Below are 126,312 nucleotides of genomic sequence, written 5' to 3'. Positions count from 1 at the left end.
GAGTTAGAATTGAGGGGTTTCCACTGTTTAGACATATCAGGGGGGTCCCAAACGCGACATGGCGCCACCATTGATTCCTGACAATCTTGCGTTCAAAAAGTCAAATGGTGCTCCCTCCCTTCCGAGCCCTGACTTGCACCCAAACAGTGGTTTACCCAAACATATGGGGCATAAGAGTACTCAGGAAAAATTGCACAACAACTTTGGGGGTCTAATTTCTCTTGTTACCCTTGGGGAAAAAAAAAATTGGGGGCTAAAAATTTATTTTTGTGGGGGAGAAAAATGATTTTTTATTTTCATGGCTCCACATTATAAACTTCTGTGAAGCACTTGGGGGTAAAAAGTGCTCACCACACATCTAGATAAGTTCCTTGGGGGGTCTAGTTTCCAAAATGGGGTCACTTGTGAGGGGTTTCTACTGTTTAGGCACATCAGGGGCTCTGCAAATGTAACATGATGCCCGCAGACCATTCCATCAAAGTCGGCATTTCAAAACGTCACTACTTCCCTTCCGAGCCCCGACGTGTGCCCAAATAGTGGTTTACCCCCAAATATGGGGTAGCAGCGTACTCAGGACAAACTGGACAACTTTTGAGGTCCAATTTCTCCTGCTACCCTTGAGAAAATAAAAAATTTCGGACTTAAAAAATAATTTTTGAGGAAAAGATTTTTTAGTTTCACGGCTCTGCGTTATAAACTTCTGTGAAGCACTTGGGGGTAAAAAGTGCTCACCATACATCGAGATTAGTTCCTTGGGAGGTCTAGTTTCCAAAATGGGGTCACTTGTGGGGGAGCTCCAATGTTTAGGCACCCAGGGGCTCTTCAAACGCGACATGGTGTCCGCTAACGATTGGAGCTAATTTTTCATTCAAAAAGTCAAATGGTGCTCCTTCCCTTCTGAGCCTTGCCGTGCGCCCAAACATTGGTTTACCCCCGCATATGAGGTATCGGTGTACTCAGGAGAAATTGCCCAACAAATTTTAGGATCCACTGTATCCTGTTGCCCATGTGCAAATGAAAAAATTGAGGCTAAAAGAATTTTTTTTTTGTGAAAAAAAAGTACTTTTTCATTTTTACGGATCAATTTGTGAAGCACCTGGGGGTTCAAAGTGCTCACTATGCATCTAGATAAGTTCCTTGGGGGTCTAGTTTCTAAAATGGGGTCACTTGTGGGGGAGCTCCAATCTTTAGGCACACAGGGGCTCTCCAAACGCAACATGATGTCCGCTAAAGATTGGAGCCAATTTTTCAGTCAGTAAGTCAAACGGTGCTCCTTCCCTTCCGAGCCCTGCCGTGCACCCAAACAGTGGTTCCCCCCACATATTGGGTATCAGCATACTCAGGACAAATTGGACAACAACTTTCAGGGTCTACTTTCTCCTTTTTGTATAAATCAGGTTTATTGAAGCAAATAAACAATACATACTTTCTCCTTTTACCCTTGGGAAATTAAAAAAAAATGTTACTAAATGATCATTTTTGTGACTAAAAAGTTAAATGAATGGTATAAGTTGAATTGAGCTGGTCAGATTTGACTTTAGTGACATCATTTCAAGTGACATCTTTAGGTGTTTTGTCAGAAATATGCCACAATGGTAACCCATGGTATATTCTCCTTTCATGCTATTATGCCCTGACCCATATGCTTTCATCCACATGTACGTTTGAACTGTCTCCTAACCTTTAATACCCACTGCACCCCTGAATCCATGCACCTCTCTCCCTCTGTTCTACCTGGTACGCTGCTACTTTTTCCATGACTTTAATTCCACGTATACTTCAAATTTACTGCATGCTGATTGATATATCCATGCTCTTCTGTTATGAATAGGTAATTCAGGACCACAATGGACCTTGAAGTTCAGGGCACAACAAGTGACCTGACAAAAACCACAAAACATAGGACGAGCTCTGAGACGTGGGAACTCTGCTGACCGCAATCCCTAAACCTATCAAACCACACTAGAGGTAGCCGTGGATTGCGCCTAACGCTCCCTATGCAACTCGGCACAGCCTGAGAAACTAGCTAGACCTGAAGATAGAAAAATAAGTTTACCTTGCCTCAGAGAAATTCCCCAAAGGAAAAGGCAGCCCCCCACATATAATGACTGTGAGTAAGATGAAAACACAAACACAGAGATGAAATAGATTTAGCAAAGTGAGGCCCGACTTACTGAATAGACCGAGGATAGGAAAGATAGCTTTGCGGTCAACACAAAAACCTACAAACAACCACGCAGAGGGGCAAAAAGACCCTCCGCACCGACTAACGGTACGGAGGTGCTCCCTCTGCGTCTCAGAGCTTCCAGCAAGCAAGCAAAACCAAAAATGCAAGCTGGACAGAAAATAAAGCAACAAAAGAAACACAAGCAGAACTTAGCTTATGTTGAGCAGACAGGCCACAGGAACGATCCAGGAGGAAGCAAGACCAATACTAGAACATTGACTGGAGGCCAGGATCAAAGCACTAGGTGGAGTTAAATAGAGCAGCACCTAACGACTTAACCTCATCACCTGAGGAAGGAAACTCAGAAGCTGCAGTACCACTCGTGACCACAGGAGGGAGCTTGATCACAGAACTCACAACAGTACCCCCCCCCCTTGAGGAGGGGTCACCGAACCCTCACCAGAGCCCCCAGGACGACCAGGATGAGCCATATGAAAGGCACGAACAAGATCGGCAGCATGGACATCAGAGGCAAAGACCCAGGAATTATCTTCCTGACCATAACCCTTCCACTTAACCAGATACTGGAGTTTCCGTCTCGAAACACGAGAATCCAAAATCTTCTCCACTATACACTCCAACTCCCCCTCCACCAAAACCGGGGCAGGAGGATCAACAGATGGAACCACAGGCGCCACGTATCTCCGCAACAATGACCTATGGAATACGTTATGGATGGAAAAAGAATCTGGAAGGGTCAAACGAAAAGACAGAGGATTAAGAACCTCAGAAATCCTATACGGACCAATAAAACGAGGCTTAAATTTAGGAGAGGAAACCTTCATAGGAATATAACGAGATGACAACTAAACCAAATCCCCAACACGAAGTCGGGGACCCACACAGCGTCTGCGATTAGCGAAACGTTGAGCCTTCTCCTGGGACAAGGTCAAATTGTCCACTACATGAGTCCAAATCCGCTGCAACCTGTCCACCACAGTATCCACACCAGGACAGTCCGAAGACTCAACCTGCCCTGAAGAGAAACGAGGATGGAAGCCAGAATTGCAGAAAAACGGTGAAACCAAGGTAGCCGAGCTGGCCCGATTATTAAGGGCGAACTCAGCCAACGGCAAAAAGGACACCCAATCATCCTGATCAGCAGAAACAAAACATCTCAGATATGTTTACAAGGTCTGATTGGTTCGTTCAGTCTGGCCATTTGTCTGAGGATGGAAAGCCGAGGAAAAAGACAAATCAATGCCCATCCTAGCACAAAAGGCTCGCCAAAACCTTGAAACAAACTGGGAACCTCTGTCAGAAACGATGTTCTCTGGAATGCCATGTAAACGAACCACATGCTGAAAGAACAATGGCACCAAATCAGAGGAGGAAGGTAATTTAGACAAGGGTACCAAATGGATCATCTTAGGGTACCGTCACACAGTGCAATTTTCATCGCTACGACGGTACGATCCGTGACGCTCCAGCGTCGTAACAATATCGCTCCAGCGTCGTAGACTGCTGTCACACTTTGCAATCTACGACGCTGGAGCGATAATTTCATGACGTATGTGCGATGTAGAAGCCGTTGGTTACTATGCGCACATCGTATACGATATATGTTACACCATGCAATCATGCCGCCACAGCGGGACACTAGACGACGAAAGAAAGTTTCAAACGATCTGCTACGACGTACGATTCTCAGCGGGGTCCCTGATCGCAGGAGCGTGTCAGACATTGCGATATCGCTCGAACGTCACAGATATATCGCTCGAACGTCACGAATCGTGCCGTCGTAGCGATCAAAATTTCACTGTGTGACGGTACCCTTAGAGAAGCGATCACAAACTACCCAAATGACTGACATTTTTTGAGAGACGGGGAGATCCGAAATAAAATCCATAGAGATATGTGTCCAAGGTCTCTTCGGGATCGGCAAGGGCAAAAACAACCCACTGGCACGAGAACAGCAGGGCTTAGCCCGAGCACAAATCCCACAGGACTGCACAAAAGAACGCACATCCCGCGACAGAGACGGCCACCAAAAGGATCTAGCCACCAAATCTCTGGTACCAAAGATTCCAGGATGACCAGCCAACACCGAACAATGAACCTCAGAGATAACTTTATTCGTCCACCTATCAGGGACAAACAGTTTCTCTGCTGGGCAACGATCAGGTTTATTAGCCTGAAATTTTTGCAGCACCCGCCGCAAATCAGGCGAGATGGCAGACACAATTACTCCCTCTTTGAGAATACCCGTCGGCTCAGGCAAACCTGGAGAGTCGGGCACAAAACTCCTAGACAGGGCATCCGCCTTCACATTTTTAGAGCCCGGAAGGTACGAAACCACAAAGTCAAAACGGGAGAAAAACAGCGACCAACGAGCCTGTCTAGGATTCAACCGTTTGGCAGACTCGAGATAAGTCAAGTTCTTGTGATCAGTCAAGACCACCACGCGATGCTTAGCTCCTTCAAGCCAATCACGCCACTCCTCGAATGCCCACTTCATGGCCAGCAACTCTCGATTGCCAAAATCTAAATTTCGCTCAGCAGGCGAAAACTTCCTGGAAAAGAAGGCGCATGGTTTCATCACCGAGCAATCAGCACCTCTTTGCGACAAAACCACCCCCGCTCCAATTTCAGAAGCATCAACCTCAACCTGGAACGGAAGCGAAACATCTGGTTGACACAACACAGGGGCAGAAGAAAAACGACGCTTTAACTCTTGAAAAGCTTCCACAGCAGCAGAAGACCAATTGACCACAACAGCACCCTTCTTGGTCAAATCGGTCAATGGTTTAGCAATACTAGAAAAATTACAGATGAAGCGACGATAAAAATTAGCAAAGCCAAGGAACTTTTGCAGACTCTTCAGAGATGTCGGCTGAGTCCAATCATAAATGGCCTGGACCTTAACAGGCTCCATCTCGATGGTAGAAGGGGAAAAAATGAACCCCAAAAATGAAACCTTCTGAACACCAAAGAGACACTTTGATCCCTTCACAAACAAAGAATTAGCACGCAGGACCTGGAACACCATTCTGACCTGCTTCACATGAGACTCCCAATCATCCGAGAAGACCAAAATATCATCCAAGTATACAATCAGGAATTTATCCAGGTACTCTCGGAAGATGTCATGCATAAAGGACTGAAATACTGATGGAGCATTGGCAAGTCCGAATGGCATAACTAGGTACTCAAAATGACCCTCGGGCGTATTAAATGCAGTTTTCCATTCATCGCCCCGTTTAATACGCACAAGATTATATGCACCACGAAGATCTATCTTGGTGAACCAACTAGCCCCCTTAATCCGAGCAAACAAATCAGATAACAGCGGCAAGGGGTACTGAAATTTGACCGTGATTTTATTTAGAAGGCGGTAATCAATACAAGGTCTCAGCGAACCATCCTTCTTGGCCACAAAAAAGAACCCCGCTCCCAATGGCGACGATGACGGGCGAATATGACCCTTCTCCAAGGATTCTTTTACGTAACTCCGCATAGCGGCATGCTCAGGTACAGATAAATTAAACAGTCGACCCTTAGGAAACTTACTGCCAGGAATCAACTCGATAGCACAATCACAATCCCTATGCGGAGGTAGGGCATTGGACTTGGGCTCATCGAATACATCCCGGTAATCAGACAAGAACTCTGGGACCTCAGAAGGGGTGGATGATGAGATAGACAGAAATGGAACATCACCATGTACCCCCTGACAACCCCAGCTGTACACAGACATTGATTTCCAATCTAATACTGAGTTATGGACTTGTAGCCATGGCAACCCCAACACGACCACATCATGCAGATTTTGCAACACCAGAAAGCGAATATCCTCCTGGTGCGCAGGAGCCATGCACATGGTCAGCTGGGTCCAATACTGAGGCTTATTCTTGGCCAAAGGCGTAGCATCAATTCCTCTCAATGGAATAAGACACTGCAAGGCCTCCAGTACTGTTATGAATAGGTAATTCAGGACCACAATGGACCTTGAAGTTCAGGGCACAACAAGTGACCTGACAAAAACCACAAAACATAGGACGAGCTCTGAGACGTGGGAACTCTGCTGACCGCAATCCCTAAACCTATCAAACCACACTAGAGGTAGCCGTGGATTGCGCCTAACGCTCCCTGTGCAACTCGGCACAGCCTGAGAAACTAGCTAGACCTGAAGATAGAAAAATAAGCCTACCTTGCCTCAGAGAAATTCCCCAAAGGAAAAGGCAGCCCCCCACATATAATGACTGTGAGTAAGATGAAAACACAAACACAGAGATGAAATAGATTTAGCAAAGTGAGGCCCGACTTACTGAATAGACCGAGGATAGACCGAGGAAAAGACCCTCCGCACCGACTAACGGTACGGAGGTGCTCCCTCTGCGTCTCAGAGCTTCCAGCAAGCAAGCAAAACCAAAAACGCAAGCTGGACAGAAAATAAAGCAACAAAAGAAACACAAGCAGAACTTAGCTTATGCTGAGCAGACAGGCCACAGGAACGATCCAGGAGGAAGCAAGACCAATACTAGAACATTGACTGGAGGCCAGGATCAAAGCACTAGGTGGAGTTAAATAGAGCAGCACCTAACGACTTAACCTCATCACCTGAGGAAGGAAACTCAGAAGCCGCAGTACCACTCGTGACCACAGGAGGGAGCTTAATCACAGAACTCACAACACTCTTCACACCTAACACTATCCTCCCATCTTATTCTATCTTTCTTGAGCTTTGATGGTAGTCAAATGTTTCTTTTAACTGCAATCTGCTAATTGTTCCCTACTGTGAACTGTCCTCCCTCTCTCTCACCGCTTCATTTCATGGACACTTGAATGGTATAAGTTGAATTGAGCTGGTGAGATTTGACTTTAGTCAGATGTGACATCATTTCAAGTGACATGTTTTAAGTGTTTCGTCAGAAATAGTCCAGATATTGGCCAGACGGTAAGACTAATCACTGTATTCTAATTTTACTTGCTTTTCTTTCCCTGCTCTTTAACCATACTCACATTTGCCCTGTCTTTTCGCTCCACTAATCCTCACTCTCCTTCGCTAACCCCTTACCCCTGCACCCTCAAACCAAATAACTATCTCCCCCTCTCTCCCACCCCTCACCTCGCTTCATCCGCAGACCTGCTCTTCAACTTCAGACATCACCTACTAAAATATAAGCCGATTGCTCTCCTTCACCCACTCGCTTTCCCTTTTTCTTCTCATTCTCACTGCTGACGACATATCCCCCAATCCTGCCCCCCCGCCTCATACATCTCACTAATCATCACCCCTATACTTCTCACACCAAGAGAAACCACCACAATCCCTCACACTTAAAATCTGTGCCACTGACCCACCCCCCTGCTTCCTCTCTCTGGGGCACTTTGGAATACCCGCTGTCTGCAAAAAGCTCCATCTGATCCACGATCTCTTTACTTCCCACAATCTTTCCTTCATGGCACTCACTGAGACCTGGCTGACGCCCCGACACTGCCTCCCCTGCACTGAGTTATGGTGGCCTCCACTTTACCCACACTCCTCATTCTGGCAACAGACATGGCGGGGGAGTGGGTTTCATTCTTTCCAAAAACTGTTACTTCAACCCTATCCAACCCCCACCCTTCCTTATCCTCCCTTCTTTCGAGGTTCACTCTGTCCGTATCTACTCTCCCTCTAATCTCCAAACGGCTGTCACATACCGACCTCCGGGCTCAGCCACTGCCTTCATTGACCAATTCTCCACCTGGCTTCTTCACTTTCTCTGCTGACATCCCCACCATCATAATGGTTGATTTTAATATCCCTACTGACACCCAGCAGCCTCCAAGCTCCTGTCCCTTACTTCATCCTTTGGAAATACTCGGTAGTCCTCCACAGCCACCCACACAGATGGAGATATGCTAGACCTCATCTTCACCCGCCTGTTCCTTTTCTAATCTCACAACCTCTCCCTTCCCCCTATCTGACCACCATCTACTCACCTTCTCACTCCATATACCAGACCTCTGTCCTTCCCTAATAACCTCCCTCTCTAACATCACTGAAGGAGAGCTTACTCGCCTCTTTTCCAAATCACACCTCACCACCTGTGCACTTGACCCCATCCCTTCCCACCTGCTCCCCAACCTCACTAACATGCTCATTCCAGCTCTAACCCATCTCTTCAACCTATCCCTATCTTCTGGTATCGTCCCCTCTGCCTTCAAACATGCCACCATTACACCCATCCTCAAAAAAGCTAACCCTGACCCAACTGCTATGCCCAGCTATCGCCCCATATCACTGCTCCCGTTTGCTTCCAATCTCCTTGAGCAGCATGTCCACGCTCAACTTTCCTCCCACCTCTCATCTCTCTCCTTGACAACCTCCAATCTGGCTTCTGCCCCCACCACTCCACCGAAACTGCCTTGACCAAAATTACTAATGACTTATTCACAGCCAAAGCTAACAGACAGTTCTCCATCCTCCTTCTCGACCTGTCCTCTGCCTTCGACACAGTCGACCACTGCCTACTGCTACAGATTCTTTCTTCCCTTGGCATCAAAGGCCCTGTCCTGGATTGCCTGATACCTTTCCGACCGCACATTTAGCGTTTCCCACTCCCACACTACCTCCTCACCCCCGCCCTCTCTCTGTTGGAGTCCCTCAAGGCTCAGTCCTAGGGCCCCTACTTTTTTCCATCTATACCCTTGGCCTATGACAACGCATAAAGTCCACTGGCTTCCAGGACCACCTGTATGCGGACGACACTCAGATTTACCTCTCTGGCTCAGATGACTCCTCTCTGCTGTCCAGAATCCTGGAGTTTCTGTCAACCATATCCTCCTTCTTCAACTCTCGCTTCCTAAAACTTAATGTAGACAAAACCGAACTCATCATCTTTCCCCCATCTCGCGTATCCCCCCTACCTGATCTATCTATTATGGTAAATGGCATCACGCTCTCTCTTGCACCTGAAATACGCTGCCTTGGGGTAACTCTTGACTCTGCCCTGTCCTTCAAACCGCACGTCCAAACTCTTGCCACCTCCTATCACCTCCAATTAAAAAATATTGCCAGAATCCGTCCCTTCCTCAGCCCACAATCTACTAAATACTCTTGTGCATGCCCTATCATCTTCCGCCTCGATTACGGCAACACCCTCCTCTGTGGCCTCCTGCTAACTCCCTTGCACCACTCCAGTCTGCGGCTGCAGACTGGTATTTGTATAATATATATATATGTATAATATTAATATCAGCCCGCAGCTGTCTGCGTAGTCTTAACTGGCTATTAAAATAGGGGGACCCCTGTTATGAACTGGTGGTTTAGGAGCAACATGGGACTAGCTCTGAAGGAGGTGGTACCTGTACTGACCGCAGTCCCTAAGCTCAACACAACACTAGAAGTAGCTGTGGGATGCTCCTATCACTCCCTAGGCGCACCTCATCACAGCCTGAGAACTAACTACCTCTAAAGATAGAAACAGGAAAACTATCTTGCCTCAGAGAAAATCCCCAAAGGATAGATAGCCCCCCACAAGTAATTACTGTGAGTGGAGAGGGAAAAGACATATACAGAATGAAACCAGGATGCAGCACAGGAGGCCAGTCTAGCTAAATAGATAGGAATAGGACAGGAAAGAATACTGTGCGGTCAGTATTAAAAACTACAAAAATCCACACAGAGTTTACAAAAATCTCCACACCTGACTAAAGGTGTGGAGGGTAAATCTGCTTCCCAAAGCTTCCAGCTTAACTGAATTAATCCAAACAGACAAGCTGGACAAAAACATAGAAAGCACAGAACGAATAAGTCCACAACCCGTGGAGAGAAAAGAGCAAGCAAGGACTTAACTTTGCTGAACTGGTCAGGATATCAGGGAAATCCAAGAGAGATGTGAATCCAACCAGGAACCATTGACAAGTGGCACTGGCTGAAGAGAGAGCCAGGCATAAATAGCCGAGCAGAAAGACAATCAGTGGAAGCAGCTGCAGACTGCTAAATCCAAGGAGCAGCCATACCACTTAAAACCACCGGAGGGAGCCCAAGAGCAGACCTCACAAAAGTGCCACTTACAACCACCGGAGGGAGCCCAAGAGCGGAATTCACAACAGACCCCCCAAAAAAATGATGGGGGGTGCCCCTATATTTTATAGCCAGAAAGGCTACGCAGACAGCTGCGGGCTGATATTCATAGCCTAGAGATGAGCCATGGATATTGCCCCCCCCCCGGCAACAAAAACCAGTCTCCAGCAACCCCAGAAATGGCGCATCTCTAAGATGCGCCAATTCCGGCACTTAGCCCCTCTCTTCCCACTCCCCTGTAGCGGTGGGATATGGGGTAATAAGGGGTTAATGTCACCTTGCTATTGTAAGGTGACATTAAGCTGGGTTAATAACGGAGAGGCGTCAATAAGACGCCTATCCATTATTAATCCAATAGGAAAGGGTTAATAACACACACACACATTAGGAGAATAGTATTTTAATATTCTTCATTTAACCATACTTAACATACTTCATCGCCTGCAAAAAACGTAAAATAATAAACCGTATACTACCTGTCTGCCGTAGTCTAATTAATAACGAGTGTCCCACGATGATCTCCCCTATAGAACAGTGACATCGGGTGATGTCACTGCTCTATAGGACCCTCAGTGACACACTGACAGGAGACAATGGCTCCTGCAGTGCATCACTGAGGTTACTATACTTCAAAGTCTCACTTTATGGCAATTGCTGCGTGGGAACATTTTTTTCACAAATAAACACCGGTAATATCAAAGAAATTTTACTATCATAAAGTACAATAAGTCATGAGAAAACAGTCTCCGAGTCACCGGGATCCGTTGAAGCGTTCCAGAGTTATAACCTCATAAAGGGACAGTGGTCCGAATTCTAAAAATTGGCCCGGTTCATAACGTGCAAACCACCCTTGGGGGTAAAGGGGTTAAAGAGGTAGACACAGGAACGGTTTCTATTTAAAGTCCTGCTGGTTTATTGCAATCCTTATAAACCTCGTCAGCAGAAAATGTAAATCCGGCCTTTGTCTGACAGAAGGTAAAACATAAAGTAACAAGTCCATACAATATTGCTAGTTAGCACCTGAATTAGAGTCCGGCCTCCATGTCCTGTAGAAAAGGGCATTCAATCCAGGAGACCTGCGACCTCCATACATCCAGCTTTCCTTAACACAAATGCACACCTCCAGAGCTTGCACCTTTAGACCCGGCACATAATGGTCTAGAAAGCTGGGTATTTATCCTCTGGACGCCTCTCCTCTACAGCTGTCTAATCATTCTAGCACTAAACATGGCTGATTAACCCCTCTCATCACAGTGTGCTGGAGGATTTTTCCTAGGTTTATATTACTGAGGCTAACAACCTCAGTGCTACATATCCCCATCTGGTACAAAATATAAAAATGCAGGTGTGAACATTCTGATCAGACTGTATGAAGCACACGGCCACGTCACGGTGAACCTCTCAGTGGGTCCTAACTTGGTATATTGCGTGTTCTCTCCCTTTTTTCTTGGACCTGTAGTCCTCCCATTTGGCAGAGGTAATTTTAAATTAGCAGGAGACTGCAGAGGGGTCCAGACTATTGTTGCTCTCACTTCAGACTATTGTTGCTCTCACTTGAGGAAGGTGAGTTTCAGTGCTCCTTTCATTTGGAGTTGGTGCTGTGTGGTGGCCATTGTTGCAGTGATTTTGTGCTTGTGGGGCGCTGCGGTCTGGAGTCATGGGGACTTGGTCATGCAACATGGGTGCTGTGAGGCACCAGGCCGTCCACCCTGCTGATGCATTGCCGCTGCGGCGGAGGTTAGCGCATGACGCCACTCCGTTAAGGTGAGAAAAGTTAGGACCCACTAAGGTTCACTGTGGCAGCGGCTTCATACAGTCTGATCTGAATGTTACACTGAGAACGTCCTGGTCAGTTATTTATATTAGCGCCTAGCGGCATTAGATGTATGATTTTTGGAGGTGCGGTCCATGCTGGTTTTTTTGTGTGTGAATTATTTTGTTTAACACATTATTGCAGTTTCAAGATATTATTTCCATGTTTTTGAAGCCCAAATGTTTTAAAAAAACACAAACAAACCTCTTTTCGTGGTGCGTTTCTGTCCATTTATTACAGTGTGGCTCCAGATTCCTCTCAGTGTGCGTGAGCGTGTGACTACTGTAATACAAAGGGTTCTGTGAAAATAAAGTCTTTTCTTCCATGGGTCCCGGTCAGAGTTGTGGGGCAGATCGAAGCACTTAACATTCATATGATGATCAAAGGCTGTAAATAACCTGATGAGTGAAAAAGCTTTTTTTTTGCCCTTATAACATTTTTCAACTTTAAGAACAAGTTGATGGACAACTTTTAAAACTTTTAATGGAGAATGCTGCAGTCCATCAGCAACCACGAATAAGCTGCAACGTTCACAACATCCCTGAATGTCTGAGAGAAGTGTGAGCGAAGAAGCCCATAAGCAGCCGCTGATTGGCTGCAGCTCATACAGGTGCATTCACAAAATTAGAATATCATCAAAAAGTTAATCTATTTCAGTTCTTCAATCACTGCATCAATGCGGTGTGGCATGGAGGCGATCAGCCTGTGGCACTGCTGGGGGGTTATGGTCTGCTGTCTCTCTATGGGGATAAGGTCAGGCGTGTTTGCTGCCAATCAAGCACAGTGATACTGTTGTTTTTACACCAGGTATTGGAACTTCTGGCAGTGTGGACAGGCGCCAAGTCCTGCTGGAGAATGATATCGCCAAAAAGCTTGTCGGCAGAGGGAAGCATGAAGTGCTCTAAAATGTCCTGGTAGACGGCTGCGCTGCCTTTGGTCTTGATAAAACACAGTGGGCCTACACCAGCAGATGACACGGCTCCCCAAACCATCACTGATTGTGGAGGCTTCACACTTGACCTTGGAAATCAAGGTCTCCGAGTCTGGAGGAAGAGAGGAGAGACAGATAATCCAAGCTGCTTGAGGTCAAGTGTGAAGTTTCCACAATTGGTGATGGTTTCGGGAGCCATGTCATCTGCTGGTGTAGAGAATCTATGGGGTATTGTCAAGAGGAAGATGACACCAGACCCAACAATGCAGATGAGCTGAAGGCTGCTATCAAAGCAACCTGGGCCTCCATAACCCCTCAGCAGTGCCACAGGCTGATCGCCTCCATGCCACGCCGCATTGATGCAGTAATTGATGCCAAAGGAGCCCTGACAAAGTATTGAGTACATTTACTGATCATACATTTTGGTAGGCCAACATTTCAGATTTTACAATCATATTTCAAGCTGGTGTTTTAAAGTATTCTAATTTACTGAGATAATGACTTTTGGATTTTCATTGGCTGTAAGCCATAATCATCAACATTAACAAAAATAAACACGTGAAATAAATCACTCTGTGTGTAATGACTCCATATAATATGAGTTTCACTTTTTGTATTGAAGAACTGAAAAAATGTAACTTTTTGATTATATTCTAATTTTGTGTGATGCAGCTGTATGTGACAAAGATGTCACACGAGTGGCAACACACGCAGGGCCTACAACACTGGAACGCTGTCAGTCAGGAGGTGAGAAGATGTTGCTATAATTGTCAATGGGGTCCAGTTTCATTTAAGAAGTGGTTGTCCAAGTATTGGACAGCCCATTTAAAAAAAGAAAATTGTTTGTTCGGTCAGTGAATTCTCAAATTTTTTTTTTTAAATCTACTACTATTCTTTTAAAACATTTTCTACATATTGTACATCAATACGGCTTCTCTCCTGTGTGACTTCTCGCATGTCTAACAAGATTTGATTTGTATGTAAATGTTTTTGGACACAGTGAACATGAATACGGCCTCTGTCCTGTGTGACTTCTCTGATGGTCTTTCAGTTTGGCTTTAGTAATGAAACATTTCCCACATTCTGAACATGAATACGGCTTCACTCCTGTGTGAATTCTCTCATGTTTAACAAGATCTGAAGTATTTGTAAAACATTTCCCGCATTCGGCACATGAGAATGGCTTCTCCCCTGTGTGACTTCTCACATGTCTAACAAGATTTGATTTATTTGTAAAACGTTTCCCACATTCTGAACAGGAATACGGCTTCTCTCCTGTGTGACCTCTCTCGTGTGAAGCAAGATGTGATTTATTGGTAAAGCGTTTCCCACATTCTGAGCAGGAGTATGGCTTCTCCACTATATGAATTCTTCTGTGTGTTAAAATGACTGAGCGTTTCCCACATTCCCCACACTGAAATTTTTTACTCCAGTTGAGACCGGTACTTGAAACAATTTCTGATAGGTCAGCAGAATGATCAGAGAGATTTCTGCGGCGACGTCTTCGATGTACATTAAGGGACATGGGTTTTTCTCTTGAATGGCGCTGCATGACATCCTCAGTGATGAAGCTTCTCTTAGATTTCTTGGTGGACTTATCTGTTTAGATTAAAATTAATTTCATTATTTTTATTTTAGAACCACAAATTCAACAAATTCTGAATATTTCTGTTAGGATGGAAACACAGGAGCAGTTTTTTGAGACAAAGTAGGAAGTGGATCAAGATCCATGACGATGAAGTGCAAGTCTGTCCTTTACTTTTCCAAATTCAATTCTGGTTTTAGTTGATAAAAAAGTGTCAGGAAACCTGGGTGTGTGATTTCATCCTTAGAAAGTTTAGAAGAACATGTCAAGGACATCAATGACAGGTCAGGGATTCTGGTCTACACTTGGCGACAACTCTTTATTACATAACTCAAGCTGTGTTCACACTTTGTGGCCACAATTACAGTAGAACTGCAATTTTTATCGCAATTATGCAAAATCATGGGAAAGCGACGTGTTCTTGTCGCGGTTACAGTAAGAACAGCAATGCGGTGACAATGTGTAAACAGAGCTCCAACCTTGATTACGGTAAATGCACAAATCTGAAAAGCAGAATCTTGTCAGAAAATCAAGTGTCCATTCTGAAAACACATTTGACTCATATTCTCTTCCTAACTTGATGAATTTTCATTTTCACATTGTCATTTTTTTTATCCCTTTAACCTCATTTCTATGTCAGATACATCAGGGCGTCTTTCTGCAAGACCAGTTGTAGTTTTGAATGACACCATTCATAAATAATAATTTGATTTGTGTTGCTAATTTCTGAGAACTGTGGCTTTTACTTTTCTGCTGATAGGGAGGGTGCGAGGGCTTGTTTAGTGTGGTGAGCTGCAGAGGTCCCGTCAAGTTCACACCACTTACACATAGCTGTCAGCGCTTGACAATCACATTAAAGTAGTGCAACAGCTGCGATCGAAGTCGGCACAGGAGAAATACAGCAGCGATCGGAGCCAGCGCAATAGAAATACAGCAGTGATCGGAGCTTGCGCCAGAGAAATACAGCAGCTATCGGAGCCAGTACACTGAAACACAAGATACTGTACATGTTCTTATGTGGACCTGTCCCGCCCAGTAATAAATGGTGGCTGTGTTCTGTATGTATGTGGCTGCCATTACTAGCTTTCAAACTTCAGCATAGCTTTATGCTCCATTTCTCCTGATCTCCTAAAGACAGGTCTCTGTGGCATTTGTTGCAGTTCCTGAAGGCAGAAGATAAAGGATGCGATGCTGGAGGAGTGGTAATTTAAAGGGAACCTGTCACCAGCTGACATAAGTTACGGCCATCACCTTTCAGGGCTGATATACAGCATTCTATAATGCTGTATATCGACCCCCACCCCGACCTGTAAGAGAAGAAAAATAACTTTTATTATACTCATCTGCTGGGCGGTCTGGTCAGATGGGTGTCGCTTTTCTTGGTCCGGCTCCTGCCATCTTCTTGCGATGTTGACCTCCTTCTTGGTTTGTGTGGATGACAAGTCCCTGCGTCATCCACAGAAGTCTCCTGGTATCGCGCTACTGCGCAGGCGTACTTCTCTGTCCTGTTGAGATGTTGAGAGCAAAGTAGTGCTCTGTGCAGGCGCCGGGGCTCTTTGATCTCTTTCGGCACCTGCGCAGAAGAGCGGTGCTGAGTCCACACGAAGCAAACAGGAGGGCGGCATTGCCAGAAGGGAGGCGCCAGCCCAAGAAGAGTGACGCCCATCGGGCTTGACCGCCCCGCAGGTGAGTATAATTAATGTTATTTTTCTTCTCTTGCAGGTCGGGTTGGGGGCAGATATACAGCATTATAGAGTGCTCTATATCAGCCCTGAAAGGTGATAGCCGTAACTTATACCGGCCAAACCTGGTGACAGGTTCGCTTTAAGGCTTGGTAATCCTGGCTGAAGCTACATAACATCCCACACTTTTCCATCACTCACTCCCAGAAGAGCAAGGCTTCAAGGGGAATCCTTCACATTGAGCCCTTAGAAGGAAAACTGGCAGTACGTTTGACCCCACTAAACCACTTGTATGCATATGTAGCCAGTGACAAACTCATTGGTATCTTTATATTTTCAATCTATTGCCTGAATCTTGAGAAATGCATGATTTTAGTGGTATGTAAATCAAGTGTTATGGGCAGGAGGGAGCACTTAACGAAACTCTGCCTCCTCCGGGTATTAGCATCCTTCATGCCTCGATCTCTCTGTTGATGGATAGCTGATATACATCTTCCGTCAAGTGCGGGATAGAGAATTGAGCTCCTGCACAAACCAGCCGTCTCTGTGTATCCGTGTACTAACTTACCATCTTGAGGACAAAGGTTTCACCTTTTACTGCGCCATAGAATGCTGGAGCCTAAGCCTTTGGGAGGTGCCCAGTAATGCTGCTGCCGCTTTGCGATAGCCACAATTTGTGTTAGTCTCAAAATATTTGGCCACAACTGAGCTATAAAGGAGCTTGAAACCAGGGACTCCATTATTACATACCTGCTGTATCATCTCCTGGAAGTACCCCTTCCAAGTCACTCATACATGGCGCATCGTCCGTCATCTGGTCCTCATCAACTTCCATTTTAATGATGGTCAGATCTCCAACCTGATGTCACATATATAACAGCTCAGTACAATACCGCAGACATCACCAGAAGACCCCAAATTTGAACGCGGCCCCATATAGATGTGGTGGAGGCGCAGCTTCATCTACCTGGTCACTCTCCGGACAGTCCTGGGCATACAGAGGAGACGGACATCTCTCTGGGGAATTTCTTACACGGAGTCCATCTGTAGGAAACAGCCGGACAAGAGAGTGTTACATAGGATGACGGGAGAAGCATCTAGGTGACCCTCTAACAGACATGAACGTTCCCCTCCTTACGCTGCTGCTCAGACATGAATTCCGTCTCCTCTTCTTCATCTATGACCTCAACCTTAATATTAATCAGATCTTCGCCCTAAAATACAAGAAAAACATGAAATGAGCCACAAATCAGTGATATATGGACGTATGTGCTTGAGACGATAGCCCCATCTACCTGATGATTCTCTGAGTCATTCTCCTCTGGAGAGTCCTGGGAATAAAGAGGACTCGGACATCTCTCTGGGAGGTTTCTTACACTGAGTCCATCTGTAGGAGACAAACCGTGACAATACACTGACCGCCATACATCTACATACCAGACATGGCAACTACACGATCCTCGTATATCTACATAGCAGACACGATGGCTATATGACCCCCGTACATCTACATACCAGACACAGTGGCTATACAACCTCCATATATCTACAAACTGGACACGGCGGCACCATGACCACCGTACATCTTTATGCCAGACTCTAGGAGGAAACCGGAGCAACTAGGTAAAAAGTTAATTTTTTATTACAAATAATCTCAAATAAATATATAAATCATAACACCACAATATTAAATAAAATACAGATACAGGATAGACACATATATAAGTAGATACACAGATCCGTAAGTAAAGTGACAGTGCATAGGGTTTAATTGCTATGGTAAGGTTGCCGTTATAAATCCATACTTAAATCATTAGTGCCACTGGACAAAAATCACCAGGGAGGCAAGGCTTACCAGGAGCAAGGCCGGAGGACCCAGGGTACAGATGTAGGTAACCCTCGACGCGCGTTTCGCGTGGCAAAAGCACCACTTTATCAAGAGGAGTGAAGTTACCAGGGAGAGCAGGACCTTTTATGGCCATGTGACCGGACGTGTGATGTCCGGATAGCCAATGAGGGTGGTTTTAGCGGCGCATGCGCACCGCACAGCTCAGGTCCCGCACTGTGCACCGGAGCGTCACACATCCCTACGCAAGCAGGGGAAAAAGAAATTTAACCCCATGCGTGTGAGGGAGGCCGAAGACGCGCCGGTACATGTCGGCAGCGCAGAGCGTCGGGGCGCATGCGCACTTCGACCCAAGCACAAGTAAGAGAAAAAGAAATGAAAGGAACACACACAATGCGAAAGACTGCTAATAGATCTAATCAACCACTGGAGGCACATACGCCGTTATATTTAAGCCATAGCTTCCTGTAAGTCAGACTCTCACATATAATAGACATATATATAAGATCATATTACACAATAAGTAAATATAAAAATATGTCCAGACATTCGAATGTATATATATATGAACAAAGACAATGCATATATATGTATGCGTAACAGGAAGTCGGCATTGATAAAAGAAGATATCCAGTGGTAAATTCCAATGTTGCAGCCATCCATCATACACATGTATTTAACCCCTTAGTGACAGAGCCAATTTGGTACTTAATGACCAGGCCAATTTTTGCAATTCTGACCACTGTCACTTTATGAGGTTATAACTCTGGAACGCTTCAACGGATCCCGCTGATTCTGAGATTGTTTTTTCGTGACATATTGTACTTCATGTTAGTGGTAACATTTCTTCGATATTACTTGCGATTATTTATGAAAAAAACGGAAATATGGCGAAAATTTTTAAAATTTTGCAGTTTTCAAACTTTGTATTTTTATGCCCTTAAATCAGAGAGATATGTCATAAAAAATAGTTAATAAATAACATTTCCCACATGTCTACTTTACATCAGCACAATTTTGGAAACAAAATTTTTTTTTGTTAGGGAGTTATAAGGGTTAAAAGTTGACCAGCAATTTCTCATTTTTACAACACCATTTTTTTTTAGGGACCACATCACATTTGAAGTCATTTTGAGGGGTCTATATGATAGAAAATAATGAAGTGTGACACCATTCTAAAAACTACACCCCTCAAGGTTCTCAAAACCACATTCAAGAAGTTTATTAACCCTTTACGTGCTTCACAGGAACTGAAACAATGTGGAAGGAAAAAATGAACATTTAACTTTTTTTTGCAAACATCTTAATTCAGAACCATTTTTTTTATTTTCACAAGTGTAAAAACAGAAATGTAACCATAAATTTTGTTATGCAATTTCTCCTGAATACGCCAATACCCCATATGTGGGGGTAAACCACTGTTAGGGCGCACCGCAGAACTTAGAAGTGAAGGAGCGCCGTTTGACTTTTTCAATGCAGAATTGGCTGGAATTGAGATCGGACACCATGTCACATTTAGAGAGCCCCTGATGTGCCTAAACAGTGGAAACTCCCCACAAGTGACACCATTTTGGAAACTAGACCCCTTAAGGAACTTATCTAGATGTGTGGTGAGCACTTTGAACCCCCAAGTGCTTCACAGAAGTTTATAACGTAGAGCCGTGAAAATAAAAAATCGCTTTTGTTTACACAAAAATGATCTTTTTGTCCACAAATTCTTATTTTCACAAGGGTAACAGGAGAAATTAGACCACAAAAGTTGTTGTGCAATTTCTCCTGAGTACGTCGATACCCAATATGTGGGGGTAAACAACTGTTAGGGCGCACCGCAGAGCTTGGAAGAGAAGGAGTGCCGTTTTACTTTTTCAAAGTAGAATTGGCTGGAATTGAGATTGGACGCCATGTCGCGTTTGGAGAGCCCCTGATGTGCCTAAACAGTGGAAACCCCCCACAAGTGACACCATTTTGGAAACTAGACCCCTTAAGGAACTTATCTAGATGTGTGGCGAGCACTTTGAACCCCCATGTGCTTCACAGAAGTTTATAACGTAGAGCCGTGAAAAAAAAAAATTGCATTTTTTCTACAAAAATGATCTTTTTGCCCACAAATTTTTATTTTCACAAGGGTAACAGGAGAAATTAGACCACAAAAGTTGTTGTGCAATTTCTCCTGAGTACGTCGATACCCAATATGTGGGGGTAAACCACTGTTTGGGCGCATCGCAGAGCTTGGAAGAGAAAGAGTGCCGTTTTACTTTTTCAATGTAGAATTGGCTGGAATTGAGATCGGACGCCATGTCGCGTTTGGAGAGCCCCTGATGTGCCTAAACAGTAGAAATCCCCCACAAGTGACCCCATTTTGGAAACTAGACCCCCCATGGAACTTATCTAGATGTGTGGTGAGAACCTTGAATGCCCAAGTGCTTCACAGAAGTTTATAATGCAGAGCCGTGAAAATAAAAAATATTTTTTTTTTCCACAAAAAAGATTTTTTAGCCACCAAATTTTTATTTTCACAAGGGTAACAAGAGAAACTGGACCCCAAAAGTTGTTGTCCAATTTGTCCTGAGTATGCTGGTACCCCATATGTGGGGGTAAACCACTGTTTGGGCGCACGGCAGAGCTCGGAAGGAAGGAGCGCCGTTTTGGAATGCAGACTTTGATAGAATGGTCTGCGGGTATTATGTTGCGTTTGCAGAGCCCCTGATGTACCTAACCAGTAGAAACCCTCCACAAGTGACCCCATTTTGGAAACTAGACCCCCCAAGGAACTTATCTAGATGTGTGGTGAGAACTTTGAATGCCCAAGTGCTTCACAGAAGTTTAGAATGCAGAGTCGTGAAAATAAAAAATATTTTTTTTTCCACAAAAAGATATTGTAGCCCCCAAGTTTTTATTTTCACAAGGGTAACAGGAGAAATTGGACTGCAATAGTTGTTGTCCAATTTATCCCGAGTACGCTGATGCGCCATATGTGGCGGTAAACCACTTTTTGGGCGCACGGCAGAGCTCGGAAGGGAAGGAGCGCCTTTTTGGAATGCAGACTTTTATAGAATGGTCTGTGGGCATTATGTTGCGATTGCAGAGCCCCTGATGTACCTAAACTGTAGTAACCCCCCACAAGTGACCCCATTTTGGAAACTAGACCCCCCAAGGAACTTATCTAGATGTGTGGTGAGAACTTTGAATGCCCAAGTGCTTCACAGAAGTTTAGAATGCAGAGTCGTGAAAATAAAAAATATTTTTTTTTTCACAAAAAAGATTTTGTAGCCCCCAAGTTTTTATTTTCACAAGGGTAACAAGAGAAATTGGACCCCAGAAGTTGTTGTCCAATTTATCCCGAGTACGCTGATGCCCCATATGTGGGGGTAACCCACTGTTTGGGCGCACGGCAGAGCTCAGAAGGGAGGGAGCACCATTTGACTTTTTGAGCGCAAAATTGGCTGTCGTGTTTGGAGACCCCCTGATGTACCTAAACAGTGGAAACCCCCCAATTCTAGCTCCAACCCTAACCCCAACACACCCCTAACCCTAATCCCAACCTCATCCATAATCCTAATCACTAACCCTAACCATAATCACAACCCTTACCCCAAAACAACCCTAATGTCAACCCTAACCATAACCCTAATCAAAACCCTAAATCCAACACACCCCTAATCCTAATCTCAACCCTAACCCTAATCCCAATACACCCCTAATCACAACCCTAACCTTAACCCTAATCCCAAACCTAACCCTAATCCCAAGCGTAACCCTAATGCCAACCCTAACCCTAATACGAACCCTAATCCAAACCCTAACCCTAATCCCAGCTCTAACCCTAACTTTAGCCCCAACCCTAGCCCTAACTTTAGCCCCAACCCTAACCCTAGGGCTACTTTCACACTTGCGTCGTTTGGCATTCCGTCGCAATCCGTCGTTTTGGACAAGAAACGGATCCTGCAAATGTGCCCGCAGGATGCGTTTTTTGCCCATAGACTTGTATTGCCGACGGATCGTGACGGATGGCCACACGTCGCGTCCGTCGTGCACTGGATCAGTTGTGTTTTGGCGGAGCGTCGGCACAAAAAAAACGTTCAATGAAACGCTTTTTTGTACGTCGCATCCGCCATTTCTGACCGCGCATGCGTGGCCGTAACTCCGCCCCCTCCTCCCCAGGACATAGATTGGGCAGCGGATGTGTTGAAAAACTACAGCTGCTGCCCACGTTGTGCACAATTTTCACAACGTGCGTCGGTATGTCGGGCCGACGCATTGCGACGGCCCCGTACCGACGTAAGTGTGAAAGAAGCCTAACCCTAAGTTTAGCCCCAACCCTAACCCTAAATTTAGCCCCAACCCTAACCCTAAATTTAGCCCCAACCCTAGCCCTACCCCTAACCTAACCCTAACCTAACCTAACCCTACCCCTAACCTAACCCTACCCCTAACCTAACCCTACCCTAACCCTACCCCTAACCCTACCCCTAACCCTACCCTTAACCCTACCCCTAATTTTAGCCCCAACTGCTGTTCTCCTGCCGGCCGGCAGATGGAGACAGATGGCGGGCGCACTGGGCATGCGTCCGCCATGTTCTGCTGCCGGCGGCCAGGAGGAGCAGCAAGAGGATCCAGGGACCTAGGTGAGTATGCTAGGGTCCCCGAATCCCCCTATTTCTGTCCTCTGATGTGCGATCACTTTACTTTTTTTTGCGGTCGCCGGTAAACAGTTAATTACCGGCGATCGCAAAACAGGGGTCGGTAATACCGACCCCGATCGTGCTCTTTGGGGTCTGGGCTACCCCCGGCAGCCGAGACCCCAAAGATTCTCCCGGTGCCGGCCGGCGGGCGCACTGCGCATGCGCCCGCCATTTTGAAGATGGCGGCGCCCACCGGGAGACACGAGGAGCATCGGGGGAGCTAGGTGAGTATTGGGGGGCCTCCTGGGACCCCTTTTCTCTGTCCTCCGATGTGCGATCACATCGGAGGACAGAGAAATTAAAAAGAGATCGCTTTTATTTTTTTTTTTTGCGATCGCCGGTAAACGGTTAATTACCGGCGATCGCAAATGCGGGGTGGGTTAAAAACCCCCCAAATCATGTTCTCTGGGGTCTCGGCTACCCTCGGCAGCCGAGACCCCGGAGAAAATCGGCCTCTGGGGGGCGCTATGGACTTTTTCCACAGCGCCGTTAATTAACGGCGCTGTGGTTTAAGTACCCTTAGCGGCCGCCGTTAAAAGGCGTATCGGCGGTCGCTAAGGGGTTAAACATAGAGAAAGCCAAAGAGACCTGCTGGGAAACCAATATATACAAAAGAAAAATTAACAAATATAAAAAAGTAAAAAATAATATAAAACACTGAAACCCCCCTACACCAAAGACAGGGATATATAGAAAGTAAAGGCACAATAATTGCATATATATATATACATATATATACAGAGGAGTATCCGGAAACGGTTAATTCTACAAAATGCAAGCATCCCAGAGGAGATGTACATCAAAGGAAGGATGCAAATGATAGGGATTCATTCAACCCCTTAGGGGTCATAGTGTCCAATGTCACAATCCACTTTGCTTCTGTCTGTGCTAAGATTTTCTTATAGTTACCACCTCTAATCCCTAAGTGAATGGCATCAATCCCTCTCACCATAAATGTGGATGGCTCACACCCATGATGTTGCCAAAAATGGCGTGGAATTGTTTTAAGGAGGGAGGGGTCGGTCACTGTCTTGGCCGCACAAATGTCCCGCACATGCTCCCGAACCCGTACTCTCAACTCCCTTGATGTCAGCCCAATATAAATCTTAGAACCACAAGTTTCGCATTGTGTGTGTTCCTTTCATTTCTTTTTCTCTTACTTGTGCTTGGGTGGAAGTGCGCATGCGCCCCGACGCTCTGCGCTGCCGACATGTACCGGCGCGTCTTCTGGCCTCCCTCGCACGCATTGGGTTAAATTTCTTTTTCCCCTGCTTGCGTAGGGATGTGTGACGCTCTGGTGCACAGTGCGGGGCCTCAGCTGTGTGGTGCGCATGCACCGCTAAAAGCACCCTCATTGGCTATTCGGACATCACACGTCCGGTCACATGGCCATAAAAGGTCCTGCTCTCCCTGGTAACTTCACTCCTCTTGATAAAGCGGTGCTTTTGCCACGCGAAACGCGCGTCGAGGGTTACCTACATCTGTACCCTGGGTCCTCCGGCTCTTGATAAAGCAGTGCTTTTGCCATGCGAAACGCGCATCTGTACCCTGGGTCCTCCGGCCTTGCTCCTGGTAAGCCTTGCCTCCCTGGTGATTTTTGTCCAGTGGCACTAATGATTTAAATATGGATTTATAACGGCAACCTTACCGTAGCAATTAAACCCTATGCACTGTCACTTTACTTACGGATCTGTGTATCTACTTATATGGGCATGTGCAATGGTGGACTTTGTGGGTATATCTGTGTCTATCCTGTATCTGCATTTTATTTAATTTTGTGGTGTTATGATTTATATATTTATTTGAGATTATTTGTAATAAAAAATTAACTTTTTACCTAGTTGCTCCGGTTTCCTCCTTCTTCTATGATCTTGGGAGCGGGTATCTTCTTTTGTTCTATATGGGAAGTTGCTTTTTACCCCAATTTCTATGACATTTAAAATGTCACTGAGGTTTTGTTATGCTTTATGCCAGACACTGCAGCAACACGACCCCCATACATCGTTCCTATAGTCCCCCCCATTAACCACACAGTCCCTACTCCCTACTGTACACATGCTTTGGCAAAACTAATGTTTATTTGGTCTTGCCAATAAAGCTTCATTGAATTGAATATATACCAGACACTGCAGCTACACGACCAACGTACATCTACATACCGGACATGGCAACTACAAAATCCCCATATATCTACATACTAGACACAATGGCTATACGACCCCCGTACATCTAGATACTGGACATGGCGACTACAAGACCCCCGTACATCTTCATAACCGACATGGCAGACTTCAGGCAGTCATTGCCAACAAGGGGTTTTCAACCAAGTACTAGAAATGAACATTTTATTTAACATTATTTAATCTGTCCAATTACTTTTGGTCCCTTTAAAAACAGGATGGCATATGTTAAGGAGCTGAAACTCCTAAACCCTTCATCCAATTTTAATGTGGATCCCCTCAAATGAAAGCTGAAAGTCTGAACTTCAACTGCATCTGAATTGTTTGTTTAAAATTCATTGTTGTAATGTCTATAACCAAAATTAGAAAAATGTTGTCTCTGTCCAAATATATATGGACTTAACTGTATACGTAGGAGGCTCCATCTCTGTGTCAGTATACCTCAGATACACGGAGAAGGCTCTATCTCTATGTCAGTATACTTCAGATACAAGGAAAAGGCTCCATCTCTGTCAGTATACCTCAAATACACCTAGGAGGCTCCATCTCTGTGTCAGCATACCTCAGATATACGGAGAAGGCTCCATCTCTGTGTCACTATACCTCAGATACAAGGAGAAGGCTCCATCTCTGTGTCAGTATACCTCAGATATACGGAGAAGGCTCCATCTCTGTGTCAGTATACCTCAGATACAAGGAGAAGGCTCCATCTCTGTGTCAGTATACCTCAGATATACGGAGAAGGCTCCATCTCTGTGTCAGTATACCTCAGATACAAGGAGAAGGCTCCATCACTGTGTCAGTATACCTCAGATATACGGAGGAGGCTCCATCTCTGTGTCAGTATACCTCAGATATACGGAGAAGGCTCCATCTCTGTGTCAGTTTACCTCAGATATACGGAGAAGGCTCCATCTCTGTGTCAGTACACCTCAGTTATACGGAGGAGGCTCCATCTGTGTCAGTATACCTCAGATATACGGAGAAGGCTCCATCTCTGTGTCAGTTTACCTCAGATATACGGAGAAGGCTCCATCTCTGTGTCAGTACACCTCAGTTATACGGAGGAGGCTCTATCTGTGTCAGTATACCTCAGATATACGGAGAAGGCTCCATCTCTGTGTCAGTTTACCTCAGATATACGGAGAAGGCTCCATCTCTGTGTCAGTATACCTCAGATACAAGGAGAAGACTCCATCTCTGTGTCAGTTTACCTCAGATATACGGAGAAGGCTCCATCTCTGTCAGTACACTTCAGTTATACGGAGGAGGCTCTATCTGTGTCAGTATACCTCAGATATACGGAGAAGGCTCCATCTGTGTCAGTTTACCTCAGATATACGGAGAAGGCTCCATCTCTGTCAGTATACCTCAGATACAAGGAGAAGGCTCCATCTCTGTGTCAGTTTACCTCAGATATATGGAGAAGGCTCCATCTCTGTCAGTACACCTCAGATATACGGAGGAGGCTCCATCTCTGTGTCAGTTTACCTCAGATATACGGAGAAGGCTACATCTCTGTCAGTATACCTCAGATACAAGGAGAAGGCTCCATCTCTGTGTCAGTATACCTCAGATATATGGAGAAGGCTCCATCTCTGTGTCAGTTTACCTCAGATATACGGAGAAGGCTCCATCTCTGTGTCAGTTTACCTCAGATATACGGAGGAGGCTCCATCTCTGTGTCAGTACACCTCAGATATACGGAGGAGGCTCCATCTCTGTGTCAGTTTACCTCAGATATACGGAGAAGGCTCCATCTGTGTCAGTATACCTCAGATATATGGAGAAGGCTCCATCTCTGTCAGTTTACCTCAGATATACGGAGAAGGCTCCATCTCTGTCAGTATACCTCAGATACAAGAAGGCTCCTTCTCTGTGTCAGTTTACCTCAGATATACGGAGAAGGCTCCATCTCTGTCAGTATACCTCAGATACAAGAAGGCTCCATCTCTATGTCAGTATACCTCAGATATACGGAGAAGGCTCCATCTCTGTGTCAGTTTACCTCAGATATACAGAGAAGGTTCCATCTCTGTGTCAGTACACCTCAGATATACGGAGAAGGCTCCATCTGTGTCAGTTTACCTCAGATATACGGAGAAGGCTCCATCTCTGTGTCAGTATACCTCAGATACAAGAAGGCTCCATCTCTGTGTCAGTTTACCTCAGATATACGGAGAAGGCTCCATCTCTGTGTCAGTATACCTCAGATACAAGAAGGCTCTATCTCTGTGTCAGTTTACCTCAGATATACGGAGGAGGCTCCATCTCTGTGTCAGTATACCTCAGATATACGGAGAAGGCTCCATCTCTGTGTCAGTTTACCTCAGATATACGGAGAAGGCTCCATCTCTGTGTCAGTACACCTCAGTTATACGGAGGAGGCTCTATCTGTGTCAGTATACCTCAGATATACGGAGAAGGCTCCATCTCTGTGTCAGTTTACCTCAGATATACGGAGAAGGCTCCATCTCTGTGTCAGTATACCTCAGATACAAGGAGAAGGCTCCATCTCTGTGTCAGTTTACCTCAGATATACGGAGAAGGCTCCATCTCTGTGTCAGTACACCTCAGTTATACGGAGGAGGCTCCATCTGTGTCAGTATACCTCAGATATACGGAGAAGGCTCCATCTGTGTCAGTATACCTCAGATACAAGGAGAAGGCTCCATCTCTGTCAGTTTACCTCAGATATACGGAGAAGGCTCCATCTCTGTGTCAGTACACCTCAGATATACGGAGGAGGCTCCATCTCTGTGTCAGTTTACCTCAGATATACGGAGAAGGCTCCATCTCAGTGTCAGTATACCTCAGATACAAGAAGGCTCTATCTCTGTGTCAGTTTACCTCAGATATACGGAGGAGGCTCCATCTCTGTGTCAGTATACCTCAGATATACGGAGAAGGCTCCATCTCTGTGTCAGTTTACCTCAGATATACGGAGAAGGCTCCATCTGTGTCAGTACACCTCAGTTATACGGAGGAGGCTCCATCTGTGTCAGTATACCTCAGATATACGGAGAAGGCTCCATCTCTGTGTCAGTTTACCTCAGATATACGGAGAAGGCTCCATCTCTGTGTCAGTACACCTCAGTTATACGGAGGAGGCTCTATCTGTGTCAGTATACCTCAAATATACGGAGAAGGCTCCATCTCTGTGTCAGTTTACCTCAGATATACGGAGAAGGCTCCATCTCTGTGTCAGTATACCTCAGATACAAGGAGAAGGCTCCATCTCTGTGTCAGTTTACCTCAGATATACGGAGAAGGCTCCATCTCTGTGTCAGTACACCTCAGTAATACGGAGGAGGCTCCATCTGTGTCAGTATACCTCAGATATACGGAGAAGGCTCCATCTGTGTCAGTATACCTCATACAAGGAGAAGGCTCCATCTCTGTGTCAGTTTACCTCAGATATACGGAGAAGGCTCCATCTCTGTCAGTACACCTCAGATATACGGAGGAGGCTCCATCTCTGTGTCAGTTTACCTCAGATATACGGAGAAGGCTCCATCTCTGTGTCAGTATACCTCAGATACAAGGAGAAGGCTCCATCTCTGTGTCAGTATACCTCAGATATACGGAGAAGGCTCCATCTCTGTGTCAGTTTACCTCAGATATACGGAGAAGGCTCCATCTCTGTGTCAGTTTACCTCAGATATACGGAGAAGGCTCCATCTCTGTGTCAGTTTACCTCAGATATACGGAGGAGGCTCCATCTCTGTGTCAGTATACCTCAGATACAAGGAGAAGGCTCCATCTCTGTGTCAGTATACCTCAGATACAAGGAGAAAGCTCCATCTCTGTCAGTATACCTCAGATATACGGAGAAGGCTCCATCTCTGTGTCAGTTTACCTCAGATATACGGAGAAGGCTCCATGTCTGTGTCAGTACACCTCAGTTATACGGAGGAGGCTCCATCTGTGTCAGTATACCTCAGATATACGGAGAAGGCTCCATCTGTGTCAGTTTACCTCAGATATACGGAGAAGGCTCCATCTCTGTGTCAGTATACCTCAGATACAAGAAGGCTCCATCTCTGTGTCAGTTTACCTCAGATATACGGAGGAGGCTCCATCTCTGTGTCAGTATACCTCAGATATACGGAGAAGGCTCCATCTCTGTGTCAGTTTACCTCATATATACGGAGAAGGCTCCATCTCTGTGTCAGTACACCTCAGTTATACGGAGGAGGCTCCATCTGTGTCAGTACACCTCAGTTATACAGAGGAGGCTCTATCTGTGTCAGTATACCTCAGATATATGGAGAAGGTTCCATCTCTGTGTCAGTTTACCTCAGATATACGGAGAAGGCTCCATCTCTGTGTCAGTATACCTTAGATACAAGGAGAAAGCTCCATCTCTGTGTCAGTTTACCTCAGATATACGGAGAAGGCTCCATCTGTGTCAGTATACCTCAGATACAAGAAGGCTCCATCTCTGTGTCAGTTTACCTCAGATATACGGAGGAGGCTCCATTTCTGTGTCCATTTACCTCAGATATACGGAGAAGGCTCCATCTCTGTGTTAGTATACCTCAGATATACGGAGAAGGCTCCATCTCTGTGTTAGTATACCTCAGATATACGGAGAAGGCTCCATCTCTGTGTCAGTTTACCTCAGATATACGGAGGAGGCTCCATCTCTGTGTCAGTATACCTCAGATATACGGAGAAGGCTCCATCTCTGTGTCAGTTTACCTCAGATATACGGAGAAGGCTCCATCTCTGTGTCAGTACACCTCAGTTATACGGAGGAGGCTCTATCTGTGTCAGTATACCTCAGATATACGGAGAAGGCTCCATCTCTGTGTCAGTTTACCTCAGATATACGGAGAAGGCTCCATCTCTGTGTCAGTATACCTTAGATACAAGGAGAAGGCTCCATCTCTGTGTTAGTTTACCTCAGATATACGGAGAAGGCTCCATCTCTGTGTCAGTATACCTTAGATACAAGGAGAAGGCTCCATCTCTGTGTCAGTTTACCTCAGATATACGGAGAAGGCTCCATCTCTGTGTCAGTATACCTCAGATACAAGAAGGCTCCATCTCTGTGTCAGTTTACCTCAGATATACGGAGGAGGCTCCATTTCTGTGTCCGTTTACCTCAGATATACGGAGAAGGCTCCATCTCTGTTAGTATACCTCAGATATACGGAGAAGGCTCCATCTCTGTGTTAGTATACCTCAGATATACGGAGAAGGCTCCATCTCTGTGTCAGTTTACCTCAGATATACGGAGGAGGCTCCATCTCTGTGTCAGTATACCTCAGATATACGGAGAAGGCTCCATCTCTGTGTCAGTTTACCTCAGATATACGGAGAAGGCTCCATCTCTGTGTCAGTACACCTCAGTTATGCGGAGGAGGCTCTATCTGTGTCAGTATACCTCAGATATACGGAGAAGGCTCCATCTCTGTGTCAGTTTACCTCAGATATACGGAGAAGGCTCCATCTCTGTGTCAGTATACCTTAGATACAAGGAGAAGGCTCCATCTCTGTGTCAGTTTACCTCAGATATACGGAGAAGGCTCCATCTCTGTGTCAGTATACCTCAGATACAAGAAGGATTCATCTCTGTGTCAGCTTACCTCAGATATACGGAGGAGGCTCCATCTCTGTGTCCGTTTACCTCAGATATACGGAGAAGGCTCCATCTCTGTGTTAGTATACCTCAGATATACGGAGAAGGCTCCATCTCTGTGTCAGTATACCTCAGATATTCTGAGAAGGCTCCATCTCTGTGTCAGTTTACCTCAGATATACGGAGAAGGCTCCATCTCTGTGTCAGTACACCTCAGTTATACGGAGGAGGCTCCATCTCTGTGTCCATTTACCTCAGATATACGGAGATGGCTCAATCTCTGTGTTAGTATACCTCAGATATACGGAGAAGGCTCCATCTCTGTGTCAGTTTACCTCAGATATACGGAGGAGGCTCCATCTCTGTGTCAGTATACCTCAGATATACGGAGAAGGCTCCATCTCTGTGTCAGTTTACCTCAGATATACGGAGAAGGCTCCATCTCTGTGTCAGTACACCTCAGTTATACGGAGGAGGCTCTATCTGTGTCAGTATACCTCAGATATACGGAGAAGGCTCCATCTCTGTGTCAGTTTACCTCAGATATACGGAGAAGGCTCCATCTCTGTGTCAGTATACCTTAGATACAAGGAGAAGGCTCCATCTCTGTGTCAGTTTACCTCAGATATACGGAGAAGGCTCCATCTCTGTGTCAGTTTACCTCAGATATACGGAGAAGGCTCCATCTCTGTGTCAGTTTACCTCAGATATACGGAGAAGGCTCCATCTCTGTGTCAGTTTACCTCAGATATACGGAGGAGGCTCCATCTCTGTCAGTATACCTCAGATACAAGAAGGCTCCATCTCTGTGTCAGTTTACCTCAGATATACGGAGAAGGCTCCATCTCTGTCAGTATACCTCAGATACAAGAATGCTCCATCTCTATGTCAGTATACCTCAGATATACGGAGAAGGCTCCATCTCTGTGTCAGTTTACCTCAGATATACAGAGAAGGTTCCATCTCTGTGTCAGTACACCTCAGTTATACGGAGGAGGCTCCATCTGTGTCAGTATACCTCAGATATACGGAGATGGCTCCATCTGTGTCAGTATAGCTCAGATATACAGAGGAGGCTCCATCTCTGTGTCAGTATACCTCAGATATACAGAGGAGGCTCCATCTCTGTGTCAGTTTACCTCAGATATACGGAGGAGGCTCCATCTCTGTGTCAGTATACCTCAGATATACGGAGGAGGCTCCATCTCTGTGTCAGTATACCTCAGATATACGGAGATGGCTCCATCTGTGTCAGTATACCTCAGATATACGGAGGAGGCTCCATCTGTGTCAGTATACCTCAGATATACGGAGAAGGCTCCATCTCTGTGTCAGTACACCTCAGTTATACGGAGGAGGCTCCATCTGTGTCAGTACACCTCAGATATACAGAGAAGGCTCCATCTCTGTGTCAGTTTACCTCAGATATACGGAGGAGGCTCCATCTCTGTGTCAGTATACCTCAGATACAAGGAGAAGGCTCCATCTCTGTGTCAGTATACCTCAGATATACAGAGGAGGCTCCATCTCTGTGTCAGTTTACCTCAGATATACGGAGGAGGCTCCATCTCTGTGTCAGTATACCTCAGATATACGGAGATGGCTCCATCTGTGTCAGTATACCTCAGATATACGGAGGAGGCTCCATCTCTGTGTCAGTTTACCTCAGATACAAGGAGAAGGCTCCATCTCTGTGTCAGTATACCTCAGATACAAGGAGAAAGCTCCATTTCTGTGTCAGTATACCTCAGATATACGGAGAAGGCTCCATCTCTGTGTCAGTTTACCTCAGATATACGGAGAAGGCTCCATCTCTGTGTCAGTACACCTCAGTTATACGGAGGAGGCTCCATCTGTGTCAGTATACCTCAGATATACGGAGAAGGCTCCATCTGTGTCAGTTTACCTCAGATACAAGGAGAAGGCTCCATATCTGTGTCAGTTTACCTCAGATACAAGGAGAAGGCTCCATCTCTGTGTCAGTATACCTCAGATACAAGGCGAAGGCTCCATCTCTGTGTCAGTATACCTCAGATACAAGGAGAAGGCTCCATCTCTGTGTCAGTATACCTCAGTTATACGGAGGAGGCTCCATCTGTGTCAGTTTACCTCAGATATACGGAGAAGGCTCCATCTGTGTCAGTATACCTTAGATATACAGAGGAGGCCCCATCTCTGTGTCAGTATACCTCAGATACAAGGAGAAGGCTCCATCTCTGTGTCAGTATACCTCAGATACAAGGCGAAGGCTCCATCTCTGTGTCAGTATACCTCAGATACAAGGATAAGGCTCCATCTCTGTGTCAGTATACCTCAGTTATACGGAGGAGGCTCCATCTGTGTCAGTATACCTTAGATATACGGAGAAGGCTCCATCTGTGTCAGTATACCTTAGATATACAGAGGAGGCCCCATCTCTGTGTCAGTATACCTCAGATATACAGAGGAGGCTCCATCTCTGTGTCAGTTTACCTCAGATATACGGAGGAGGCTCCATCTCTGTGTCAGTATACCTCAGATATACGGAGATGACTCCATCTGTGTCAGTATACCTCAGATATACGGAGGAGGCTCCATCTGTGTCAGTATACCTCATAAACATGGAGCAGGCTTGGTCAGACTAGTGGATCCAGTCATGTCTCCATAATCATCCTGACAGGCCTGACATTCATTCAGCTTCCTCTTTCTTACTCCTCTAGGCTCCTCCCACTTCCTCTGTCTCTCCAGGGTTTGCTGGTAGATGTAGTTCTTGCCGCCACTGCTGGTATGAAGCTTTGTACTTGTAGCTCCGTGCACTTGATTCCTTCATGATGTCTCTAACATTGCGCCATCATTTGTGTGGCCAGTTCAGTGTGTTGCCCCTCCGAAAACTGTCCCACATTCGATAACAGGAGATGTGTGATTGGTAAGAATGATATTCACCGATGTGTGAGGTCACCCCCATAGAACCCGCAGCAAGGCATCACAATCTCACAGGTAGATGTTGTGAGGACCCACAGTATATCACAGCACACTTCACCGTACCGCCGCACGCCACAGCGCACTCCACTGTACCGCCACATGCCACAGAGCACTACACAGTACCGCGACATGCCACAGCGCACTACACTGTACCGCCACACGCCACAGCGCACTACACTGTACCGCCACACGCCACAGCGCACTACACTGTATCGCCACACGCCACAGCGCACTACACTGTACACCACAGCGCACTCCACTGTACCGCCACATGCCACAGAGCACTACACAGTACCACGACACGCCACAGCGCACTCCACTGTACACCACAGCGCACTCCACTGTACCGCCACATGCCACAGAGCACTACACAGTACCGCGACACGCCACAGCGCACTCCACTGTACACCACAGCGCACTCCACTGTACCGCCACATGCCACAGAGCACTACACAGTACACCACAGCGCACTCCACTGTACAGCCACATGCCACAGCGCACTACACTGTACACCACAGCGCACTCCACTGTACCGCCACATGCCACAGAGCACTACACAGTACCGCGACACGCCACAGCGCACTCCACTGTACACCACAGCGCACTCCACTGTACCGCCACATGCCACAGAGCACTACACAGTACACCACAGCGCACTCCACTGTACAGCCGCATGCCACAGCGCACTACACTGTACACCACAGCGCACTCCACTGTACCGCCACATGCCACAGAGCACTACACTGTACCGCCACAGAGCACTACACTGTACCGCCACAGCGCACTCCACTGTACCGCCGCAGGCCCCAGAGCACTAGACCAGACCACCACATGCCACAGAGCACTCCACTGTACCACATGTCACAGATTTCAAAGGGAAAAAAACTCCAAGTAAATGTGGCGCTAAGAACCTACGGATTTTTTGAATGCATCCACTTCAAGTGAAAAATGTTAATAAAAATTCATTTATTTTCTCAAAATAAAAAAATAAAATATATTTGTAAAAATATTTTACAAATATATTTTATTTTTTTTATTTTGAGAAAATAAATGAATTTTTATTAACATTTTTCACTTGTTTTCTCAAAATAAAAAAATAAAATATATTTTATTAACATTTTTCACTTGAAGTGGATGCATTCAAAAAAATCCGTAGGTGCTTAGCGCCACATTTACTTGGAGTTTTTTTCCCTTTGAAATCGCCAACTATGTGGATCTGAAGCAGGATCAACACATAGTTCTCCAAAGTGAGCTGCACACCTTATTGGATTATACAACATACGAAGAAGAGTTGCCTAAAGAATTGATTCCTTGAGAATCTCAACGTGTATTTCTTACCGATAGAAGGTGAGCATAACTACAAATAAAAGAAATGTTTTTAACTTGTTGGTAAAAACGTATTACGCTCAGAGGAAGCGCCGCACTTGTCTCTTTTTTTCCCCTCTTTCCCTAAACCAGGGTATTTCTAAAGACCACATGTCACAGAGCACTACACAGTACCGGCGCACGCCACAGCGCACTGTACCGCAACAGTGCACTCCACTGTACACCACAGAGCACTACAGAGTACTGCCACATGCCGCAGCGAACTACACTGTTCCGCTACAGCGCACAACACAGTACCGCCACATGCCTCAGTGCACTACATTGTACAGCCACAGCGCACTACACAGTACCGCCACAGCGCACTACACAGTACCGCCACAGCACACTACACAGTACCGCCACATGCCACAGCACACTCCACTCTAACTTCCTATACCATAGACAATGGAAATGACATTTCTTCATGAAAAAGCAAATATTGCGGATCTAAATTTGAAAGAATCTACAAGATACGAGATTGTACCAGAGAGCGAAAACCCTGCACAAAACAGTAATAAGAGCTCAAAACGGGTGGGAAGAGAGAAATGGCAATCTACACTGTGTTCCAAATTATTATGCAGATGACATTTTTCTTGGATTTTCCTAAATGGTCGGTGCAGATGACAGTCAGTCTAATAAAAGTCATCACCCATTAGATTATACATCGAATATTATTGAAGAGTCTTCCCAATGATGACAGTATAATCTCCAAAATGAATAAAACCCCATAATGCACTGTTCCAAATTATTAGGCACAGTAGAATTTCTATACATTTGATATAAAGAACTGAAAAGTCTCATTTGTGGAATTTGCAGCATTAGGAGGTCACATTCACTGAACAAAAAGCTATTTGACTCCAAAACCTCCTACCAGGCCAAGTTACACGTAACATCGGAACCTTCTTTGATGTCACCTTCACAATTCTTGCATCCATTGAACTTGTGAGATTTTGGAGAGTTTCTGCTTGTTTTTCTTTGCCTCCCAGAGCCGCTGTTTTGATGTGATCGGCCTCCCACCCTCATAGATCTTTTGCTGGATGATTCTCCAAAGGTTCTCTATAGGGTTGAGGTCAGGGGAAGATGGCGGCCGCACCATGAGTTTATCTCCTTTTATGCCCATAGCAGCCAATGACTCAGAGGTTTCTTTGAAGCATGAGATGGGGCATTGTCAGCATGAAGATGATTTTGCTCCTGACGTTTCTGCTTTTTATGCCATGGAAGAAAGTTGTCAGTCAGAAACTATAAATACTTTGCAGAGGTCATTTTCACACCTTCAGGAACCTTAAAACGTCCTACCAGCTGTTTCCCTGTAATACCGGCCCAAAATCATGACTCCTCCACCTCCTTGCTGATGTCGCAGCCTTGTTGGGACATTGTGGCCTCCACCAACCATCTACTACTCCATCCATCTCGACCATCCAGGATTGCTTGACACTCATCAGTAAACAACACTGTTTGAAAATTAGTCTTCATGTATGTCTGGGCCCACTGCAACCGTTTCTGCTTGTGCACACTGTTTAGGGGTGGCTGAATATTAGGTTTATGCACCACAGCAAGCCTTTGAAGGATCCTACACCTTGAGGTTCGAGGGACTCCAGAGGCACCAGCAGCTTCAGATAACTGTTTGCTGCTTTGTAATGGTATTTTGGCAGCTGCTCTCTTAATCCCATGAATTTGTCTGGCAGAAATCTTCCTCATTATGCCTTTATCTGCATGAACACTGTCTGTGCTCTGTTTCAGTCACAAATCTCTTCACAGTATGATGACCACTCTTAAGTTTTCGGGGAATATCTAATGTTTTCATACCTTGTCCATGGCATTGCACTATTTAATGCTTTTCAGCAGCAGAGAGATCCTTTTTAGTTCCCATATTACTTGAAACCTGTGGCCTGCTTAATAATGTGGAACATCATTTTTAAGTAGTTTTCCTTTAATTAGAATCACCTGGAAAACTAATTATCACATGTGTTTAAAGGGACACTGTCACCTGAATTTGGAGGGAACAATCTTCAGCCATGGAGGCGAGGTTTTGGGGTTTTTGATTCACCCTTTCCTTACCCGCTGGCTGCATGCTGGCTGCAATATTGGATTGAAGTTCATTCTCTGTCCTCCATAGTACATGCCTGCACAAGGCAAACCCCGCCTCCATGGCTGAAGATTGTTCCCTCCAAATTCAGGTGACAGTGTCCCTTTAAGATTGATTTCAGTGATCATTGAGCCCTGAGACACAATACCATCCACGAGTTTACTTGAAAAACAAAAAAATTAAATCTTTATGACACTTAAATCCAATTTGCATAATAATTTGGAACACAGTATACTATATAATCATCTAATTCTGTCTGTAACGGAAATCCCACGTCACTGATTGGTCGCGCCAGCCGGCCGCGACAAATCAGTGATATTGGCGCGGAATTTAACTCCCACTCACAGCGCGACGCAGTTCACTCACGTTTACTTCATAAATAAACTACATACATATTCTAAAATACCCAATGCATTAGAATCGGGCCACCATCTAGTATAACATAAGCACAGTAACCTCTTACCTTGTGACTTCGCAGGCAGGAAATTCTCCATTGTTTCATCCTCGTACAGATCCCGGTGCCCTTCAAGATAATCCCACTCCTCCATGGAAAAAAAGACAGCAATGTCCTGACACCTTAGAGGAACCTGACAACCAACAAAACCGACATCACCCAAAATCCACCAGTGTGTGCTATATAATCTCCCAGCAGTCTCCTCATATAACCCAGAATCCTCCAGTATATACTGTATAATCTCCCAGCAGTCTCCTCATATAACCCAGAATCCTCCAGTATATACTGTATAATCTCCCAGCAGTCTCCTCTCATCACCCAGAATCCTCCAGTGTATACTGTATAATCTCCCAGCAGTCTCCTCTCATCACCCAGAATCCTCCAGTGTATACTGTATAATCTCCCAGCAGTCTCCTCTCATCACCCAGAATCCTCCAGTGTATACTGTATAATCTCCCAGCAGTCTCCTCTCATCACCCAGAATCCTCCAGTGTATACTGTATAATCTCCCAGCAGTCTCCTCCCATCACCCAGAATCCTCCAGTGTATACTGTATAATCTCCCAGCAGTCTCCTCCCATCACCCAGAATCCTCCAGTGTATACTGTATAATCTCCCAGCAGTCTCCTCTCATCACCCAGAATCCTCCAGTATATACTGTATAATCTCCCAGCAGTCTCCTCTCATCACCCAGAATCCTCCAGTGTACACTGTATAATCTCCCAGCAGTCTCCTCTCATCACCCAGAATCCTCCAGTGTATACTGTATAATCTCCCAGCAGTCTCCTCTCATCACCCAGAATCCTCCAGTGTATACTGTATAATCTCCCAGCAGTCTCCTCTCATCACCCAGAATCCTCCAGTGTATACTGTATAATCTCCCAGCAGTCTCCTCTCCTCACCCAGAATTCTCCAGTGTACACTGTATAATCTCCCAGCAGTCTCCTCTCCTCACCCAGAATTCTCCAGTATATACTGTATAATCTCCCAGCAGTCTCCTCCCATCACCCAGAATCCTCCAGTGTATACTAAATAATATCCCAGCAGTCTCCTCTCATCACCCAGAATCCTCCAGTGTATACTGTATAATCTCCCAGCAGTCTCCTCTCATCACCCAGAATCCTCCAGTGTATACTAAATAATCTCCCAGCAGTCTCCTCTCATCACCCAGAATCCTCCAGTGTACACTGTATAATCTCCCAGCAGTCTCCTCTCATCACCCAGAATCCTCCAGTGTACACTGTATAATCTCCCAGCAGTCTCCTCTCATCACCCAGAATCCTCCAGTGTACACTGTATAATCTCCCAGCAGTCTCCTCTCATCACCCAGAATCCTCCAGTGTATACTGTATAATTTCCCAGCAGTCTCCTCTCATCACCCAGAATCCTCCAGTGTACACTGTATAATCTCCCAGCAGTCTCCTCTCATCACCCAGAATCCTCCAGTGTATACTGTATAATCTCCCAGCAGTCTCCTCTCATCACCCAGAATCCTCCAGTGTATACTGTATAATCTCCCAGCAGTCTCCTCTCATCCCCCAGAATCCTTCAGTGTACACTGTATAATCTCCCAGCAGTCTCCTCTCGTCTCATCACCCAGAATCTTCCAGTGTATACTGTATAATCTCCCAGCAGTCTCCTCTCATCACCCAGAATCCTCCAGTGTATACTGTATAATCTCCCAGCAGTCTCCTCTCATCACCCAGAATCCTCCAGTGTATACTAAATAATCTCCCAGCAGTCTCCTCTCGTCTCATCACCCAGAATCTTCCAGTGTATACTGTATAATCTCCCAGCAGCCTCCTCTCATCACCCAGAATCCTCCAGTGTATACTGTATAATCTCCCAGCAGTCTCCTTCATCACCCAGAATCCTCCAGTGTACACTGTATAATCTCCCAGCAGTCTCCTCTCATCACCCAGAATCCTCCAGTGTATACTGTATAATCTCCCAGCAGTCTCCTCTCCTCATCACCCAGAATCCTCCAGAGTATACTGTATAACCTCCCAGCAGTCTCCTCTCATCCCCCAGAATCCTTCAGTGTACACTGTATAATCTCCCAGCAGTCTCCTCTCATCACCCAGAATCCTCCAGTGTATACTGTATAATCTCCCAGCAGTCTCCTTCATCACCCAGAATCCTCCAGTGTACACTGTATAATCTCCCAGCAGTCTCCTCTCATCACCCAGAATCCTCCAGTGTATACTGTATAATCTCCCAGCAGTCTCCTCTCCTCATCACCCAGAATCCTCCAGAGTATACTGTATAACCTCCCAGCAGTCTCCTCTCATCCCCCAGAATCCTTCAGTGTACACTGTATAATCTCCCAGCAGTCTCCTCTCATCCTCCAGAATCCTCCAGTGTATACTGTATAATCTCCCAGCAGTCTCCTCACATCACCCAGAATCCTCCAGTGTATATTGTATAATCTCCCAGCAGTCTCCTCTCATCACCCAGAATCCTCCAGTGTATACTGTATAATCACCCAGAATCCTCCAGTATATACTGTATAATCTCCCAGCAGTCTCCCCCCATCACCCAGAATCCTTCAGTGTACACTGTATAATCTCCCAGCAGTCTCCTCTCATCCCCCAGAATCCTCCAGTGCATACTGTATAATCTCCCAGCAGTCTCCTCTCATCACCCACAATCCTCCAGTGTATACTGTATAATCTCCCAGCAGTCTCCTCCCATCACCCAGAATCCTCCAGTGTATACTGTATAATCACCCAGCAGTCTCCTCATCACCCAGAATCCTCCAGTGCATACTACATAATCTCCCAGCAGTCTCCTCTCCTCTCATCACCCAGAATCCTCCAGTGTACACTGTATAATCTCCCAGCAGTCTCCTCTCATCACCCAGAATCCTCCAGTGTATACTGTATAATCTCCCAGCAGTCTCCTCTCATCTCATCACCCAGAATCCTCCAGTGTATACTGTATAATCTCCCAGCAGTCTCCTCATATAACCCAGAATCCTCCAGTGTATACTGTATAATCTCCCAGCAGTCTCCTCTCATCACCCAGAATCCTCCAGTGTATACTGTATAATCTCCCAGCAGTCTCCTCTCATCACCCAGAATCCTCCAGTGTATACTGTATAATCTCCCAGCAGTCTCCTCTCATCACCCAGAATCCTCCAATGTATACTGTATAATCTCCCAGCAGTCTCCTCTCATCACCCAGAATCCTCCAGTGTATACTGTATAATCTCCCAGCAGTCTCCTCTCATCCCCCAGAATCCTTCAGTGTACACTGTATAATCTCCCAGCAGTCTCCTCTCATCCCCCAGAATCCTCCAGTGTATACTGTATAATCTCCCAGCAGTCTCCTCACATCACCCAGAATCCTCCAGTGTATACTGTATAATCTCCCAGCAGTCTCCTCTCATCACCCAGAATCCTCCAGTGTATACTGTATAATCTCCCAGCAGTCTCCTCTCATCACCCAGAATCCTCCAGTGTATACTGTATAATCTCCCAGCAGTCTCCTCTCATCTCATCACCCAGAATCCTCCAGTGTATACTGTATAATCTCCCAGCAGTCTCCTCATATAACCCAGAATCCTCCAGTGTATACTGTATAATCTCCCAGCAGTCTCCTCTCATCACCCAGAATCCTCCAGTGTATACTGTATAATCTCCCAGCAGTCTCCTCTCATCACCCAGAATCCTCCAGTGTATACTGTATAATCTCCCAGCAGTCTCCTCTCATCTCATCACCCAGAATCCTCCAGTGTATACTGTATAATCTCCCAGCAGTCTCCTCATCACCCAGAATCCTCCAGTGTATACTGTATAATCTCCCAGCAGTCTCCTCTCATCACCCAGAATCCTCCAGTGTATACTGTGTAATCTCCCAGCAGTCTCCTCTCGTCTCATCACCCAGAATCCTCCAGTGTATACTGTATAATCTCCCAGCAGTCTCCTCTCATCACCCAGAATCCCCCAGTGTACACTGTATAATCTCCCAGCAGTCTCCTCTCATCACCCAGAATTCTCCAGTATATACTGTATAATCTCCCAGCAGTCTCCTCCCATCACCCAGAATCCTCCAGTGTATACTAAATAATCTCCCAGCAGTCTCCTCTCATCACCCAGAATCCTCCAGTGTATACTGTATAATCTCCCAGCAGTCTCCTCTCATCACCCAGAATCCTCCAGTGTATACTAAATAATCTCCCAGCAGTCTCCAATCATCACCCAGAATCCTCCAGTGTACACTGTATAATCTCCCAGCAGTCTCCTCTCATCACCCAGAATCCTCCAGTGTATACTAAATAATCTCCCAGCAGTCTCCTCTCATCACCCAGAATCCTCCAGTGTACACTGTATAATCTCCCAGCAGTCTCCTCTCATCACCCAGAATCCTTCAGTGTACACTGTATAATCTCCCAGCAGTCTCCTCTCATCCCCCAGAATCCTCCAGTGTATACTGTATAATCTCCCAGCAGTCTCCTCACATCACCCAGAATCCTCCAGTGTATATTGTATAATCTCCCAGCAGTCTCCTCTCATCACCCAGAATCCTCCAGTGTATACTGTATAATCACCCAGAATCCTCCAGTATATACTGTATAATCTCCCAGCAGTCTCCTCATCACCCAGAATCCTCCAGTGTATACTGTATAATCACCCAGAATCCTCCAGTATATACTGTATAATCTCCCAGCAGTCTCCTCTCATCACCCACAATCCTCCAGTGTATACTGTATAATCTCCCAGCAGTCTCCTCCCATCACCCAGAATCCTCCAGTGTATACTGTATAATCTCCCAGAATCCTCCAGTATATACTGTATAATCTCCCAGCAGTCTCCTCCCATCACCCAGAATCCTCCAGTGTATACTGTATAATCTCCCAGAATCCTCCAGTATATACTGTATAATCTCCCAGCAGTCTCCTCTCATCACCCACAATCCTCCAGTGTATACTGTATAATCTCCCAGCAGTCTCCTCCCATCACCCAGAATCCTCCAGTGTATACTGTATAATCACCCAGAATCCTCCAGTATATACTGTATAATCTCCCAGCAGTCTCCTCATCACCCAGAATCCTCCAGTGTATACTGTATAATCACCCAGAATCCTCCAGTATATACTGTATAATCTCCCAGCAGTCTCCTCTCATCACCCACAATCCTCCAGTGTATACTGTATAATCTCCCAGCAGTCTCCTCCCATCACCCAGAATCCTCCAGTGCATACTACATAATCTCCCAGCAGTCTCCTCTCCTCTCATCACCCAGAATCCTCCAGTGTATACTGTATAATCTCCCAGCAGTCTCCTCACATCACCCAAAATCCTCCAGTGTATACTGTATAATCTCCCAGCAGTCTCCTCTCATCACCCAGAATCCTCCAGTGTACACTGTATAATCTCCCAGCAGTCTCCTCTCATCCCCCAGAATCCTCCAGTGTATACTGTATAATCTCCCAGCAGTCTCCTCTCATCCCCCAGAATCCTCCAGTGTACACTGTATAATCTCCCAGCAGTCTCCTCTCATCACCCAGAATCCTCCAGTGTACACTGTATAATCTCCCAGCAGTCTCCTCTCATCACCCAGAATCCTCCAGTGTACACTGTATAATCTCCCAGCAGTCTCCTCTCATCCCCCAGAATCCTCCAGTGTACACTGTATAATCTCCCAGCAGTCTCCTCTCATCACCCAGAATCCTCCAGTGTATACTGTATAATCTCCCAGCAGTCTCCTCTCATCCCCCAGAATCCTTCAGTGTACACTGTATAATCTCCCAGCAGTCTCCTCTCATCCCCTAGAATCCTCCAGTGTATACTGTATAATCTCCCAGCAGTCTCCTCACATCACCCAGAATCCTCCAGTGTATATTGTATAATCTCCCAGCAGTCTCCTCTCATCACCCAGAATCCTCCAGTGTATACTGTATAATCTCCCAGCAGTCTCCTCTCATCACCCAGAATCCTCCAGTGTATACTGTATAATCTCCCCGCAGTCTCCTCATATAACCCAGAATCCTCCAGTGTATACTGTATAATCCCCCAGCAGTCTCCTCTCATCACCCAGAATCCTCCAGTGTATACTGTATAATCTCCCAGCAGTCTCCTCTCATCACCCAGAATCCTCCAGTGTATACTGTATAATCTCCCAGCAGTCTCCTCTCATCACCCAGAATCCTCCAATGTATACTGTATAATCTCCCAGCAGTCTCCTCATCACCCAGAATCCTCCAGTGTATACTGTATAATCTCCCAGCAGTCTCCTCTCATCACCCAGAATCCTCCAGTGTATACTGTATAATCTCCCAGCAGTCTCCTCTCATCACCCAGAATCCTCCAGTGTATACTGTATAATCTCCCAGCAGTCTCCTCTCATCACCCAGAATCCTCCAGTGTATACTGTATAATCACCCAGAATCCTCCAGTATATACTGTATAATCTCCCAGCAGTCTCCTCTCAACACCCACAATCCTCCAGTGTATACTGTATAATCTCCCAGCAGTCTCCTCCCATCACCCAGAATCCTCCAGTGCATACTACATAATCTCCCAGCAGTCTCCTCTCCTCTCATCACCCAGAATCCTCCAGTGTATACTGTATAATCTCCCAGCAGTCTCCTCACATCACCCAAAATCCTCCAGTGTATACTGTATAATCTCCCAGCAGTCTCCTCTCATCACCCAGAATCCTCCAGTGTATACTGTATAATCTCCCAGCAGTCTCCTCTCATCACCCAGAATCCTCCAGTGTATACTGTGTAATCTCCCAGCAGTCTCCTCTCGTCTCATCACCCAGAATTCTCCAGTGTATACTGTATAATCTCCCAGCAGTCTCCTCTCATCACCCAGAATCCTCCAGTGTATACTGTATAATCTCCCAGCAGTCTCCTCTCATCACCCAGAATCCTCCAGTGTATACTGTATAATCTCCCAGCAGTCTCCTCTCATCACCCAGAATCCTCCAGTGTATACTGTATAATCTCCCAGCAGTCTCCTCTCCTCACCCAGAATTCTCCAGTATATACTGTATAATCTCCCAGCAGTCTCCTCCCATCACCCAGAATCCTCCAGTGTATACTAAATAATCTCCCAGCAGTCTCCTCTCATCACCCAGAATCCTCCAGTGTATACTGTATAATCTCCCAGCAGTCTCCTCTCATCACCCAGAATCCTCCAGTGTATACTAAATAATATCCCAGCAGTCTCCTCTCATCACCCAGAATCCTCCAGTGTACACTGTATAATCTCCCAGCAGTCTCCTCTCATCACCCAGAATCCTCCAGTGTATACTAAATAATCTCCCAGCAGTCTCCTCTCGTCTCATCACCCAGAATCCTCCAGTGTATACTGTATAATCTCCCAGCAGTCTCCTCTCATCACCCAGAATCCTCCAGTGTATACTAAATAATCTCCCAGCAGTCTCCTCTCGTCTCATCACCCAGAATCCTCCAGTGTACACTGTATAATCTCCCAGCAGTCTCCTCTCATCACCCAGAATCCTCCAGTGTACACTGTATAATCTCCCAGCAGTCTCCTCTCATCACCCAGAATCCTCCAGTGTACACAGTATAATCTCCCAGCAGTCTCCTCCCATCACCCAGAATCCTCTAGTGTACTCTGTATAATCTCCCAGCAGTCTCCTCTCATCACCCAGAATCCTCCAGTGTATACTGTATAATCTCCCAGCAGTCTCCTCTCATCACCCAGAATCCTCCAGTGTATACTGTATAATCTCCCAGCAGTCTCCTCTCATCACCCAGAATCCTCCAGTGTATACTGTATAATCTCCCAGTAGTCTCCTCTCATCACCCAGAATCCTCCAGTGTATACTAAATAATCTCCCAGCAGTCTCCGCTCATCACCCAGAATCCTCCAGTGTACACTGTATAATCTCCCAGCAGTCTCCTCTCCTCATCACCCAGAATCCTCTAGTGTACTCTGTATAATCTCCCAGCAGTCTCCTCTCGCCTCATCACCCAGAATCCTCCAGTGTACACTGTATAATCTCCCAGCAGTCTCCTCTCAACACCCAGAATCCTCCAGTGTATACTGTATAATCTCCCAGCAGTCTCCTCTCATCCCCCAGAATCCTTCAGTGTACACTGTATAATCTCCCAGCAGTCTCCTCTCATCCCCCAGAATCCTCCAGTGTATACTGTATAATCTCCCAGCAGTCTCCTCACATCACCCAAAATCAGTGTATATTGTATAATCTCCCAGCAGTCTCCTCTCATCACCCAGAATCCTCCAGTGTATACTGTATAATCTCCCAGCAGTCTCCTCTCATCACCCAGAATCCTCCAGTGTATACTGTATAATCTCCCAGCAGTCTCCTCTCATCTCATCACCCAGAATCCTCCAGTGTATACTGTATAATCTCCCAGCAGTCTCCTCATATAACCCAGAATCCTCCAGTGTATACTGTATAATCTCCCAGCAGTCTCCTCTCATCACCCAGAATCCTCCAGTGTATACTGTATAATCTCCCAGCAGTCTCCTCTCATCACCCAGAATCCTCCACTGTATACTGTATAATCTCCCAGCAGTCTCCTCTCATCACCCAGAATCCTCCAGTGTATACTGTATAATCTCCCAGCAGTCTCCTCTCATCACCCAGAATCCTCCAGTGTATACTGTATAATCTCCCAGCAGTCTCCTCTCATCTCATCACCCAGAATCCTCCAGTGTATACTGTATAATCTCCCAGCAGTCTCCTCATCACCCAGAATCCTCCAGTGTATACTGTATAATCTCCCAGCAGTCTCCTCTCATCACCCAGAATCCTCCAGTGTATACTGTGTAATCTCCCGGCAGTCTCCTCTCGTCTCATCACCCAGAATCCTCCAGTGTATACTGTATAATCTCCCAGCAGTCTCCTCTCATCACCCAGAATCCTCCAGTGTATACTGTATAATCTCCCAGCAGTCTCCTCTCATCACCCAGAATCCTCCAGTGTATACTAAATAATCTCCCAGCAGTCTCCTCTCATAACCCAGAATCCTCCAGTGTGCACTGTATAATCTCCCAGCAGTCTCCTCTCATCACCCAGAATCCTCCAGTGTATACTAAATAATCTCCCAGCAGTCTCCTCTCATCACCCAGAATCCTCCAGTGTACACTGTATAATCTCCCAGCAGTCTCCTCTCATCACCCAGAATCCTCCAGTGTATACTGTATAATCTCCCAGCAGTCTCCTCCCATCACCCAGAATCCTCCAGTGTATACTGTATAATCTCCCAGCAGTCTCCTCTCATCACCCAGAATCCTCCAGTGTACACTGTACAATCTCCCAGCAGTCTCCTCTCATCACCCAGAATCCTCCATTGTATATTGTATAATCTCCCAGCAGCCTCCTCTCATCACCCAGAATCCTCCATTGTATACTGTATAATCTCCCAGCAGTCTCCTCACATCACCCAGAATCCTCCAGTGTATACTGTATAATCTCCCAGCAGTCTCCTCCCATCACCCAGAATCCTCCAGTGTACACTGTACAATCTCCCAGGAGTCTCCTCATCACCCAGAATCCTCCAGTGTATACTGTATAATCTCCCAGCAGTCTCCTCTCATCACCCAGAATCCTCCACTGTATACTGTATAATCTCCCAGCAGTCTCCTCCCATCACCCAGAATCCTCCAGTGTATACTGTATAATATCCCAGCAGTCTCCTCCCATCACCCAGAATCCTCCAGTGTATACTGTAGAATCTCCCAGCAGTCTCCTCTCATCACCCAGAATCCTCCATTGTATATTGTATAATCTCCCAGCAGCCTCCTCTCATCACCCAGAATCCTCCATTGTATATTGTATAATCTCCCAGCAGTCTCCTCTCATCACCCAGAATCCTCCATTGTATACTGTATAATCTCCCAGCAGTCTCCTCTCATCACCCAGAATCCTCCAGTGTATACTGTATAATCTCCCAGCAGCCTCCTCTCATCACCCAGAATCCTCCAGTGTATACTGTATAATCTCCCAGCAGCCTCCTCTCATCACCCAGAATCCTCCATTGTATATTGTATAATCTCCCAGCAGCCTCCTCTCATCACCCAGAATCCTCCAGTGTATACTGTATAATCTCCCAGCAGTCTCCTCCCATCACCCAGAATCCTCCAGTGTACACTGTACAATCTCCCAGGAGTCTCCTCATCACCCAGAATCCTCCAGTGTATACTGTATAATCTCCCAGCAGTCTCCTCTCATCACCCAGAATCCTCCACTGTATACTGTATAATCTCCCAGCAGTCTCCTCCCATCACCCAGAATCATCCAGTGTATACTGTATAATCTCCCAGCAGTCTCCTCTCATCACCCAGAATCCTCCAGTGTACACTGTATAATCACCCAGCAGTCTCCTCATCACCCAGAATCCTCCAGTGTATACTGTATAATCTCCCAGCAGTCTCCTCTCACCACCCAGAATCCTCCAGTGTATACTGTATAATCTCCCAGCAGTCTCCTCCCATCACCCAGAATCATCCAGTGTATACTGTATAATCACCCAGCAGTCTCCTCATCACCCAGAATCCTCCAGTGCATACTACATAATCTCCCAGCAGTCTCCTCTCCTCTCATCACCCAGAATCCTCCAGTGTATACTGTATAATCTCCCAGCAGTCTCCTCCCATCACCCAGAATCCTCCAGTGTACTGTATAATCTCCCAGCAGTCTCCTCTCACCACCCAGAATCAACCAGTGTATTACTGTATAATCTCCCAGCAGTCTCCTCTCATCAACCAGAATCCTCCAGTGTATACTGTATAATCTCCCAGCAGTCTCCTCATCACCCAGAATCCTCCAGTGTATACTATATAATCTCCCAGCAGTCTCCTCCCATCACCCAGAATCCTCCAGTGTATACTGTATAATCTCCCAGCAGTCTCCTCTCATCACCCAGAATCCTCCAGTGTATACTGTATAATCTCCCAGCAGTCTCCTCTCTTCACCCAGAATCCTCCAGTGTATACTGTATAATCTCCCAGCAGTCTCCTCTCTTCACCCAGAATCCTCCAGTGTATACTGTATAATCTCCCAGCAGTCTCATCACCCAGAATCCTCCAGTGTATACTGTATAATCTCCCAGCAGTCTCCTCTCATCTCCCAGAATCCTCCAGTGTACACTGTATAATCTCCCAGCAGTCTCCTCTCATCTCCCAGAATCCTCCAGTGTATACTGTATAATCTCCCAGCAGTCTCCTCTCATCACCCAGAATCCTCCAGTGTATACTGTATAATCTCCCAGCAGTCTCCTCTCCTCACCCAGAATTCTCCAGTATATACTGTATAATCTCCCAGCAGTCTCCTCTCATCACCCAGAATCCTCCAGTGTATACTGTATAATCTCCCAGCAGTCTCCTCACATCACCCAGAATCCTCCAGTGTACACTGTATAATCTCCCAGCAGTCTCCTCTCATCACCCAGAATCCTCCAGTGTATACTGTATAATCTCCCAGCAGTCTCCTCTCATCAACCAGAATCCTCCAGTGTATACTGTATAATCTCCCAGCAGTCTCCTCTCATCTCCCAGAATCCTCCAGTGTATACTGTATAATCTCCCAGCAGTCTCCTCATCACCCAGAATCCTCCAGTGTACACTGTATAATCTCCCAGCAGTGTCCTCTCATCTCCCAGAATCCTCCAGTGTATACTGTATAATCTCCCAGCAGTCTCCTCCCATCACCCAGAATCCTCCAGTGTATACTGTATAATCACCCAGCAGTCTCCTCATCACCCAGAATCCTCCAGTGCATACTACATAATCTCCCAGCAGTCTCCTCTCCTCTCATCAACCAGAATCCTCCAGTGTATACTGTATAATCTCCCAGCAGTCTCCTCTCATCACCCAAAATCCTCCAGTGTATACTGTATAATCTCCCAGCAGTCTCCTCTCATCACCCAGAATCCTCCAGTGTACACTGTATAATCTCCCAGCAGTCTCCTCTCATCCCCCAGAATCCTCCAGTGTATACTGTATAATCTCCCAGCAGTCTCCTCTCATCCCCCAGAATCCTCCAGTGTACACTGTATAATCTCCCAGCAGTCTCCTCTCATCACCCAGAATCCTCCAGTGTACACTGTATAATCTCCCAGCAGTCTCCTCTCATCACCCAGAATCCTCCAGTGTACACTGTATAGTCTCCCAGCAGTCTCCTCTCATCCCCCAGAATCCTCCAGTGTACACTGTATAATCTCCCAGCAGTCTCCTCTCATCACCCAGAATCCTCCAGTGTATACTGTATAATCTCCCAGCAGTCTCCTCTCATCCCCCAGAATCCTTCAGTGTACACTGTATAATCTCCCAGCAGTCTCCTCTCATCACCCAGAATCCTCCAGTGTATACTGTATAATCTCCCAGCAGTCTCCTCTCATCACCCAGAATCCTCCAGTGTATACTGTGTAATCTCCCAGCAGTCTCCTCTCGTCTCATCACCCAGAATCCTCCAGTGTATACTGTATAATCTCCCAGCAGTCTCCTCTCATCACCCAGAATCCTCCAGTGTATACTGTATAATCTCCCAGCAGTCTCCTCTCATCACCCAGAATCCTCCAGTGTATACTGTATAATCTCCCAGCAGTCTCCTCTCCTCACCCAGAATTCTCCAGTATATACTGTATAATCTCCCAGCAGTCTCCTCCCATCACCCAGAATCCTCCAGTGTATACTAAATAATCTCCCAGCAGTCTCCTCTCATCACCCAGAATCCTCCAGTGTATACTGTATAATCTCCCAGCAGTCTCCTCTCATCACCCAGAATCCTCCAGTGTATACTAAATAATCTCCCAGCAGTCTCCTCTCATCACCCGGAATCCTCCAGTGTACACTGTATAATCTCCCAGTAGTCTCCTCTCATCACCCAGAATCCTCCAGTGTATACTGTATAATCTCCCAGTAGTCTCCTCTCATCACCCAGAATCCTCCAGTGTATACTGTATAATCTCCCAGCAGTCTCCTCTCATCACCCGGAATCCTCCAGTGTACACTGTATAATCTCCCAGTAGTCTCCTCTCATCACCCAGAATCCTCCAGTGTATACTAAATAATCTCCCAGCAGTCTCCTCTCATCACCCAGAATCCTCCAGTGTATACTAAATAATCTCCCAGCAGTCTCCTCTCATCACCCAGAATCCTCCAGTGTATACTGTATAATCTCCCAGCAGTCTCCTCTCATCACCCAGAATCCTCCAGTGTACACTGTATAATCTCCCAGCAGTCTCCTCTCATCACCCGGAATCCTCCAGTGTATACTGTATAATCTCCCAGCAGTCTCCTCTCATCACCCAGAATCCTCCAGTGTATACTAAATAATCTCCCAGCAGTCTCCTCTCGTCTCATCACCCAGAATCCTCCAGTGTATACTGTATAATCTCCCAGCAGTCTCCTCTCATCACCCAGAATCCTCCAGTGTATACTGTATAATCTCCCAGCAGTCTCCTCTCATCACCCAGAATCCTCCAGTGTACACTGTATAATCTCCCAGCAGTCTCCTCTCATCACCCAGAATCCTCCAGTGTACACTGTATAATCTCCCAGCAGTCTCCTCTCATCACCCAGAATCCTCCAGTGTATACTGTATAATCTCCCAGCAGTCTCCTCTCATCACCCAGAATCCTCCAGTGTACACAGTATAATCTCCCAGCAGTCTCCTCTCATCACCCAGAATCCTCCAGTGTATACTGTATAATCTCCCAGCAGTCTCCTCTCATCACCCAGAATCCTCCAGTGTATACTGTATAATCTCCCAGTAGTCTCCTCTCATCACCCAGAATCCTCCAGTGTATACTGTATAATCTCCCAGCAGTCTCCTCTCCTCATCACCCAGAATCCTCTAGTGTACTCTGTATAATCTCCCAGCAGTCTCCTCTCATCCCCCAGAATCCTTCAGTGTACACTGTATAATCTCCCAGCAGTCTCCTCTCATCCCCCAGAATCCTCCAGTGTATACTGTATAATCTCCCAGCAGTCTCCTCACATCACCCAGAATCCTCCAGTGTATACTGTATAATCTCCCAGCAGTCTCCTCTCATCACCCAGAATCCTCCAGTGTATACTAAATAATCTCCCAGCAGTCTCCTCTCGTCTCATCACCCAGAATCCTCCAGTGTATACTGTATAATCTCCCAGCAGTCTCCTCTCATCACCCAGAATCCTCCAGTGTATACTGTATAATCTCCCAGCAGTCTCCTCTCATCACCCAGAATCCTCCAGTGTACACTGTATAATCTCCCAGCAGTCTCCTCTCATCACCCAGAATCCTCCAGTGTACACTGTATAATCTCCCAGCAGTCTCCTCTCATCACCCAGAATCCTCCAGTGTATACTGTATAATCTCCCAGCAGTCTCCTCTCATCACCCAGAATCCTCCAGTGTACACTGTATAATCTCCCAGCAGTCTCCTCTCATCACCCAGAATCCTCCAGTGTACACTGTATAATCTCCCAGCAGTCTCCTCTCATCACCCAGAATCCTCCAGTGTATACTGTATAATCTCCCAGCAGTCTCCTCTCATCACCCAGAATCCTCCAGTGTACACAGTATAATCTCCCAGCAGTCTCCTCTCATCACCCAGAATCCTCCAGTGTATACTGTATAATCTCCCAGCAGTCTCCTCTCATCACCCAGAATCCTCCAGTGTATACTGTATAATCTCCCAGTAGTCTCCTCTCATCACCCAGAATCCTCCAGTGTATACTAAATAATCTCCCAGCAGTCTCCGCTCGTCTCATCACCCAGAATCTTCCAGTGTATACTGTATAATCTCCCAGCAGTCTCCGCTCATCACCCAGAATCCTCCAGTGTATACTGTATAATCTCCCAGCAGTCTCCTCTCATCACCCAGAATCCTCCAGTGTATACTGTATAATCTCCCAGCAGCCTCCTCTCATCACCCAGAATCCTCCAGTGTATACTGTATAATCTCCCAGCAGTCTCCTCTCCTCATCACCCAGAATCCTCTAGTGTACTCTGTATAATCTCCCAGCAGTCTCCTCTCATCCCCCAGAATCCTTCAGTGTACACTGTATAATCTCCCAGCAGTCTCCTCTCATCCCCCAGAATCCTCCAGTGTATACTGTATAATCTCCCAGCAGTCTCCTCACATCACCCAGAATCCTCCAGTGTATACTGTATAATCTCCCAGCAGTCTCCTCTCATCACCCAGAATCCTCCAGTGTATACTAAATAATCTCCCAGCAGTCTCCTCTCGTCTCATCACCCAGAATCCTCCAGTGTATACTGTATAATCTCCCAGCAGTCTCCTCTCATCACCCAGAATCCTCCAGTGTATACTGTATAATCTCCCAGCAGTCTCCTCTCATCACCCAGAATCCTCCAGTGTACACTGTATAATCTCCCAGCAGTCTCCTCTCATCACCCAGAATCCTCCAGTGTACACTGTATAATCTCCCAGCAGTCTCCTCTCATCACCCAGAATCCTCCAGTGTATACTGTATAATCTCCCAGCAGTCTCCTCTCATCACCCAGAATCCTCCAGTGTACACAGTATAATCTCCCAGCAGTCTCCTCTCATCACCCAGAATCCTCCAGTGTATACTGTATAATCTCCCAGCAGTCTCCTCTCATCACCCAGAATCCTCCAGTGTATACTGTATAATCTCCCAGTAGTCTCCTCTCATCACCCAGAATCCTCCAGTGTATACTAAATAATCTCCCAGCAGTCTCCGCTCGTCTCATCACCCAGAATCTTCCAGTGTATACTGTATAATCTCCCAGCAGTCTCCGCTCATCACCCAGAATCCTCCAGTGTATACTGTATAATCTCCCAGCAGTCTCCTCTCATCACCCAGAATCCTCCAGTGTATACTGTATAATCTCCCAGCAGCCTCCTCTCATCACCCAGAATCCTCCAGTGTATACTGTATAATCTCCCAGCAGTCTCCTCTCCTCATCACCCAGAATCCTCTAGTGTACTCTGTATAATCTCCCAGCAGTCTCCTCTCATCCCCCAGAATCCTTCAGTGTACACTGTATAATCTCCCAGCAGTCTCCTCTCATCCCCCAGAATCCTCCAGTGTATACTGTATAATCTCCCAGCAGTCTCCTCACATCACCCAGAATCCTCCAGTGTATACTGTATAATCTCCCAGCAGTCTCCTCTCATCACCCAGAATCCTCCAGTGTATACTGTATAATCTCCCAGCAGTCTCCTCTCATCACCCAGAATCCTCCAGTGTATACTGTATAATCTCCCAGCAGTCTCCTCTCATCACCCAGAATCCTCCAGTGTATACTGTATAATCTCCCAGCAGTCTCCTCTCATCACCCAGAATCCTCCAGTGTATACTGTATAATCTCCCAGCAGTCTCCTCTCATCACCCAGAATCCTCCAGTGTATACTGTATAATCTCCCAGCAGTCTCCTCTCATCACCCAGAATCCTCCAGAGTATACTGTATAATCTCCCAGCAGTCTCCACTCCTCACCCAGAATCCTCCAGTGTATACTGTATAATCTCCCAGCAGTCTCCTCTCATCACCCAGAATCCTCCAGTGTATACTGTATAATCTCCCAGCAGTCTCCTCTCATCTCATCACCCAGAATCCTCCAGTGTATACTGTATAATCTCCCAGCAGTCTCCTCATCACCCAGAATCCTCCAGTGTATACTGTATAATCTCCCAGCAGTCTCCTCTCATCACCCAGAATCCTCCAGTGTATACTGTGTAATCTCCCAGCAGTCTCCTCTCGTCTCATCACCCAGAATCCTCCAGTGTATACTGTATAATCTCCCAGCAGTCTCCTCTCATCACCCAGAATCCTCCAGTGTATACTGTATAATCTCCCAGCAGTCTCCTCTCATCACCCAGAATCCTCCAGTGTATACTGTATAATCTCCCAGCAGTCTCCTCTCATCACCCAGAATCCTCCAGTGTATACTGTATAATCTCCCAGCAGTCTCCTCTCCTCACCCAGAATTCTCCAGTATATACTGTATAATCTCCCAGCAGTCTCCTCCCATCACCCAGAATCCTCCAGTGTATACTAAATAATCTCCCAGCAGTCTCCTCTCATCACCCAGAATCCTCCAGTGTACACTGTATAATCTCCCAGCAGTCTCCTCTCATCACCCAGAATCCTCCAGTGTATACTAAATAATCTCCCAGCAGTCTCCTCTCATCACCCAGAATCCTCCAGTGTACACTGTATAATCTCCCAGCAGTCTCTTCTCATCACCCAGAATCCTCCAGTGTATACTGTATAATCTCCCAGCGGTCTCCTCTCATCACCCAGAATCCTCCAGTGTACACTGTATAATCTCCCAGCAGTCTCCTCTCATCACCCAGAATCCTCCAGTGTATACTGTATAATCTCCCAGCAGTCTCCTCCCATCACCCAGAATCCTCCAGTGTATACTGTATAATCTCCCAGCAGTCTCCTCTCATCACCCAGAATCCTCCAGTGTACACTGTACAATCTCCCAGCAGTCTCCTCTCATCACCCAGAATCCTCCATTGTATATTGTATAATCTCCCAGCAGCCTCCTCTCATCACCCAGAATCCTCCATTGTATACTGTATAATCTCCCAGCAGTCTCCTCTCATCACCCAGAATCCTCCAGTGTATACTGTATAATCTCCCAGCAGTCTCCTCCCATCACCCAGAATCCTCCAGTGTATACTGCATAATCTCCCAGCAGTCTCCTCTCATCACCCAGAATCCTCCAGTGTATACTGTATAATCTCCCAGCAGTCTCCTCTCATCACCCAGAATCCTCCAGTGTATACTGTATAATCTCCCAGCAGTCTCCTCCCATCACCCAGAATCCTCCAGTGTATACTGCATAATCTCCCAGCAGTCTCCTCTCATCACCCAGAATCCTCCAGTGTATACTGTATAATCTCCCAGCAGTCTCCTCACATCACCCAGAATCCTCCAGTGTATACTGTATAATCTCCCAGCAGTCTCCTCCCATCACCCAGAATCCTCCAGTGTATACTGCATAATCTCCCAGCAGTCTCCTCTCATCACCCAGAATCCTCCAGTGTATACTGTATAATCTCCCAGCAGTCTCCTCTCATCACCCAGAATCCTCCAGTGTATACTGTATAATCTCCCAGCAGTCTCCTCCCATCACCCAGAATCCTCCAGTGTATACTGCATAATCTCCCAGCAGTCTCCTCTCATCACCCAGAATCCTCCAGTGTATACTGTATAATCTCCCAGCAGTCTCCTCACATCACCCAGAATCCTCCAGTGTACACTGTATAATCTCCCAGCAGTCTCCTCCCATCACCCAGAATCCTCCAGTGTACACTGTACAATCTCCCAGGAGTCTCATCACCCAGAATACTCCAGTGTATACTGTATAATCTCCCAGCAGTCTCCTCTCATCACCCAGAATCCTCCACTGTATACTGTATAATCTCCCAGCAGTCTCCTCCCATCACCCAGAATCCTCCAGTGTATACTGTATAATCTCCCAGCAGTCTCCTCTCATCACCCAGAATCCTCCATTGTATATTGTATAATCTCCCAGCAGCCTCCTCTCATCACCCAGAATCCTCCATTGTATATTGTATAATCTCCCAGCAGCCTCCTCTCATCACCCAGAATCCTCCAGTGTATACTGTATAATCTCCCAGCAGTCTCCTCCCATCACCCAGAATCCTCCAGTGTACACTGTACAATCTCCCAGGAGTCTCCTCATCACCCAGAATCCTCCAGTGTATACTGTATAATCTCCCAGCAGTCTCCTCTCATCACCCAGAATCCTCCACTGTATACTGTATAATCTCCCAGCAGTCTCCTCCCATCACCCAGAATCCTCCAGTGTATACTGTATAATCTCCCAGCAGTCTCCTCTCATCACCCAGAATCCTTCAGTGTATACTGTATAATCTCCCAGCAGTCTCCTCTCATCACCCAGAATCCTCCACTGTATACTGTATAATCTCCCAGCAGTCTCCTCCCATCACCCAGAATCCTCCAGTGTATACTGTATAATCTCCCAGCAGTCTCCTCTCATCACCCAGAATCCTCCAGTATATACTGTATAATCTCCCAGCAGTCTCCTCCCATCACCCAGAATCCTCCAGTGTATACTGTATAATATCCCAGCAGTCTCATCCCATCACCCAGAATCCTCCAGTGTATACTGTATAATCTCCCAGCAGTCTCCTCTCATCACCCAGAATCCTTCAGTGTATACTGTATAATCTCCCAGCAGTCTCCTCTCATCACCCAGAATCCTCCACTGTATACTGTATAATCTCCTAGCAGTCTCCTCCCATCACCCAGAATCCTCCAGTGTATACTGTATAATCTCCCAGCAGTCTCCTCTCATCACCCAGAATCCTCCAGTATATACTGTATAATCTCCCAGCAGTCTCCTCTCATTACCCAGAATCCTCCAGTGTATACTGTATAATCTCCCAGCAGTCTCCTCTCATCACCCAGAATCCTCCAGTATATACTGTATAATCTCCCAGCAGTCTCCTCCCATCACCCAGAATCCTCCAGTGTATACTGTATAATATCCCAGCAGTCTCATCCCATCACCCAGAATCCTCCAGTGTATACTGTATAATCTCCCAGCAGTCTCCTCTCATTACCCAGAATCCTCCAGTGTATACTGTATAATCTCCCAGCAGTCTCCTCTCATCACCCAGAATCCTCCAGTGTATACTGTATAATCTCCCAGCAGTCTCCTCACATCACCCAGAATCCTCCAGTGTACACTGTATAATCTCCCAGCAGTCTCCTCTCATCACCCAGAATCCTCCAGTGTACACTGTATAATCTCCCCGCAGTCTCCTCTCATCACCCAGAATCCTCCAGTGTATACTGTATAATCTCCCAGCAGTCTCCTCTCATCTCCCAGAATCCTCCAGTGTATACTGTATAATCTCCCAGCAGTCTCCTCATCACCCAGAATCCTCCAGTGTACACTGTATAATCTCCCAGCAGTCTCCTCTCATCTCCCAGAATCCTCCAGTGTATACTGTATAATCTCCCAGCAGTCTCCTCATCACCCAGAATCCTCCAGTGTACACTGTATAATCTCCCAGCAGTGTCCTCTCATCTCCCAGAATCCTCCAGTGTATACTGTATAATCTCCCAGCAGTCTCCTCCCATCACCCAGAATCCTCCAGTGTATACTGTATAATCTCCCAGCAGTCTCCTCTCATCTCCCAGAATCCTCCAGTGTATACTGTATAATCTCCCAGCAGTCTCCTCATCACCCAGAATCCTCCAGTGTACACTGTATAATCTCCCAGCAGTCTCCTCATCACCCAGAATCCTCCAGTGTATACTGTATAATCTCCCAGCAGTGTCCTCTCATCTCCCAGAATCCTCCAGTGTATACTGTATAATCTCCCAGCAGTCTCCTCTCATCTCCCAGAATCCTCCAGTGTATACTGTATAATCTCCCAGCAGTCTCCTCATCACCCAGAATCCTCCATTGTATATTGTATAATCTCCCAGCAGTCTCCTCTCATCACCCAGAATCCTCCAGTGTACACTGTATAATCTCCCAGCAGTCTCCTCTCATCACCCAGAATCCTCCAGTGTACACTGTATAATCTCCCAGCAATGTCCTCTCATCTCCCAGAATCCTCCAGTGTGCACTGTATAATCTCCCAGCAGTCACCTCTCATCACCCAGAATCCTCCAGTGTACACTGTATAATCTCCCAGCAGTCTCCTCTCATCACCCAGAATCCTCCAGTGTATACTGTATTATCTCCCAGCAGTCACCTCTCCAGTCAGCAGCTCAGTGATCCTATTGGTGAGTTCTAGGATCTTCTTGTCGTGCACCAGGGAGCGTGGAGGAGATTTTGTGTTGAGTTTCTGGCTTCTTTTCCCACCTCTGGACTCATGGAGATGGATAATAGGGGTCGCACAGTCACTTGATGTCTTCCTCACTATTGTGTAATCCTGTTGATTAAGAGACACAGAGAACTGACTATTATTTCTCCCTTGGTATACAGTAGATTGTGATCCTGTTGTACTGAGATAACTGACAACGCAACAGCAGCCAATTCTCCTGTACGCCAATGAGGTAATGAGGGCCTGTGAGGGAGGAGGGAGACAAGAAATTTGGATTTATTAATTCAGGCCCAATTGTGGCTCCCACCCATGGGATAAGTATACAAATTCCCAAAAGAACAGGAACATGCCATATGGCCAGAGAATTAGGGGCTACATGTTAATTAAGGCGAGGAGGAACAGAGCTTGGACCCCCTGCTGTCTTTTGGGCTAGGCTGCCAATATCAATCAGGTATCAATGGAAGGAGTAGACAGTTGGGCAGCGACACCTAGAGATGAATTATGAGAGTACCGTGCATCTCAGGGTTAAGTCCAATACACCATGCCATGCCATGGAACCACGCCACATCACCATTGGAGATGGACCAGAAACTAAGAAAGTACCTGTGGACTCAAGAGCTTCCCTGGGGCCCACGTGCTATATGGAATGGTAGCTTGACACAACGTTAACTTGACACTTGACACATACAGTTAACTGCAATCCCATACCTGTACCCTACTTTTATCTGTACATTACATATATATATATATATATATATATATATATATATATATATATATATATATATATATATCCCATGGATTCCAGTACCACCTATATGCTGATGACACTCAGATCTACCTTTCTGGCCCAGTCGTCACCTCTCTACTGTCCAGAGTCCCGGAGTGTATCAGCCATATCCTCCTCCTTCTCCCGCTTCCTCAAACTCAATGTGGACAAATCTGAACGCATCATCTTTCCTCCATCTCAAAGATTTTCCTTACCTGACCTATCTATCGCAATTAACGACATCACGCTTTCCCCTGTAAAGGAAGTCCGCTGCCTCGGAGTAATCCTTGACTCTGCCCGGTCCTTCAAACCGCACATCCAAGCTCTTTCCACCTCCTGTCGCCTCCAGCTCAAAAATATCTCCAGAATCAGTCCTTTCCTCAACCGTCAATCTACTAAAATGTTTGCGCATGCCCTTATCTCCTGCCTCGACTACTGCAACATCCTTTTTTGTGGCCTTCCTTGCACCTCTCCAGTCCATCCTTAACTCTGCTGCCCGACTAATTCATCTCTCTCCTCACTACTCATCTGCTTCCCCTCTGCAAATCTCTTCACTGGCTCCCATTCCCTCAGCGTATCCAGTTCAAATTACTAATCCTGACCTACAAAGCCATCCACAACCTGTCTCCTCCATTTATCTCTGAACTAATCTCCAGATATCTTCCCTCACGTAATCTCCGGTCCTCCCAAGACCTCCTACTCTTCTCCACACTTATTCGCTCCTCACCCAACCACCTTCAAGACTTCTCCTGAATATCCTCCATCCTCTGGAATTCTTTGCCCCAACACGTCCGACTATCAACCACATTCCGATCCTTCAGACGGAACCTGAAAACCCACCTCTTCAGGAAAGCCTACAGACTGCACTGACCCAGCTGCCTCCTCACCACTACCCAAGCTACTGCCTCACCAACACCGAAGCTCCTGCAACCCTCAACCTATTGTCTCCTTCCCCACCATCCTGTAGAATGTAAGCCCGCAAGGGCAGGGTCCTCGTCCCGCTGCATCAGTCTGTAATTGTTAGTTTGCTTACTGTAAGTGATATCTGTAAGTTGTATGTAACCCCTTCTCATGTACAGCACCATGGAATCAATGCTGCTATATAAATAAATAATAATAAATTTATATCATCTAGTGCCCCTTTCAGCAATTAAAATAGCAATTGATTTTGGGTTGCTCTTTTATTTCGAATCCCAAGCTAGTATTTATATGCTACCTGGGGCTGGTTTCTGACCCTATATAAGCTTGTTAACGGATTGGGCTTTTATCTAACGAGGAACTGGTGGCAGCATACTGTCCTGGTGTTATTGGGGGATCCTGGCAGTGACAAACTGGAGATATATATAGATATATAACCGTCCTGGTGATATATATACTGCCTTCACTACAGAGTGCCTCGATAACCAGTTCGTAACAGGGCAGCCTCTCTGGCGTCTACTTATCCTTGATGCAGTTCCCGGACGGACCTCAGGGTAAGGGGGGCGCGAGAGAGCTGTGACTGTGTAAGCTCCGTCACAGATTGGTGATGGCAGGGGAATATCCGTAACCCCCAGCTCTAGTTTCGACACAGGACTGCCTCCCCTGTACGCTGATGAGGTAATGACAGACATCTCCCTTTTCAATCAGCCGACTTCAGCTGCTTTCAGAAGAGCTCAAATGTTTTTCCAGCTCGAGTTCAAGGAAACTATACAATCTACTTGTATTATTCTTGGTTTTAGAAATGCAAATTATGAGTCTAAATCTACAGATTTGTCTATAATGCATATGTGAGTATCATTGAGGTTGAGGTCCAGGCGTTGCATCCATAATAAAGGCATAAGCCTTCGGACCTCAACCTCTGATGCTCACAATCAGCTTGCCCATCACATACATAAGTGTGACTTGCAACTATTTACCATATGAGTAGTACTGCAGATTCATGCGTCACTGCATTGTTACTATTTTGCTCCTAAAAATCAAAATTTTTATTTTTATTATTTTATACATCCACCTATGGCTTTCACCACGGCGTAAATCCTTCTGGACGTGCTCTTTATCAGATTCAAGCTTGTGTCGACCGAAGTATGATCCCAGGTCTCTTTTACACAAGCTTGGTACACACTGGTCACTTCACTCGGGTAGGTATACAGCGTTTTCTTTTACTCTACCCACAAATATTGGATTAGGTTGAGGCCTGAGGACTATGTGGCCTTCCGGCACCTCTAATTCATTGTCATTGAACCATTTCTTCGCCAATCTCACTGTATGCTTCAGGTTGTTGTCCTGCTGGAACACCATGTCGTCATTTTCATACCCATAGTACGTGAGTGTACGAAGTAACTCGTCTTGTAGGATACTAACATATAGCTCAGAATTGAGACAACCATCGATCCTGGTCAAGTATTCAATGCCTTTGGCTGTGAAACAACCTCATATCATCAGGCTTCCTCCATCGAACTTGACATTTCTTTCATTTTTTTAATCAGTTAGCCTCTTTTACCCCTTGTTTCTTCCAGACCCATTTCCACACGTCAAAGCCTAGTCTATTGACCATCGCCTCATTGCTTCAAATCATCTATTTAAAATCTTCCATTGTCCACTCAGCAGATAGTGATAGAAATATAGAAGAGTTTACCTCTCCACTCAGCAGATAATAGAAATATAGAAGAGTTTACCTCTCCACTCAGCAGATAATAGAAATATAGAAGAGTTTACCTCTCCGCTCAGCAGATAATAGAAATATAGAAGAGTTTACCTCTCCACTCAGCAGATAATAATAGAAATATAGAAGAGTTTACCTCTCCACTCAGCAGATAATAATAGAAATATAGAAGAGTTTACCTCTCCACTCAGCAGATAATAGAAATATAGAAGAGTTTACCTCTCCACTCAGCAGATAATAATAGAAATATAGAAGAGTTTACCTCTCCACTCAGCAGATAATAATAGAAATATAGAAGAGTTTACCTCTCCACTCAGCAGATAATAGAAATATAGAAGAGTTTACCTCTCCGCTGAGCAGATAATAGAAATATAGAAGAGTTTACCTCTCCACTCAGCAGATAATAGAAATATAGAAGAGTTTACCTCTCCACTCAGCTGATAATAATAGAAATATAGAAGAGTTTACCTCTCCACTCAGCAGATAGTGATAGAAATATAGAAGAGTTTACCTCTCCACTCAGCAGATAGTGATAGAAATATAGAGGAGTTTACCTCTCCGCTCAGCAGATAATAGAAATATAGAAGAGTTTACCTCTCCACTCAGCAGATAATAATAGAAATATAGAAGAGTTTACCTCTCCGCTCAGCAGATAATAATAGAAATATAGAAGAGTTTACCTCTCCGCTCAGCAGATAATAATAGAAAGATAGAAGAGTTTACCTCTCCACTCAGCAGATAATAATAGATATATAGAAGAGTTTACCTCTCCGCTCAGCAGATAATAGAAATATAGAAGAGTTTACCTCTCCACTCAGCAGATAATAGAAATATAGAAGAGTTTACCTCTCCGCTCAGCAGATAATAATAGAAATATAGAAGAGTTTACCTCTCCGCTCAGCAGATAATAATAGAAATATAGAAGAGTTTACCTCTCCACTCAGCAGATAATAATAGAAATATAGAAGAGTTTACCTCTCCGCTCAGCAGATAATAATAGAAATATAGAAGAGTTTACCTCTCCACTCAGCAGATAATAGAAATATAGAAGAGTTTACCTCTCCCCTCAGCAGATAATAATAGAAATATAGAAGAGTTTACCTCTCCACTCAGCAGATAATAATAGAAATATAGAAGAGTTTACCTCTCCACTCAGCAGATAATAATAGAAATATAGAAGCGTTTACCTCTCCACTCAGCAGATAATAGAAATATAGAAGAGTTTACCTCTCCACTCAGCAGATAATAATAGAAATATAGAAGAGTTTACCTCTCCACTCAGCAGATAATAATAGAAATATAGAAGAGTTTACCTCTCCACTCAGCAGATAATAATAGAAATATAGAAGAGTTTACCTCTCCGCTCAGCAGATAATAATAGAAATATAGAAGAGTTTACCTCTCCACACAGCAGATAATAATAGAAATATAGAAGAGTTTACCTCTCCACTCAGTAGGTAATAATAGAAATATAGAAGAGTTTACCTCTCCACTCAGCAGATAATAATAGAAATATAGAAGAGTTTACCTCTCCGCTCAGCAGATAATAGATATATAGAAGAGTTTACCTCTCCGCTCAGCAGATAATAATAGAAATATAGAAGAGTTTACCTCTCCACTCAGCAGATAGTAGAAATATAGAAGAGTTTACCTCTCCACTCAGCAGATAGTAGAAATATAGAAGAGTTTACCTCTCCGCTCAGCAGATAGTAGAAATATAGAAGAGTTTACCTCTCCGCTCAGCAGATAATAATAGAAATATAGAAGAGTTTACCTCTCCACTCAGCAGATAGTAGAAATATAGAAGAGTTTACCTCTCCACTCAGCAGATAATAGAAATATAGAAGAGTTTACCTCTCCGCTCAGCAGATAATAGAAATATAGAAGAGTTTACCTCTCCACTCAGCAGATAGTAGAAATATAGAAGAGTTTACCTCTCCGCTCAGCAGATAATAATAGAAATATAGAAGAGTTTACCTCTCCACTCAGCAGATAATAATAGAAATATAGAAGAGTTTACCTCTCCGCTCAGCAGATAATAGATATATAGAAGAGTTTACCTCTCCGCTCAGCAGATAATAATAGAAATATAGAAGAGTTTACCTCTCCACTCAGCAGATAGTAGAAATATAGAAGAGTTTACCTCTCCACTCAGCAGATAGTAGAAATATAGAAGAGTTTACCTCTCCGCTCAGCAGATAGTAGAAATATAGAAGAGTTTACCTCTCCACTCAGCAGATAGTAGAAATATAGAAGAGTTTACCTCTCCACTCAGCAGATAATAATAGAGATATAGAAGAGTTTACCTCTCCACTCAGCAGATAATAGAAATATAGAAGAGTTTACCTCTCCGCTCAGCAGATAATAGAAATATAGAAGAGTTTACCTCTCCACTCAGCAGATAATAATAGAAATATAGAAGAGTTTACCTCTCCACTCAGCAGATAATAGAAATATAGAAGAGTTTACCTCTCCACTCAGCAGATAATATAAATATAGAAGAGTTTACCTCTCCACTCAGCAGATAATAGAAATATAGAAGAGTTTACCTCTCCACTCAGCAGATAATAGAAATATAGAAGAGTTTACCTCTCCACTCAGCAGATAATAGAAATATAGAAGAGTTTACCTCTCCACTCAGGAGATAATAGAAATATAGAAGAGTTTACCTCTCCACTCAGCAGATAATAGAAATATAGAAGAGTTTACCTCTCCACTCAGCAGGTAATAATAGAAATATAGAAGAGTTTACCTCTCTACTCAGCAGATAATAATAGAAATATAGAAGAGTTTACCTCTCCACTCAGCAGATAATAGAAATATAGAAGAGTTTACCTCTCCACTCAGCAGATAATAGAAATATAGAAGAGTTTACCTCTCCACTCAGCAGATAATAATAGAAATATAGAAGAGTTTACCTCTCCACTCAGCAGATAATAATAGATACCTCTCCGCTCAGCAGATAATAATAGAAATATAGAAGAGTTTACCTCTCCACTCAGCAGATAATAATAGAAATATAGAAGAGTTTACCTCTCCACTCAGCAGATAATAATAGAAATATAGAAGAGTTTACCTCTCCACTCAGCAGATAGTAGAAATATAGAAGAGTTTACCTCTCCACTCAGCAGATAGTAGAAATATAGAAGAGTTTACCTCTCCGCTCAGCAGATAGTAGAAATATAGAAGAGTTTACCTCTCCACTCAGCAGATAATAATAGAAAGATAGAAGAGTTTACCTCTCCACTCAGCAGATAATAATAGATATATAGAAGAGTTTACCTCTCCGCTCAGCAGATAATAGAAATATAGAAGAGTTTACCTCTCCACTCAGCAGATAATAGAAATATAGAAGAGTTTACCTCTCCGCTCAGCAGATAATAATAGAAATATAGAAGAGTTTACCTCTCCGCTCAGCAGATAATAATAGAAATATAGAAGAGTTTACCTCTCCACTCAGCAGATAATAGAAATATAGAAGAGTTTACCTCTCCCCTCAGCAGATAATAATAGAAATATAGAAGAGTTTACCTCTCCACTCAGCAGATAATAATAGAAATATAGAAGAGTTTACCTCTCCACTCAGCAGATAATAATAGAAATATAGAAGCGTTTACCTCTCCACTCAGCAGATAATAGAAATATAGAAGAGTTTACCTCTCCACTCAGCAGATAATAATAGAAATATAGAAGAGTTTACCTCTCCACTCAGCAGATAATAATAGAAATATAGAAGAGTTTACCTCTCCACTCAGCAGATAATAATAGAAATATAGAAGAGTTTACCTCTCCGCTCAGCAGATAATAATAGAAATATAGAAGAGTTTACCTCTCCACACAGCAGATAATAATAGAAATATAGAAGAGTTTACCTCTCCACTCAGCAGATAATAATAGAAATATAGAAGAGTTTACCTCTCCGCTCAGCAGATAGTAGAAATATAGAAGAGTTTACCTCTCCGCTCAGCAGATAATAATAGAAATATAGAAGAGTTTACCTCTCCACTCAGTAGGTAATAATAGAAATATAGAAGAGTTTACCTCTCCACTCAGCAGATAATAATAGAAATATAGAAGAGTTTACCTCTCCGCTCAGCAGATAGTAGAAATATAGAAGAGTTTACCTCTCCGCTCAGCAGATAATAATAGAAATATAGAAGAGTTTACCTCTCCACTCAGCAGATAGTAGAAATATAGAAGAGTTTACCTCTCCACTCAGCAGATAATAGAAATATAGAAGAGTTTACCTCTCCGCTCAGCAGATAATAGAAATATAGAAGAGTTTACCTCTCCACTCAGCAGATAGTAGAAATATAGAAGAGTTTACCTCTCCGCTCAGCAGATAATAATAGAAATATAGAAGAGTTTACCTCTCCACTCAGCAGATAATAATAGAAATATAGAAGAGTTTACCTCTCCACTCAGCAGATAATAATAGAAATATAGAAGAGTTTACCTCTCCGCTCAGCAGATAATAGATATATAGAAGAGTTTACCTCTCCGCTCAGCAGATAATAATAGAAATATAGAAGAGTTTACCTCTCCACTCAGCAGATAGTAGAAATATAGAAGAGTTTACCTCTCCACTCAGCAGATAGTAGAAATATAGAAGAGTTTACCTCTCCCCTCAGCAGATAGTAGAAATATAGAAGAGTTTACCTCTCCACTCAGCAGATAGTAGAAATATAGAAGAGTTTACCTCTCCACTCAGCAGATAATAATAGAGATATAGAAGAGTTTACCCCTCCGCTCAGCAGATAATAATAGAAATATAGAAGAGTTTACCTCTCCACTCAGCAGATAATAGAAATATAGAAGAGTTTACCTCTCCACTCAGCAGATAATAGAAATATAGAAGAGTTTACCTCTCCACTCAGCAGATAATAGAAATATAGAAGAGTTTACCTCTCCACTCAGCAGATAATAGAAATATAGAAGAGTTTACCTCTCCACTCAGCAGATAATAGAAATATAGAAGAGTTTACCTCTCCACTCAGCAGATAATAGAAATATAGAAGAGTTTACCTCTCCACTCAGCAGGTAATAATAGAAATATAGAAGAGTTTACCTCTCCACTCAGCAGATAATAGAAATATAGAAGAGTTTACCTCTCCACTCAGCAGATAATAGAAATATAGAAGAGTTTACCTCTCCACTCAGCAGGTAATAATAGAAATATAGAAGAGTTTACCTCTCCACTCAGCAGATAATAATAGAAATATAGAAGAGTTTACCTCTCCACTCAGCAGATAATAGAAATATAGAAGAGTTTACCTCTCCACTCAGCAGATAATAGAAATATAGAAGAGTTTACCTCTCCACTCAGCAGATAATAATAGAAATATAGAAGAGTTTACCTCTCCACTCAGCAGATAATAATAGAAATATAGAAGAGTTTACCTCTCCACTCAGCAGATAATAATAGATACCTCTCCGCTCAGCAGATAATAATAGAAATATAGAAGAGTTTACCTCTCCACTCAGCAGATAATAATAGAAATATAGAAGAGTTTACCTCTCCACTCAGCAGATAATAATAGAAATATAGAAGAGTTTACCTCTCCACTCAGCAGATAGTAGAAATATAGAAGAGTTTACCTCTCCACTCAGCAGATAGTAGAAATATAGAAGAGTTTACCTCTCCGCTCAGCAGATAGTAGAAATATAGAAGAGTTTACCTCTCCACTCAGCAGATAGTAGAAATATAGAAGAGTTTACCTCTCCGCTCAGCAGATAATAGACATGTAGAAGAGATTACCTCTCCGCTCAGCAGATAATAATAGATATATAGAAGAGTTTACCTCTCCACTCAGCAGATAATAGACATGTAGAAGAGTTTACCTCTCCACTCAGCAGATAATAATAGAAATATAGAAGAGTTTACCTCTCCACTCAGCAGATAATAGAAATATAGAAGAGTTTACCTCTCCACTCAGCAGATAATAATAGAAATATAGAAGAGTTTACCTCTCCACTCAGCAGATAATAGAAATATAGAAGAGTTTACCTCTCCACTCAGCAGATAATAATAGAAATATAGAAGAGTTTACCTCTCCACTCAGCAGATAATAATAGAAATATAGAAGAGTTTACCTCTCCACTCAGCAGATAATAGAAATATAGAAGAGTTTACCTCTCCACTCAGCAGATAATAATAGAAATATAGAAGAGTTTACCTCTCCACTCAGCAGATAATAATAGAAATATAGAAGAGTTTACCTCTCCACTCAGCAGATAATAGAAATATAGAAGAGTTTACCTCTCCACTCAGCTGATAATAATAGAAATATAGAAGAGTTTACCTCTCCACTCAGCAGATAGTGATAGAAATATAGAAGAGTTTACCTCTCCACTCAGCAGATAGTGATAGAAATATAGAGGAGTTTACCTCTCCGCTCAGCAGATAATAGAAATATAGAAGAGTTTACCTCTCCACTCAGCAGATAATAATAGAAATATAGAAGAGTTTACCTCTCCGCTCAGCAGATAATAATAGAAATATAGAAGAGTTTACCTCTCCGCTCAGCAGATAATAATAGAAAGATAGAAGAGTTTACCTCTCCACTCAGCAGATAATAATAGATATATAGAAGAGTTTACCTCTCCGCTCAGCAGATAATAGAAATATAGAAGAGTTTACCTCTCCACTCAGCAGATAATAGAAATATAGAAGAGTTTACCTCTCCGCTCAGCAGATAATAATAGAAATATAGAAGAGTTTACCTCTCCGCTCAGCAGATAATAATAGAAATATAGAAGAGTTTACCTCTCCACTCAGCAGATAATAGAAATATAGAAGAGTTTACCTCTCCCCTCAGCAGATAATAATAGAAATATAGAAGAGTTTACCTCTCCACTCAGCAGATAATAATAGAAATATAGAAGAGTTTACCTCTCCACTCAGCATATAATAATAGAAATATAGAAGAGTTTACCTCTCCGCTCACCAGATAATAGAAATATAGAAGAGTTTACCTCTCCCCTCAGCAGATAATAATAGAAATATAGAAGAGTTTACCTCTCCACTCAGCAGATAATAATAGAAATATAGAAGCGTTTACCTCTCCACTCAGCAGATAATAGAAATATAGAAGAGTTTACCTCTCCACTCAGCAGATAATAATAGAAATATAGAAGAGTTTACCTCTCCACTCAGCAGATAATAATAGAAATATAGAAGAGTTTACCTCTCCACTCAGCAGATAATAATAGAAATATAGAAGAGTTTACCTCTCCGCTCAGCAGATAATAATAGAAATATAGAAGAGTTTACCTCTCCACACAGCAGATAATAATAGAAATATAGAAGAGTTTACCTCTCCACTCAGTAGGTAATAATAGAAATATAGAAGAGTTTACCTCTCCACTCAGCAGATAATAATAGAAATATAGAAGAGTTTACCTCTCCGCTCAGCAGATAATAGATATATAGAAGAGTTTACCTCTCCGCTCAGCAGATAATAATAGAAATATAGAAGAGTTTACCTCTCCACTCAGCAGATAGTAGAAATATAGAAGAGTTTACCTCTCCACTCAGCAGATAGTAGAAATATAGAAGAGTTTACCTCTCCGCTCAGCAGATAGTAGAAATATAGAAGAGTTTACCTCTCCACTCAGCAGATAGTAGAAATATAGAAGAGTTTACCTCTCCACTCAGCAGATAATAATAGAGATATAGAAGAGTTTACCTCTCCACTCAGCAGATAATAGAAATATAGAAGAGTTTACCTCTCCGCTCAGCAGATAATAGAAATATAGAAGAGTTTACCTCTCCACTCAGCAGATAATAATAGAAATATAGAAGAGTTTACCTCTCCACTCAGCAGATAATAGAAATATAGAAGAGTTTACCTCTCCACTCAGCAGATAATAATAGAAATATAGAAGAGTTTACCTCTCCGCTCAGCAGATAATAGAAATATAGAAGAGTTTACCTCTCCACTCAGCAGATAATAGAAATATAGAAGAGTTTACCTCTCCACTCAGCAGATAATAGAAATATAGAAGAGTTTACCTCTCCACTCAGCAGATAATAGAAATATAGAAGAGTTTACCTCTCCACTCAGCAGATAATAGAAATATAGAAGAGTTTACCTCTCCACTCAGGAGATAATAGAAATATAGAAGAGTTTACCTCTCCACTCAGCAGATAATAGAAATATAGAAGAGTTTACCTCTCCACTCAGCAGGTAATAATAGAAATATAGAAGAGTTTACCTCTCCACTCAGCAGATAATAGAAATATAGAAGAGTTTACCTCTCCACTCAGCAGATAATAGAAATATAGAAGAGTTTACCTCTCCACTCAGCAGGTAATAATAGAAATATAGAAGAGTTTACCTCTCCACTCAGCAGATAATAATAGAAATATAGAAGAGTTTACCTCTCCACTCAGCAGATAATAGAAATATAGAAGAGTTTACCTCTCCACTCAGCAGATAATAGAAATATAGAAGAGTTTACCTCTCCACTCAGCAGATAATAATAGAAATATAGAAGAGTTTACCTCTCCACTCAGCAGATAATAATAGAAATATAGAAGAGTTTACCTCTCCACTCAGCAGATAATAATAGATACCTCTCCGCTCAGCAGATAATAATAGAAATATAGAAGAGTTTACCTCTCCACTCAGCAGATAATAATAGAAATATAGAAGAGTTTACCTCTCCACTCAGCAGATAATAATAGAAATATAGAAGAGTTTACCTCTCCACTCAGCAGATAGTAGAAATATAGAAGAGTTTACCTCTCCGCTCAGCAGATAGTAGAAATATAGAAGAGTTTACCTCTCCACTCAGCAGATAGTAGAAATATAGAAGAGTTTACCTCTCCGCTCAGCAGATAATAGACATGTAGAAGAGATTACCTCTCCGCTCAGCAGATAATAATAGATATATAGAAGAGTTTACCTCTCCACTCAGCAGATAATAGACATGTAGAAGAGTTTACCTCTCCACTCAGCAGATAATAATAGAAATATAGAAGAGTTTACCTCTCCACTCAGCAGATAATAGAAATATAGAAGAGTTTACCTCTCCACTCAGCAGATAATAATAGAAATATAGAAGAGTTTACCTCTCCACTCAGCAGATAATAGAAATATAGAAGAGTTTACCTCTCCACTCAGCAGATAGTAGAAATATAGAAGAGTTTACCTCTCCACTCAGCAGGTAATAATAGAAATATAGAAGAGTTTACCTCTCCACTCAGCAGATAATAATAGAAATATAGAGGAGTTTACCTCTCCACTCAGCAGATAATAATAGAAATATAGAAGAGTTTACCTCTCCACTCAGCAGATAATAATAGAAATATAGAAGAGTTTACCTCTCCACTCAGCAGATAATAATAGAGATATAGAAGAGTTTACCTCTCCACTCAGCATATAATAATAGAAATATAGAAGAGTTTACCTCTCCACTCAGCAGATAATAATAGAGATATAGAAGAGTTTACCTCTCCACTCAGCATATAATAATAGAAATATAGAAGAGTTTACCTCTCCACTCAGCAGATAATAATAGAAATATAGAAGAGTTTACCTCTCCACTCAGCAGATAGTAGAAATATAGAAGAGTTTACCTCTCCACTCAGCAGATAATAGAAATATAGAAGAGTTTACCTCTCCGCTCAGCAGATAGTAGAAATATAGAAGAGTTTACCTCTCCACTCAGCAGATAGTAGAAATATAGAAGAGTTTACCTCTCCACTCAGCAGATAGTAGAAATATAGAAGAGTTTACCTCTCCGCTCAGCAGATAGTAGAAATATAGAAGAGTTTACCTCTCCACTCAGCAGATAGTAGAAATATAGAAGAGTTTACCTCTCCACTCAGCAGATAGTAGAAATATAGAAGAGTTTACCTCTCCGCTCAGCAGATAATAGACATGTAGAAGAGTTTACCTCTCCACTCAGCAGATAATAATAAAAATATAGAAGAGTTTACCTCTCCACTCAGCAGATAATAGAAATATAGAAGAGTTTACCTCTCCACTCAGCAGATAATAGAAATATAGAAGAGTTTACCTCTCCACTCAGCAGATAATAGAAATATAGAAGAGTTTACCTCTCCACTCAGCAGATAATAATAGAAATATAGAAGAGTTTACCTCTCCACTCAGCAGATAATAGAAATATAGAAGAGTTTACCTCTCCACTCAGCAGATAATAATAGAAATATAGAAGAGTTTACCTCTCCACTCAGCAGATAATAATAGAAATATAGAAGAGTTTACCTCTCCACTCAGCAGATAGTAGAAATATAGAAGAGTTTACCTCTCCACTCAGCAGATAGTAGAAATATAGAAGAGTTTACCTCTCCGCTCAGCAGATAGTAGAAATATAGAAGAGTTTACCTCTCCACTCAGCAGATAGTAGAAATATAGAAGAGTTTACCTCTCCGCTCAGCAGATAGTAGAAATATAGAAGAGTTTACCTCTCCACTCAGCAGATAGTAGAAATATAGAAGAGTTTACCTCTCCGCTCAGCAGATAATAGACATGTAGAAGAGATTACCTCTCCGCTCAGCAGATAATAATAGAAATATAGAAGAGTTTACCTCTCCACTCAGCAGATAATAGAAATATAGAAGAGTTTACCTCTCCACTCAGCAGATAGTAGAAATATAGAAGAGTTTACCTCTCCACTCAGCAGGTAATAATAGAAATATAGAAGAGTTTACCTCTCCACTCAGCAGATAATAGACATGTAGAAGAGTTTACCTCTCCACTCAGCAGATAATAATAGAAATATAGAAGAGTTTACCTCTCCACTCAGCAGATAATAGAAATATAGAAGAGTTTACCTCTCCACTCAGCAGATAGTAGAAATATAGAAGAGTTTACCTCTCCACTCAGCAGGTAATAATAGAAATATAGAAGAGTTTACCTCTCCACTCAGCAGATAATAATAGAAATATAGAGGAGTTTACCTCTCCACTCAGCAGATAATAATAGAAATATAGAAGAGTTTACCTCTCCACTCAGCAGATAATAATAGAAATATAGAAGAGTTTACCTCTCCACTCAGCAGATAATAATAGAGATATAGAAGAGTTTACCTCTCCACTCAGCATATAATAATAGAAATATAGAAGAGTTTACCTCTCCACTCAGCAGATAATAATAGAAATATAGAAGAGTTTACCTCTCCACTCAGCAGATAATAATAGAGATATAGAAGAGTTTACCTCTCCACTCAGCATATAATAATAGAAATATAGAAGAGTTTACCTCTCCACTCAGCAGATAATAATAGAAATATAGAAGAGTTTACCTCTCCACTCAGCAGATAGTAGAAATATAGAAGAGTTTACCTCTCCGCTCAGCAGATAGTAGAAATATAGAAGAGTTTACCTCTCCACTCAGCAGATAGTAGAAATATAGAAGAGTTTACCTCTCCGCTCAGCAGATAGTAGAAATATAGAAGAGTTTACCTCTCCGCTCAGCAGATAGTAGAAATATAGAAGAGTTTACCTCTCCGCTCAGCAGATAATAGACATGTAGAAGAGTTTACCTCTCCACTCAGCAGATAATAATAAAAATATAGAAGAGTTTACCTCTCCACTCAGCAGATAATAGAAATATAGAAGAGTTTACCTCTCCACTCAGCAGATAATAGAAATATAGAAGAGTTTACCTCTCCACTCAGCAGATAATAATAGAAATATAGAAGAGTTTACCTCTCCACTCAGCAGATAATAGAAATATAGAAGAGTTTACCTCTCCACTCAGCAGATAATAATAGAAATATAGAAGAGTTTACCTCTCCACTCAGCAGATAATAATAGAAATATAGAAGAGTTTACCTCTCCACTCAGCAGATAATAATAGAAATATAGAAGAGTTTACCTCTCCACTCAGCAGATAGTAGAAATATAGAAGAGTTTACCTCTCCGCTCAGCAGATAGTAGAAATATAGAAGAGTTTACCTCTCCACTCAGCAGATAATAATAGAAATATAGAAGAGTTTACCTCTCCACTCAGCAGATAATAATAGAAATATAGAAGAGTTTACCTCTCCACTCAGCAGATAATAGAAATATAGAAGAGTTTACCTCTCCACTCAGCAGATAATAGAAATATAGAAGAGTTTACCTCTCCGCTCAGCAGATAATAATAGAAATATAGAAGAGTTTACCTCTCCACTCAGCAGATAATAGAAATATAGAAGAGTTTACCTCTCCACTCAGCAGATAATAATAGAAATATAGAAGAGTTTACCTCTCCACTCAGCAGATAATAATAGAAATATAGAAGAGTTTACCTCTCCACTCAGCAGATAATAATAGAAATATAGAAGAGTTTACCTCTCCACTCAGCAGATAGTAGAAATATAGAAGAGTTTACCTCTCCGCTCAGCAGATAGTAGAAATATAGAAGAGTTTACCTCTCCACTCAGCAGATAATAATAGAAATATAGAAGAGTTTACCTCTCCACTCAGCAGATAATAATAGAAATATAGAAGAGTTTACCTCTCCACTCAGCAGATAATAATAGAAATATAGAAGAGTTTACCTCTCCGCTCAGCAGATAATAATAGAAATATAGAAGAGTTTACCTCTCCACTCAGCAGATAATAGAAATATAGAAGAGTTTACCTCTCCACTCAGCAGATAATAATAGAGATATAGAAGAGTTTACCTCTCCACTCAGCAGATAATAGAAATATAGAAGAGTTTACCTCTCCACTCAGCAGATAATAGAAATATAGAAGAGTTTACCTCTCCACTCAGCAGATAATAATAGAAATATAGAAGAGTTTACCTCTCCGCTCAGCAGATAATAATAGAAATATAGAAGAGTTTACCTCTCCACTCAGCAGATAATAATAGAGATATAGAAGAGTTTACCTCTCCACTCAGCAGATAATAGAAATATAGAAGAGTTTACCTCTCCACTCAGCAGATAATAGAAATATAGAAGAGTTTACCTCTCCACTCAGCAGATAATAATAGAAATATAGAAGAGTTTACCTCTCCGCTCAGCAGATAATAATAGAAATATAGAAGAGTTTACCTCTCCACTCAGCAGATAATAATAGAAATATAGAAGAGTTTACCTCTCCACTCAGCAGATAATAATAGAAATATAGAAGAGTTTACCTCTCCACTCAGCAGATAATAATAGAAATATAGAAGAGTTTACCTCTCCACTCAGCAGGGAGATGATTTCTAAGGCGAAGTCTATTATCCTTCTTGTAATCTCATTCTTGTTGTCCCCCATCCTCGGTTTGTCATTCAGGAGAGAAGAGTTGATATTTTGGATGGATCTTCTAATCTGCTAAAAAGAGATGAAAACGATGTAAATCCTGGGGGACAACATAACTTGTGAAGTGCAGAACCGTGCTTATAGAACACTTAGAAAGATATACAGTTTATACTCACGTACAAGCCGACCGAGTAGAAGCCGAGGCACCTAATTTTGCCACAAAATACTGGGTAAACTTATTGACTCAAGTATAAGCCGGGTATGCAATATCCCCTCATCCCTGTCCTTGTATGCATAGCTCCTATTAAAAAAAAAACAAAAAAAACCCATCCTACTCACCTTCCTGGGCGCCATCGCTGCATCTTGTTCGTTCTGACACCAGCAGCATTTCCTGCCGAGCGATCACGTGTCCCCGCTCATTAAGGTAATGAATATGTGCTCCACGCCTGTGGTAGTGGAGACGCGTGCATATTCGTTACCTTAATGAGCATGATCGCTTGGCCGGAAGAGCTGCTGGCGTCGGAACAAACCAGATGCTGCGAGGGCACTCAGGAAAGTGAGTAGGATGTGTGCTGGAAGACGGCTGAAGCTGTTAATGCCACTGTGCAAGCTATAAGAGAAATGAATATTCATTTCTCTTTAGCAGTAGCACAGTCTTTAGCCACAGCCGCCGGCTCCTGCCTTTGTGACCCGCTGCTCCGCCGCTCCCCCCAGCCTTCTGGGACAATTGGCTTGTGTATTAGCAGAGGGGGGCGATCAACAGAGAAAATCTCCAGCTAAAGTCACAGGACACAGAGCAGATCAGCAGAGAAAATCCACATTAAAAGTCTCCGAACGACACAGAAAGGGCTCGTGCCCACTTGCGATTTAATTGGACGAATTCAATCTGATAAAAAAAAAATCAGGTTGAATTCGGACCAATGTTAATCTACAATTGTGTGCTTATCTGCGGTTTTTTTTTCCAGCTCAAGACACACTCAATGAAGGAGTGGTTCTGCAGGTGGGGACCACAGACCACATCTCAGTACCAATGCTTTCTGGCTGATGCTTTGGTCACTTTTGAATGTTGGTTGTGCTTCCACACTCGTGGTAGCATGAGACGGACTCTACAACCCACACAAGTGGCTCAGGTAGTGCAACTCATCCAGGATGGCACATCAATGCGAGCTGTGGCAAAAAGGTTTGCTGTGTCTGTCAGAGTAGTGTCCAGAGGCTTGAGGCACTACCAGGAGACAGGACAGTACACCAGGAGACATGGAGGGGGCCGTAGGAGGGCAACAACCCAGCAGCAGGACCGCTACCTTAGCTTTTGTGCAGTCCTTTAGAAAACACCAGTGAGTCTTACCGCTGTATCTAACATCATGTCCTTCCTTTATCTGACACTGAATCTGTCAAAAACTGAATTCCTTGCGTTTTCTCCCTCTACTAACCTACCTTTGCCTGACATTGCCATCTCCGTGTGCGGTTCCACCATTACCCCCAAGCAACATGCCCGCTGCCTTGGGGTCATACTTGACTCCGAGCTTTCATTCACCCCCCACATCCGATCACTGGCTCGCTCTTCTTACCTGCATCTCAAAAACATTTCTAGAATTCGCCCTTTTCTTACTTTAGACTATGCAAAAACTCTTACTGTTTCACTTATTCATTCTCGTCTAGACTATTGTAACTCTCTACTAATCACCTCCCTCTTACCAAACTTTCCCCGCTCCAATCTGTCCTGAATGCTGCAGCAGGAATCAGATCCCTCACCAATCGTTATACCGATGCCTCTACCTTGTACCAGTCAAAACCAATAGAGAAAAAGAAGCAGCAAATAGTCCGAAATATTGAAAAATATAAAAAGAACTTTATGGGATAAAGACTATACACGGATAGCCCAATGTAACTAAGTACGTAGAGACCCATGAGGTACAAGAAAGGCAGAAGCCGAAACGCGCGTCGGGGGGGGACAGGTGTGTGGTGCCTACCTATACGTGTGATTCTTCTATTCTACCCGGTATGTATATGCTATGCTATGCATGGGTGCGGCTATAATATCTTGTACCTCATGGGTCTCTACGTACTTAGTTACATTGGGCTATCCGTGTATAGTCTTTATCCCATATGAGCTGTGCTCTTAGGGTAGTAATGTTTATATTTCTTTATTGTGGACACCTATCACCTGCCCATTTTTGTACATGCTTTGTGTAGTGCAGGGATTGTTATATCCCCCTGTTATGGTTTTATCTGGTACTATTACTAAATAAAGTACTTTTTATATTTTTCAATATTTCGGACTATTTGCTGCTTCTTTTTCTCTATTGGTTTTGGCTATATTTGTGCAGTTTGTCCATTATGGTTCTTACTTTGGTCCCATTGTATTATATAGATAGACATACCCTTAGTGGTTTTTTTTTTATAATGTTGGTGACCTTATCCCTATCCACACCTTTGTTTTGCTTGTACCAGTCATTACACTGGTTACCCATCCACTCTAGAATCCAGTACAAACTTAATACCCTCATCTACAAAGCACTCCATGGCTCAGCACCACCCTACATCTCCTCCCTGGTCTCAGCCTACCACCCTACCCGTGTTCTTCGTTCTGCTAATGACCTGAGGTTAATGACCTGAGGTTAACATCCTCAATAATCACAACCTCCCCCTCCCATCTACAAGACTTTTCACGTGCTGTGCCAATTGTTTGGAATGCACTACCCAGGTTAATTTGATAAATCCCCAATCCCCACAGTTTTAAGCGTGCCCTAAAAACGCATTTGTTCAAACTGGCCCACTGCCTCAACGCATTAACCTAACGATCCCTGTGTGGCCAATTCAAATAACTTTAACCAAAATCAGGTTCCTCGCATTATGTTCTCATACACTTTATGCATTTAATTAGCCCTCTATGTCTGTACTGTCACATATTTACATGTTCTCGCAGCCGGCATGAACTGCTGTGACTTCAGGACCGTGGGAAAATGCCAGGGATGAGGTCACAGCAGTTCATGAAGGCTGCGAGAACAGCTTCAGTGAATAGAGGTGATGTCACTGAAGCTGCGCTCCATCACAGCCTGACCCACACTGAACTCTTGAGCGTGGGAAAAATCAGCTGGCATTTTCCCACGCTGAAGAGTTCATCTGAGTTCAGGCTGTAAAGGAGCGCAGCTTCAGTGATGTCACCGCTAGTCACTGAAGCTCCGCTCCCAGCATTTCATTCATTCCCCAGAAGTTTACAGCCGGAACGGTCACATTAGCACTGCTCCCGGTTGTAAACTGTATGTCTCCTAGAAATGGATTACAGCATGGGACTGACTGAACGCAGACAGGTATGGGTATATTGTTGTTTTTTTTATAGGAGATCGAGGGCTTCGCATGGATTACCAGTAACAATAAAATGGTCAAACAGTGTTTAGTGTTTTATTTCATTAAACGACTTTTCTGGCTGTGTCTTTTTTTTTAGCAAATTAACAACTATAGGATTAGTAATGGATAGGTGTCTTATTGACACCTATCCATTACTAAGCCAGCTTAATGTCACCTTACAATACAAAAGTGACATTAACCCCTTATTACCCCATATGCCACAACTACAGGGCAGTGGGAAGAGAGATGCTAAGTGCCGGAATTGACGCATCTTACAGATGCGCCATTTCTGGGGCAGCTGAGTGCTGGTGTTTGAAGCCAGGAGGGGGAAAATAACCATGGTCCCTTCCTAGGCTATGAATCTCAGCCCACAGTTGTCTGCATAGCCTTTTCTGGCTATCAATTATAGCAGAACCCCACATCATTTTTGGGGCGTCCTCCTATTTTAATAGCCAGTAAAGGCTAGATATACAGCTGCGGTCTGGGATTCATAGCCTGGGAAGATCCATGGGTATTAACCCCTTCCTAAGTTACAAACATCGGTCCCCCAGTCGCTGGCTTTCGGTCTCTGGTGCAGAAAATCGCTATTTTTTTCCCCGAAAAGATTATTTTATTAAATACATACATGTCCCCTAATTTGCACACACACACACACACACACACACACACACACACACTATACTAATTGTATTGGTCACTGACATCTATATATCTAACTATTCTGCATGGATTTACTATATGTAATCCATGTCTCTTATCCTGTTGACTTCTGCATTGATATTACAGAAGCCGACAAATGAATTAAAGGGAACCTGTCACCCCGTTTTTTGAGATTGAGCTATAAATACTGTTAAATAGGGCCTGCGCTGTGTGTTCCTATAGTGTATGTAGTGTACCCCGATTCCCCACCTATGCTGAGATATAACTTACCAAAGTCGCCGTTTTCGCCTGTCAATCAGGCTGGTCAGGTCGGGAGGGCGTGGTGACATCGCTGGTTCTTCCTCAGTTTTACGTTGGTGGCGTAGTGGCGTAGTGGTGAACAAGCAGCGCGCGATCTGCGCTGTAATCCCTTGCATCGGTGGGGGCGGCCATCTTCCTGGGGCCGCGCGTGCGCAGATCGAGTGCTCTGCTGCACGGGGCTTCAGGAAAATGGCCGCGGGATGCCGCGCGTGCGCATTAGAGATCGCGGCGGCCATTTTCCCAAAGCCGAGTTTGCATCTCGGCTTTGGGAAAATGGCCGCCGCGATCTCTAATGCGCACGCGCGGCATCCCGCGGCCATTTTCCTGAAGCCCCGTGCAGCAGAGCACTCGATCTGCGCACGCGCGGCCCCAGGAAGATGGCCGCCCCCACCGATGCAAGGGATTACAGCGCAGATCGCGCGCTGCTTGTTCACCACTACGCCACTACGCCACCAACGTAAAGCTGAGGAAGAACCAGCGATGTCACCACGCCCTCCCGACCTGACCAGCCTGATTGACAGGCGAAAACGGCGACTTTAGTAAGTTATATCTCAGCATAGGTGGGGAATCAGGGTACACTACATACACTATATACACTATAGGAACACACAGCGCAGGCCCTATTTAACAGTATTTATAGCTCAATCTCAAAAAACGGGGTGACAGGTTCCCTTTAACGGCTAATCTATCTGCCTATGAAATATAAAGATATATAAATATATATAGATATATAAATAGATAGATAGATATATCAGTAAAGGCTATTAAAAAATTTCAAAATAAGGAAAATTCTAAGTGACCCTAAACTTTGGAACGGTAAATATATATACAGTGGGGCAAAAAAGTATTTAGTCAGTCAGCAATAGTGCAAGTTCCACCACTTAAAAAGATGAGAGGCGTCTGTAATTTACATCATAGGTAGACCTCAACTATGGGAGACAAACTGAGAAAAAAAAATAATCCAGAAAATCACATTGTCTGTTTTTTTATCATTTTTTTTGCATATTATGGTGGAAAATAAGTATTTGGTCAGAAACAAACAATCAAGATTTCTGGCTCTCACAGACCTGTAACTTCTTCTTTAAGAGGCTCCTCTGTCCTCCACTCATTACCTGTAGTAATGGCACCTGTTTAAACTTGTTGTCAGTATAAAAAGACACCTGTGCACACCCTCAAACAGTCTGACTCCAAACTCCACTATGGTGAAGACCAAAGAGCTGTCAAAGGACACCAGAAACAAAATTGTAGCCCTGCACCAGGCTGGGAAGACTGAATCTGCAATAGCCAACCAGCTTGGAGTGAAGAAATCAACAGTGGGAGCAATAATTAGAAAATGGAAGACATACAAGACCACTGATAATCTCCCTCGATCTGGGGCTCCACGCAAAATCCCACCCCGTGGGGTCAGAATGATCACAAGAACGGTGAGCAAAAATCCCAGAACCACGTGGGGGGACCTAGTGAATGAACTGCAGAGAGCTGGGACCAATGTAACAAGGCCTACCATAAGTAACACACTACGCCACCATGGACTCAGATCCTGCAGTGCCAGACTTGTCCCACTGCTTAAGCCAGTACATGTCCGAGCCCGTCTGAAGTTTGCTAGGGAGCATTTGGATGATCCAGAGGAGTTTTGGGAGAATGTCCTATGGTCTGAACTGGAACTGTTTGGTAGAAACATAGTAACATAGTAACATGGTTAGTAAGGCCGAAAAAAGACATTTGTCCATCCAGTTCAGCCTATATTCCATCATAATAAATCCCCAGATCTACGTCCTTCTACAGAACCTAATAATTGTATGATACAATATTGTTCTGCTCCAGGAAGACATCCAGGCCTCTCTTGAACCCCTCGACTGAGTTCGCCATCACCACCTCCTCAGGCAAGCAATTCCAGATTCTCACTGCCCTAACAGTAAAGAATCCTCTTCTATGTTGGTGGAAAAACCTTCTCTCCTCCAGACGCAAAGAATGCCCCCTTGTGCCCGTCACCTTCCTTGGTATAAACAGATCCTCAGCGAGATATTTGTATTGTCCCCTTATATACTTATACATGGTTATTAGATCGCCCCTCAGTCGTCTTTTTTCTAGACTAAATAATCCTAATTTCGCTAATCTATCTGGGTATTGTAGTTCTCCCATCCCCTTTATTAATTTTGTTGCCCTCCTTTGTACTCTCTCTAGTTCCATTATATCCTTCCTGAGCACCGGTGCCCAAAACTGGACACAGTACTCCATGTGCGGTCTAACTAGGGATTTGTACAGAGGCAGTATAATGCTCTCATCATGTGTATCCAGACCTCTTTTAATGCACCCCATGATCCTGTTTGCCTTGGCAGCTGCTGCCTGGCACTGGCTGCTCCAGGTAAGTTTATCATTAACTAGGATCCCCAAGTCCTTCTCCCTGTCAGATTTACCCAGTGGTTTCCCGTTCAGTGTGTAATGGTGATATTGATTCCCTCTTCCCATGTGTATAACCTTACATTTATCATTGTTAAACCTCATCTGCCACCTTTCAGCCCAAGTTTCCAACTTATCCAGATCCATCTGTAGCAGAATACTATCTTCTCTTGTATTAACTGCTTTACATAGTTTTGTATCATCTGCAAATATCGATATTTTACTGTGTAAACCTTCTACCAGATCATTAATGAATATGTTGAAGAGAACAGGTCCCAATACTGACCCCTGCGGTACCCCACTGGTCACAGCGACCCAGTTAGAGACTATACCATTTATAACCACCCTCTGCTTTCTATCACTAAGCCAGTTACTAACCCATTTACACACATTTTCCCCCAGACCAAGCATTCTCATTTTGTGTACCAACCTCTTGTGCGGCACGGTATCAAACGCTTTGGAAAAATCGAGATATACCACGTCCAATGACTCACCGTGGTCCAGTCTATAGCTTACCTCTTCATAAAAACTGATTAGATTGGTTTGACAGGAGCGATTTCTCATAAACCCATGCTGATATGGAGTTAAACAGTTATTCTCATTGAGATAATCCAGAATAACATCCCTCAGAAACCCTTCAAATATTTTACCAACAATAGAGGTTAGACTTACTGGCCTATAATTTCCAGGTTCACTTTTAGAGCCCTTTTTGAATATTGGCACCACATTTGCTATGCGCCAGTCCTGCGGAACAGACCCTGTCGCTATAGAGTCACTAAAAATAAGAAATAATGGTTTATCTATTACATTACTTAGTTCTCTTAGTACTCGTGGGTGTATGCCATCCGGACCTGGAGATTTATCTATTTTAATCTTATTTAGCCGGTTTCGCACCTCTTCTTGGGTTAGATTGGTGACTCTTAATATAGGGTTTTCATTGTTTCTTGGGATTTCACCTAGCATTTCATTTTCCACCGTGAATACCGTGGAGAAGAAGGTGTTTAATATGTTAGCTTTTTCCTCGTCATCTACAACCATTCTTTCCTCACTATTTTTTAAGGGGCCTACATTTTCAGTTTTTATTCTTTTACTATTGATATAGTTGAAGAACAGTTTGGGATTAGTTTTACTCTCCTTAGCAATGTGCTTCTCTGTTTCCTTTTTGGCAGCTTTAATTAGTTTTTTAGATAAAGTATTTTTCTCCCTATAGTTTTTTAGAGCTTCAGTGGTGCCATCCTGCTTTAGTAGTGCAAATGCTTTCTTTTTACTGTTAATTGCCTGTCTTACTTCTTTGTTTAGCCACATTGGGTTTTTCCTATTTCTAGTCCTTTTATTCCCACAAGGTATAAACCGCTTACACTGCCTATTTAGGATGTTCTTAAACATTTCCCATTTATTATCTGTATTCTCATTTCTGAGGATATTGTCCCAGTCTACCAGATTAAGGGCATCTCTAAGCTGTTCAAACTTTGCCTTCCTAAAGTTCAATGTTTTTGTGACTCCCTGACAAGTCCCCCTAGTGAAAGACAGGTGAAACTGCACAATATTGTGGTCGCTATTTCCTAAATGCCCAACCACCTGCAGATTTGTTATTCTGTCAGGTCTATTAGATAGTATTAGGTCTAAAAGTGCTGCTCCTCTGGTTGGATTCTGCACCAATTGTGAAAGATAATTTTTCTTGGTTATTAGCAGAAACCTGTTGCCTTTATGGGTTTCACAGGTTTCTGTTTCCCAGTTAATATCCGGGTAGTTAACACTTGTCGTGTTTGGAGGAAAAAGAATACTGAGTTGCATCCATCAAACACCATACCTACTGTAAAGCATGGTGGTGGAAACATCATGCTTTGGGGCTGTTTCTCTGCAAAGGGGCCAGGACGACTGATCCGGGTACATGAAAGAATGAATGGGGCCATGTATCGTGAGATTTTGAATGCAAACCTCCTTCCATCAGCAAGGGCATTGAAGATGAAACGTGGCTGGGTCTTTCAACATGACAATGATCCAAAGCACACTGCCAGGGCAACGAAGGAGTGGCTTCGTAAGAAGCATTTCAAGGTCCTGGAGTGGCCTAGCCAGTCTCCAGATCTCAACCCTATAGAAAAACTTTGGAGGGAGTTGAAAGTCCGTGTTGCCAAGCGAAAAGCCAAAAACATCACTGCTCTAGAGGAGATCTGCATGGAGGAATGGGCCAACATACCAACAACAGTATGTGGCAACCTTGTGAAGACTTACAGAAAACGTTTGACCTCTGTCATTGCCAACAAAGGATATATTGCAAAGTATTGAGATGAAATTTTGTTTCTGACCAAATACTTATTTTCCACCATAATATGCAAATAAAATGTTAAAAAAAACAGACAATGTGATTTTCTGGATTTTTTTTTCTCAGGTTGTCTCCCATAGTTGAGGTCTACCTATGATGTAAATTACAGACGCCTCTCATCTTTTTAAGTGGTGGAACTTGCACTATTGCTGACTGACTAAATACTTTTTTGCCCCACTGTATATACCGTATATACTCGAGTATAAGCCGAGATTTTCAGCCCATTTTTTTGGGCTGAAAGTCCCCCTCTCGGCTTATACTCGAGTCATATACCGGGAGGTCGGCAGGGGAGGGGGAGCGGGGACTGTGTAGTTATACTTACCTGCTGCGGCGCGGTCCCTGCAGTCCCTGGCTTCCCCGGCGCTGCAGATTCTCCCTGTACTGAGTGGTCACATGGCACCGCTCATTACAGAAATGAATATGCGACTCCACCTCCCATAGGGGAGGAGCCGCATATTCATTGCTGCAAATGATCGGTAACTGTGACCACTCAATTACAGGAAGAAGCTGCAGCGCCGGGGAAGCCAGGGACTGCAGGGACCGCGCCAGGAGCAGGTAAGTATACGGGGAACGCAGCGCTGCGCGATATTTACCTGCTCCTCGCTCCGGTGAGGCTCCGTCTGCAGCGTCCTCTGGCAGTGACGCTCAGGTTAGAGGGCGCTGTGACGTAGTCAGTGCGCGCCCTCTGCTGAGCGTCAGTGCCAGAGGACGCTGCAGACGGAGCCGCACCGGAGCAGATAATTATTGAAAGCGCCGGCGTCCTGACCGAAGAGAGGTGAGTATGTGATTTTTTTTTTTATTGCAGCACCAGCAGCATTCTATATGGCACAGCATTATATGGAGCAACTATGAGGCCATAATCAACGGTGCAGAGCATTATATGTGGCACAGCTTTCTATGGAGCATCTATGGGGCAATAATGAACGGTGCAGAGTATTATATATGGGGCACAGCTTTATATGGAGCATCTATGGGGCCATAATGAACGGTGCAGAGCATTATATATGGGGCACAGCTTTATATGGAGCATCTATGGGGCCATAATGAACGGTGCAGAGCATTATATATGGGGCACAGCTTTATATGGAGCATCTATGGGGCCATAATGAACGGTGCAGAGCATTATATATGGCACAGCTTTATATGGAGCATCTATGGGGCCATAATGAACGGTGCAGAGCATTATATATGGGGCACAGCTTTATATGGAGCATCTATGGGGCCATAATGAACGGTGCAGAGCATTATATATGGCACAGCTTTATATGGAGCATCTATGGGGCCATAATGAACAGTGCAGAGCATTATATATGGCACAGCTTTATATGGAGCATCTATGGGGCCATAATGAACGGTGCAGAGCATTATATATGGCACAGCTTTATATGGAGCATCTATGGGGCCATAATGAACGGTGCAGAGCATTATATATGGGGCACAGCTTTATATGGAGCATCTATGGGGCAATAATGAACGGTGCAGAGCATTATATATGGCACAGCTTTATATGGAGCATCTATGGGGCCATAATGAACGGTGCAGAGCATTATATATGGGGCACAGCTTTATATGGAGCATCTATGGGGCCATAATGAACGGTGCAGAGCATTATATATGGCACAGCTTTATATGGAGCATCTATGGGGCCATAATGAACGGTGCATAGCATTATATATGGGGCACAGCTTTATATGGAGCATCTATGGGGCCATAATGAACGGTGCAGAGCATTATATATGGCACAGCTTTATATGGAGCATCTATGGGGCCATAATGAACGGTGCAGAGCATTATATATGGGGCACAGCTTTATATGGAGCATCTATGGGGCAATAATGAACGGTGCAGAGCATTATATATGGGGCACAGCTTTATATGGAGCATCTATGGGGCCATAATGAACGGTGCAGAGCATTATATATGGCACAGCTTTATATGGAGCATCTATGGGGCAATAATGAACGGTGCAGAGCATTATATATGGCACAGCTTTATATGGAGCATCTATGGGGCCATAATGAACGGTGCAGAGCATTATATATGGGGCACAGCTTTATATGGAGCATCTATGGGGCCATAATGAACAGTGCAGAGCATTATATATAGCACAGTTGTATATGGAGCATCTATGGGGCCATAATGAACGGTGCAGAGCATTATATATGGCACAGCTTTATATGGAGCATCTATGGGGCCATAATGAACGGTGCAGAGCATTATATATAGCACAGTTGTATATGGAGCATCTTATGGGGCAATAATGAACGGTATGGAGCATCTATTTTTATTTTTGACTTTTACCGATATCTGCTGCATTTTCCACCCTAGGCTTATACTCGAGTCAATAAGTTTTCCCAGTTTTTTTGTGGCAGAATTAGGGGGGTCGGCTTATACTCGGTTCGGCTTATACTCGAGTATATACGGTATATATATATATATATGTATATATATATATATATATATATATATATATATATATATATATATATATATTTTATTTGCATATTATAGTGGAAAATAAGTATTTGGTCAGAAACAAAATTTCATCTCAATACTTTGTTATATATCCTTTGTTGGCAATGACAGAGGTCAAACGTTTTCTGTAAGTCTTCACAAGGTTGCCACATACTGTTGTTGGTATGTTGGCCCATTCCTCCATGCAGATCTCCTCTAGAGCAGTGATGTTTTTGGCTTTTCGCTTGGCAACACAGACTTTCAACTCCCTCCAAAGGTTTTCTATAGGGTTGAGATCTGGAGACTGGCTAGGCCACTCCAGGACCTTGAAATGCTTCTTACGAAGCCACTCCTTCGTTGCCCTGGCGGTGTGCTTTGGATCATTGTCATGTTGAAAGACCCAGCCACGTTTCATCTTCAATGCCCTTGCTGATGGAAGGAGGTTTGCACTCAAAATCTCATGATACATGGCCCCATTCATTCTTTCATGTACCCGGATTAGTCGTCCTGGCCCCTTTGCAGAGAAACAGCCCCAAAGCATGATGTTTCCACCACCATGCTTTACAATAGGTATGGTGTTTGATGGATGCAACTCAGTATTCTTTTTCCTCCAAACACGACAAGTTGTGTTTCTACCAAACAGTTCCAGTTTGGTTTCATCAGACCATAGGACATTCTCCCAAAACTCCTCTGGATCATCCAAATGCTCTCTAGCAAACTTCAAACGGGCCCGGACATGTACTGGCTTAAGCAGTGGGACACGTCTGGCACTGCAGGATCTGAGTCCATGGTGGCGTAGTGTGTTACTTATGGTAGGCCTCGACCAATCAGCGACGAGCACAGCGACGATGATGTCATAAAGGACGTAGACATCCCGCGTCTGATTGGTCGAGGCCGCCAGGCCTCGACCAATCAGCAACGGGCACAGCGACGATGATGTCATAAAGGACGTAGAAATCCCACGTTTCTGATTCAGCGACGGGCACAGTATCGACGTAGATGTCATAATGGTTGCCATGGCGACGATGATGTCATAAAGGTTGCCTCGACCAATCAGCGACGGGCACAGTCTGCCGCGAATTCTGGAATCATCATTGTCCATACACTACGGGGACATGCATATTCTAGAATACCCGATGCGTTAGAATCGGGCCACAATCTAGTATATATACGTATATGTTTTGATTAATATTTTGTTTTAAAATGATGTGTAAATGACAAAGAATTTCCCTATGTAAATGCTCATGTTAAAATCGCATTGCAGTCTGATAGCAATCGCATTGCATTCGGATGTAAATTGAATGCTAGGTGGGAAAAATCGGATTGTACTCGCACAAAAAAAGCAGGACACTCAAATGACAGTTGCATTACACTTGTCAGACTCTTCTGCATCAAAACCGGACCGATTTTTAAATCGCTGGTGAGTCTCCAGCCAAAGAAACTGAACGACACAGAGCTCCAAACAGCAGAGAAAATCCACAGGAAAAGACACCGAACGACACAGAGCCGATCAGCAGAGAAAATCCACAGGAAAAGACACCGAACGACACAGAGCCGATCAGCAGAGAAAATCCACAGGAAAAGACACCGAACGACACAGAACCGATCAGAAGAGAAAATCCACAGGAAAAGACACCGAACGTCACAGAACCGATTAGCAGAGAAAATCCCAGGGTGGATAAAAATCAATGTTTTTTTTTAAAAAAAAAATAAAAAAATCGGATTTTTTTTATTTAAATCGGATTTTTTTGATTTAAATCGGATTTTTTTCAATAAACTGCTTTTTGAGGAAAATATTTTACCATCCAAAGGTTCTTCCATCATGAGATAAAGCTGAGTGGTTTAACTCAGTAGAATAAAGGCTGTATATGTGTAACATTCACAATGCCATGCTGTTCCAGAGGTTTCTGTAGGATTAGTGGGCAGTTTCTCCCCTATATTATCACAGACGCTCGCTTTACTTACGCAGTTCTCAAAACTGAATTTGACTCCGCAGAGGTCCCAGCCTCTTCTTCACGGCAAAAATGTTACAACATGAACAGAGTTGAGAAAAAGACCTTAATCCTATTGTTCTACAAACCTATGACATGCCTGCCTTACCGATAGGCGAAGGAGCTTCATTAAAATATTCCCAAACTGGGTCTCTTTTACGGCCTGCTGCCATTATACCAGGGATTCAAGCTTCAGGAGGCTAATTTGCATATTCCAGGTGCCTTCTGGGAGAAGCAAAGTCTCCCTAAGCTAGAAGATCGTTGGGTACAGCCGGGACCAGCTGCTTCGAAAGCATCACCAAACCAGGGATTCAAGCTTCAGGAGGCTAATTTGCATATTCCAGGTGCCTTCTGGGAGAAGCGAAGTCTCCCTAAGCTAGAAGATCGTTGGGTACAGCCGGGACCAGCTGCTTCGAAAGCATCACCGAATTTTTGCCTGTAGGACATTATTGCAAGAGAGCTTGGCTGAGTAGATTACACAAGGAGGAAAACACACAGCAAGTCAGCAGGATCTAGGAGCAACATGGCAGATGTGACAACCTACATGGTGAGCTGCAGCATGTGCTACATGTTCACAGATCGACCAGAAGAAGAATCCAATTTCACCTGTCAGAAGTGTAGACTAGTGGCCCTTTTAGAAGAAAAGGTGCGGGGTCTGGAAGAAAGAATAGCAACTTTGAAACTCATCAAAGAGAATGAAGGCTTTCTAGACAGAACAGAAGCATCTCTACTGGTCACAGAAGGTGCAAAAAGTGTCAGAGAACCTCCAAAAGCAGATGAGTGGAAGCATGTGACCAAAAGAAGCAAGAAGACCATGGAGAAATCACCAACCACACAACTGAAGAACCGATATCAAATCTTTGTAGAGGATGAAGATGGCACACCTAAGAATGAAGCAATACCAGCAAGCAAAAAAGAAAAGGGCACACAGCAACAAGTGACAGCAAAAAGTACAGCCAAGAAGCAACGAAGAGTGGTGGTGGTGGGAGACTCACTACTGAGAGGCACAGAAGCAGCCATCTGCAGACCGGACATAACTGCAAGAGAAGTATGCTGCCTTCCAGGTGCGATGATCAAGGATGTGACCGATAGGATACCAAAGCTCTTCAGCTCCAAGGACGTCCACCCATTTCTTCTGATACATGTTGGCACCAATGACACGGCAAGGAAGGACCTACCGACAATCTGCAAGGACTTTGAAGAGTTGGGGAAGAAAGTAAAGGAACTGGATGCACAGGTAGTTTTTTCTTCTATCCTTCCAGTAGATGGGCATGGCACCAGGAGATGGAACAGGATCCTTGATGCAAACAACTGGCTAAGACGATGGTGCAGACAACAAGGATTTGGATTCCTGGACCACGGTGTGAATTACTGGTATGATGGACTCCTCGCCAGAGACGGACTACACCTCAACAAACCTGGGAAACACACATTCGCCAGAAGACTCGCTACACTCATCAGGAGGGCGTTAAACTAGAAGAAGAGGGGACGGGAAGAAAAACATTAGACTCGAACAAAGACGACCCAGGAAAACATACTCAGAAGGGAGGTAAGAACATTTCTAAAACAATCCACAGTGAGGAGATTGGAACAAAACAAAATCCTCTAAACTGCATGCTCGCAAACGCCAGAAGCCTGACAAACAAGATGGAAGAACTAGAAGCAGAAATATCTACAGGTAACTTTGACATAGTGGGAATAACCGAGACATGGTTAGATGAAAGCTATGACTGGGCAGTTAACTTACAGGGTTACAGTCTGTTTAGAAAGGATCGTAAAAATCGGAGAGGAGGAGGGGTTTGTCTCTATGTAAAGTCTTGTCTAAAGTCCACTTTAAGGGAGGATATTAGCGAAGGGAATGAGGATGTCGAGTCCATATGGGTTGAAATTCATGGAGGGAAAAATGGTAACAAAATTCTCATTGGGGTCTGTTACAAACCTCCAAATATAACAGAAAGCATGGAAAGTCTACTTCTAAAGCAGATAGATGAAGCTGCAACCCATAATGAGGTCCTGGTTATGGGGGACTTTAACTACCCGGATATTAACTGGGAAACAGAAACCTGTGAAACCCATAAAGGCAACAGGTTTCTGCTAATAACCAAGAAAAATTATCTTTCACAATTGGTGCAGAATTCAACCAGAGGAGCAGCACTTTTAGACCTAATACTATCTAATAGACCTGACAGAATAACAAATCTGCAGGTGGTTGGGCATCTAGGAAATAGCGACCACAATATTGTACAGTTTCACCTGTCTTTCACTAGGGGGACTTGTCAGGGAGTCACAAAAACATTGAACTTTAGGAAGGCAAAGTTTGAACAGCTTAGAGATGCCCTTAATCTGGTAGACTGGGACAATATCCTCAGAACTAATAATACAGATAATAAATGGGAAATGTTTAAGAACATCCTAAATAGGCAGTGTAAGCGGTTTATACCTTGTGGGAATAAAAGGACTAGAAATAGGAAAAACCCAATGTGGCTAAACAAAGAAGTAAGACAGGCAATTAACAGTAAAAAGAAAGCATTTGCACTACTAAAGCAGGATGGCACCATTGAAGCTCTAAAAAACTATAGGGAGAAAAATACTTTATCTAAAAAACTAATTAAAGCTGCCAAAAAGGAAACAGAGAAGCACATTGCTAAGGAGAGTAAAACTAATCCCAAACTGTTCTTCAACTATATCAATAGTAAAAGAATAAAAACTGAAAATGTAGGCCCCTTAAAAAATAGTGAGGAAAGAATGGTTGTAGATGACGAGGAAAAAGCTAACATATTAAACACCACCTTCTCCACGGTATTCACGGTGGAAAATGAAATGCTAGGTGAAATCCCAAGAAACAATGAAAACCCTATATTAAGGGTCACCAATCTAACCCAAGAAGAGGTGCGAAACCGGCTAAATAAGATTAAAATAGATAAATCTCCGGGTCCGGATGGCATACACCCACGAGCAGGGCCGTATTTGCCACTAGGCACTCGAGGGCACGTGCCTAGGGCGGCGACATTGCGGGGGGGCGGCACCTGGGCAAGGATTTTTTTTTTTTTTTTTTTTTAAGTCACAAACGCGACCGACGCAAAACCCCGCCCCCCCGCCTGCCTCCCCGCGCCCCTCCCCTCCCCGCGCCCCTCCCCGCCTCCGCATCCCACCCACCCTCCATGAAGAGAGACGATACTCACCTCCTGCTCCAGCCTCCAGCGATGCCTGTTCTCACCGTCTGTAGCGCGTCCTGAGTGAGCGGTCACATGGTACCGGTCATTAAGGTCATGAATATGCGCATATTCATGACTTTATTGAGCAGTATCACATGACCGCTCACTCAGTCAGGAAGAAGACACTGCGGCGGGACAGAGCGCCAGAGGGATGTCGGCGGCTGCGGCGCGCGCAGTGTGTGGGCAGGCAGCTGAGCTGAGTGACAGGTGAGTATGAGGACGGACGGGGGCGATGTTCTGCAGGGAGGGGGGGCGATGAAGCTCTGCAGGGAGGGGGGGCAATGAAGCTCTGCAGGGAGGGAGGGAGGGGGGGCGATGAAGCTCTGCAGGGAGGGAGGGAGGGGGGGCGATGAAGCTCTGCAGGGAGGGAGGGAGGGGGGGCGATGAAGCTCTGCAGGGAGGGAGGGAGGGGGGGCGATGAAGCTCTGCAGGGAGGGGGGGGCGATGAAGCTCTGCAGGGAGGGAGGGAGAGGGGGCGATGAAGCTCTGCAGGGAGGGAGGGAGGGGGGGCGATGAAGCTCTGCAGGGAGGGGGGGGGGGGCGATGAAGCTCTGCAGGGAGGGAGGGGGGGGCGATGAAGCTCTGCAGGGAGGGAGGGGGGGGATGATGAAGCTCTGCAGGGAGGGAGGGGGGGGGCGATGAAGCTCTGCAGGGAGGGAGGGAGGGGGGGGCGATGAAGCTCTGCAGGGAGGGAGGGGGGGCGATGATGAAGCTCTGCAGGGAGGGAGGGGGGGCGATGATGAAGCTCTGCAGGGAGGGAGGGAGGGGGGGGCGATGATGAAGCTCTGCAGGGAGGGGGGGCGATGATGAAGCTCTGCAGGGAGGGAGGGAGGGGGGGCGATGATGAAGCTCTGCAGGGAGGGAGGGGGGGCGATGATGAAGCTCTGCAGGGAGAGAGGGAGGGGGGGCGATGAAGCTCTGCAGGGAGGGAGGGGGGGCGATGATGAAGCCCTGCAGGGAGGGAGGGGGGGCGATGATGAAGCTCTGCAGGGAGGGAGGGAGGGGGGGGCGATGATGAAGCTCTGCAGGGAGGGGGGGCGATGATGAAGCTCTGCAGGGAGGGAGGGAGGGGGGGCGATGATGAAGCTCTGCAGGGAGGGAGGGAGGGGGGGCGATGATGAAGCTCTGCAGGGAGGGAGGGGGGGGCGATGATGAAGCTCTGCAGGGAGGGAGGGGGGGCGATGATGAAGCTCTGCAGGGAGGGAGGGGGGCGATGATGAAGCTCTGCAGGGAGGGAGGGGGGCGATGATGAAGCTCTGCAGGGAGGGAGGGGGGGGAGATGATGAAGCTCTGCAGGGAGGGAGGGGGGGCGATGATGAAGCTCTGCAGGGAGGGAGGGGGGGCGATGATGAAGCTCAGCAGGGAGGGGGGGGCGATGATGAAGCTCTGCAGGGAGGGAGGGGGGGCGATGATGAAGCTCTGCAGGGAGGGAGGGGGGCGATGATGAAGCTCTGCAGGGAGGGAGGGGGGGCGATGAAGCTCTGCAGGGAGGGAGGGGGGGCGATGAAGCTCTGCAGGGAGGGAGGGGGGGCGATGAAGCTCTGCAGGGAGGGAGGGGGGGCGATGAAGCTCTGCAGGGAGGGAGGGGGGGCGATGAAGCTCTGCAGGGAGGGAGGGAGGGTGATGAAGCTCTGCAGGGAGGGAGGGAGGGGGGGGCGATGTTCTGCAGCTGTCACGGTCCTGTAGAGTTATCGGACATGTTTGTCTTCTCTGTTGGGCGCAGATGGAGCAGATAACGGCAGGCGACCCCCATCCTCCGCGGAGTCCCATCCACACTGGGAGATCCCGTGTCCGCAGTCGCTTGTGCCGGTGTCACCCGCGCGGATCAGCGCCGTCCTCCCGCGGAAATATCCGGTGATCAGACAGCGAGGCTTCTACTCTGATATTCTGACCTATAGCGCCGCTCCTCTGGTGAAAGTGAGTGCAGGCGTCACATGATCGGCAGCCGCGTGCTATACTGCACGTGTCCACGGCTACAGAGCGCTCTGTCCCCGCCGTTCTCCGGTGTCTCCTTGTGCTGCAGCTTCAGCCGCCATTTCCATTATATTGCAGGATGTCAGCGCCGGACCGAGCGTTCAACCGAATCTCCTGAGACAAGTGGACGAGGAGCGCAACACCCCGAAAGGTGAGCGGAGGATACTTGTAACAACCACAGGAAGGTAGACCCCGGCAACCAGATCCAACAGTCACAATAGGAGATGTCACAGCTCACCTCCTCCTCCTCCTTAAAGGGAACCTGTCACCGCCAAAATCGCGGGTGAGGTAGGCACATCGGCATCAGGGGCTTATCTACAGCATTCTGGAATGCTGTAGATAAGCCCCTGATGTATCCTAAAACATGAAAAAAAGACGTTATATTATACTCACCCAGGAGCGTTCCCACTGTTGGTCCGGGTCTGGCGCCTCCCATCTTCATCAGATGACGTCCTCTTCTGGTCTTCACGCCGCAGCTCCGGCGCAGGCGTACTTTGCCTGCCCTGTTGAGGGCGGAGTAAAGTACTGCATTGCGCAGGTGGCGGGAAAGGTCAGAGAGGCCCGGCGCCTGCACAATGCTGTACTTTGCTCTGCCCTCAACAGGGCAGGCAAAGTACGCCTGCGCCGGAGCTGCAGTGTGAAGACCAGAAGAGGACGTCATCTGATGAAGATGGGAGGCGCCGGACCCGGACCAACAGCGGGAACGCCCCTGGGTGAGTATAATATAACGTCTTTTTCTCATCTTTTAGGTTACATCGGGGGCTTATCTACAGCATTCCAGAATGCTGTAGATAAGCCCCTGATGCCGGTGGGCTTACCTCACCCGCGATTTTGGGGGTGACAGGTTCCCTTTAACACCCTCCCATAGAAGTGAATGGTCCCCACAATACAGTCTGATGTTACTTACATATTACAGTGTCACCCGGGCTCAGTACATGGGGTGTCTCGCCCGTCACTCGGGCTCAGTACATGTGGTGTCTCGCCCGTCACTCGGGCTCAGTACAGTCATGGTCAAAAGTATTGACACCCCTGCAATTCTGTCAGATAATACTCAGTTTCTTCCTGAAAATGATTGCAAACACAAATTCTTTGGTATTATTATCTTCATTTAATTTGTCTTAAATGAAGAAACACAAAAGAGAATGAAGCAAAAAGCAAAACATTGATCATTTCACACAAAACTCCAAAATTGGGCCAGACAAAAGTATTGGCACCATCAGCCTAATACTTGGTTGCACAACCTTTAGCCAAAATAACTACGACCAACCACTTCCGGTAACCATCAATGAGTTGCTTCCAATGCTCTGCTGGAATTTTAGACCATTCTTCTTTGGCAAACTGCTCCAGGTCCCTGATATTTGAAGGGCGCCTTCTCCAAACTGCCATTTTTAGATCTCTCCACAGGTGTTCTATGGGATTCAGGTCTGGACTCATTGCTGGTCACCTTAGAAGTCTCCAGTGCTTTCTCTCAAACCATTTTCTAGTGCTTTTTGAAGTGTGTTTTGGGTCATTGTCCTGCTGGAAGACCCATGACCTTTGAGGGAGACCCAGCTTTCTCACACTGGGCCCTACATTCTGCTGCAAAATTTGTTGGTTAGTCTTCAGTCTTCATACTGCCATGCACACGGTCAAGCAGTCCAGTGCCAGAGGCAGCAAAGCACCCCCAAAACATCAGGGAACTTCCGCCATGTTTGACTGTAGGGACCGTGTTCTTCTCTTTGAATGCCTCTTTTTTTTCTCCTGTAAACTCTATGTTGATGCCTTTGCCCAAAAAGCTCTACTTTTGTCTCATCTGACCAGAGAACATTCTTCCAAAACGTTTTAGGCTTTTTTAGGTAAGTTTTGGCAAACTCCAGCCTGGCTTTTTTATGTCTCGGGGTAAGAAGTGGGGTCTTCCTGGGTCTCCTACCATACAGTCCCTTTTCATTCAGACGCCGACGGATAGTACGGGTTGACACTGTTGTACCCTCGGACTGCAGGGCAGCTAGAACTTGTTTGGATGTTAGTCGAGGTTCTTTATCCAACATCCGCACAATCTTGCGTTGAAATCTCTTGTCAATTTTTCTTTTCCGTCCACATCTAGGGAGGTTAGCCACAGTGCCATGGGCTTTAAACTTCTTGATGACACTGCGCATGGTAGACACAGGAACATTCAGGTCTTTGGAGATGGACTTGTAGCCTTGAGATTGCTCATGCTTCCTCACAATTTGGTTTCTCAAGTCCTCAGACAGTTCTTTGGTCTTCTTTCTTTTCTCCATTCTCAATGTGGTACACACAAGGACACAGGACAGACGTGGCCATTATACAGTATGGAGCACTGTGTGGCCATTATACAGTATGGAACATCATGTAGGGCCATTATACAGTATGTGGAGCACTGCATAGCCATTGTACAGTATGAAGCACTGTGTGGCCATATTTTTTTTTTGTTTTAATGTATATGAAACAGTGTGATCAGCAGTGCTAAATGGGTGTGGTTGGGACTTGGATATGGGTGTGATTAGTTGTGAAATGGGTGTGGTCAGAGGCGTGGCCTAAAATTTGCCGCGGCGCACTACGTGCGCCGCAACCTTTAGACCTTTTTCCCTTCAAAAGTTGAGAGGTATGGCACCGCATTTCCCAGATCACATCAAGTACCGCGAATCCCATAAGGAATGAATGAAACCAAACGCAGTGTTGCCGTAAGTGATCCGTTGCAGAAAAACTGCCCGATCTGCTGCAAACGGCAACTTTCACATCAGTGATTCTTCCCAAAGTCACTGCCGATAGTGTCATACTCACCAGAGGGGGAGGCAGCGCTAAAAGTGCCTAGGGCAGCAGAAACTCTAAATACGGCCCTGCCCACGAGTACTAAGAGAACTAAGTAATGTAATAGATAAACCATTATTTCTTATTTTTAGTGACTCTATAGCGACAGGGTCTGTTCCGCAGGACTGGCGCATAGCAAATGTGGTGCCAATATTCAAAAAGGGCTCTAAAAGTGAACCTGGAAATTATAGGCCAGTAAGTCTAACCTCTATTGTTGGTAAAATATTTGAAGGGTTTCTGAGGGATGTTATTCTGGATTATCTCAATGAGAATAACTGTTTAACTCCATATCAGCATGGGTTTATGAGAAATCGCTCCTGTCAAACCAATCTAATCAGTTTTTATGAAGAGGTAAGCTATAGGCTGGACCACGGTGAGTCATTGGACGTGGTATATCTCGATTTTTCCAAAGCGTTTGATACCGTGCCGCACAAGAGGTTGGTACACAAAATGAGAATGCTTGGTCTGGGGGAAAATGTGTGTAAATGGGTTAGTAACTGGCTTAGTGATAGAAAGCAGAGGGTGGTTATAAATGGTATAGTCTCTAACTGGGTCGCTGTGACCAGTGGGGTACCGCAGGGGTCAGTATTGGGACCTGTTCTCTTCAACATATTCATTAATGATCTGGTAGAAGGTTTACACAGTAAAATATCGATATTTGCAGATGATACAAAACTATGTAAAGCAGTTAATACAAGAGAAGATAGTATTCTGCTACAGATGGATCTGGATAAGTTGGAAACTTGGGCTGAAAGGTGGCAGATGAGGTTTAACAATGATAAATGTAAGGTTATACACATGGGAAGAGGGAATCAATATCACCATTACACACTGAACGGGAAACCACTGGGTAAATCTGACAGGGAGAAGGACTTGGGGATCCTAGTTAATGATAAACTTACCTGGAGCAGCCAGTGCCAGGCAGCAGCTGCCAAGGCAAACAGGATCATGGGGTGCATTAAAAGAGGTCTGGATACACATGATGAGAGCATTATACTGCCTCTGTACAAATCCCTAGTTAGACCGCACATGGAGTACTGTGTCCAGTTTTGGGCACCGGTGCTCAGGAAGGATATAATGGAACTAGAGAGAGTACAAAGGAGGGCAACAAAATTAATAAAGGGGATGGGAGAACTACAATACCCAGATAGATTAGCGAAATTAGGATTATTTAGTCTAGAAAAAAGACGACTGAGGGGCGATCTAATAACCATGTATAAGTATATAAGGGGACAATACAAATATCTCGCTGAGGATCTGTTTATACCAAGGAAGGTGACGGGCACAAGGGGGCATTCTTTGCGTCTGGAGGAGAGAAGGTTTTTCCACCAACATAGAAGAGGATTCTTTACTGTTAGGGCAGTGAGAATCTGGAATTGCTTGCCTGAGGAGGTGGTGATGGCGAACTCAGTCGAGGGGTTCAAGAGAGGCCTGGATGTCTTTCTGGAGCAGAACAATATTGTATCATACAATTATTAGGTTCTGTAGAAGGACGTAGATCTGGGGATTTATTATGATGGAATATAGGCTGAACTGGATGGACAAATGTCTTTTTTCGGCCTTACTAACTATGTTACTATGTTACTATATTATAAGGAAAGAATGTAATAAACCTCAGATCGTACAAAACAAACAGATCCAGACTTGTCTGTCTGTGGCTATGCTGCAGTATTGTGCTCAAAGTTTCACTTTCATTTTCTTGTCTGCTTGCCCTTCCTCCTCCTCACACTTAGATTCACATTCTTCTTGTGTTGTGCAGATCTATTCCACTCCAAACAATCAGAAACATATTGTCTAACTTCTTGGACTTGGCACTGAAGGGGTTGATTCTGTATTCATAGGTTTGTAGAACAATAGGATTAAGGTCTTTTTCTCAACTCTGTTCATGTTGTAACATTTTTGCCGTGAAGAAGAGGCTGGGACCTCTGCGGAGTCAAATTCAGTTAGGTAGAAACTTTGATTTAAATCACTGATTTAAATCAAACCTTACTGACTAGTGATTTAAATCGTGATTTAAATCAGTTAGATTTCAATCAAATCCACCCTGGAAAATCCACAGGAAAACACACAGAACGACACAGAGCCGATCAGCAGAGAAAATCCACAGGAAAACACACAGAATGACACAGAGCCGATCAGCAGAGAAAATCCACAGGAAAAGACACCGAACGGCACAGAGCCGATCAGCAGAAAAAATCCACAGGAAAAGACACCGAACGACACAGAGCCGATCAGCAGAGAAAATCCACAGGAAAAGACAGTGAACGAAACAGAGCCGATCAGCAGAGAAAATCCACAGGAAAAGACACGGAGCCGATCAGCAGAGAAAATCCACAGGAAAACACACCGAACGACACAGAACCGATCAGCAGAGAAAATCGATAGAAAAAGACAGCGAACAACACGGAGCCGATCAGCAGAGAAAATCCACAGGAAAAGACAGCGAACAACACGGAGCCGATCAGCAGAGAAAATCCACAGGAAAAGACACCGAACGACACAGAACCGATCAGCAGAGAAAATCCACAGGAAAAGACACCGAACGACACAGAACCGATCAGCAGAGAAAATCCACAGGAAAAGACACCGAACGACACAGAGCCGATCAGCAGAGAAAATCCACAGGAAAAGACACAGGAAAAGACACCGAACGACACAGAACCGATAAGCAGAGAAAATCCACAGGAAAAGACAGCGAACAACACAGAACCGATCAGCAGAGAAAATCCATAGGAAAAGACAGCGAACAACACGGAGCCGATCAGCAGAGAAAATCCACAGGAAAAGACAGCGAACGACACAGAACCGATCAGCAGAGAAAATCCACAGGAAAAGACACCGAACGACACAGAACCGATCAGCAGAGAAAATCCACAGGAAAAGACACAGGAAAAGACACCGAACGACACAGAGCCGATCAGCAGAGAAAATCCACAGGAAAAGACACAGGAAAAGACACCGAACGACACAGAACCGATCAGTAGAGAAAATCCACAGGAAAAGACAGCGAACAACACAGAACCGATCAGCAGAGAAAATCCATAGGAAAAGACAGCGAACAACACGGAGCCGATCAGCAGAGAAAATCCACAGGAAAAGACACCGAACGACACAGAACCGATCAGTAGAGAAAATCCACAGGAAAAGACAGCGAACAACACAGAACCGATCAGCAGAGAAAATCCATAGGAAAAGACAGCGAACAACACGGAGCCGATCAGCAGAGAAAATCCACAGGAAAAGACACCGAACGACACAGAACCGATCAGCAGAGAAAATCCACAGGAAAAGACACTGAACGACAAAGAGCCGATCAGCAGAGAAAATCCACAGGAAAAGACACCGAACGACACAGAACCGATCAGCAGAGAAAATCCACAGGAAAAGACACCGAACGACACAGAACCGATCAGCAGAGAAAATCCACAGGAAAAGACACCGAACGACACAGAGCCGATCAGCAGAGAAAATCCACAGGAAAAGACACCGAACGACACAGAGCCGATCAGCAGAGAAAATCCACAGGAAAAGACACCGAACGACACAGAACCGATCAGCAGAGAAAATCCACAGGAAAAGACACCGAACAACACAGAACCGATCAGAAGAGAAAATCCACAGGAAAAGACACCGAACGACACAGAACCGATCAGCAGAGAAAATCCACAGGAAAAGACACCGAACGACACAGAACCGATCAGCAGAGAAAATCCACAGGAAAAGACACCGAACGACACAGAGCCGATCAGCAGAGAAAATCCACAGGAAAAGACACCGAACGACACAGAGCCGATCAGAAGAGAAAATCCACAGGAAAAGACAGCGAACGACACAGAACCGATCAGCAGAGAAAATCCACAGGAAGAGACACCGAACGACACCGAACCGATCAGCAGAGAAAATCCACAGGAAAAGACACCGAACGACACAAAACCGATCAGCAGAGAAAATCCACAGGAAAAGACACCGAACGACACAGAGCCGATCAGCAGAGAAAATCCACAGGAAAAGACACCGAACGACACAGAACCGATCAGCAGAGAAAATCCACAGGAAAAGACACCGAACGACACAGAGCCGATCAGCAGAGAAAATCCACAGGAAAAGACACCGAACGACACAGAACCGATCAGCAGAGAAAATCCACAGGAAAAGACACCGAACGACACAGAACCGATCAGCAGAGAAAATCCACAGGAAAAGACACCGAACGACACAGAACCGATCAGCAGAGAAAATCCACAGGAAAAGACACCGAACGACACAGAGCCGATCAGCAGAGAAAATCCACAGGAAAAGACACCGAACGACACAGAACCGATCAGCAGAGAAAATCCACAGGAAAAGACACCGAACGACACAGAACCGATCAGCAGAGAAAATCCACAGGAAAAGACAGCGAACGACACAGAACCGATCAGTAGAGAAAATCCACAGGAAAAGTCACCGAACGACACAGAACCGATCAGCAGAGAAAATCCACAGGAACAGACACCGAACGACACAGAACCGATCAGCAGAGAAAATCCACAGGAAAAGACACCGAACGACACAGAGCCGATCAGCAGAGAAAATCCACAGGAAAAGACACCGAACGACACAGAACCGATCAGCAGAGAAAATCCACAGGAAAAGACACCGAACGACACAGAACCGATCAGCAGAGAAAATCCACAGGAAAAGACAGCGAACGACACAGAACCGATCAGCAGAGAAAATCCACAGGAAAAGTCACCGAACGACACAGAACCGATCAGCAGAGAAAATCCACAGGAAGAGACACCGAACGACACAGAACCGATCAGCAGAGAAAATCCACAGGAAAAGTCACCGAACGACACAGAACCGATCAGCAGAGAAAATCCACAGGAAGAGACACCGAACGACACAGAACCGATCAGCAGAGAAAATCCACAGGAAAAGTCACCGAACGACACAGAACCGATCAGCAGAGAAAATCCACAGGAAGAGACACCGAACGACACAGAACCGATCAGCAGAGAAAATCCACAGGAAGAGACACCGAACGACACAGAACCGATCAGCAGAGAAAATCCACAGGAAAAGTCACCGAACGACACAGAACCGATCAGCAGAGAAAATCCACAGGAAGAGACACCGAACGACACAGAACCGATCAGCAGAGAAAATCCACAGGAAAAGACACCGAACGACACAGAGCCGATCAGCAGAGAAAATCCACAGGAAAAGACACCGGACACAGAGCCGATCAGAAGAGAAAATCCACAGGAAAAGACACAGGAAAAGACACCGAACGACACAGAACCGATCAGTAGAGAAAATCCACAGGAAAAGACAGCGAACAACACAGAACCGATCAGCAGAGAAAATCCATAGGAAAAGACAGCGAACAACACGGAGCCGATCAGCAGAGAAAATCCACAGGAAAAGACACCGAACGACACAGAACCGATCAGCAGAGAAAATCCACAGGAAAAGACACTGAACAACACAGAACCGATCAGCAGAGAAAATCCACAGGAAAAGACAGCGAACAACACAGAGCCGATCAGCAGAGAAAATCCACAGGAAAAGACAGCGAACAACACGGAGCCGATCAGCAGAGAAAATCCACAGGAAAAGACACCGAACGACACAGAACCGATCAGCAGAGAAAATCCACAGGAAAAGACACCGAACAACACAGAACCGATCAGCAGAGAAAATCCACAGGAAAAGACACCGAACAACACAGAACCGATCAGCAGAGAAAATCCACAGGAAAAGACACCGAACGACACAGAACCGATCAGCAGAGAAAATCCACAGGAAAAGACACCGAACAACACAGAACCGATCAGCAGAGAAAATCCACAGGAAAAGACACCGAACGACACAGAACCGATCAGCAGAGAAAATCCACAGGAAAAGACACCGAACAACACAGAACCAATCAGCAGAGAAAATCCACAGGAAAAGACACCGAACGACACAGAACCGATCAGGAGAGAAAATCCACAGGAAAAGACACAGAACGACACAGAGCCGATCAGCAGAGAAAATCCACAGGAAAAGACACAGGAAAAGACACAGAACGACACAGAGCCGATCAGAAGAGAAAATCCACAGGAAAAGAAACCGAACGACACAGAACCGATCAGCAGAGAAAATCCACAGGAAAAGACAGCGAACGACACAGAACCGATCAGCAGAGAAAATCCACAGGAAAAGACAGCGAACGACACAGAACCGATCAGCAGAGAAAATCCACAGGAAAAGACACCGAACGACACAGAACCGATCAGCAGAGAAAATCCACAGGAAAAGACAGCGAACAACACAGAACCGATCAGCAGAGAAAATCCACAGGAAAAGACACAGAACGACACAGAACCGATCAGAAGAGAAAATCCACAGGAAAAGACACCGAACGACACAGAACCGATCAGCAGAGAAAATCCACAGGAAAAGACACCGAACGACACAGAGCCGATCAGGAGAGAAAATCCACAGGAAAAGACACCGAACGACACAGAGCCGATCAGGAGAGAAAATCCACAGGAAAACACACCGAACGACACAGAACCGATCAGCAGAGAAAATCCACAGGAAAAGACAGCGAACGACACAGAACCGATCAGCAGAGAAAATCCACAGGAAAAGACACCGAACGACACAGAACCGATCAGCAGAGAAAATCCACAGGAAAAGACACCGAACGACACAGAGCCGATCAGCAGAGAAAATCCACAGGAAAAGACACCGAACGACACAGAGCCGATCAGCAGAGAAAATCCACAGGAAAAGACACCGAACGACACAGAGCCGATCAGAAGAGAAAATCCACAGGAAAAGACACCGAACGACACAGAACCGATCAGGAGAGAAAATCCACAGGAAAACACACCGAACGACACAGAACCGATCAGCAGAGAAAATCCACAGGAAAAGACACCGAACGACACAGAACCGATCAGCAGAGAAAATCCACAGGAAAAGACACCGAACGACACAGAGCCGATCAGCAGAGAAAATCCACAGGAAAAGTCACCGAACGACACAGAACCGATCAGCAGAGAAAATCCACAGGAAAAGACAGCGAACAACACAGAACCGATCAGGAGAGAAAATCCACAGGAAAACACACAGAATGACACAGAACCGATCAGAAGAGAAAATCCACAGGAAAAGACACCGAACGACACAGAACCGATCAGCAGAGAAAATCCACAGGAAAAGACACCGAACGACACAGAACCGATCAGCAGAGAAAATCCACAGGAAAAGACACCGAACGACACAGAACCGATCAGCAGAGAAAATCCACAGGAAAAGACAGCGAACAACACAGAACCGATCAGGAGAGAAAATCCACAGGAAAACACACCGAACGACACAGAACCGATCAGCAGAGAAAATCCACAGGAAAAGACACCGAACGACACAGAACCGATCAGCAGAGAAAATCCACAGGAAAAGACAGCGAACAACACAGAACCGATCAGGAGAGAAAATCCACAGGAAAACACACCGAACGACACAGAACCGATCAGCAGAGAAAATCCACAGGAAAAGACACCGAACGACACAGAACCGATCAGCAGAGAAAATCCACAGGAAAAGACACCGAACGACACAGAACCGATCAGCAGAGAAAATCCACAGGAAAAGTCACCGAACGACACAGAACCGATCAGCAGAGAAAATCCACAGGAAAAGACACCGAACCGATCAGCAGAGAAAATCCACAGGAAAAGAAACCGAACGACACAGAGCCAATCAGCAGAGAAAATCCACAGGAAAAGACACCGAACGACACAGAACCGATCAGCAGAGAAAATCCACAGGAAAAGACACCGAACGACACAGAACCGATCAGCAGAGAAAATCCACAGGAAAAGACACCGAACGACACAGAGCCGATCAGGAGAGAAAATCCACAGGAAAAGACACCGAACGACACAGAACCGATCAGCAGAGAAAATCCACAGGAAAAGACAGCGAACGACACAGAACCGATCAGCAGAGAAAATCCACAGGAAAAGACACCGAACGACACAGAACCGATCAGCAGAGAAAATCCACAGGAAAAGACACCGAACGACACAGAACCGATCAGCAGAGAAAATCCACAGGAAAAGACACCGAACGACACAGAACCGATCAGCAGAGAAAATCCACAGGAAAAGACACCGAACGACACAGAACCGATCAGCAGAGAAAATCCACAGGAAAAGACACCGAACGACACAGAACCGATCAGCAGAGAAAATCCACAGGAAAAGACATTGAACGACACAGAACCGATCAGCAGAGAAAATCCACAGGAAAAGACACCGAACGACACAGAGCCGATCAGCAGAGAAAATCCACAGGAAAAGACACCGAACGACACAGAACCGATCAGCAGAGAAAATCCACAGGAAAAGACACCGAACGACACAGAACCGATCAGCAGAGAAAATCCACAGGAAAAGACACCGAACGACACAGAACCGATCAGCAGAGAAAATCCACAGGAAAAGACACCGAACCGATCAGCAGAGAAAATCCACAGGAAAAGAAACCGAACGACACAGAGCCGATCAGCAGAGAAAATCCACAGGAAAAGACACCGAACGACACAGAACCGATCAGCAGAGAAAATCCACAGGAAAAGACATTGAACGACACAGAACCGATCAGCAGAGAAAATCCACAGGAAAAGACACAGAACGACACAGAACCGATCAGCAGAGAAAATCCACAGGAAAAGACAGCGAACAACACAGAACCGATCAGCAGAGAAAATCCACAGGAAAAGACATTGAACGACACAGAACCGATCAGCAGAGAAAATCCACAGGAAAAGACACCGAACGACACAGAACCGATCAGCAGAGAAAATCCACAGGAAAAGACAGCGAACAACACAGAACCGATCAGCAGAGAAAATCCACAGGAAAAGACAGCGAACGACACAGAACCGATCAGCAGAGAAAATCCACAGGAAAAGACACCGAACGACACGGAACCGATCAGCAGAGAAAATCCACAGGAAAAGACAGCGAACGACACAGAACCGATCAGCAGAGAAAATCCACAGGAAAAGTCACCGAACGACACGGAGCCGATCAGCAGAGAAAATCCACAGGAAAAGACAGCGAACAACACAGAACCGATCAGCATAGAAAATCCACAGGAAAAGACACCGAACAACACGGAGCCGATCAGCAGAGAAAATCCACAGGAAAAGACAGCGAACGACACAGAACCAATCAGCAGAGAAAATCCACAGGAAAAGACACCGAACGACACAGAGCCGATCAGCAGAGAAAATCCACAGGAAAAGACACCGAACGACACAGAACCGATCAGCAGAGAAAATCCACAGGAAAAGACACCAAACGACACAGAACCGATCAGCAGAGAAAATCCACAGGAAAAGACAGCGAACGACACAGAACCGATCAGCAGAGAAAATCCACAGGAAAAGACACAGAGCGACACAGAACCGATCAGCAGAGAAAATCCACAGGAAAAGACACCGAACGACACAGAACCGATCAGCAGAGAAAATCCACAGGAAAAGACACCGAACGACAGAGAACCGATCAGCAGAGAAAATCCACAGGAAAAGACACCGAACGACACAGAACCGATCAGCAGAGAAAATCCACAGGAAAAGACACCGAACGACACAGAACCGATCAGCAGAGAAAATCCACAGGAAAAGACACCGAACCGATCAGCAGAGAAAATCCACAGGAAAAGAAACCGAACGACACAGAGCCGATCAGCAGAGAAAATCCACAGGAAAAGACACCGAACGACACAGAACCGATCAGCAGAGAAAATCCACAGGAAAAGACATTGAACGACACAGAACCGATCAGCAGAGAAAATCCACAGGAAAAGACACAGAACGACACAGAACCGATCAGCAGAGAAAATCCACAGGAAAAGACAGCGAACAACACAGAACCGATCAGCAGAGAAAATCCACAGGAAAAGACATTGAACGACACAGAACCGATCAGCAGAGAAAATCCACAGGAAAAGACACCGAACGACACAGAACCGATCAGCAGAGAAAATCCACAGGAAAAGACAGCGAACAACACAGAACCGATCAGCAGAGAAAATCCACAGGAAAAGACAGCGAACGACACAGAACCGATCAGCAGAGAAAATCCACAGGAAAAGACACCGAACGACACGGAACCGATCAGCAGAGAAAATCCACAGGAAAAGACAGCGAACGACACAGAACCGATCAGCAGAGAAAATCCACAGGAAAAGTCACCGAACGACACGGAGCCGATCAGCAGAGAAAATCCACAGGAAAAGACAGCGAACAACACAGAACCGATCAGCATAGAAAATCCACAGGAAAAGACACCGAACAACACGGAGCCGATCAGCAGAGAAAATCCACAGGAAAAGACAGCGAACGACACAGAACCAATCAGCAGAGAAAATCCACAGGAAAAGACACCGAACGACACAGAACCGATCAGCAGAGAAAATCCACAGGAAAAGACACCAAACGACACAGAACCGATCAGCAGAGAAAATCCACAGGAAAAGACAGCGAACGACACAGAACCGATCAGCAGAGAAAATCCACAGGAAAAGACACAGAGCGACACAGAACCGATCAGCAGAGAAAATCCACAGGAAAAGACACCGAACGACACAGAACCGATCAGCAGAGAAAATCCACAGGAAAAGACACCAAACGACACAGAACCGATCAGCAGAGAAAATCCACAGGAAAAGACAGCGAACGACACAGAACCGATCAGCAGAGAAAATCCACAGGAAAAGACACAGAGCGACACAGAACCGATCAGCAGAGAAAATCCACAGGAAAAGACACCGAACGACACAGAACCGATCAGCAGAGAAAATCCATAACACAACAGAATTCCAGAGTTGCCGCATATCTGTCCCTTTGTACAGGAACCGCAGGGTCTGCACAGGAACCATGACATACAGAGAAGCACAGCGCGGATTATACGTCACCTTATCCTGCAGTCACCGGCGCATCACACCGGAGAGGAGAGCGGGACCGTGCGGGACCACAACGGCTGACACCAGAGACAACAGCCTGCACACTGCAAAGAAACAGCTGAAAGACCTCAGATTACGTCACCAGCATGTGATAATAAGGGGCGGGGCACAACACGGCAGATGCTTTAGCAAAGGTCCTGTGATTACATCACAGCACGTGACAGCAACAAGGGGCGGGATTTAGTGTTCCCGCCTTTTCTCTCCTTGTTTTAAGCTGTTACTGCCGGCTCCTCAGTGCTCTGTGCTGTGAGGTGGTGACAGCCCCGGCTCCTCAGTGCTCTGTGCTGTGAGGTGGTGACAGCCCCGGCTCCTCAGTGTTCTGTGTTGTGAGGTGGTGACAGCCCCGGCTCCTCAGTGTGCTGTGCTGTGAGGTGGTGACAGCCCCGGCTCCTCAGTGCTCTGTGCTGTGAGGTGGTGACAGCCCCGGCTCCTCAGTGTTCTGTGCTGTGAGGTGGTGACAGCCCCGGCTCCTCAGTGTTCTGTGCTGTGAGGAGGTGACAGCCCCGGCTCCTCAGTGCTCTGTGCTGTGAGATGGTGACAGCCCCGGCTCCTCAGTGTTCTGTGCTGTGAGGAGGTGACAGCCCCGGCTCCTCAGTGTTCTGTGCTGTGAGGTGGTGACAGCCCCGGCTCCTCAGTGTTTTGTGCTGTGAGGAGGTGACAGCCCCGGCTCCTCAGTGTTTTGTGCTGTGAGGTGGTGACAGCCCCGGCTCCTCAGTGCTCTGTGCTGTGAGGTGGTGACAGCCCCGGCTCCTCAGTGTTCTGTGCTGTGAGGAGGTGACAGCCCCGGCTCCTCAGTGCTCTGTGCTGTGAGGAGGTGACAGCCCCGGCTCCTCAGTGCTCTGTGCTGTGAGGTGGTGACAGCCCCGGCTCCTCAGTGTTCTGTGCTGTGAGGTGGTGACAGCCCCGGCTCCTCAGTGTTCTGTGCTGTGAGGTGGTGACAGCCCCGGCTCCTCAGTGTTTTGTGCTGTGAGGAGGTGACAGCCCCGGCTCCTCAGTGTTTTGTGCTGTGAGGTGGTGACAGCCCCGGCTCCTCAGTGCTCTGTGCTGTGAGGTGGTGACAGCCCCGGCTCCTCAGTGTTCTGTGCTGTGAGGAGGTGACAGCCCCGGCTCCTCAGTGTTCTGTGCTGTGAGGAGGTGACAGCCCCGGCTCCTCAGTGTTCTGTGCTGTGAGGTGGTGACAGCCCCGGCTCCTCAGTGTTCTGTGCTGTGAGGAGGTGACAGCCCCGGCTCCTCAGTGCTCTGTGCTGTGAGGAGGTGACAGCCCCGGCTCCTCAGTGCTCTGTGCTGTGAGGTGGTGACAGCCCCGGCTCCTCAGTGTTCTGTGCTGTGAGGTGGTGACAGCCCCGGCTCCTCAGTGTTCTGTGCTGTGAGGAGGTGACAGCCCCGGCTCCTCAATGTTCTGTGCTGTGAGGTGGTGACAGCCCCGGCTCCTCAATGTTCTGTGCTGTGAGGTGGTGACAGCCCCGGCTCCTCAATGTTCTGTGCTGTGAGGTGGTGACAGCCCCGGCTCCTCAATGTTCTGTGCTGTGAGGTGGTGACAGCCCCGGCTCCTCAGTGTTCTGTGCTGTGAGGAGGTGACAGCCCCGGCTCCTCAGTGCTGTGAGGTGGTGACAGCCCCGGCTCCTCAGTGTGCTGTGAGGTGGTGACAGCCCCGGCTCCATAGTGTTCTGTGCTGTGAGGTGGTGACAGCCCCGGCTCCTCAGTGTTTTGTGCTGTGAGGTGGTGACAGCCCCGGCTCCTCTGTGTTCTGTGCTGTGAGGAGGTGACAGCCCCGGCTCCTCAGTGCTGTGAGGTGGTGACAGCCCCGGCTCCTCAGTGTTTTGTGCTGTGAGGAGGTGACAGCCCCGGCTCCTCAGTGTTCTGTGCTGTGAGGTGGTGACAGCCCCGGCTCCATAGTGTTCTGTGCTGTGAGGTGGTGACAGCCCCGGCTCCTCAGTGTTTTGTGCTGTGAGGTGGTGACAGCCCCGACTCCTCAGTGTTTTGTGCTGTGAGGTGGTGACAGCCCCGGCTCCTCAGTGTTCTGTGCTGTGAGGTGGTGACAGCCCCGGCTCCATAGTGTTCTGTGCTGTGAGGTGGTGACAGCCCCGGCTCCTCAATGCTCTGTGTTGTGAGGTGGTGACAGCCCCGGCTCCTCAGTGCTCTGTGCTGTGAGGTGGTGACAGCCCCGGCTCCTCAGTGCTCTGTGCTGTGAGGTGGTGACAGCCCCGGCTCCTCAGTGCTCTGTGCTGTGAGGTGGTGACAGCCCCGGCTCCTCAGTGCTCTGTGCTGTGAGGAGGTGACAGCCCCGGCTCCTCAGTGCTCTGTGCTGTGAGGTGGTGACAGCCCCGGCTCCTGAGTGTTCTGTGCTGTGAGGAGGTGACAGCCCCGGCTCCTCAGTGCTCTGTGCTGTGAGGTGGTGACAGCCCCGGGTCCTCAGTATTCTGTGCTGTGAGGAGGTGACAGCCCCGGCTCCTCAGTGTTCTGTGCTGTGAGGTGGTGACAGCCCCGCCTCCTCAGTGCTCTGTGCTGTGAGGTGGTGACAGCCCCGGCTCCTCAGTGTTCTGTGCTGTGAGGTGGTGACAGCCCCGGCTCCTCAGTGCTCTGTGCTGTGAGGAGGTGACAGCCCCGGCTCCTCAGTGTTTTGTGCTGTGAGGTGGTGACAGCCCCGGCTCCTCAGTGTTCTGTGCTGTGAGGAGGTGACAGCCCCGGCTCCTCAGTGCTCTGTGCTGTGAGGTGGTGACAGCCCCGGCTCCTCAGTGCTCTGTGCTGTGAGGTGGTGACAGCCCCGGCTCCTCAGTGTTCTGTGCTGTGAGGTGGTGACAGCCCCGGCTCCTCACTGTTCTGTGCTGTGAGGTGGTGACAGCCCCGGCTCCTCAATGTTCTGTGCTGTGAGGTGGTGACAGCCCCGGCTTCTCATTGCTCTGTGCTGTGAGGATGTGACAGCCTCGGCTCCTCAGTGCTCTGTGCTGTGAGGTGGTGACAGCTCCGGCTCCTCAGTGCTCTGTGCTGTGAGGAGGTGACAGCCCCGGCTCCTCAGTGTTCTGTGCTGTGAGGTGGTGACAGCCCCGGCTCCTCAATGTTCTGTGCTGTGAGGTGGTGACAGCCCCGGCTCCTCAGTATTCTGTGCTGTGAGGTGGTGACAGCCCCGGCTCCTCAGTGTTCTGTGCTGTGTGGAGGTGACAGCCCCGGCTCCTCAGTGTTCTGTGCTGTGAGGAGGTGACAGCCCCGGCTCCTCAGTGTGCTGTGCTGTGAGGAGGTGACAGCCCCGGCTCCTCAGTGTTCTGTGCTGTGAGGTGGTGACAGCCCCGACTCCTCAGTGTTTTGTGCTGTGAGGAGGTGACAGCCCCGACTCCTCAGTGTTTTGTGCTGTGAGGAGGTGACAGCCCCGGCTCCTCAGTGTTCTGTGCTGTGTGGAGGTGACAGCCCCGGCTCCTCAGTGTGCTGTGCTGTGAGGAGGTGACAGCCCCGGCTCCTCAGTGTGCTGTGCTGTGAGGTGACAGCCCCGGCTCCTCAGTATTCTGTGCTGTGAGTTGGTGACAGCCCCGGCTCCTCAGTGTTTTGTGCTGTGAGGAGGTGACAGCCCCGGCTCCTCTGTGCTGTGAGGAGGTGACAGCCCCGGCTCCTCAGTGCTGTGAGGAGGTGACAGCCCCGGCTCCTCAGTGCTCTGTGCTGTGAGGAGGTGACAGCCCCGGCTCCTCAGTGTTCTGTGCTGTGAGGTGGTGATAGCCCCGACTCCTCAGTGTTCTGTGCTGTGAGGTGGTGACAGCCCCGACTCCTCCGTGTTCTGTGCTGTGAGGAGGTGACAGCCCCGGCTCCCCAGTGTTCTGTGCTGTGAGGAGGTGACAGCCCCGGCTCCTCAGTGCTCTGTGCTGTGAGGAGGTGACAGCCCCGACTCCTCAGTGTTCTGTGCTGTGAGGTGGTGACAGCTCCGGCTCCTCAGTGTTTTGTGCTGTGAGGTGTTGACAGCCCCGGCTCGTCAGTGTTCTGTGCTGTGAGGAGGTGACAGCCCAGACTCCTCAGTGCTCTGTGCTGTGAGGTGGTGATAGCCCTGGCTCCTCAGTATTCTGTGCTGTGAGGTGGTGACAGCCCCGGCTCCTCAGTGCTCTGTGCTGTGAGGATGTGACAGCCCCGGCTCCTCAGTGTTTTGTGCTGTGAGGAGGTGACAGCCCCGGCTCCTCAGTGCTCTGTGCTGTGAGGTGGTGACAGCCCTGGCTCCTCAGTGCCCTGTGCTGTGAGGTGGTGACAGCCCCGGCTCCTCAGTGTGCTGTGCTGTGAGGAGGTGACAGCCCCGGCTCCTCAGTGCTGTGACGTGGTGACAGCCCCGCCTCCTTAGTGTTCTGTGCTGTGAGGAGGTGACAGCCCCGACTCCTCAGTGCTCTGTGCTGTGAGGTGGTGACAGCCCCGGCTCCATAGTGTTCTGTGCTGTGAGGAGGTGACAGCCCCGGCTCCTCAGTGTTCTGTGCTGTGAGGTGGTGACAGCCCCGGCTCCTCAGTGTTTTGTGCTGTGAGGAGGTGACAGCCCCGGCTCCTCAGTGCTCTGTGCTGTGAGGAGGTGACAGCCCCGGCTCCTCAGTGTGCTGTGCTGTGAGGAGGTGACAGCCCCGGCTCCTCAGTGTTCTGTGCTGTGAGATGGTGACAGCCCCGGCTCCTCAGTGCTCTGTGCTGTGAGGAGGTGACAGCCCCGGCTCCATCGTGTTCTGTGCTGTGAGGAGGTGACAGCCCCGGCTCCTCAGTGTTCTGTGCTGTGAGGTGGTGACAGCCCCGGCTCCTCAGTGTTTTGTGCTGTGAGGAGGTGACAGCCCTGACTCCTCAGTGTTTTGTGCTGTGAGGAGGTGACAGCCCCGGCTCCTCAGTGTTTTGTGCTGTGAGGAGGTGACAGCCCCGGCTCCTCAGTGTTCTGTGCTGTGAGGAGGTGACAGCCCCGGCTCCTCAGTGCTCTGTGCTGTGAGGTGGTGACAGCCCCGGCTCCTCATTGCTCTGTGCTGTGAGGATGTGACAGCCCCGGCTCCTCAGTGTTTTGTGCTGTGAGGTGGTGACAGCCCCGGCTCCTCAGTGTTCTGTGCTGTGAGGAGGTGACAGCCCCGGCTCCTCAGTGCTCTGTGCTGTGAGGTGGTGACAGCCCCGGCTCCTCAGTGCTGTGAGATGGTGACAGCCTCGGCTCCTCAGTGCTCTGTGCCGTGAGGAGGTGACAGCCCCGGCTCCTCAGTGTTCTGTGCTCTGAGGTGGTGACAGCCCCGGCTCCTCAGTGTTTTGTGCTGTGAGGTGGTGACAGCCCCGGCTCCTCAGTGTTCTGTGCTGTGAGATGGTGACAGCCCCGGCTCCTCAGTGCTCTGTGCTGTGAGGAGGTGACAGCCCCGGCTCCTCAGTGTTCTGTGCTGTGAGGTGGTGACAGCCCCGACTCCTCAGTGTTTTGTGCTGTGAGGAGGTGACAGCCCCGACTCCTCAGTGTTTTGTGCTGTGAGGAGGTGACAGCCCCGACTCCTCAGTGTTTTGTGCTGTGAGGAGGTGACAGCCTCGGCTCCTCAGTGTTTTGTGCTGTGAGGAGGTGACAGCCCCGGCTCCTCAGTGTTTTGTGCTGTGAGGTGGTGACAGCCCCGACTCCTCAGTGTTCTGTGCTGTGAGATGGTGACAGCCCCGGCTCCTCAGTGTTCTGTGCTGTGAGGTGGTGACAGCCCCGGCTCCTCAGTGTTTTGTGCTGTGAGGAGGTGACAGCCCCGGCTCCTCAGTGCTCTGTGCTGTGAGGAGGTGACAGCCCCGGCTCCTCAGTGTGCTGTGCTGTGAGGAGGTGACAGCCCCGGCTCCTCAGTGTTCTGTGCTCTGAGGTGGTGACAGCCCCGGCTCCTCAGTGTTCTGTGCTGTGAGGAGGTGACAGCCCCGGCTCCTCAGTGTTCTGTGCTGTGAGGTGGTGACAGCCCCGACTCCTCAGTGTTTTGTGCTGTGAGGAGGTGACAGCCCCGACTCCTCAGTGTTTTGTGCTGTGAGGAGGTGACAGCCCCGGCTCCTCAGTGTTTTGTGCTGTGAGGAGGTGACAACCCCGGCTCCTCAGTGTTCTGTGCTGTGAGGAGGTGACAGCCCCGGCTCCTCAGTGCTCTGTGCTGTGAGGATGTGACAGCCCCGGCTCCTCATTGCTCTGTGCTGTGAGGATGTGACAGCCCCGGCTCCTCAGTGTTCTGTGCTGTGAGGTGGTGACAGCCCCGGCTCCTCAGTGTTTTGTGCTGTGAGGTGGTGACAGCCCCGGCTCCTCAGTGCTCTGTGCTGTGAGGTGGTGACAGCCCCGGCTCCTCAGTGCTGTGAGGTGGTGAAAGCCCCGGCTCCTCAGTGTTCTGTGCTGTGAGGAGGTGACAGCCCCGGCTCCTCAGTGCTGTGAGGTGGTGACAGCCCCGGCTCCTCAGTGTTCTGTGCTGTGTGGAGGTGACAGCCCCGGCTCCTCAGTGTTCTGTGCTGTGAGGTGGTGACAGCCCCGGCTCCTCAGTGTTCTGTGCTGTGTGGAGGTGACAGCCCCGGCTCCTCAGTGTTCTGTGCTGTGAGGAGGTGACAGCCCCGGCTCCTCAGTGTTCTGTGCTTTGAGGTGGTGACAGCCCCGGCTCCTCAGTGTGCTGTGCTGTGAGGTGGTGATAGCCCCGGCTCCTCAGTGTTCTGTGCTGTGAGGTGGTGACAGCCCCGGCTCCTCAGTGTTCTGTGCTGTGAGGAGGTGACAACCCCGGCTCCTCAGTGTTCTGTGCTGTGAGGAGGTGACAGCCCTGGCTCCTCAGTGTTCTGTGCTGTGAGGAGGTGACAGCCCCGGCTCCTCAGTGCTGTGAGGTGGTGACAGCCCCAGCTCCTCAGTGTTCTGTGTTGTGAGGTGGTGACAGCCCCGGCTCCTCAGTGTTCTGTGCTGTGAGGTGGTGACAGCCCCGGCTCCTCAGTGTTCTGTGCTGTGAGGAGGTGACAGCCCCGGCTCCTCAGTGTTCTGTGTTGTGAGGTGGTGACAGCCCCGGCTCCTCAGTGTTCTGTGCTGTGAGGTGGTGACAGCCCCGGCTCCTCAGTGCTCTGTGCTGTGAGGTGGTGACAGCCCCGGCTCCTCAGTGTTCTGTGCTGTGAGGAGGTGACAGCCCAGACTCCTCAGTGCTCTGTGCTGTGAGGTGGTGATAGCCCTGGCTCCTCAGTGCCCTGTGCTGTGAGGTGGTGACAGCCCCTGCTCCTCAGTATTCTGTGCTGTGAGGTGGTGACAGCCCTGGCTCCTCAGTGCCCTGTGCTGTGAGGTGGTGACAGCCCCTGCTCCTCAGTGTTCTGTGCTGTGAGGAGGTGACAGCCCCGACTCCTCAGTGCTGTGAGGTGGTGACAGCCCCGGCTCCATAGTGTTCTGTGCTGTGAGGAGGTGACAGCCCCGGCTCCTCAGTGTTCTGTGCTGTGAGGTGGTGACAGCCCCGGCTCCTCAGTGTTTTGTGCTGTGAGGAGGTGACAGCCCCGGCTCCTCAGTGCTCTGTGCTGTGAGGAGGTGACAGCCCCGGCTCCTCAGTGTGCTGTGCTGTGAGGAGGTGACAACCCCGGCTCCTCAGTGCTCTGTGCTGTGAGGAGGTGACAGCCCCGGCTCCATCGTGCTCTGTGCTGTGAGGAGGTGACAGCCCCGGCTCCATCGTGTTCTGTGCTGTGAGGAGGTGACAGCCCCGGCTCCTCTGTGTTCTGTGCTGTGAGGTGGTGACAGCCCCGGCTCCTCAGTGTTTTGTGCTGTGAGGAGGTGACAGCCCCGACTCCTCAGTGTTTTGTGCTGTGAGGTGGTGACAGCCCCGGCTCCTCAGTGTTTTGTGCTGTGAGGAGGTGACAGCCCCGGCTCATCAGTGTTCTGTGCTGTGAGGAGGTGACAGCCCCGGCTCCTCAGTGCTCTGTGCTGTGAGGTGGTGACAGCCCCGACTCCTCATTGCTCTGTGCTGTGAGGATGTGACAGCCCCGGCTCCTCAGTGTTTTGTGCTGTGAGGAGGTGACAGCCCCGGCTCCTCAGTGTTTTGTGCTGTGAGGAGGTGACAGCCCCGGCTCCTCAGTGTTCTGTGCTGTGAGGAGGTGACAGCCCCGGCTCCTCAGTGCTCTGTGCTGTGAGGAGGTGACAGCCCCGACTCCTCAGTGCTCTGTGCTGTGAGAAGGTGACAGCCCCGGCTCCTCAGTGCTCTGTGCTGTGAGGTGGTGACAGCCCTGGCTCCTCAGTGTTCTGTGCTGTGAAGAGGTGACAGCCCCGGCTCCTCAGTGCTCTATGCTGTGAGGAGGTGACAGCCCCGGCTCCTCAGTGCTCTGTGCTGTGAGGAGGTGACAGCCCCGACTCCTCAGTGTTCTGTGCTGTGAGGTGGTGACAGCCCCGACTCCTCAGTGTTCTGTTCTGTGAGGTGGTGACAGCCCCGGCTCCTCAGTGCTCTATGCTGTGAGGAGGTGACAGCCCCGGCTCCTCAGTGTTCTGTGCTTTGAGGTGGTGACAGCCCCGGCTCCTCAGTGTTCTGTGCTGTGAGGTGGTGACAGCCCCGGCTCCTCAGTGTTCTGTGCTTTGAGGTGGTGACAGCCCCGGCTCCTCAGTGTGCTGTGCTGTGAGGTGGTGATAGCCCCGGCTCCTCAGTGTTCTGTGCTGTGAGGTGGTGACAGCCCCGGCTCCTCAGTGTTCTGTGCTGTGAGGAGGTGACAACCCCGGCTCCTCAGTGTTCTGTGCTGTGAGGAGGTGACAGCCCTGGCTCCTCAGTGTTCTGTGCTGTGAGGAGGTGACAGCCCCGGCTCCTCAGTGCTGTGAGGTGGTGACAGCCCCAGCTCCTCAGTGTTCTGTGTTGTGAGGTGGTGACAGCCCCGGCTCCTCAGTGTTCTGTGCTGTGAGGTGGTGACAGCCCCGGCTCCTCAGTGTTCTGTGCTGTGAGGAGGTGACAGCCCCGGCTCCTCAGTGTTCTGTGTTGTGAGGTGGTGACAGCCCCGGCTCCTCAGTGTTCTGTGCTGTGAGGTGGTGACAGCCCCGGCTCCTCAGTGCTCTGTGCTGTGAGGTGGTGACAGCCCCGGCTCCTCAGTGTTCTGTGCTGTGAGGAGGTGACAGCCCAGACTCCTCAGTGCTCTGTGCTGTGAGGTGGTGATAGCCCTGGCTCCTCAGTGCCCTGTGCTGTGAGGTGGTGACAGCCCCTGCTCCTCAGTATTCTGTGCTGTGAGGTGGTGACAGCCCTGGCTCCTCAGTGCCCTGTGCTGTGAGGTGGTGACAGCCCCTGCTCCTCAGTGTTCTGTGCTGTGAGGAGGTGACAGCCCCGACTCCTCAGTGCTGTGAGGTGGTGACAGCCCCGGCTCCTCAGTGTTTTGTGCTGTGAGGAGGTGACAGCCCCGGCTCCTCAGTGCTCTGTGCTGTGAGGAGGTGACAGCCCCGGCTCCTCAGTGTGCTGTGCTGTGAGGAGGTGACAACCCCGGCTCCTCAGTGCTCTGTGCTGTGAGGAGGTGACAGCCCCGGCTCCATCGTGCTCTGTGCTGTGAGGAGGTGACAGCCCCGGCTCCATCGTGTTCTGTGCTGTGAGGAGGTGACAGCCCCGGCTCCTCTGTGTTCTGTGCTGTGAGGTGGTGACAGCCCCGGCTCCTCAGTGTTTTGTGCTGTGAGGAGGTGACAGCCCCGACTCCTCAGTGTTTTGTGCTGTGAGGTGGTGACAGCCCCGGCTCCTCAGTGTTTTGTGCTGTGAGGAGGTGACAGCCCCGGCTCATCAGTGTTCTGTGCTGTGAGGAGGTGACAGCCCCGGCTCCTCAGTGCTCTGTGCTGTGAGGTGGTGACAGCCCCGACTCCTCATTGCTCTGTGCTGTGAGGATGTGACAGCCCCGGCTCCTCAGTGTTTTGTGCTGTGAGGAGGTGACAGCCCCGGCTCCTCAGTGTTCTGTGCTGTGAGGAGGTGACAGCCCCGGCTCCTCAGTGCTCTGTGCTGTGAGGAGGTGACAGCCCCGACTCCTCAGTGCTCTGTGCTGTGAGAAGGTGACAGCCCCGGCTCCTCAGTGCTCTGTGCTGTGAGGTGGTGACAGCCCTGGCTCCTCAGTGTTCTGTGCTGTGAAGAGGTGACAGCCCCGGCTCCTCAGTGCTCTATGCTGTGAGGAGGTGACAGCCCCGGCTCCTCAGTGCTCTGTGCTGTGAGGAGGTGACAGCCCCGACTCCTCAGTGTTCTGTGCTGTGAGGTGGTGACAGCCCCGACTCCTCAGTGTTCTGTTCTGTGAGGTGGTGACAGCCCCGGCTCCTCAGTGCTCTATGCTGTGAGGAGGTGACAGCCCCGGCTCTTCAGTGTGCTGTGAGGAGGTGACAGCCCCGGCTTCTCAGTGTTCTGTGCTGTGAGGTGGTGACAGCCCCAGTTCCTCAGTACTCTGTGCTGTGATGAGGTGACAGCCCCGGCTCCTCAGTGTGCTGTGAGGAGGTGACAGCCCCGGCTCCTCAGTGTTCTGTGCTGTGAGGTGGTGACAGCCCCAGCTCCTCAGTGCTCTGTGCTGTGAGGTGGTGACAGCCCCGGCTCCTCAGTGCTCTGTGCTGTGAGGTGGTGACAGCCCCGGCTCCTCAGTCTTCTGTGCTGTGAGGAGGTGACAGCCCAGACTCCTCAGTGCTCTGTGCTGTGAGGTGGTGATAGCCCCGGCTCCTCAGTATTCTGTGCTGTGAGGTGGTGACAGCCCCGGCTCCTCAGTGTGCTGTGCTGTGAGGTGGTGACAGCCCTGGCTCCTCAGTGCCCTGTGCTGTGAGGTGGTGACAGCCCCGGCTCCTCAGTGCTGTGAGGTGGTGACAGCCCCGCCTCCTCAGTGTTTTGTGCTGTGAGGAGGTGACAGCCCTGACTCCTCAGTGTTTTGTGCTGTGAGGAGGTGACAGCCCCGACTCCTCAGTGTTTTGTGCTGTGAGGAGGTGACAGCCCCGGCTCCTCAGTGTTCTGTGCTGTGAGGTGGTGACAGCCCCGGCTCCTCAGTGCTCTGTGCTGTGAGTTGGTGACAGCCCCGGCTCCTCAGTGCTCTGTGCTGTGAGGAGGTGACAGCCCCGGCTCCTCAGTGTTCTGTGCTGTGAGGTGGTGACAGCCCCGCCTCCTCAGTGCTCTGTGCTGTGAGGTGGTGACAGCCCCGACTCCTCAGTGCTCTGTGCTGTGAGGAGGTGACAGCCCCGGCTCCTCAGTGCTCTGTGCTGTGAGGAGGTGACAGCCCCGGCTCCTCAGTGTTCTGTGTTGTGAGGTGGTGACAGCCCCGGCTCCTCAGTGTTCTGTGCTGTGAGGTGGTGACAGCCCTGGCTCCTCAGTGCCCTGTGCTGTGAGATGGTGACAGCCCCGGCTCCTCAGTGCTCAGTGCTGTGAGGTGGTGACAGCCCTGGCTCCTCAGTGCCCTGTGCTGTGAGGTGGTGACAGCCCCGGCTCCTCAGTGTTCTGTGCTGTGAGGTGGTGACAGCCCCGGCTCCTCAGTGTTTTGTGCTGTGAGGAGGTGACAGCCCCGCCTCCTCAGTGCTCTGTGCTGTGAGGAGGTGACATCCCCGGCTCCTCAGTGTGCTGTGAGGTGGTGACAGCCCCGGCTCCTCAGTGCTCTGTGCTGTGAGGAGATGACAGCCCCGGCTCCTCAGTGTTCTGTGCTGTGAGGTGGTGACAGCCCCGGCTCCTCAGTGTTCTGTGCTATGAGGTGGTGACAGCCCCGGCTCCTCAGTGCTCTGTGCTGTGAGGTGGTGACAGCCCCGGCTCCTCAGTGTTCTGTGCTGTGAGGAGGTGACAACCCCGGCTCCTCAGTGCTCTGTGCTGTGAGGAGGTGACAGCCCCGGCTCCTCAGTATTCTGTGCTGTGAGGTGGTGACAGCCCCGGCTCCTCAGTGCTCTGTGCTGTGTGGAGGTGACAGCCCCGGCTCCTCAGTGTACTGTGAGGAGGTGACAGCCCCGGCTTCTCAGTGCTCTGTGCTGTGAGGAGGTGACAGCCCCGGCTCCTCAGTGCTCTGTGCTGTGAGGTGGTGACAGCCCCGGCTCCTCAGTGCTCTGTGCTGTGAGGTGGTGACAGCCCCGGCTCCTCAGTGTTCTGTGCTGTGAGGAGGTGACAGCCCAGACTCCTCAGTGCTCCGTGCTGTGAGGTGGTGATAGCCCCGGCTCCTCAGTATTCTGTGCTGTGAGGTGGTGACAGCCCTGGCTCCTCAGTGCCCTGTGCTGTGAGATGGTGACAGCCCCGGCTCCTCAGTGCTCAGTGCTGTGAGGTGGTGACAGCCCTGGCTCCTCAGTGCCCTGTGCTGTGAGGTGGTGACAGCCCCGGCTCCTCAGTGTGCTGTGCTGTGAGGAGGTGACAGCCCCGACTCCTCAGTGCTGTGAGGTTGTGACAGCCCCGCCTCCTCAGTGTTCTGTGCTGTGAGGAGGTGACAGCCCCGACTCCTCAGTGCTCTGTGCTGTGAGGTGGTGAGAGCCCCGGCTCCATAGTGTTCTGTGCTGTGAGGAGGTGACAGCCCCGGCTCCTCAGTGTTCTGTGCTATGAGGTGGTGACAGCCCCGGCTCCTCAGTGTTTTGTGCTGTGAGGTGGTGACAGCCCCGGCTCCTCAGTGTTCTGTGCTGTGAGATGGTGACAGCCCCGGCTCCTCAGTGCTCTGTGCTGTGAGGAGGTGACAGCCCCGGCTCCTCAGTGTTCTGTGCTGTGAGGTGGTGACAGCCCCGCCTCCTCAGTGCTCTGTGCTGTGAGGTGGTGACAGCCCCGACTCCTCAGTGCTCTGTGCTGTGAGGAGGTGACAGCCCCGGCTCCTCAGTGCTCTGTGCTGTGAGGAGGTGACAGCCCCGGTTCCTCAGTGCTCTGTGCTGTGAGGTGGTGACAGCCCCGGCTCCTCAGTGCTCTGTGCTGTGAGGTGGTGACAGCCCCGGCTCCTCAGTGTTCTGTGCTGTGAGGAGGTGACAACCCCGGCTCCTCAGTGCTCTGTGCTGTGAGGAGGTGACAGCCCCGGCTCCTCAGTATTCTGTGCTGTGAGGTGGTGACAGCCCCGGCTCCTCAGTGCTCTGTGCTGTGTGGAGGTGACAGCCCCGGCTCCTCAGTGTACTGTGAGGAGGTGACAGCCCCGGCTTCTCAGTGCTCTGTGCTGTGAGGAGGTGACAGCCCCGGCTCCTCAGTGCTCTGTGCTGTGAGGTGGTGACAGCCCCGGCTCCTCAGTGCTCTGTGCTGTGAGGTGGTGACAGCCCCGGCTCCTCAGTGTTCTGTGCTGTGAGGAGGTGACAGCCCAGACTCCTCAGTGCTCCGTGCTGTGAGGTGGTGATAGCCCCGGCTCCTCAGTATTCTGTGCTGTGAGGTGGTGACAGCCCTGGCTCCTCAGTGCCCTGTGCTGTGAGATGGTGACAGCCCCGGCTCCTCAGTGCTCAGTGCTGTGAGGTGGTGACAGCCCTGGCTCCTCAGTGCCCTGTGCTGTGAGGTGGTGACAGCCCCGGCTCCTCAGTGTGCTGTGCTGTGAGGAGGTGACAGCCCCGACTCCTCAGTGCTGTGAGGTTGTGACAGCCCCGCCTCCTCAGTGTTCTGTGCTGTGAGGAGGTGACAGCCCCGACTCCTCAGTGCTCTGTGCTGTGAGGTGGTGAGAGCCCCGGCTCCATAGTGTTCTGTGCTGTGAGGAGGTGACAGCCCCGGCTCCTCAGTGTTTTGTGCTGTGAGGAGGTGACATCCCCGGCTCCTCAGTGTGCTGTGAGGTGGTGACAGCCCCGACTCCTCAGTGCTCTGTGCTGTGAGGAGGTGACAGCCCCGGCTCCTCAGTGTTCTGTGCTGTGAGGTGGTGACAGCCCCGGCTCCTCAGTGTTCTGTGCTATGAGGTGGTGACAGCCCCGGCTCCTCAGTGCTCTGTGCTGTGAGGTGGTGAAAGCCCCGGCTCCTCAGTGTTCTGTGCTGTGAGGAGGTGACAACCCCGGCTCCTCAGTGCTCTGTGCTGTGAGGAGGTGACAACCCCGGCTCCTCAGTGTTCTGTGCTGTGAGGTGGTGACAGCTCCGGCTCCTCAGTGTTTTGGGCTGTGAGGTGGTGACAGCCCCGGCTCGTTAGTGCTCTGTGCTGTGAGGAGGTGACCGCCCCGGCTCCTCAGTGTTCTGTGCTGTGAGGAGGTGACAGCCCAGACTCCTCAGTGCTCTGTGCTGTGAGGTGGTGATAGCCCTGGCTCCTCAGTATTCTGTGCTGTGAGGTGGTGACAGCCCCGGCTCCTCAGTGCTCTGTGCTGTGAGAATGTGACAGCCCCGGCTCCTCAGTGTTTTGTGCTGTGAGGAGGTGACAGCCCCGGCTCCTCAGTGCTCTGTGCTGTGAGGTGGTGACAGCCCTGGCTCCTCAGTGCCCTGTGCTGTGAGGTGGTGACAGCCCCGGCTCCTCAGTGTGCTGTGCTGTGAGGAGGTGACAGCCCCGGCTCCTCAGTGCTGTGACGTGGTGACAGCCGTGCCTCCTCAGTGCCCTGTGCTGTGAGGTGGTGACAGCCCCGGCTCCTCAGTGTTCTGTGCTGTGAGGAGGTGACAGCCCCGACTCCTCAGTGCTCTGAGCTGTGAGGTGGTGACAGCCCCGGCTCCATAGTGTTCTGTGCTGTGAGGAGGTGACAGCCCCGGCTCCTCAGTGTTCTGTGCTGTGAGGTGGTGACAGCCCAGGCTCCTCAGTGTTTTGTGCTGTGAGGAGGTGACAGCCCCGGCTCCTCAGTGCTCTGTGCTGTGAGGAGGTGACAGCCCCGGCTCCTCAGTGTTCTGTGCTGTGAGATGGTGAGAGCCCCGGCTCCTCAGTGCTCTGTGCTGTGAGGAGGTGACAGCCCCGGCTCCATCGTGTTCTGTGCTGTGAGGAGGTGACAGCCCCGGCTCCTCAGTGTTCTGTGCTGTGAGGTGGTGACAGCCCCGGCTCCTCAGTGTTTTGTGCTGTGAGGAGGTGACAGCCCCGACTCCTCAGTGTTTGTGCTGTGAGGAGGTGACAGCCCCGGCTCCTCAGTGTTTTGTGCTGTGAGGAGGTGACAGCCCCGGCTCCTCAGTGTTCTGTGCTGTGAGGAGGTGACAGCCCCGGATCCTCAGTGCTCTGTGCTGTGAGGTGGTGACAACCCCGGCTCCTCATTGCTCTGTGCTGTGAGGATGTGACAGCCCCGGCTCCTCAGTGTTTTGTGCTGTGAGGTGGTGACAGCCCCGGCTCCTTAGTGTTCTGTGCTGTGAGGAGGTGACAGCCCCGGCTCCTCAGTGCTCTGTGCTGTGAGGTGGTGACAGCCCCGGCTCCTCAGTGCTCTGTGCCGTGAGGAGGTGACAGCCCCGGCTCCTCAGTGTTCTGTGCTGTGAGGTGGTGACAGCCCCGGCTCCTCAGTGTTTTGTGCTGTGAGGTGGTGACAGCCCCGGCTCCTCAGTGTTCTGTGCTGTGAGGAGGTGACAGCCCCGGCTCCTCAGTGTTTTGTGCTGTGAGGAGGTGACAGCCCCGGCTCCTCAGTGTTTTGTGCTGTGAGGAGGTGACAGCCCCGGCTCCTCAGTGTTCTGTGCTGTGAGGAGGTGACAGCCCCGGCTCCTCAGTGCTCTGTGCTGTGAGGTGGTGACAGCCCCGGCTCCTCATTGCTCTGTGCTGTGAGGATGTGACAGCCCCGGCTCCTCAGTGTTCTGTGCTGTGAGGTGGTGACAGCCCCGGCTCCTCAGTGTTTTGTGCTGTGAGGTGGTGACAGCCCCGGCTCCTCAGTGCTCTGTGCTGTGAGGTGGTGACAGCCCCGGCTCCTCAGTGCTGTGAGGTGGTGAAAGCCCCGGCTCCTCAGTGTTCTGTGCTGTGAGGAGGTGACAGCCCCGGCTCCTCAGTGCTGTGAGATGGTGACAGCCCCGGCTCCTCAGTGTTCTGTGCTGTGTGGAGGTGACAGCCCCGGCTCCTCAGTGTTCTGTGCTGTGAGGTGGTGACAGCCCCGGCTCCTCAGTGTTCTGTGCTGTGTGGAGGTGACAGCCCCGGCTCCTCAGTGTTCTGTGCTGTGAGGTGGTGACAGCCCCGGCTCCTCAGTGTTCTGTGCTGTGAGGAGGTGACAGCCCCGGCTCCTCAGTGTTCTGTGCTGTGAGGTGGTGACAGCCCCGGCTCCTCAGTGTGCTGTGCTGTGAGGTGGTGTTAGCCCCGGCTCCTCAGTGTTCTGTGCTGTGAGGTGGTGACAGCCCCGGCTCCTCAGTGTTCTGTGCTGTGAGGAGGTGACAACCCCGGCTCCTCAGTGTTCTGTGCTGTGAGGAGGTGACAGCCCCGGCTCCTCAGTGTTCTGTGCTGTGAGGAGGTGACAGCCCCGGCTCCTCAGTGTTCTGTGCTGTGTGGAGGTGACAACCCCGGCTCCTCAGTGTTCTGTGCTGTGAGGTGGTTACAGCCCCGGCTCCTCAGTGTTCTGTGCTGTGAGGTGGTGACAGCCCCGGCTCCTCAGTGTTCTGTGCTGTGAGGAGGTGACAGCCCCGGCTCCTCAGTGTTCTGTGCTGTGAGGTGGTGACAGCCCCGGCTCCTCAGTGTTCTGTGCTGTGAGGTGGTGACAGCCCCGGCTCCTCAGTGCTCTGTGCTGTGAGGTGGTGACAGCCCCGGCTCCTCAGTGTTCTGTGCTGTGAGGTGGTGACAGCCCCGGCTCCTCAGTGCTCTGTGCTGTGAGGTGGTGACAGCCCCGGCTCCTCAGTGTTCTGTGCTGTGAGGAGGTGACAGCCCAGACTCCTCAGTGCTCTGTGCTGTGAGGTGGTGATAGCCCCGGCTCCTCAGTATTCTGTGCTGTGAGGTGGTGACAGCCCTGGCTCCTCAGTGCACTGTGCTGTGAGGTGGTGACAGCCCCTGCTCCTCAGTGTTCTGTGCTGTGAGGAGGTGACAGCTCCGGCTCCTCAGTGCTGTGAGGTGGTGACAGCCCCGCCTCCTCAGTGTGCTGTGCTGTGAGGAGGTGACAGCCCCGGCTCCTCAGTGCTGTGAGGTGGTGACAGCCCCGCCTCCTCAGTGTTCTGTGCTGTGAGGAGGTGACAGCCCCGACTCCTCAGTGCTCTGTGCTGTGAGGTGGTGACAGCCCCGGCTCCATAGTGTTCTGTGCTGTGAGGAGGTGACAGCCCCGGCTCCTCAGTGTTCTGTGCTGTGAGGTGGTGACAGCCCCGACTCCTCAGTGTTTTGTGCTGTGAGGAGGTGACAGCCCCGGCTCCTCCGTGCTCTGTGCTGTGAGGTGGTGACAGCCCTGGCTCCTCAGTGTTCTGTGCTGTGAGGAGGTGACAGCCCCGGCTCCTCAGTCCTCTGTGCTGTGAGGAGGTGACAGCCCCGGCTCCTCAGTGCTCTGTGCTGTGAGGAGGTGACAGCTCCGACTCCTCAGTGTTCTGTGCTGTGAGGTGGTGACAGCCCCGGCTCCTCAGTGTTCTGTGCTGTGAGGTGGTGACAGCCCCGGCTCCTCAGTGCTCTGTGCTGTGAGGAGGTGACAGCCCCGGCTCCTCAGTGTGCTGTGAGGAGGTGACAGCCCCGGCTTCTCAGTGTTCTATGCTGTGAGGAGGTGACAGCCCCGGCTCCTCAGTGTGCTGTGAGGTGGTGACAGCCCCGGCTCCTCAGTGTTCTGTGCTGTGAGGAGGTGACAACCCCGGCTCCTCAGTGCTCTGTGCTGTGAGGAGGTGACAGCCCCGGCTCCTCAGTGTTCTGTGCTGTGAGGTGGTGACAGCCCCAGCTCCTCAGTGCTCTGTGCTGTGAGGTGGTGACAGCCCCGGCTCCTCAGTGCTCTGTGCTGTGAGGTGGTGACAGCCCCGGCTCCTCAGTGTTCTGTGCTGTGAGGAGGTGACAGCCCAGACTCCTCAGTGCTCTGTGCTGTGAGGTGGTGATAGCCCCGGCTCCTCAGTGCTCTGTGCTGTGAGGTGGTGACAGCCCTGGCTCCTCAGTGCCCTGTGCTGTGAGGTGGTGACAGCCCCGGCTCCTCAGTGTGCTGTGCTGTGAGGAGGTGACAGCCCTGGCTCCTCAGTGCTGTGAGGTGGTGACAGCCCCGCCTCCTCAGTGTTCTGTGCTGTGAGGAGGTGACAGCCCCGACTCCTCAGTGCTCTGTGCTGTGAGGTGGTGACAGCCCCGGCTCCATAGTGTTCTGTGCTGTGAGGAGGTGACAGCCCCGGCTCCTCAGTGTTCTGTGCTGTGAGGTGGTGACAGCCCCGACTCCATAGTGTTCTGTGCTGTGAGGAGGTGACAGCCCCGGCTCCTCAGTGCTCTGTGCTGTGAGGAGGTGACAGCCCCGGCTCCTCAGTGTTCTGTGCTGTGAGGTGGTGACAGCCCCGACTCCATAGTGTTCTGTGCTGTGAGGAGGTGACAGCCCCGCCTCCTCAGTGCTCTGTGCTGTGAGGAGGTGACAGCCCCGGCTCCTCAGTGTGCTGTGAGGTGGTGACAGCCCCGGCTCCTCAGTGCTCTGTGCTGTGAGGAGGTGACAGCCCCGGCTCCTCAGTGTGCTGTGCTGTGAGGAGGTGACAGCCCCGGCTCCTCAGTGTTTTGTGCTGTGAGGAGGTGACAGCCCCGGCTCCTCAGTGTTTTGTGCTGTGAGGAGGTGACAGCCCCGGCTCCTCAGTGTTTTGTGCTGTGAGGAGGTGACAGCCCCGGCTCCTCAGTGTTCTGTGCTGTGAGGAGGTGACAGCCCCGGCTCCTCAGTGCTCTGTGCTGTGAGGTGGTGACAGCCCCGGCTCCTCAGTGCTCTGTGCTGTGAGGATGTGACAGCCCCGGCTCCTCAGTGTTTTGTGCTGTGAGGAGGTGACAGCCCCGGTTCCTCAGTGTTCTGTGCTGTGAGGAGGTGACAGCCCTGGCTCCTCAGTGCTCTGTGCTGTGAGGTGGTGACAGCCCCGGCTCCTCAGTGCTCTGTGCTGTGAGGATGTGACAGCCCCGGCTCCTCAGTGCTCTGTGCTGTGAGGTGGTGACAGCCCCGGCTCCTCAGTGCTCTGTGCTGTATGGAGGTGACAGCCCCGGCTTCTCAGTGTTCTGTGCTGTGAGGAGGTGACAGCCCCGGCTCCTCAGTGCTCTGTGCTGTGAGGAGGTGACAGCCCCGGCTCCTCAGTGCTCTGTGCTGTGAGGAGGTGACAGCCCCGGCTCCTCAGTGTTCTGTTCTGTGAGGTGGTGACAGCCCCGGCTCCTCAGTGTGCTGCGAGGTGGTGACAGCCCCGGCTCCTCAGTGCTCTATGATGTGAGGAGGTGACAGCCCCGGCTCCTCAGT

The 126,312-nt window shown here is 47.5% G+C and overlaps 1 protein-coding gene across 3 annotated transcripts; it reads right to left on the bottom strand.

The window, feature by feature from the left end:
• Nucleotides 1-12,261: 12,261 nt before the first annotated feature.
• On the bottom strand, nt 12,262-107,375 carry LOC138638924 (oocyte zinc finger protein XlCOF8.4-like). 3 transcript variants are annotated; one of them, XM_069728677.1, is made up of 9 exons: nt 107,235-107,375; nt 74,731-74,865; nt 58,103-58,282; nt 37,423-37,546; nt 17,548-17,639; nt 17,391-17,466; nt 17,220-17,296; nt 17,003-17,111; nt 12,262-14,584 (listed from the first exon to the last, which is right to left on the bottom strand). In XM_069728677.1, exons 2-9 carry the CDS (start codon nt 74,806-74,808, stop codon nt 13,908-13,910), a joined length of 1,413 nt encoding a protein of 470 aa, XP_069584778.1. In that variant the 5' UTR covers nt 74,809-74,865; nt 107,235-107,375; the 3' UTR covers nt 12,262-13,907. The 3 variants fall into 3 exon arrangements, with proteins under 3 accessions (XP_069584778.1, XP_069584776.1, XP_069584779.1); XM_069728675.1 differs by having other exon boundaries at nt 74,731-74,862; nt 107,235-107,372; XM_069728678.1 differs by having other exon boundaries at nt 37,423-37,501; nt 74,731-74,862; nt 107,235-107,370.
• Nucleotides 107,376-126,312: the final 18,937 nt, after the last annotated feature.

This window comes from Ranitomeya imitator, chromosome 5, assembly GCF_032444005.1.
Source record: "Ranitomeya imitator isolate aRanImi1 chromosome 5, aRanImi1.pri, whole genome shotgun sequence".
In the NCBI taxonomy this organism is placed as follows: domain Eukaryota; kingdom Metazoa; phylum Chordata; class Amphibia; order Anura; family Dendrobatidae; genus Ranitomeya; species Ranitomeya imitator.
The sequence above is the reverse complement of the archived record's forward strand: the minus strand, read 5'-3'. Positions and strand labels throughout refer to the sequence as shown.

What these genes read in the sequence shown, in the direction of transcription:
- LOC138638924 (XM_069728677.1), bottom strand. Translation starts at nt 74,808, where the DNA reads ATGGGGGACAACAAGAATGAGATTACAAGAAGGATAATAGACTTCGCC. An exon ending in TCTCCCTGCTGAGTGGAGAG is followed by an intron (nt 58,283 to 74,730) that starts GTAAACTCTTCT and finishes CTTAATCAACAG; the next exon opens with GATTACACAATAGTGAGGAA. An exon ending in CTGAGCTGCTGACTGGAGAG is followed by an intron (nt 37,547 to 58,102) that starts GTGACTGCTGGG and finishes GTTGGTTGTCAG; the next exon opens with GTTCCTCTAAGGTGTCAGGA.